This window comes from Mus caroli, unplaced genomic scaffold (assembly GCF_978045245.1).
Source record: "Mus caroli unplaced genomic scaffold, Mus_caroli_1 scaffold_9, whole genome shotgun sequence".
Lineage (NCBI taxonomy): Eukaryota > Metazoa > Chordata > Mammalia > Rodentia > Muridae > Mus > Mus caroli.
Genome location: NW_028227264.1, coordinates 51,523,743 through 51,667,921, shown reverse-complemented (window position 1 = coordinate 51,667,921; position 144,179 = coordinate 51,523,743). Strand labels below are relative to the sequence as shown.

Genomic DNA, 144,179 nt, shown 5'->3' with positions numbered 1-144,179 from the left:
TCTAAGCCACTTACTCTACCATTTCCCAACTCCCCAATGGACTGAGACAAGCAATGACCTTCCATACTGTGCATAGTTGCTTGTAGCTTCTGTCCTCAGTACCCAATGTACTCAGTACTCTGTTTAAAAGAAAAAGAACCTTATTTTCCCCTCCCCATCTACCCTTTTCCCCTTCCTTCTAATTCTTTCTAGGCCTGTTTCTCACCATGCTTGTCTCATTCAAGATTTCCCAGTTTCTTTTTAATCAGATGAGGAGTTTTGAGTTCAGAGAGATTAATTTGTCCTAAGCCATATTTCTGGCAAGGGAACCCATACTTCCTGGGTCATGGCTTAATGTTCTCCTTCAAAAAAGCACATAACAAAGAGACTCCACAATTTTCTTTCCTAGAGAACCAAAGAGGCACCTGCCCAGGAATAGCACAACCCGCAATCTACTGGGTCCTTCCCCATCAATCACTAAGAAAATGTAACAGAGACCTAACTGTAGATAGATCTTCTGGAGGCATTCTCTATTGAGGTTTCTGCCTCTCTGATGACTCTAGTTTGCATCTAGCTGAGGAAACACTAGCCAGTACAAAAGCTTTTGAAAAGAAGGAACTCTTATCATTAGTGTCTTAGTTAGGGTTTTACTGCTGTGAACAGACACCATGACCAAGGCAAGTCTTATATATATATATAAAACCATTTAATTGGGGCTGGTTTACAGGTTCAGAGGTTCATTCCATTATCATCAAGGTGGGAGCATGGCAGTATCCAGGCAGGCATGGCACAGGCAGAGCTGAGAGTTCTACATCTTCATCCAAAGGCTGCTAGTGGAAGACTGACTTCCAGGCAACTGGGGTGAGGATCTTATGCCCACACCCACAGTGACACACTCATTCCAACAAGGCCACACCTTCAGATGGTGCCACTCCCTGGTCCAAGGATATACAAACCATCACAATTAGATATTGTATGATTTGCTTTTCTCATTTTTGTGATAAAATAAAAAGACACAGTTGAAGGCAGGCAGGCAGGCAGGCAGGCAGGCAGGCAGGCAGGAAGGAAGGAAGGAAGGAAAGAAGGAAGGGTTCATTCTGGCTTACAGTTTGAAGGGATACAATCCATGAATGGGCAGGGAAGGTCTGGTGACAGTAGCATGACAACAAGTGGTCACAATGTGTCCCCAGAGAGAGAACAGGAAGTGTGGTCAGGCTACATCTCAAGACCTCCCCACTCCCAACCCCCTGCCACCATGACATAATTCCTCAAGCAGGACTCTACCTCCTAGAAGTTCCACAAGCTTCCAACACAATGCCATCACTTGGGGACCAAGTTTTCAAATATATGAGCCTCTGGGGAACATTTTCCAATCCAATCACAACAGCTATAATGTAGATGAGGCAGGGAAGACACTAAGTCTTTCGTTATGAGATGATCCTAATATACGTGAGTTCCTTGAGCATATTAAAATAACTTACTCATTTTTATCTTTCTCGTTGCACCTATTGGATATTCAGTAAATATTAAAAACAAAAACAAGTGCTGGATAGATAGTTCGGTGGTTAAAAGAACTGATTGTTCTTCCAGAGGTCCTGAGTTCAATTCCCAGAAACCACATGATGAGTCACAACCATCTGTAATGAGATCTAATGTCTTCTTCTGGTGTGTCTGAAGATGGCTAGAGTGTACTAACATTAAATAAGTAAATAAATCTTTAAAACAAAAACAAAAACCCTTTACTTGAATAATTAAAAGAAAAGGTATCTAATTTTGATATCATCTATCTATCATCTATCTATCTATCTATCTATCTATCTATCTATCTATCTATCTATCTACCTATCTGCCTGTCCATCTGTCCATCCCTCCATCTACCAAGACAGGGTCTCACTACAAGGTCTGATTGCCCTCTACTTCCCAAATGCAGGGATTAAAGGCATATATCAGCACTTCCAGATAATTTTTTTCCAAACAGTTCAAATACAGCTTTCATCTTTATTTTATTTTATTTTAAAATTTTTGGACTCATAATGGGCAGATCAGTTGTGAAATTGTACCTTTGTTTTCATTGTACTAATTAAAATTAAAATTTTTCATTTTACCAAACAGAATTTTATGTGTTAAGTCTGTTGTTGAAAAGATTGAAGTGGTTACTATAATAATAATAATAATAATAATAATAATAATAATAATAATAATGTTATGAGCTAAATATGGTGGTTCATTCCTGAAATCCCATCACTTGGGATGCTGAGGCAGGAGGATGAGGGTTGGTCCCAAGGTTGAGCTCAGTCTGGGCTCCGTAGTGATTTCCAGGCCAGCCTGGGCTGCAGGATGAGACCCCGCCTCAACACTCCTTACCCTGTCTTCAAAGACAACCATAGTAAAAAAACACGAGAAAAACAAGAAAAGACAAAATGAATATAGGAAAATGAACTAGGACGGAATTTTTTAAATAAAATGCAAGCTGCAAGGTAACCTGATCGCATTTGCTTTTGGAGTACCATGTATTTGGCTGAGTTTTCAGGGCCATTTTTAGAGCTTCACTCCAGTTCTAGACAGTGTCTGTCTAAAGGATGTGAACCACTCATTTACAAAGATACGGCCCCCCACCCCACCCCCCAGCCTGTTACAGAAAACAGTCAAAAATGTTCCTAATAGGCTGACATGGAGATCTCACTGAAAAATACAAGGACAGCTATCTTTACGGCCAGCACAGCACAGATTCTTGAGTCATCCCACAGTGCATGCTACAGGCACAGGGCTCTCTCCACAGGAAGACTGTCTAAACTCGCTCCTGGTTGTACAGCATTCTCGGCGGGCACTAGCAACAGTCCCACTGATCGTGCTAAAAAAGAACATTCTCCCAACTGATTGGCTTATATCCATAGACAACCTAAAACATTTAGATGGAGCAGCTCTACAACTTTGAGAAATGTTGAGAGCAGCATGCATGGCTGTAGGATAAAATGCAGGGAAAAGGAGGAGTGGGGAGCTCATTGTGCAGTCAGGTCTCTATTGCAGCAGTGCCAAGTAACAACCACACACCAATTTTAGAAGCCTAGCACAGCAAATATTTTTATCTCAAGGTTTTGGTCAGTTTTCTGTTTTCTCTCCCCATCCTTAAATCAGTGGCAAGTCAGTAGATTGCAAATAGCAAAAGCAGTGAAAAACCACTATGCAGGGATCCATCCCATAATTAGCTTCCAAACACTGACACCATTGCATACACTAGCAAGATTTTGCTGAAAGGACCCAGATATAGCTGTCTCTTCTGAGACTATGCCAGGGCCTAGCAAACACAGAAGTGGATGATCACAGTCAGCTATTGGATGGATCACATGGCCCCCAATGGAGGAGCTAGAGAAATTACCCAAGGAGCTAAAGGGAACTGCAACCCTATAGGTGGAACAACAATATGAACTAACCATTACCCCGGAGCTCTTGTCTCTAGCTGCATATGTATCAAAAGATGGCCTAGTCGGCCATCACTGCAAAGAGAGGCCCATTGGACTTGCAAACTTTATATGCCCCAGTACAGGGGAACCCCAGGGCCAAAAAGGGGGAGTGGGTGGGTAGGGGATTGGGGGGGTGGGTATGGGGGACTTTTGGGATAGCATTGAAAATGTAAACGAGGAAAATACCTAATAAAAAATAAATTAAAAAAAATCAACTGTGCAAATAAAGCACTATTTGAAAACAAAACAAAACAAACAAACAACAAAAAAAAGTCTCTTCCTCAGGGCATGGGAGCCTATAGCAGTAACTCCAGCACTCAGTAGGATGGAGCATTAAGATGGCTATACTGGAAAGAGGCCAGCCTGGGGTACATACTAAGTTCCAGGGTAGCCTAGGCTGCAAAGAGAGCTCTCGCCTCAAGAAGTAAAGATAAACAACAACAGCCTCTGCTTGTATCACATCTAGCTTCAATTTGCTAAAGCAAGCTACTCAGTCAAGCCCCCCATGAGTAGGTGGGGAAGTATTCTGTGTACTTGCATGGAAGGCACTGCCAAACCTTTGATGAATTCCTGACTACAGTAGGGAGAGTGAGGAAGTGGGAAATAGCCAGTGACTGTATCCACAATTGCTACTCTCTCTCCCTAATCTTCTACTTAGTACAACTATGTGTGGCTCAGTGAGGAACAAGGCTGCATTCCAACAATTTACCATTAGGCTCTTATATCCTCATGCGAACACTGTGAAGCATACACGCTTATGCAAACCCAGAAGAGACAAGTATACCACTCAAGGTGACCTCTTGAGGCAATGAAGGGACATGGTAAACAAGATATACGAGACTGGTGCTGCTGCAATATAATTTAAGTGAATTTTTAATCTTTTTTTGAAATTAAAATATAATTATACAATTTCTTCCTTTCCTTTTTATCCTCCAACTCCTCCAACATACCCACCACTTTCCTGTCTCAATTACATGGCCTCTTTTCAGTAAACTTGAAAAAAAAATCTTTAAGATATATAAATATATATTATATATCATATATGTATTATATATATAATTATATGTAATATGTAATATATTTAATAGTATAGTATATAATATATAGTGTATGGTATATAATATAATATAGTATATAATTACATTATATATAATATATATTGTATAACATAATATAGTTACTATACTGTATATTACTATACATATGTATATATTGCTACTCATTGTTAAGTATTATGCAGCACACATAACTGTTTAGGCTATGCATTTACAGTTATCACGGTGTTGGTTTTGTTTACACCAGTATCACACAAACATTAGTGCTATCATGGCTATGATATTGTGACAAACACAGTGTCACTGGTCATAAGAACTACCCCATCCATCTTACAGGATCACTGTTACATGTTTCAGCTACTTCATCTGCTGCAACACTGTTATAACACACATGACTGTATTTCATGTGTGTGATGTGGGATGTGTCAGGACGCTTAATGGCCCTCTGTGTAATCTTTTCACTTTTATGGATGAGAAAGTTGATATGGCCCAGTGAGATGAGGTGATTGGGCTGAGGTCACATCGGTGTACAGCTCTACTGTGCTGAACCAAATGTAACTATAACATTCTTCCCTATAGTCCGCCTCCAAACCTCGACATGGATTTGTGAGTTTGGTTTCTGTGGTGAGTACAGTCTGCTTCTAGAAGTCAAAGCATGGGTCCGTTGCAGGTACAAAGCCTTTTAGCAATTCACCAACAGGAGACTTGAAATTCTGCTTTGGAAAAAAAATATTTTTCATAGGGACTGCTGAGGTGGGGGTGGGGGAGTGGATTTCTAACGAAACTGTTTACAGTTTCTGGGTTATTATTTTTAAATAAGTAACATTTCCAGATGGAAACATTAGGTTTCTTTCCCAGATGCTTTCCATTGTCCCCAGGTTTCATCTAACAAAGCATCTAATATGAGGAAGGGCCAGCGGGCGGGGGATGGGGGGTATGGGGAGGTGGGGTAGGAGGACGGGCGTGGGGGGAGGGGCTGGGTACGTGCACCGGGAATGGAAGATTGCCAGAGATGGAAAGCAGATCTCAGGCAGGGCCTGTTGGAGTTGACTTGTGTTTTTGAAGTTCCTATGATCACCAGCGGCTGTGTGTCTGGCTTACTCCTCAAAAGCAGATCTCAGTTGGTGAGAAAGCAGAGACGTGCTGTGCATGGTTTGTGCTGAGAGAAGGGAACAGCTGTCCCTTTGGGGGCTGACAGGGAGGGTATCCTTACCTCTGTTCCTAGATGGTGTTGCTGAGAGCTTTTCTCTTTGCTGTTTACTGTTTCAATTCCCTGGGTCAGTCTGACCGGATATTATATTTTTAAGGGACACTTCGTAGCGGAGATTATCCGTTATTCATGGGCTGTGTAAATTTGAATGTCTCTTTAACGTTTCATGGTTTTAGTTCCAGTTTATTTACTTCTGCAAATCTGCTCCCCTGGCCAGAAACTTGACTCCTGAGGATGACATCATCTAGGAGGGATGCAGGACTGTGCAATAGCAACGGGGTAGTTTTTCTGGGAATCGATGATCTGACCACATATAATAAGCCAGATAATTAGTGGCCATCTAACATGCAAAACAAAAGGCATTGATTAAATATACAGTGTTAAACTAGAAAAACAGCAACGAAAAATATGTGTTAAAATAATTATTTCCTACCCTCATATTACTGTGGGTTTTTTTTATTTTAGCCTCAAACAGATGGTCCCCCAGTTTCCAACTGTGATCTAGTTTTTAACAACAAAAATTCACAGATCTCTACATAATGGTACTTGTGGTAGGAGTTTACAGAGGAAATACATATGTTAAAACACATACTCATGATTCAGCAATGCTTATATAACCAGACTGTACGAACAACAGCAACAACAAAATACACTCATTTTAAGCCAGAGTATACATACGAGTGCAAGCCTCCGGATTCAGGGTACAGGCAAGTGGGCTTGAGGGGACTGCGGGTCCTCTTATAATAGTGTTAAAGCTCCCTAGAGGTCCTGGGCCTACAGATTGGCATCTAAATTGTCTTTAAACCTATCAGTTTGAGGAATTGTTCTATTTAGGGGCATATTCTCCTCTCCTGACAAGCATTATGTATTTCTTGCTAAGTGGCTCAGATAGGACATGAGATCATCAACAGTGCCCTGCTTCTTAAAGGGGAGAAGATTAAAAGATTATTTACTTATTTATTTCTTACCTACCAACTCAGTATTATTGGAAATGTTTTGCCTTCTGGAAAAATTACTTGGGCTGAGGCTGGTAGAATACTTATCTAGACTTATTCAGCCATTCATTTTGAGGGTCAAATTAGAAAAGGCAGCATAATACAGGGTATTAAATGATACTAGTCAGCTACTGGTTTGTTTTACAGTATTTTCACATTTCCAGGTGACTATCACATCTCCTCGGACTCATAGTGGGTGGTGGCAGGGTTAGAGAGGTAAGATTTACCTGTGCCCTGCATTTGTGTGAACTAACAGAGCTCTCTGGACCTTAGCCTTTTGTCAACATAGAAACAAAGTTGCAGAGGGGCTTGCGGTTTTGTAGTCTGGCTCTTTTTCTTTGTCTTAAATGAAATTGGATGGCAGAAGTCCAAAAAATAAATGAGATAACCACAAAACATAGCTTCCATATGTGGCTAAAGGAGTTCATTGCAAAAAATAAAGTAAACTAAAATAAATATAACTCAGCAACAACAAAAATGTTGAGCGGGGACACAGATAACGTCCTAGGATTGCTTACAAGCTATGGGCTAGGTTCATGATAAATACTCAGCTCTACACACATAAATGTTCAGTTACTTTCAGTTAAGAATACTCCTGTCTAAATAGCTTTCCCTGAAGGTAATGTCCACTTAGAAAGTCAAACTGAAGTCAGAATTATGAATGGAAGAATCATAGCAGGCTTTACAGTGTCAATGAATCATGCGATCAAACAATGGTAGCTCAACTCAATACTCTTCTTCATGCTTATAATACTTTCTTCAAAAAAAGGACCAGAGTTAGGCATGTGGCATGCAGCAGTGATACTGGGAAAACTTGGGATTCCCTGTTTGGGAATATTGTTACTATTGTTTTCAATAAAATAATTAAAAACATAGACACAGAAGAATGCTGAGGGACAATTTTACTAGTGTGTGAGAGACAAACAAGATGGGCAGGCTGTAAGCTTTGGCATCTGCTGGGAGGAGGGGAATGGTCAAGAAAGAGGAATACCCCATGCTTAGGGGGTGGGGGATGGGGTTAGATAGGAAAGATAGGAAGTATAATATAAGAAAAAAATAACATTTTTCTGAGTTAGAAAAGCAGACATCAGCTTAGACAGAGAAGATAAGATTCAAAGTGCTTCCAAGATAGAAGTTCTGCAGGCTACTCATCTGGTGGAGAGGCTTATGGGAAAGGTACATTATCTTATTGAGGAAATAATTAGTCCTCCCTTTGTCTTCAAAGTTCATCAGATGCACCTCTGTCTTCAGGTGCATCAGATTTTCCGGGGATGGAGTTCTGACTACATGATTGACAGGATGGGTTGACTTTAAATGGAGGAGACAGTAAGAGGGCTTCCTGTTTAGTATTTAGTGGTTTAGATTAAAACATACCCAGGGCGGCCAGAGGTTGATTTTTTTTTTTCCATGAGGAAGTTGTTTTCTCTTAATGGCCCCAACAAAATCAGATACCCTTTCCTTTTCATTTGGTATTTTAAATCTTAAAAAAGAGCCTTACTCTTTTAGTGTTACCATAGGAACCAGGAGATGTGGTCCAAAGTCAACCAGGATGGAAGTATTACATCCTCAATGGTTTTGCCAGTTCTTGGCAGGCCAAGTCAGGATTCTACAACAGCCAGAACAGCACATGTTTCATAAGTTCCCCCAACAGCCTCTGGTGCAGTGTTAGACCCTGCCACAAACAAACAATGCTGGACTAAGTAATTTAGAATCTCAGACTAGAATTGAAGGAAGCAGTCCATGTAATCTTCACTTGATTTCTGTTATGTCTTTGTAGAGAGTTCCTCACACCTCTGATCAGTAAGAGGAGGGTCAGGGACTCTCAGGTGGGCCTGTTTTCAGTCAGCAGATGCTCAAGTGGTCTTTCAGAACCGTAGCCAGGCAGGCATTCACTCAGGTTTAGCTTACCCGATCCTTGTAGCATAGTTTTGCTAGTGTTGGAGATATAACTGTTTGTTTTCTCAAATGAGTAACTTGAATGCCTTCTCCCCATGCAGTGATGTAAAACGTGACTCAATTTTTTCAAATATTACCCCATGAATAGCTATCTGCTGAGTCTGACTGCACATGCTCTAGACTGCCCAGCCCCCCACAAGCTTCAGAGCTGTTCACAGTCACCCTGACTCATCTTTGCTCTGTACCTAACAATACCCGACATACAGAAGTGACGTACAGAAGACATGCAGATGAGTGACAGACAGAACAAATGACCGGAGTGATTTTCTGCCAGCTCAGTAAACAAGGAAAGACTGAATTCCACAATGGGTTTTGAAAGCAGCCATTACGGTGTTTATAATTTAGTTTGTCAACAGAACGAAGCCAGCTTTCTGAGGGCTTTCAGAAGACAGGAGTTTCCCAAGCGCACTGGAATTGTTTTTTTCAGGGTGTGGGCTGTGCTGTCGCCAAGCAGTCATCCTCGCTTCTTGCTCAGAGAGGAGTGAGGGAGCTATGGCTGTAGGCTGGCAGAGGACCACTCCTGATGAGAGCCAGGGAGACTGCCCCACTTGGTCTCTTATCCTGACCTTCCCCATTAACCATGCAGTTCTGAGCAAGTTGCTATATCAGTGTCTAGAAAATGGATACTCCCCAGTGTGAAAGTTTAATGAATTCAGGCATGCTGCAAAGAGCCAATAACTACTGGCTCTCATGTACTCATCTGGGTGTAGCAGAGGCAACCTACGTTTTGAGCTAGGCAAAACAGGCTCTTAATTCAAGCTCAATCCTTCACCTCTAATTTCACTGAACTTGTTTGGTCCTGTGTAAAATGGGGATAATGACACAGCAGAGGAACCAAATGGTGTTTAAGCCATTGCTAGTCTTCTGATCTCGCCTCATCTTAAGTTGAGGGGAATGCCGTTATGAGCTCACTTTGACTATGAAGGGAAAGCCCTAGGTAGAGAATACAGTGTTTTGTATCATAAATAAGAATTCTAAAGGCAGTGACCTGGCATGAGCCAGTCAATCTGCTGGTTAGGAGGTTAGGGTGGAAGGGAGGATCCCTGAGCCCTGGAATTTCAGAACAGCCTGGATAAAGAAGGGAGACCTTCACTTCAAAAACTGATTATGGCCTGGGAGTGTGATGTGGTAGAGTGTCTGTTTAGCATGGCTTAGCATGTGTGAAAGCACCTGGGTTTGATTATCTGTGTACAGGGAAAGAGGTGGGAGCTGAAGGGAAGAAGGGGGAGGGGGAGGAAAAGACAGGGAGAGGAGGAGAGAGAGGGAGGAGGGGGAGAATTTTGAGCATTCTACAGCTGGAGATTTCCATTATTAAGTTGTTTGTTACTTGGCACTGCAATGGGCCATCCTTACCTTTCTCCAAAAATTAAAGAGGTGCTCCCAATATGGATGACATTTTGGGGACTGTATGAGCAATGGGGTATTTGATGCAGCTAAAGAGAGAGAGAGCAAACATGGGGCTAGGAAAAGGATCTCTGAGTCCTTGCATGGGTTGAGACCCAGAACACTGATTAGGGACCACAGAGGAATGGAGAAATAGCAGACACATGGACACAAGTACAAAACAACTGGAATGTGGTCAGTTGTGCTGAGTCTGATGGAGAAGCCACAGCGCCCCAGAAGTTCAGCATACATATTATATAAAACTGAACAAGGAAGTAAGCTATTGCTTTTGCTGCATACTAAATAAGGAGGGGAGGCTCTTTCATACAGAGAAACAAGGTGCAGTGTTATTATGTACAGCTGAACTAGGAGGCAGGTTTAGCTAATCACAGTAGGAGCAGTATGTGTAGGGGAGCAGGCTTCAGGCACTAAACATTGAGAGGAAAAAAAACTATGGTGGATCTTTTCTGCACACAGTGTCAAACACTCATACTTGGACCCGAGGACCACTTTACCATCCCTCGGAGTCTCACTCAGGGAAAGCTTTGCCACACTCGTAGGGCTGAGGCCTTGGGATCGTTGACTTAGCAACATCATAACATCCACTGAGGGCTTTGTTGCTCCATTCAAAGGACACATAGGGAATTTGGCTTGCACAGGAAACTGCAATGTAAAACACAAGAGAGAGCGGTGGCAATGTAGGTGAACCACAGATTTCTTGCCAGTGCTCAAGACGGCAATCAAGAAGTTTTATCTTAGATGGATATCAAAGGATGAAAACCAAGAAACAGCTGAAGAACCTGATCACCCTGCCACTTGAGTTACAGCCTTGGCAGGATGCTCACAACAATTAGAGTTAATGGACGTAAACCTCCAGCACAAAGCAATTATTTGATAAATGGCAGCTATCAACCTATTGAGTCATGTATTATTTAAGAAATATTTCTCTAACCCAAGGAAGCTGGGAAATGGCAGATGGTCTACATGGGGACAGCAGAGCATCCCACAGTCCACTCTGCCTCCCCACTTCTCACCTGTCTGTCATCTACATACACAAACATAGAAAAAAAAAACACTCCTTAAAGAAAGTGGTGGCTTCTAGGAGTGCCCATCTGGGAGTGCCCCTTTGGATGTACAGGCAGGCTTGTGTGATGGTAAAAAAGTCATGTTAATGCCCTGAAGGCTTAAAATATTTTATTTATTTCATTCATCATTATGGTAAGAGTGACAAGCAGATGCTCTGAAAACACACAGTTACTTAACTAGTGATCTGTTTTCCAGTAAGTGACTACCAAGATAGCCTGGGCACAGAATAGGTAATGGCTTTGTTTACCCAAGATGTAGTCACTGCGATTATTTTTAGACGAAAGATTTGGAGCCGGTGAAACACAACTCATAATTATGTCGCTATGAATCTTCAAGCAGTTGTTTTGTGGAATCCACTTAACTGTGAAACTCTCAAAGTCACCACAATATTTGAACAATTCGGAGATTGAAATCTGAAAATAAGGCCTTCCATGACACAGAGTAATGTTTTCCTGAGCATGTCAGACATCCTTCTACTTTGCAGCATGCTTGCCCACTTTCCCAGCCCCTCTTCTTGATCCAGGTCTTACTGTGCCCTCTCCTCTCTGGACTAAGCTCACTGATGGCTTCTGTGCAGGATGCATTCCTTAAGACGCCAGCCTGGTACGTCTCCCCTTCCACTGGCCTCTACAGTCTTTCTTGGGACCCCTCCCCCACCATATCCCTTACATTCCAGTCTATTTTGAGCAGTGTCTTGTTATTTCTAAAACCTAGGAATGTATGGTACAATGCATTTATGTCACAAAAAATAATATAATATACCCAATCAATATGGCCAAAGACCTGCAAGATATTGATCTTATCACCTTAACATAAAGTAGTATTTACCCATCATTCTACAGTGTCTTTTCCTGAGCATTTTTTAAAATTTTTAATATTTTTTATTATGTATTTTCCTCAATTACATTTCCAATGCTATCCCAAAAGTACCCCATACCCTCCCCCCCACTTCCCTACCCACCCATTCCCATTTTTTTGGCCCTGGCATTCCCCTGTACTGGGGCATATAAAGTTTGTGTGTCCAATGGGCCTCTCTTTCCAGTGATGGCCGACTAGGCCATCTTTTGATACATATGCAGCTAGAGTCAAGAGCTCCAGGGTACTGGTTAGTTCATAATGTTGTTCCACCTATAGGGTTGCAGATCCCTTTAGCTCCTTGGGTACTTTCTCTAGCTCCTCCATTGGGAGCCCTGTGATCCATCCACTAGCTGACTGTGAGCATCCACTTCTGTGTTTGCTAGGCCCCCTGCATAGTCTCACAAGAGACAGCTATATCTGGGTCCTTTCAGCAAAATCTTGCTAGTGTATGCAATGGTGTCAGCGTTTGGAAGCTGATTATGGGGTGGATCCCTGGATATGGCAGTCTCTAGATGGTCCATCCTTTCATCACAGCTCCAAACTTTGTCCTGAGCATTTTTTTATGCTTATTTTTTTCCATTGAGTTAATCCTAGAGGTTATATAATTTTTTCTTCAAATTGCTGTGTAACCTAAAGGCTGAAAAATATTGATGATTCTGCTACAGCTAAAGTTTTAGATTGTTTTTACACTTGACATTGTATATCTAAATGATGTGGCTTGGGAGTATTACGATATGATATGTTGATGTCTGTATGTGCATGCCTAGTTTGGTCTTGTTTCCTTTAGGATAGTGTCCTCAAAGGAAAATTTATGAATGACAGAGTATAATTATTCTTATGGCCAGAAGTGGCACATATTGTCAAAATACTTTCCACAAGAGTTAGACAGATTAATATCACCTAAAGTATTGGGTATGCCTGTTTCTCCAGTCTTCAACCATAACTATTCAATTTTGTTACACATGAAATAGGATGGCATTATCTGGCTTCTTTAATTTTTGACTGAATTATTTCAACCATGCAGAAAAGTGTGGAGAAAAGCAGATAGCCCCAGATACCATATTATCAAATCCTAATAAGTTTCCACATTTCATTGGCTTTTAAAATATTGCATATTTTGAAGTCTTTGCATGCTCCCTTCTCAGGTCCACCTCCCCACTTTTACAAAGAGAACAGTTATTTGGTGGTTATCATTCCCTTGTGTTCCTACTTCCATATGTGGTCATTGTCAAATCATTAATTACTGGCAAAGATTAGCAATCATTTCATAGCAGAATGAATATTATTAAAGGGCTCAGTTTCTTGAGTCAGGTACACCTGTCATTGAACTGCTAATCTGTCTGGAGCAACCCATGTTGCTCCGGATCCCTCTATGCCTTCAACTGTGAGAGAAGAATGGCTTCTACTATTCTTTATTGTGGTTCGGGCTGGCCTATAGGTTCTGGGGTTCAGTCCAGTATCATCATGATGAAGAACATGGCAGTGTCCAGGCAAGCATAGTGCTGGAGGAGCTGAGAGTTCTACATTTTATCCAAAGGCAGTTAGGAGAAGGGTCTCAAAGCCCACCTTCACAGTAACACACTTCCTCCAACAAGGCCACATTTCCTAGTAGTGTCCCTCCCTGGGCCAAGCCTATTCAAATAGGTTTGGCTCCCATAGATTCATGTGTTTGAATGCTTGGCTATAGGGAATATCACTCTTAGGAGGTGCGGCCTTGTTGGAGGAAGTGCTCCATCACTGTGTAGGCAGGCTGTGAGGTCTCCTATGTTCAAATTCTGCTCAGTCCCCTTCTGCTGCCTGTGGATCAAAATATAGAACTCTCAGTTCCTCTAGCACCATGTCTGACTGGACTCTGCCATGCTTCCCACCACGATGATAATGAGCAGAAACTCTGAAACTGTAAGCCTGCCACAATGAAATGTTTTCCTTTATAAGAGTTATAATGGTTAAGTTGTCCCTTCACAGCAATGAAACCCTAACTAAGACATTTATGGTGTTGCAATGAAAGTCAAATGGTGAGTAATTGCAGATTAAAAAATTTTTAAAAATTATGTGTGTATGTGTGTGTCTGTATGTGTGTGTGGGTATGTGGGTGGGTGTGTGACTGTGAATGCAATTGTCCAAGGAAATCAGAAGAGGGCGCTGGATACTCTGGAGCTGGAGTTAGGCAGTTGTGTGGGTGCTGGGTGCTGAACTCAGGTCCTTTGCAGGAATAGTAAGTGCCCTTAAATTGCTGAGCCCCCTCTCCATTCCCTTCCTTTCTTGTGTAATGCAACATCTTGCCATTAATAATGTATTGTACTTATATTATCAAATTTAGAACCTCAAAGCCAGTATTACTTTTTTTTCTGATTTTTTTTAAATAAGAAAAATAAAATCTTAGTCAATTTCCACATCCTAATATTAGAACATTAATGTTTTCGTCTTACCCATTTCAATTAAAACACTTAATAATTCTTGGTATTGATTAGTAGTTCATGTAGTAGGATTAATATTTTTATGATTTAAAAAAGTTTAATTTTTAAAAACTGTTACAAGTCTTGTCAGAACGTGTTTATAACACATACTCTAAGATTTTTTTTTTTTTTAAGACAGGGTTTCTCTGTATAGTCCTGGCTGTCCTGGAACTTACTCTGTAGACCAGGTTGACCTCGAACTCAGAATCTGCCTGCCTCTGCCTCCCAAGTGCTGGGATCAAAGGCGTGCACCACCACTGCCCGGCTAAGATACTATTTTTAAATTGTTTTTCAGTGCATACAAAAAGCACTCTGGAAATAAAGTAAAGTATTTTGTCCATGAATAGAACATATCAGGTTTGTTTATATAGTATCAAGCTACAAGAAAAATTGAAGATGACATTGTATGGTAATTTTATTTTTATTCACTTTATCAATATTCACTTTTTTACTTTAACATTCTGTCATCAGTGACATTTCCTTATTATATTTATAAAAAATTAGATGTAAAGATATGAGATAGCTGACAACTACAATGTGACCCAAGATAAAGGATGACGTTACTGGGCAAGCCTAGAGCATCCCATGACTCAGGAAAAGCTGACCTGAAGATTATACAAAGGCTATACTGATGTAACTAGAGAAGTGTTGTAAGCACACATGCATGAATGCATGTCCTCATATATACTCGTGCGTGCACACATGTAGCTATACACACACACACACACACAGAGAGAGAGAGAGAGAGAGAGAGAGAGAGAGAGAGAGAGAGAGAGGGAGAGAGAGAGAGAGAGAGAGAGGGAGAGAGAGAGAGAGAGAATCATTAAATTGGGTGGATAGTGAGATGAGGAGAATTTGGGGGAATTGGGAGGATAGAAAACATAATATACTGTATAAAAAAACAAATAAGAAAAATTAAAAGGCATTCAGTATAAATCCCACAAACTCACGTTTTCGTTTCCCAACTTCCTCTTACTCCCTAACCCCCTGGATTACCTAAATGTCCCTGCTGGTTATGAGTGCTATGGATGCTATACAATAATCTGCCCGTTCACTCAGTTACTGCCTGAAGCTGTCCTGCAGGCCTGGCCTGTTGCTAGTATCGAGTCTGTAATCAAGGCATTTGAGTTCCAAGTGGTCTCCTTTAGCTGACATGTTTCCTGGGGGAGGTTAGCAATTACCCCAGCCAAATCACCTTACTGCTGATAAAAGTTTACCTCTTAACAATGAATATGCCCCCACACACTGTAACCCTAGTAAGGAGGCTTCTAACCCCTGGATAAAAAGGCATCAGTAGGACCCAGTGCCTGGTGGTGTGTCAACCTCACCTCTGCTGGGGGAAACATGGCTGTGTACCACTCATCTGCTGACTACAGCTCATTTCCTATGAGACACTTTAAGCCATCTGTTCTAAGAGTATGTGGGAAGACGAAGAGTCTTTTAAAAAATTAATGTGCTAAAGCCCCAAATCAAAACTGAGGCAAAAGTAGCATTGCTCTTCTATGCTTTAATTTTCTGGAAAACAGCCCCAAGGGAGTGGGGATTGCAATGGGTTGGTGTGCCGAGCAAACTCAAGGCCTTTTTAGGGCAGGCCAGGGTAGGATTAGATGTTCCAGGCTACACTGTCCTCATAAGCCTGCCATGATCTGAAACTTACATCTTGGTTCTGGGCCAGAATCAGACTGACCTTCAAAGGACTGCAGAGAAGGCAGCAACATCTAGACAACTGCCAGCAAATCCCCTCTGCCTGCCTCTCCAATCCTTCCTCCTCTATGTGATCAAACACTCCAGGTTCTGTGGTCTCCACAGCCCACGGGGCATCTATACTTGCTTGCTGGTGGGATCTTACTAAATTGTACACTTTTGTAACATCGGGGACTTAAATACTAATAATCAGCATGGCTTTTGGTCTCAGTTGCAGACAATATTTTTCAAGTATCTTTACAACAAAATTAACCGTGTTCAGCCTTTCTTGGGGCAGATGTGTACTGGACAAGTATTATTTGAAAACCTTGCCTAATTATCCATACAGAGATAGATCGATGCAAAGCTTTTAAGAATTTCTGAACTAGGGAACTATTTGATGAATGAGTATTCATCTTATATAAAGATTTGTGATTTTCGTTTTATCATCCCCAGCATAAGTGTGAACTAGGTTTTGGCGCTTTGTTCTTTGCGAATTCATTTCTGTTGGTCTCTGTAAGCATTATGATGAGGACTGGATTCAGGGGCTACTCTCATTCCCACTTATGCAGTTTTAGAATTGATGAGTCAAGGTACATCATAAATAAAAAAGCCCACTCTCAGTTTATGATAATTATCCATAGATTAGTTCTAAAAAAACAAAAGAAAAAAAACCAAACCAAAAGCCCTCTAAGCTGCCCATTATGGCCTGTACCTTTAACCCCAGCACTCTGGAGGGTGAGGTAAAAGGATCTGAGCTTAAGGTCATCTTGCACTATATAGCAGAACTTTGTTTCAAAACCCTGAAAGCCCCAACCATAGACGTAGGATCGTTACTATGTCGTAATTACGTTGTAGTTACAGGCATGTTCCACCATGCTTGCTTTTAAAATGATCTTTTAAAAGTTTGCTTATTTTTGAACATAGACATCAGACTTCACAGATTGAATTTGTGTCAGGTTAAATTTCTCCCCCAATGAGTACCTTGTTGATCAAAAATAAGTAATTAAGAGAATTACTCACACTATAACAGACATAAAGTGAACCATCTTCTAGAAACATCCTTTGTTAAACAAGTTACATAGCTAAAACCAGTGGTGAGTCTTTCATGTTTGTCTCTAGTTTTAACTTTTTTAAAACTCCATTTAGTGTCTCTACAATGAGATGAATAATTGTGAGTATCTCCTATATGATCATTCTGTTTTTATTTGTTTTAAAATATATAATTAGGAAAAAAGATAAGAAATTAATTTCCTCATATACCTTCATATACACATAATTATATCTAGACTTAGCTTTGCTTTTCTCAGTCTCTTATTATACTTGTTAAAATTCTAGGCCTCCTCTGAATGCCCAGGAAAAGGATCTACCATTTAAATTAGCTCAGGTTCCTCAAGGGCTTGTTCCAATGATATTAGCTCTCTTTAAAATTCCAGAGATCCCACCCACTCCTCCACTGTACAGAATGAAGCCCAGGCTTGTCTCAAACTCCTGGCAATCCTCCTGTCTCAAGATCCTGTGTATAGGGATTTCTAAGGCCTGCTAGCATTGCCTGGCTTCTAAAGTTAACAAAATAAATTAAATCATCTCCTGCTATTTGGAAGTACATTTCTATCATGAAAACTATCTTTATAGTTTTGTTATTTGAGTAGCAAAGTCAGAACTAATGAATTTTTCTTAATTAACTAATCAAAATCCCATTGGCATCAATGAATTCCATACATTTACAGGTTTATGTGACATGCTCCTGAAAATACTTTAAATAGTAATAACTTTAAAAAAAAACTGTGACTGAGCTGCCAGGCCCTGCTCAGTCAGGAGTAGGCAGAACCTTCTTCCCAGGAGTTCATGGACAATAGTCTGTCATCTCTCCTGAGCCTGCCTGCTTCTGTTGGAAATTTCAGGAACTCTTTTCTGCTCCTGGTGTCTCTGGCTCTGCTGTAGTTGCTGTGAGCTGCCTTTCTTTCTTTCTTTCTTTCTTTCTTTCTTTCTTTCTTTCTTTCTTTCTTTCTTTCTTTCTTTCTTTCTTCCTTCCTTCCTTCCTTCCTTCCTTCCTTCCTTCCTTCCTTCCTTCCTTCTTCCCTTCCTTCCTTCCTTCCTTCCTTCCTTCCTTCCTTCCTTCCTTCCTTCCTTCCTTCCTTCCTTCCTTTCTTTCTTTTTTTTTTGGCGGGGGGAGTGGGGAGGGGGAGGGTTCCGAGACAGGGTTTCTCTGTGTAGCCCTGGCTGTTCTGGAACTCACTCTGTAGACCAGGCTGTCCTTGAACTCAGAAATCTGCCTGCCTCTGCCTCCCGAGTGCTGGGATTAAAGGCGTGCACCACCACGCCCGGCTGTGAGCTGCTTTTCTTGTAACTCTCCAGAGGGTACCAGATACTGCTATGGTTGCTGTGACAAAGTACCCAGAAAGAAGCCACCACGCTGCCAGCAAAAGCAGTGTTAAGGGATAAAGGATTTCTTCTGGCTCACACTTCCAGGTTCAAAGTCTCTCACAGTGGGGAAGTCAAGGCAGTAGGAACTTGAAACATGGAGCAGTCGAAAGAAGAGAGCCATGAGTGTGTGCATGTTAGTGCTGGCTTTGCTTTTCTCTGTTCATACAGTACACGCCAGGATTCCAAGCCTATGGAATGTGTGCCATCCACGCTGGGTGGGGCCTTTCATTATTTAATGCAATTGAGATAATCCCCTGGAGGCGTACTCCAGGCCTATCTCTCATCTTTATAATTCCAGATCCTGTCAAGGTAATAATGCTAACGGCCACAGGGAGGAAAGGTTTATCTGGTTTACAGCTCTTCTGAGGATGTAATCTAGCTAGGTGGGGAAGGTACTGCCGAAGGAGACAGTCATAGCAGATCCACCTATAGGAAGCAGGACTTGAGGAGGAAGTGATGCAGTGCTATGATCCTTAAGGCCCACCCTCAGTGACCCATTTCCTTCATTAAGGTTCTTCTAACTGATCACTCACTTCCAAACCAGCACCACCAGCCAGAGACCTTGTGTTCAAATACATAAACCTATGAGAGCAAGTTCACATTAAACCAAAATCTATATTGTGGTTTGGTATACTGTAATCTCCTAGAAACATATTTTTTCACATCCTCACATCCTTTAGAAACACTATTTACCTATTTCAAACAAATGAACCAAATCCAATTCCTTTCTATCCTTATCTTCTTCCTGGACTGTATACATTCCTGGATTATCCAGGAAGCAGATGCTAAAGGCAGTGAGAAGGGTTGTAGATGGTAGCCTGTGGAAGATAGCAGGGCCAGGAAGCAGGACTGAAAAACAAAGGCTTAGACTACATAAAAGGTTTGAAAAAGGTTCTGTACTCCCAATAGAGGCAGAGACAAAAACTGGCTGGGGGGACTATGCATTGGAAAGAGTGGGGTCTTTCATTATGTTCATTGGTTGGTCATTCTGGAAATACCACAGGATTTCACAGCCTCCACTTAGAAGCTGAGGGCAACCTTGTGGGTGGCAGGAGCTACAGATTCAACCAACTGCATTCTCTACACTGGGACATCAGGGTCTTTCTTGAAGGAAATCAGAGAGACACGGCTTCAATATTGTCTCTGGGATTAATTCTTCCACTGTCCCGCCTCAGAAATCTTGAAACTCTGGTCTCCTTTGCCCTCGTTCACATCTCTGCAGTGTGTGCTCTTTTACTCTAGCTGTGTCTGTTCTTGGATTGTAAGACCCTGATTCCACCTCCTCTGCTTTTCAGTCCTCTCTTGAGCTCATCACTCTTTCCAGATGAGTGAAGCTCAGCAACTCCTTACTTCATTCTTCAGCCAACAGGCGTGAGGATCTTAGCACAACTGTACATAACACTCAGGGTCCTTCCTTCTCACATGTCATCTGAAGAATAATCTTCTAATGTTTCTTTACATATTAAGGAGCACGACCAGAAAAGATTGATCCTTAGAGTCATGTGGATCAGATTTGAAAGCTAGCTTTTTAGTATGCTTGGTCATACCTTGCATCTCTGGTTGTCCCACTCATCCCCAGCCTCCATCTGTAAAATGGAGTTTATACTAGCTCTTCAGGACAGATTATTTTGAAGATCATATAAAATATGTAGCTGCGTGTACACTAATGTAGACATTATTGAGCTGTCTCAAATCATTGAAGTTTATAATTAAAGATTGTTTTTCCTTCAGTAACTGCTATTAACTATACTCAGGAGATAACCCCATTTATCACTCAGAACATTTTGACCCAATTCTTTAAGTTTTTGGACATTTTGAATTGTTAAAACAATTCCCTTGTCAACTAGTGCGGGTCAGCTCAGATGGTGTGTGCTCATGAGTGTGTGTGTGTGTGTATGTGTGTGTGTGTAGAATGTGTATATGTATAGTGTGTATGCAGTGTGTGGGTTTGTGTGTGTAGTGTGGGTAGTTTGTGTGAAATGTGCGTGTATGTGTAATCATGTGTGTGTATATATGTAGTATGTTCAATGTGTGCATATGAGTTTGTGTATAGTGTGTGTACTATGTATGTAGTCTGTGCAATGTATGTGTATAGTTGTATAGTATGTGTATGTAGTATGTGTAGTATGTATATGTGCAATGTGTATATACTGTGGATGTGTGTAGTATGTGTGTGTGCAGTATGTATATATATTTGTGTATAGTGTATGTATGTGTATTATGTGTGTATGTATAGTCTGTGGTTTGTGTATAGTGTGTGTGGTGTGTGTAGTATGTGTTTAGTGTGCAGCGTGTGTATAGTGTGTCTATGTGTGTAGTGTGTGTGGTATGTGTATATAGTGGGTGTATGTGTGTGCAGTGTGTGTATAGTGTGTGTATGTGTGGTGTGTGTATACTGTGTGTGTATATGTGTATAGTGTATGTATGTGTAGTATGTATATGTGTAGTTTGTGTGTGTGGCATGTATATATTGTATATATATATGTGTGTGTGTGTGTGTGTGTGTGTGTGCACATGGTATGTGTATGGTGTATGTGTAGTATGTATGTAGTGTGTGTGTGTGTGTGTGTGTGTGTGTGTGTGTGTGAGTAAAGTGAAGGCAGGATTTATCTCCTTGAACCCCACAGTTTTGTCCATTCTGAAAAGTATCCTCCAGTATTTGAAAAGGAAAACAGGAAGGGAAATGTTCAACTCCTTCAACACCATCAGAGCTGCTGTCCCCTTTTACCGTAAGTGATCTTTCTGCTTTTCATAAGCTCTGTAACATGAGTTGGTGACTACAAGTTCCTGGGACAAAGATGTCAGGACAAACAGTTCTGGTAAACACTGATGTCCTTTGAAGACTGTCTGTTGACTGAGTCCTGTCCTCCCGTCCCCTTCAGGAGCCTGAGAGCTGTGCCAGTCAGTGTTTTTCTGCTTTCCAGTGGGCACCACGATCTGACTTGAGGCAAAAGCTCAGGAGGTAGAGTTCATTTTCTGTACTTCCTGGAATGAGAAACCTTCTGGCTTTGCCCAGTGCATACTCTCCAGCCATCTCTCCCAACTTCCCTTCCTCTATTTTGGTAGCACAGGTAGGAATATCCAGGTAGCAGGAAGCTCAGGGAATCACAGCTCAGATGAATGCTACTATTAACCTGGCCCTGGAGAGTTGGGTAATTATTTCTCAATAGTATTTCAACATAATTCCTGAGCTAATTAGTAACCACAAATGGCCAGGAGAAGAATCCAAATAGTACTTTACTCCGTTTAAACATGTGTGTACATAAAACATCTGCAACCTATCTGTCCTACAGCAACTGATTTTTTTCCTTAGTGAGAAGTAACAGTTTTATATCTATAGTGGGTGTTTGTATTACAAACATTTCAAAAATATTAAGCAATGAAATTCCTACAGCAAATCTTCAAGATAGTGGTCTCTGTTACAATCCCAAATCATAAGCAAGGAAATTAAAGCACACACTCTTCATGTTGTAATAAGCAGGCCACTTCTCTTCTGGTTACTATAGGATGAATGAGTTCTATGTGTTAGGAACCAAATAAGATTTCCAAATCCAGCTTAGAAAACTGTTCTTAGTTTTCATTGTTGAATGATCATTTGAGTCATAACAATGTAAACAAAATTCGATAACTTGTGATTTCTCTTGTGGGAAAGCTTACAAATTATGTCACTGATATGACCTTGACACACCAGAAATTTCTAGTTATAAAGATTTTAGACTTCATCCATACATCTTTTTCAATATTTTGGTAATCATTTTTGAGGAACTGTTGCAATTATTTTTTGTTGACAGTTTTTCCTATGTATTATTCCTCGTTTCATAATTTTTATTTATTTATTTATTTATTTTTGGTTTTTTGAGACAGGGTTTCTCTGTATAGCCCTGGCTGTCCTGAACTCACTCTGTAGACCAGGCTGGCCTCCAACTCAGAAATCCGCCTGCCTCTGCCTCCCGAGTGCTGGGATTAAAGGCGTACGCCACCACGCCCAGCTTTTTTTTTTTTTCATAATTTTTATAGTTTTGTAAATTGAATAGGTCTTGACATTTACATTATGAGATTTTTATTATAGTATTAAAAAATCACCTTTACCCATTGTTATAGCCTTTTTCAGTTTTCTTGCTGCTTGTCCAAACTGGTAAGTTTGAATAAGGAAAAAGAAGTAAGAAAATCCAATGTGCCTCAAGCAAAAAAAAAAAAAGTAAAGGAAATCAGAGTGCTCAACCCAAGATTCGAACCAACCTTATGAATGCACCATTTATCTTTCATCTAAAAGATCTCTTATTAGTTTATGTGTACGTGTATGTGTTGGGCTGTATGAACAGGTGCCCCATGGTGCAGAGGCAAGAAGAGGGCATCAGAACTGGAATTATAAGAGATTGTGAGCTGCCCTGTGTGGGTGTTAGGAATTTAATCCTGGTTCTTAATTGCTGAGTCACCTGTCCAGCACCACTGTCTTTATAAAATAATTTTTCTTTAAACATTTCACGCAATGGTTTTTGATTGTATTCATCCCCACTCTTTCCCCTAACTCCTACCAGATGTACTCAATAATCTCTTTAACATTTTTAAACAAGAAATTTGTTGGGTATTAATTATATTTTTAAATATCTACCCATGCCTTCTTTTTCTTCCTTCTTTCCTTTGTTTTCCCTGGAACCTTTCTTTCCTTCTTACTTACTTTCTTTCTTTTTCCTTTCCTGTTCTTTTTTTTTTTTTCTTTCTTTCTAGAAAGCACAGAGGAGGCAAAAGCAGAACCACGAGTTTGAGGGCAGCCTGGGTTACACATCAAGTTCCCAGCCAATTTGGGCTTTTTGTTAAACTACAAATTATGAAAAGATGTATTTGTAGATATAGTATTTTTAACTTTCGATATTTTTCTTTGTGGAACTGTAAATTATTTTTTACCCATCCTTTTCAAGTGTCATTAAATAAGATATTTAGATCAGAAATAGAACCATCTCGTTATATTTTCATATTTGTCACCTTCTAGCATCAGAATCATTTGACGCTTGACCAACATCTGAAGAGTTGGAGAAATATCTGCAGATCTACAGGAAGGAGACTAGATGTATAACCACGGTTTGGTACATTTCAGCAAATGTGGTGAGTTATAGCACGCATTTCTAAATGTAAGCCTCACATGCTTTAAGTAGTATTTTACTTGAGGATACATGAATATTAAGCTTTTGTTAGCAGTTTCCACAACAGGAAAAACATCAGTGGACTCAAAGCCTAAGGGACTTGCCGTCTGGGTTACTTCTGATTGACATGCTGAGACTGCCTCCTTCTACAGTGGTTGACAGTGTTTAGTTTGTATCTAAATATTCAAATGATTATATTGCCAACAAGAGTAATTGCAAGAGGATGCTGTATTCCTTTGTCTTTTCTCAGGATGTCTGTTCCTAGGAAGGGTGGGAACTAAAGTGGAGCAGGGCTCCAAGATGTGGGAGGCAGGGATGTCCTCTTTTCTATTCCCACTGTGATCTATAACCAGTGCTTGTGGAATGCATGACAACAATTTTAATTCTGATCTCCATTCTGTGTCAGATGGCTAGCCCCACAGCCCCTTGATGCGGTTGCAGGGACAACTCGCACCTTTTATAACCGTGCCCCTAGAAAGCACGTATAGGAAGACAGGGGTTGGGATTAAATTATGGACCCTCTCTCAGCTTGAAGGTAACAGGATGGAGAAGTAGGGAGGCACCGGAGCGGCTTCAGGATGATCACCTGCAAGCTGTGAGCAATAAGTCTTTGGTTCAGGCCCCGCCTTGAGGCCCCGCCCTCAATCCTCCGGGCCCCGCCTCCAGCCCCATCCAGGCCCCGCCTCTCCTGGCCCGGCCCGCTGCCTAAGGTTCTGCCGGGCGGAGGGGGCTGAGGGAAGCCGCAGCTGCAGATTCGCTTTGAGCCCCGGAGCCTGGGATCGCGCCGCCGACACCGGGGAGCTACTAGCTTCCCCGGCCCGGGCCTCAGCGCAGCCGGCTGGGCCATGGCAGCCGCCGCGCTCCGGGGCCGTCGCTGAACAGCCGTTAAGCCCCCCGCCCGGGTCCGGTCCGCGCTGCCGCGGCCCAGGCTCTGCTCAAGTTTCCGCCCAGAAGCCGAAGCGACCGCGGGCCCCGAGCTCCAGGCTCGCCCGCTCGCCCGCTATGTGGGGCCGTTTCCTGGCCCCGGAGGCTGGCGGCCGGGACAGCCCCAGCGGGGCCCGCAGCTTCCCTGCGGGTAAGGAGGACTGCGGGCGGGTGGGGTGGCGGCCGCCAGGGCTTCTCCGGAGTCCGCGCCCTAAGGCCTGCGACCCCCGCGGGGTGACAACTCGGCTCTTCTGGGCCGCTCGGCCGGGCTTTGTTGTCCCTCGTGTGGTGTGCGTGGCTGCCCCACGCGGGACGCGGGCGGGAAGGTCGCTGCGGTGTCGCCCGCAGCCGCTGCTCCAGAGAAGCTGCTGAGGACTTGGTCGCCGTTTGAGACCCCCGAGGGGGCGGCAGCTCTTAGAAAGCAGGTCGCATGGCTGCCAGGGCTCTCCTGGGTCCCATCAGAGCCCAGCCACCTTCGAAACGGGGCTCAGGGAAACTGGGGGGTTGCAGCTTTGCGGTGTTGGTTGTAGGGACTGTTAGAATCAGGCAACCATTTCATGCCTGCATCACCCAGAAGTTGTGTAGGAGCCACTGAATTATAATAAATCTTCCCCTAACGTGGAATAGAAAAAGAAGAGTTGGCTTGACCATGACAAGTTATCTAATGATGACAGTCTAAAGGGCACTTTAATCTGAACTGAATCATGAACCCCTTTGAAAAGCTGAAAGATACATAGATTTTTTTCTTCTCCCCCCCACTAAGAGAAAAGGGCTACTTATTCCTATGCAGAATTTCTCCTAAACATTTAGGTATTTTGGGGACTCATGGGTGGTAACCCTGTTCTACAAAGTGTTAGAACTTGACTTGTATAACTTAGAGTCAGTTGTGTACCTTTTGCAAAACTGTTCGAAAAGAAGCATTTTGTAGGAGTCCTTTTGTGGTATTCTCTGTCTTTTTGAAGATACCATGCAGGCACATTGCTACTGAAATTTTGAACAATGAAATTCTGTGACAGTTTAAATTCTAAACTATCAGTAGTCCTCAACCTTCCTAATATTGCGAACTTTAAATGTTCCTCATGTTGTGATGTCCCCAAGCCATAAAATTATTTTCATTGCCACTTCATAACTGTAATGTTTGCTATTGTTATGAATTGTAATGGACGTAGTTGAAATGTGACTCTCATGAGGTCATTTGACGCCAAGGGGTCGCGCGACCCAGAGGTTGAAAACCATTGGTTTAGAACTGTAATGTCTGTATGTCTGTCTCTATGTGTGTGTGTGTATATAATGTATATATGTATGTATGTATGTATGTATGTCTCTTACACTTTATTCTTTTATACCCTCCCATAATAGTTTTAGAATAGAGATTAGAATAGCTGTGAATTTAGTAAAAATATATGCAGGGAATCATTTTCTAAAATATTTACTGGTTGCCTTCAAGAGTAGACAGACATTTAGAGGTTTCTGATGCTTACCCAGTTGTTGTGGGTCCTGGCCTGGAAGTGGCTTTAGTGATGGAGAAGGTACTCATTATCCCTGGGGGCCAAAGAGAGTGATTTCCAGCTATCCATATATGTCAAAACCCATCTGTGATGTCTTTGTAACCTAACCTCTAAAATCTTACTCTTGGTAATGGCCCTTGTTGGAAGTACATCCCAGAAGCATTGTATCCAGGTTTCCATTGTTTTCTAAGAGAACATTTCAGAGTTAGCAGTTAAATAATTAAAAGGCTTCGATGTTACACTGCAGTTTCTAGACATTGACTCTTCCTAGAATATAGAGGAAGAAAATAATGTTTAGATTTAAGGGATTCAGACAAGATAAATCTTTATAAAACTATGTGTTCTCAGCTGACAGCAGTAAGTCATAAATCACAATACTTCTTTCCAATGAAATAGTGGAAAATTTCATCTATACACTGAGTGTGGATTATTTGTATAGCAATGGTGATGTAATTATTTTCTCCTTGAGCTGATATAAATACTGAAATTATTTAAAATGAAGTTTTATAAGATATTTAGATAAACAAGTGTAGTGTATCTAGCAAATGATCTGAGTGAAAGTCAGGATAACGTTAGGGCTGGTTCATGTGGAAAGCATCTTTTTCTTACAAATGTGAAGAAAATGTGTCCTGGGAATACTTACTGTATGACAGATATACCCTTTGGCTAATTCAAGCAATTTTAGGATCTATATGATGATAACAACAAACAAACAAACAAACAAAAAACCAGTCTTCTTTCCCACTCCCTCTTCTGAGTACCTTAGCATAGACTGGCCTTTAACACAAAATTGCAATGTAGCCAAGACTGGCCTTGAGCTACTGATCCTGCCAAAAACTCTTAAAGTGCTGGGGGGGAAATCACAGACTTGTGACATCTGCCAACCCAGCCTCCTGATGGAGTGTATTAGCAATCTGTTTGGTTCTGAGACAGTAAATGATTTTCTGATATTAAAAAGCCCGTCTTTGTATGCACAAAGTTAATTCTGGGTGTTCTGAAACTGGTTTATGCAAATAGGTGATTGACTAAGGGGAAAAGCAAAGGTAAGAGAGTGTCAGCTTTCTGCAGTGGAAAGAAAGTTGCTGCTGCTGTGGTGACATTTAAGGATGTAACAAATGGGAACAGTATGTATACTTTAGAAACTACTAAGCAGTCCTTCCTCCCTCCCCTTCTTCCCTCCTTCCCTCCTTCCTTCCTTTCCTTCTTTCACTCATTCTTTCTTTCATTTTAGCATTTAGTTGTGTTTTGTCTTTATCCAGTATTTCAGGTTTATGGCTAACCTTGTACTGAATAAAAGAAAGAAAAACCAAAATGAATATTTTCTTACATTTCCATGCAAGGTCACATAAAGTCTTTCCCGTATACTTAAAATATAGCTAGATGGCTACTTTAAAATTGGATAAGTGGTGTTTTTTGACTTTACAAGTTATCTAGAGAATAACTTGTAAAAATGATTTTTAAATAATTTTGACTTGAATGTATGTATTTGTAATCACTCTTTTTCAGAACGTAAACTAGTATCAAAGTTAATTGAAAGATGGATATATTTTCCTTAGGCTTTTGAAATCTAGAATTAGACAGCGATATTTTGAGTACTTCTGCTTACAATAAATATGTTCCTTAAAATAGAACACACACATACACACACAGTTTTACTTTGTTTGAGACAGGGTCTAAATATGTAGCCCCGGTTGGTCTCAGACTAACAGTAATCCTCCTGTTTCAGGTTTCCAAGTGCTGAGATTACAGGTATGAGTCACCATTCCTAGTTTTGCAAGACATATTTCAAAATTAAATATATCCAATCCTTAAAATATTTTGGAGTAGAATATTATACTTTTAAAACATGCTAAAAATGTTACAGTTAGCAAGTTACAAGCACAGTGTTGCTTGCTCATTGCTTTAAGCTTTGGATTTGCATCTTCAGAGTGGATACATCACTTATAAGCTGCTTCGTGATGTCATAATGATAGTGGTCATAGATTACAACAAGTGATGTTTTCTGCTATGGTTTGGAGTTAGATGCACCTCAGAGCACTCTGGTAACAATGAGTGGTAACAACCCTGCCAGCTAAACTCAAGTGGACATGTTCTTTCATAGCAGTCATTGGGCATGAGGGGTGCATTACAGCTTCTGTGACATGAACTTGATTAGTAATTGGAATTTAATCACTGCTTGGATTGAATGAAGCTGGTTTATTACTCTGAGGTCAGGAAATAAATGGTGAGTTGAGCTGATGACACCTATTATAAATTTTTATGGATGTTGTGAACAGAAAGGTTTTAGTTACAGTTTTTCTGTCTAGAAGAAATATGTGCACTGAGAAGATAATTAAGATGTGCAGTATCTTTAGATACTATTTTACTGAATTATAGCTTAATTAGTTCCTACGAATTATGCATTAAATAAGAAGAGTGTAATCACCCATGTAACATTTAAACCCCAACATATTAACTATTATTACTGATTTAAGGATTTTTATGTTTTCTGCTTTAATCTTTAAAATTATTCAGAGGAGAACAGTTTATTGTGGAAGGTCACTAATTAAGACCATTCTTAAGTACTGGCCATAGTTCCACCTGTCTTTAATCTCAATGGAGTAGTAGAGGCAGTAGGATTGTAGCCCATTAAAAGCCAGCTAGGTTTACATGGTGACTACATTTTGAGATCCTGTCTCAAGAAACCTAAAACCAGACCAAGCCAAAAATCCACACTCAAAAACCTCCTACAAACACAACACAGAATAGGAAGGACCACCATAGCAACATCAAATTTCTTTTTATACTTATATTTTATTTTACCTATTTTTATTTGAAGTAGAATTGCTGTCTAGTATGGTGCTTTCCACATAGATGTGTGTTTTTGTTATTAAGTATTAACCATATGTCAGGTTTTATACACCACCATGATGTTATACGACTGAACCAGAAAGTGAAGGTCCTCGCTGTAGTGGAACTTATTTTCTCCTGGGGAGAAGATGGGCAGTAACGAATACATAAGAAGCTAGTTCAGCTGGTGGTGTGTACTGGGAAGAAAAGGAAGCCAGAGAGTATGGGCAGAATAATGCTTAGCAGCCTGGTCAGAGAAGGTGCTGCCCTGCTTCACGTGAAGAGAGGTGGGGCTTAGAGAGTTTCAGGAATCTCAGAACCCAAGCAGTCCTGAGCATGATGAGCAGAGATGTGAGGTGAGGAGGCCCTGATAGTAATGCAAGGCTCTTTAAGGAGGGATTCATTTTGTTTTGGTTTTGTGTTGTTTGAGACACAAGGTGTTATTATGTATCCTTGGCTGGCCTACTTGCCCTGTAGGCCAGGCTGGCCTCAAACAGAGATCCGCTTGGCCTCTGCGCCCCTAGACATCAAAGGCATGCATCACCATGCTGGGTTGGATTTTATTCTGTCTGTGAAACGAAGTTATGGGCAAAGGAGATGTTGCTGTTCATTCTTTCACTCAGTGCTTGAAGCTGGCATTGCTTTGTGGACTAGGGACAGGAAGTGGACATTCTCTGTTATGATTGTAAATCACATGTTGATTGTGTAGGGGAAGAAATTGTGAAAAGGTAGAATCAAGAGTAGCAATGAGAGAGCTGATTTTTGATACCATTGTTGTTATTAGGTAAGAGATTTAGATTAGGGCAGTTACATGAGGTTTTGAGAGAAGAGAATAGGTTCTGAATATTTGTGAGAAATAAAACTGATAAGATTTGCTGATGGTTTGGTGGTGTCAAATAAGGGAAACGAATCTAAAGTGAGTTCCTAGTTTAGCTTCTGTAAGTATAGTGGCTTGAGGTTGCATTTTTCTGCAGTGTGAACTATAGGAGGTGGTGAGGAGTACTGGGGGAAGAAGGTTAAGTGTGAAGTCTGATGTCCGTTTTAGAGTTCAGGTGAGATACTGAGTGGGAAGTTGGTATATAAGTATAGGCCAGAGTGGAGGTCACTGCATCTGGAGAGAGAGGAGTTCCCTGTATATAAATGGTATCAATTATGGGAGCTGGGTGAATCACATGGAGAGATTATAGAAAAGATAGTGGGGAATACGGAACAGACACTAGAGGACTGAGCTGTGAGACACCAGTGCTTCTGATCAGGTAGAGGAGGATGAACGCTCAAAAGAGATTAAGCAAAAGAAGACAGGGGAGAGTTGTAGAGTCAGGAGAATGTGGTGTCTGGTCATCAAAGTCTCATACGTCTAAGGTAATTTTAGCTAGGTCAGAAGGAGATGGTTGAATGCTACTGACACTGTCAGTGGGGGGTTTAAAAATACCAACCTGGCAGAAATTAGCTAATTTCATTGCATAGAGATTGAGTGTTCAAAAAAATGTTGGAGTTCTTAAGCTAAAGACACCACCTCCCTGGCTTGCTGGCAACCTGACCTCCAGTTTCAAAGTAGAGAAGTGTCCAGGGTTTGCCTAGGACTGAAGAGTTTCTTGGGATGGATGCCTTGACTGATTGCTATTTCTGAAGAGTATCTGCCTGCTGTTAACAGTGTTCCCTCTTATTGGAATAGGAGACCCTCCCTTCCTCCCTTCCTCCCTTCCTCCCTCCCTCCCTCCCTTATTAGAACAAGGGTTTGCTGTGTAGCTTTTGCTGGCATGGAAATTACTGTGTAAACCATTCTGGCCTGGAATGTATAGAGATCTGCCTGCCTCCGCCAAGTGCTGGGTTTAAAAGTGTGCACCATCACATTGGCTTTGATTGGTACTTCTTTCTCACACTTTTACTAAGTGTTTTCTGAACTGATACATGTAATCTTTTACTACTCTGTGGGTTCTTCTTTTTCCCACCCTTTATTCCCCCCCACCCCCATTTCACCCTCTATCACTAGATAGGAAAGAAAGGATAGATAGGAGAGATATGGGGATCTCTTAATCTAATTTATTTCTTCTTGTTTCTTCTTTGAGCACAACTAATAACAAATAGCAGCCAAACCCCTTGAATGACCACCAACCACCAACCCTGCCTCTCAGGGCATTTACATACCCTCTGAAAAGTTTCCAGAATTCCAGATATCACACAATTGCAGAAACTATCTGCAGCTGGCAAAACCATGCCTCTGCTAGAGCATGAGGCAAATCATAGTCGGCTGCTTTGGACAGTCCAAAGCAGCCCCATATCTTCACACCTGGGATTAAACCAAAAATATTTTCTTATACTATTTCTGTGTTTTTAAAGAAACCAAAACTCCACAATTCTCACTATATTTTCCTCCTTCTGGTTTAGCCATTACTTGTGCTGAGTCTAGAAGGAAATTATAAACATTTTCTTTTTTTTAATTTTTCTTGGATATTTTCTTTATTTACATTTTAAATGTTTTCCCCTTTCCAGATCCCCCCTTCAGAAACCACTTGTCCCATCTCCCCTCCCCTGCTTCTATGAGGGTGCTACCCCACCCACCCACTCCCATCCTTCCACCCCGGCATTCCCCTGCACTGGGGCATTGAACACCCTCAGGCCTAAGGGCCTCTCCTCCCACTTATTTCCAACAAGGCCATTTCTGCCACATATGTGGTCCCACTATGTGTACTCATTGGTTGGTGGTCCAGTCCCCAGGAGCTCTGGGAGGTCTGGTCTTAAACAGACATTTTCAGTGAAATAAGTGCTTTTTGGGTCAAGGTTTTCAGGAGCCTTCTCCTGCTCAATTCTAGTCTTTATCAGTTTTGATGGTATCCACAGCTTTTCATTTCCTGTGGGACTATAAGTAAATGCATGTCCCAATGCAAAACTTTCAGTGGCTTCTATTTTGATGTTAATACATCCCTATAGTATATAGGGTGATTTAATTCCACTGTTTTTTGTTTTTTCTATAACTTTGGTGATTCTCTTGCTGAGTGTTGAGGTTTTTAGTTCAAGTTGCTCCTTGACTAAAATGGCTTGTAATTTTCATTGAGGAGCCTTGAGCTAGGCCCCCCATTTTTGTTTCCCAGTGGCAAGAAGCTGCCTTGGCTATCTTTTGGATCTGTACTTCTGAGTCCAGTGATGGCCTTTGCATACATACCCTTGGAAAACTAGTCATTCTTTCTGGTTTACATTTAGAAAAAAATCATTGCCCTTAGAGCTGTCTTATTTACAATATTTTTTGCAAATGACCCTATTTCCTACAGTTAAAGTACTGGGCATTTCAAGATCTGACACTTTTGGTGGCTTGGTCACAGTCTCTTTGCAAATGACCATGTTTTCCACAATTGAAGTGCCAGGCATTTTGATGATATCATACAAACTCCTTATCAATTTGTCCATAGGGGCTGCTTGTGTTCACACTGTCAACACCTGCCTTGCATCAGGGTCTGGATAGGGCTTTGTTTACAGCTGAGACCAATCTTTGTGAAAATGCAGTGAAGGCTTCTCCAGAACCTCTTATAAAATCCTCTTTGTAAAAGAGGTGGACTTTCAACTTTCTCTGACCTGAACACGGTTCTAGTACAAATTCTTTCCCTCTTTCCTCCTGTGGGAAACTCTTGGGCTCCTCAGCTTTGTGCCAGGCTCTTAAAGCTGCTAAATGACATTATTCTATAACATCATTAAACTGAATCAATTCTTGTATACCAGAATACTGCCCTTCACCCAGCAATTCATATTTTACTATATCTGTTCCACTTGCTCTATTTTACTGTTCAACATTCTTGGCTTCTTCCCTCCACCATGTTAACCATTTAACTGGCCTGTAGTACAGTTGTTAGCCAATCCCTTGTAGTCTTTGGGACTAATTTTATTTTGGGTAGCCCAGTTACTTAGAATATGTTTCACATAAGGTGAGTGCAGTTCATATGAAATAATAGTCTCTTTAAAATGCCCTAGATCTCTCATTTTTTCAGGATACCATTCTATCTCATCATAACCGTCCATACTATTAGCATATACTGTATGACTACTGGGAAAGCTGATAGTGTTCTCATAACCCAGGGTTGCCCCTCTTTCAAGTCCAGTAGTGAGGTTAGTTCAAGATTAATTCTCTTTCGAAGCAAACTATTTTTGTCAAATTGCCTTTCTGTTTTTTCAGCTTTTCTCTGACCCAAATGCCCTCCAGCACAGCTTCATGACTTCTTTCCTCCTGAGGGAAACTCCTGATCTCTTGCTCAGTCACTAGGACTGAACCTTTTTGTTCTCTTCCTTTTTGGTGCTTCTTGCCTCCCAAGAGCTTCCATCTCTACCGTAAACCTTTCCAGTTGCACTGCCAACTCTTTTCCTTTCAGAAAAGAGAGTAGAGTGACTCCTTTTGTTTTTCCATTCTAGCCATTTTTTTTTTTTTGTTTCAACCCCTCTATTTCTACCTGCAGTTTTTTCCAACTGCTTAGCCATTCTTCCATCCTTTTTATTTTATTTTTTATTTTTTATTTGGAAACAGAATATATGAAGAAGAAAAAGGGTGAAAAAACTAGAAAAATCTCCTCTGGGAGCAAAGCAGGACATATCCCAGTGGTAGCAGCCACATATATTTTTGCTGGCATCTTGGAAAAAAAAAAAAAACATTCCTTTGTGCTCTGCCATTTTCTCTATGGCATTTGAAATAAATTTCTCATTTTTTTTATCAAGTTTCAAGCCGCATATTGAGGTGTCACTTGTAACTAAACTTTTACTATTTTGTGGGTTCTTCTTTTTCCCACCCTTAATCTACCTCCTAGATAGGAGGAAAAGAGGGATAGTGGGGGGGGAGAGAGAGAGAGAGAGAGAGAGAGAGAGAGAGAGAGAGAGAGAGAGAGAGAGAGATCTAATTTCTTCCTGTTTCTCCTTAGAGCACAACTACTAACAATCTGCAACCAACCCCCTTGAATGACCAACAATCACTAAGTCTGCCTGTCAGGGCATTTACATTCCATCTGAAATTCCATCCAGAATTCCAAATGTCACACAATTGCAGAAACTACCTCCAGCTGGCAAAACCATGCCTCTGCTGAAACAGAAGGAAATCAGAGTTGGCTGCTGTGGACAGTCCAAAGCAGCCCCATCTGCACACCTGGGATTAAAATGAAAATACTTTTTTTTTTAAAGATTTATTTATTTATTATATGTAAGTACACTGTAGCTGTCTTCAGACACACCAGAAGAGGGCATCAGATCTCATTATGGATGGTTGTGAGCCATCATGTGGTTTCTGGGATTTGAACTCAAAACCTTCGAAAGGGCAGTCGACGCTCTTAACCGCTGAGCCATCTCTCCAGCCCCCAAAATACTTTTTAAAATAATATTTTTGTGTTTTAAAGGAAACCAAATTCCAGAATTCTCACTACAGATACCCAGTGTCTTAGTTAGGTTTTTACTGCTGTGAACAGACACTGTGACCAAGGTAATTCTTATAAGGACAGCATTTAATTTGCCTGGCTTACAGTTTCAGAGGTTCAGTCCATTATCATCAAGTCGAGACCATGGCAGGATCCAGGCAGGCATAGTGCAGGCATAGCTGAGCCTTCATATGAAGGCTGCTAGCAGAATACTGGCTTCCAGGCAGATAGGATGAGGGTCTTAAAGCTCACACTCACAGTGACACATCTACTCCAACAGGGCCATACCTTCTAATAGTGCCACTTCCTGGGCCAAGCATATACAATCTGTAACATCCAGTGATTAATTATTCATTTACTAGGTAGTTCTAACTTATAATTGAGATAGTAGACAGGATTTTAAAATACTTTAAAGAGAATGAACTCAGAAACTTTGTCCTATGCCTTTAACATCGTGGGTATCAAGTGAACAAAATTTGCTGATAATAATACTTAGGTTTTTTTTTAATATTAAAAGTCAAGGTCTTACAAATGAACTGCAGCTTGTAGTTATCCTCAGAAGTGGACTGTGTGTCCTGTTTAAAGTTTCTACCATTTGGATACATTGTTTTGTGGAAGAAGACTGTGCCTGTCTGCCATAAGAATGACACATATGGCATGATCACACGGAGTCTGATGCTTTTCTGAAGGTTTCTCATCACTGTACAGCCTCTCTTCCTAGTTGAAGAATAAAGAAACCTTTACTGGAAAGTAAATCCTTAAATATGAGGATCTGAAGAAATAGATATTTGTATTCTCAGAATTTCATTTTGAGATATTTTAAGTTTTTATTTTTGCATTTACATTTATTATTCATGGTACTTATATGTTTCTAAGTACTAGAAAAACCAAGAGTTATTGAGGAGAAACTGGCCTGTGTTGTCAGTGTAGGCTAAACCTTAGCCTTCGTAGTACTTTTGTTTGAACTGTTTTGCTTTATCTTCTTGTTTTGTTTATCTTCTTCTATAGACAGACCTAATTTGCTGTCATAAAGGATGCTTTTCTCATGAGATGATACTCTGAAATAGTTACAGTCCAAGACAAGGGCAGGCCCCTGAAGCATCATTGCTGTGTGCATGTGTACATGGGGTGGTCTCATTAATAGCATTTCAGGGATTTCCAGTTACCTCAGTTTTCTAGTTCCTGATAGAAATAGAAGTTAATAAGAAAAGTGCATGGTTCTGACTCTTTGTGGCTGCCAAAATACTTGTTGGAACATGTGTTTTCACATAACCAGATAGCAGTAACAAGCAAGCAAGTTACAGGGAGCAAAACAGCTGTGAGCAAAACTTAGTTATCTGGGGCTGCTATTCTCTGTGATTGGTGAGAAACTCTGAACTCTTTTAACTCTTAGGAGGCTGGCAAGAAAGGAAAAGAAAAAAAAATCACGCACACACACACTAGATGAAGCAAAGGGTGTTCCAACAAGCAAGCTCCAACAATTTCACACATACACATACATACGTATATACATAAATATATATATACACACAGTTGGTGGATGGCGAGAAACTCCAACAACCCACGCGTTTATTTTTTCTCTTTGCCTTTTTATATCTTCTAGGACAAAGCTCTCTATGTAAGAAGAAAGATTACCTCATTCAAAAGCAAGTAAGATGTTGCAGAAGAGGGAGTTACAGCAGGATTGTTGATTATAAGTTCATAGCAGTTGTTTTATCTATTTTTTAAGCTCATTATAAGTTCAAAGCAGTAGATTTTTTTTTAAAAAAAAATAGAATTATATACTCCTAGTTCATGGTCTTACTTTATCATTGTGCATACCTGTGGCCTCATCCTTGGACCTGCCCTAGAATGAATGTTTCCTTGATCATTAATTTGTTCCAAGCCTATTTTTCTTCCTAATGCAGTTTACATGCTTGTAGTGCGTGAAAGCTCAATGTTCCTTTTAATGTAGCCTTTACTTACTATTCTATGAGCAGGGGGCACATTCCATTCTTGAAATTAACTTTATTATACCTTTCTGGCAAAACAACTAAAACCGTCTCCTTAAACTTTCTATCAGTTATTCTAAGTTCCTAAAATAATTTGAATCAAATCAGGAATTCTGTAAAACCATTAATTCATCTAAATAATATTATTTTATGAAAGTTCATCTTCATGCTGATCTGCAGGAAATTTGCCCAATAGGTGGGCTAATACCCAGGAGTCAGTCCTAATGGACTATAGGCAGAAAGGATTTTGTTTGCCTAGTCATGCCATGTCAGAAAAATCAGGACTCCATGAGAAGTCACAGCAGCAGCAAGAAGTAGCTCTGGCCCAAGCTCCTGGATTGTGCTTCTCCAGGAGCTTCACCAGGCACAGCCATGCAAAATGGTGAGCCATCTCCAGGAAGCTCATTTCCCCACTGCAGGTCGTCCTGCATGCTACTGTCCCAGTTTATCTGAAACTTTGTATCATTGATCAGCATGTTACCTTTCTCTGTCCTCTTCCCCTTTCGTTTTTAGGATGCCACATCTACTAGATACTTATTACTTTAAAAATTGACCTAAATCTGTACATGTAAGGAGGCCAATTAGCTTACAGATAGCTAGATTTTGATGTAGTCACGTTCTGACTAGCTAATGTGTTCATGTGAACAGACTACTTCCTAGCTGGATGCTACATGATTTATCTTAACTGAGTGAAGAGCCGTTTCCAAGGACTACTTTAATTCCCATTCTGGAACTGATCTTGTTTTACTCTTAGTTTTACTTTTCTCTGACCTAGAATTTGACCTTCAGTCACAGTTCATGTCTGAATTGAACTTTTGATCTCTTTGTGATTGGAGGAACTCAGCCTCTTAAAGACCCTACCCTCCTTGCCGCTTATTTATTTACTTTTGACAGTTTTAAAGATGTGTGTGTGTGTAGGTACTTGCATGTGAGTGCAGGCATCTGAGGAGGACAGAACCATGGGATTCTTTGAAGCTGGAGTTAAAGGGAAACTATCAGCCATCTGACATGGCTGCTGGGAAATAAACTTGGGTCTTCTGCAAGAATAGCAAATGCTTTTAACTCCTAAGCCCTGATGAATACCTAAAAATATACTTAACATTAATTCTTTGAGAATTTCATATTCGTGCTTTGTTTCCTCAATTTCCTTCACTTCCAGCTTCTAATTCTTTTACCTACCTATGGACAGACAGACAGACACATACACACACACACACACACACACACAGAGACATACACACACATACACACACACACACACACTCTTACTTTCCTCCCAACTGGCCTTTGGTCCTATTTTTTCTTTTTAAAAGTAGTCCATTGAATCCTGTTTGGCTGCCTGTTTGGGTGTGGGGCTCTCCACTACCACAGGGTTGGCCTGCAAATGTCCACACCCATAAGGAAAACTTACTTTCCCTCCTCCATATTAAGAATGTTTTTCTATATGGTTTAATGCTCTGTTGAGTGTGAGAGACTTTTTATGTCTTTTGACCTATTCCAGAGTATTTCCCATAATTCTTAAGAGTTTTCATCAATAGCTCTTCAACTTTTTAAACTTACGTTTTAAAAGCTATTTTGGTAAATATTTACCGATTTTTAAATAGGTATGTAAATGCATTCTGGGTTAAAGGGTAGTTGAAAATATCTTGGGTTTTAAAATAAACAGAACTTCCTAACAAAGTTCTTGTTTTAATCCTTCTTCTAAAGGGAAGGATATTTTTGTAGGTGTAATTGTGAGTCTCCCAAAATTCTAATTTTATTCAGTGAACATTTATTGGATATCCAGTGCTTACAGTGACTTCATTTGTTGACACCCTGCCTGAGTGCACAGGTCTCGGGCTAGTTGGGGACACTTAGATAAAAAGGTTGTCATTCACTTTCCAGTGTGGCGAAGCAGAAGGAAGTTCTAAGTATGAATTAATGCACTTTAGAAAATGGTGTGCTGGAATTTAAACCTCATTTTGGGAATGAGGAAAGTCATTTAATCTCATGGAAGAACGAGGAAGAAAGAGCAGTTAAGTCTTTGAAAGAGTTCAAGGGACGCAGTTGGAGTTACAGAGTAGACTCTGTGTGGGGAGGAGGTAAGTGTGCCTTGTTGTTCTGGATGGTGTGGGAGCTAGATGCTCATGGAGGTTGGAGCTGCAAAGAATTAGAGGATGAGATTTTCAGTTGGTGAAGAATTCCCAAATAGGAGTTTACTTGCTGTGCTCTCAGGAACCCATAGGCTGTGTCAGCCAGAGACTGACACAGCCCACTTGATTCCAGCTTTTGATAGAAGAGTAGCAGAGATGTAGTAGGAGCAGAGATGCCTGAGACTGATTACAGGTGTCCTGTTGGAAAGTGAGGTTTGTGATGGGGTGGAAGTGGATCTGTATTGTAGTTACTATTCAGAAATGCTGTGGAGAGTTTCAGATTGTTTGGCTATATGGGTTAGTCCAGAGGTTGATTCTTGGGACTGTGCCATAGATTGATTTCTGCTGATGAGAAGGGTTAAGGGAGTTGAAGGCCACTGCTTGAACCTCATGACAATGTACTTTGTTTAGCCATTCAGAGTTGCTAAAACTGTACAATATTTACACGTATGTGGTATAGTTTCAGTGTTCTTTGATATTTTCCCCCATTTTGTTGTATTTTGTTTAAAAATATTGGTATCTGAGGTTAAGACCCACTAATGGCAAGCAGCTTATATTTTGAAAGATACTGTGGTGGAGGTGGAGACAGGAGGATTAAGAATTCAAAGAGCTTAAGACCATTCTCAGCTGCATAGTGAGTTCCAGGCCAACCTGGTAATGAGGCACTGTTTCCCCCCCTCCCCCAGTCTGTAATTTATATTTATATTTATGCTGCACATCCAGTGTTTAATGTTAACTTGTATGTTTGCTTTATCATGTGCTATGCTTGCTTTCTGGGGCTTATTGTTGTCATCAGTTCAGGAGAAAATTCATTGTTACCCTAAGTGCAGTTACAAGTGTATACATTATGGGAGATTTGTTACTAATGTATTTATTTCATTTATTTGTGCTCAAACTTCAGAAAAAAATACAGTAGGTGACTTTTTGTCTGACGCTCATTTTTCTGTATTTACAGTGAGAGAAATAAAGATTTTTCTCTTTGGTCTTATCCTCAGCGATTTCCAGGAGTTAAAATTAGTATTGAAAAACTGGTACATAAGCTCTTCCTTTCCAGTGTGTAGGGTCACTAGATTTTTATATCCTCAGAACAGAAGTTTTGTCTTGTGACAGAGGAGTCAGCAAGCCCCGTTGGTACTCTTGTCTCTGTCTCCCCAGTACTGGGCTCACAGGTATGGGTTGTAACTGGCTTTGTGTGGGAGCTAAGGCTTGAGTTCAGGTCCTCATGCTGTGCAGCAAGGACTTTACTGATTGTATTAGTCAGGGTTCTCTAGACTCACAGAACTTAATGCATGTCTCTCTATATTAAGGGAATTTGTTGGAATGACTAGCAGTCTGCAATCCAACTAACCCAACAGTGGGCAGCTGTGAATGGAAAGTTCAAGAATCTAGTAGTTTCTTAATTCCACAAGGCTAGGTGTTTCAGCTGGTCTTCTATATAAACTGGAATCCCAAAGAAGAAGGCTCTAACAGATGTGCTGTCAAATAAGTGCAAACAGGTGAAGAAGAGAGGGCCTTCCTTTTTTCCATTGTCCTTATGTAGACCTCCAGCAGAAGGTATGACCCAGATTAAAGGTGTGTACTACCACTCCTAGATTTGGAATTTACTCTGTCCTTGTCTGGCCTTGAACTCAGATCTGGTTGCCTTTGTCTCTTTAAGTTTGAAATATAGTTCCCACGATTGGCCTTCAATATTCTCTGAGCTCAGAGGAAGGAGAATATCTAGAGAGGTTTCAGTGGTTGAAGGTGCTGGTGTATTATTAAGCCAATTCCAGATATTTAAAAGATTTGTCCTTATGCTTCTGCTCCTCTAGAGCCACTCCTGGTACCAACTTCTGTTTCAGTTAGGCTTTCCATTGCTGTGAAAAGACACCATGGCCAAGGCAACTCTTATAAGGACAACATTTAATTAGGGCTGGCTTACAGGTTTAGAGATTCTGTCCATTCTTATCATGATGGGAAGCACAACAGCATCCAGGCAGGCATGGCTGGAGGAACTGAGAGTTCTACAACTTGTTCCAAAGGCAAACAGAAGACTGGCTTCCAGACAGCTAGGAGGAAGCTCTCTCAAAGCCTACTCCCAAAGTGACACACTTCCTCCAGCAAGTCTACATGTATTCCAACAAGGCCACACTTCCTAATAGTGCCACTCACTGGGCCAAGCATATTCAAACCACCACACTGACTGAGCCATCTCTGCAGACATTAACTTTATCCATTTTTGTTTTTAGGTTATTTTGTGAGTATTTATGTATAATTTTGTATTTTTGACAGTCTCATACATATCTAAAATGTATCTGAGCATTTCCACCTCCCAATTCCTCCCTCATACCTGTATCCCAAACTCCTCTAACATATGCCTTTCCCACCTTCATAGCCCATTGGGTCCACACATGGGCAACCCACCAGTGGTCACATCCCAAAGAAATACGTCTTCTCATTCATTAGCACCCATCAACTGCCAATAGCCGCTCAGCTCTCAGCTACAGGTAGACTCTTATGAGCCATTCCCCATCTATGCTAGAGTTGGTGATTGACTTGGTTTTCTGCAGCTACCTATAGCTGCTGTGATTCATGAATGCAGTGGCAGTGCCATGGCTGGACAGCAGCGTTTCACCGGTTTTGTATTTCTAAACACTTGGATTTCAGTAGTCTGACTAGCTTTTGAATATATCCATTTACTTCAGAAGAGGCCAGTAAGTAAGATTTCCATGAAAGAATATCCTAAGACTTTAGCACTTAAATGACAAAATTACTGGTCTTATGGTAAGCATTTTTTTTTATTAAAGGAAATAAGGCATTTTTCAAATTTACTAAATTTAATTGTAGTAATTTAAAATAAAATAAAAGCATAGCAGTCAGAGCTGTCACCAGCTATCTTGACAGCTAGAGAAAATTCCCAGCAGTGTTTGGATGGGATTTGTTCCAGTCCCTTTGTGTTTTCTTCATTCTGTTATAAAATCAGACTGAAGAAAGGTTAGGGACCAGTGAGTGGGCTTTGTCCTGCCAGTATCTATCTATCTATCTATCTATCTATCTATCTATCTATCTATCTATTTATTTTTAAGATTTATTTATTTTATATAAGTACACTGTTGCTGTCTTCAGACACATCAGAAGAGGTCACCATTACATACAGATGGTTGTGAGTCACCATGTGGTTCCTGGGAATTGAACTCAGGACCTCTCGAAGAACAGTCAGGGCTCTTAACTGTTGAGCCATCTCTCTAGCCCCTTTGCCCAGCCAGTCTTACTGCCCAGAGGAATACAGGAACTGGTGACTGTGGTGTGATGTAAATTTTAGACGACTTAAAATCTGAGGCAGCAAATTTTCTCTGAGTCAAATTCATCCTACTTAAACTAACAGTGTAAGCATTTTAGATCCTTATTAATACTACTGGCTTTTGCATTTATTTCCCTATTTATTACTGTGTATACATTTGTATGTGTCTGAGTACACCCAACCCAACTCAGATATCGAAGTCAAATGATGGCTTGTGAGAGTTGGTTCTCTCCTTCCACCTTGTGGGTTTGGGGGATCCAACGCAGGTGGTCAGGTGTGCTGGCAAGCACCTTTCCTTGCTAAGCTATCTGGTCAACAGGGAAAGTTCTGTTCCATTCACCCCTTAATTTATTGAAAATATTTGTTAAAGAACTGTCTTTTGTCTAGAGAGCCACTCTTTTGGGGGTGGGGGGTTAGGAGTTGGGGTGGTGTAGGGTTTTCTTGTATAGCCCAGACTGGACTGGAACTTGTACACTTTTATTCTGATACTCCTGCCTCAGACTGGCAAGCTGAGCATATTTCTCCTCCTCCTCCTCCTCCTTTTTTTTTTTTTGTAATGCAATTAACACTGTCTTTAGGAGTATATGGGGGTATTTTGTTCTTTGTTCCAGTGTCTGGCTGGGCTGTCCTTTGAATTTCACATTAATTATATCAGTGAGCTTGGATTTTTTTAAAATCACTTTAAAAAATCCATCTGTATATTTCTTGGGTTTGTATTTCTATTTATCTAATTTAATTTTTTGAGGTGGCATTGAAATATATTTATACTCTTGTTAATGCTTTTAGGTGACAGTTGATGATTTTACTCATTTCATAGTGGCCCTTTTTTGTGTTCTTGAATACAAGTCCGAAGTGTAGCTTATAAATTTGCAGGCTACCTTATAAGGAAATGATGAAGCTATGTATCTGAGCAACTAATTAAGGAGAGGCCTTAATCTACACAGAAAGTCCCTAATATGTGGTAGCTGGACCTGATGCAAGAATGCTGAATACATAGTAGGGACTGCCTTCAAAGTTCATCTTTCCTTTTGCTAGTGACATGCTACTTGTAGTTAAGCTCAGCTACAGTATTCGGTGTCACTGAACATATTTGGCAGGAGTACTTGTGATATTTTAAAGCTTATCAGAATATAATACATTTTAAGTCAGGGAACACTTGTATTCTTTTGTTATGTCAAGAGTTTCTAAAAGTGAAGGTACAATGTTTTAGGCTTACTATTATCTTTTTTGGTAGATTTTAAATTTTTGTCGTATATGCTAGATTCCAGGTATTAAGGTTGCAGTCATTTGCTCTGGGAGTCTGTTGAACAGGTGATATTGAAGTACAGTGAGGGAAAGTATAGATTCTTCTGGTCATTGTTCTCTAGAGTTTCCCTACTTCTCCCAGTCTGTATTAGTGTTTTCCAGAGAAACAGATCCAATAGGAGATGATGACTCTGGAGCTGGCTTAGATGCCAATAGGAGACTTAACTTGCTGAGGGTATTGTCTTAGCTAGAAGGCTCAACAGACAGGAAGAACCTTTGCTCCAATTCAAGTCCAAACACAAGAAAAGCCAATGTTTTAGTTTGGGGGTCAACAGGAATGAAAAAAAAGGTCCCCAATTTAGTTTTTTGTCCATTCAAGTGTTTAGCTGGTTGGATAAAGTCTGCTTACATTGAGGACAGCAGAGTCATTCATTATGCCTACCCATGTAAATGTTACCCCAGACCAAGAATATTCTTACTGAAATGTTTGTCCAGGGCCAGTGAGATGGCTCAGCAGGTAAAGGCACTTGCACCTAAGCCTGGTGACTTCTGTGTGATTCCCCAGGAGCCACCTGGTGTAAGAGAAAACAGTCTGTGCTGGTTGTCCTCTGACCTCCACATAAACACTGCTATGTGCTACATGCACTCGCACACTTGTACTCATCATCTATCTTTCTTTCTTTCTTTCTTTCTTTCTTTCTTTCTTTCTTTCTTTCTTTCTTTCTTTCTTTCTTTCTCTAAATATGTGTAATGAAATTTGTTTTAGGAAATGTTTGTCTAAATATATAAGTACCCTATGGCCCAGTGATACAGTCAAGTTCACATACAAAATTAACCATGACTCACATTTGACCTTGTCTAAGATTGATGTACCATATAGTTAAACTGAGACTGTTTTACTCTGGAAAAAGACATTTAAACTACTTGTCTTTCTAATACTCAAAGAAAATAAATTTCCCTTAGTAAGACCTTTAGGAATTACTATATCACAATCACCCTGACTTGCTGTTACATACTCTTGGAAGAGCAATCCTTTTTTCCAAATAGAGGAATGAATGATCAGGCTGAATCATTTATTATGAGACAGTTGGACTTTGAGACTGTTTTACTGTAATAGCTAGAATTTTTGCAAAAGCTAACTGCTTTCTGTTTTAACTCTGTCATTAGTTTGTTTGTGCTTGGTTGGTTTTGACAGTACATAGAAACATACCTAATATTGAAAGTGTAAAATCCAGTATGAAGCTCTGCAGCTTTGGAATGGCTCTTCTAACTGTACAAATGTTTGGGTTGAGTTAATTTTGTGCACTTTAATTTTTTTTTCACTTGAAACTTTTAAATGAAGTTTTAGTAAATTATTTATCAAAAGATATTAAAGAAACAAAATAAATTCTTTTAAAAATAAAATGGTATTTGAAGTGGCTAGTTTATGGTGGAAACTTTATTTTTAAATCTTTCATGATGAATGGAAGATTCAACTAGACCTTCCCTAAAGTCCAGCTATAGTTAAGACCTGTGTGTGGAATCAGAGGTGTGTGCTTAAACACCTCTGGGACAGACTGTTGACATTTCTGGTTTCTTTTTTCTTTTGTTTATTTTTGAAACCCTGTCTTAGTAGTCCAGGTGGGGCTCCCCCTCAATGTATAGTTGAAACTGTCCCTGAGCTCTTGGTCTCCCTGCCTGCATTTCCCGAGTGCTGGGATTAGAGCTGGGATAATGGTTGTGCACCAGCACATAAGGCCAAATTGGATTTGCTTTTCGTTTGCTTGTTTGTTTTTTGTTTTTGTTTTTGTTTTTGTTTTGTTTTTGTTTTTGTTTTTTTTTTTTTTTTTTTTTTTTGCTTTTTTTGAGACAGGGTCTCCCTAGAATTCCTGGTTGTCCTGGAACTGGTTGTCCTAAGCTGTCTTCAAACTCAGAGATCTTTAAGATCTGCCTGTCTCTGCCTCTGAGTCCTGCGATTACTCCCAGCCTCAGATTATGACTTTAAGTCAGACAGATAGCAGCCCATCTTTAGCAGTTCAAGAACTAGAGGCAGAGGAAAGCTCTGCTGTCAGAGTAACAGAGTCTGCATCCTCTTGTCAGCCCTGGGATATGTAGGGTAGCTGTTGAATTTCTTTTTAGACAGATATTCCACATGTCCTAACAGTGTATTTTTTCCTCGCAGGCTCAGATTATTCATCAGCATGGTTACCTGGTAATGAATCATTATGGCAGGCCACAGCTGTTCCATCTAACCATCGAAATAACCATCTCAGAAGACACAGCATAACGTCTGATAGTGGAGACACTGGAATTGGCACTTCTTGTTCTGACAGCGTGGAAGGTAAGGTAATGGAGAGTGGTTCAAGAGACAGATCTGAAGACTATAAGGAAGTGCTTAGGCTGCTGGTAATATTCAGTATTGCTATATATTAAATATCAAATTAAATTCTGATTATATTCCATTTTCCCCTGCATTAAAAAAAGATTTTTATTTTCATTTATGTGTATTTTCAGAGCACCAGTAAAGTTAATTATAGATGAAAGTGATTTTCCATATACTTCTTACCCCACACATATACATCCTTCCTTATTATCACTGTTCAACCAGAGTAGTACATTCATCGTAATAGATGAACTTGTATTGCCACTTATTGTATTACTTACTTTGTGTTGCTATGATAAGATTCCATGACTGAGACAGTATCTAAGAGAAAGGGTTTACAGTTCTAGAGGGTTAGCATGTATGAAGGGGGAGCAGAGGTTCTGGGCAGTAAGCTGCTAGAACAGAAGCTGAGAGCTCACGTCTTGAGCCCTAAATAGGAAGCAGAGAGTGCACTGGGAAGGGCTGGAATCTTTTGATACCTCAAGCCTGTTCCAGTGACTTATTCACCCTCCTTTAACAAGACCATACCTCCTAATCCTTCCCAAACAGTTCTACCAAGGATTCAGACATTTGAGCCTATGGGGACCGTTGCCATTTGAATGTACCACAATTGCACTTGGATGGTTAATTTTCATTTTACCTTCAGAGGATTTTGAATTATCCAGGAGAATTTAACTGAAGTAGGAAGACCTGAGTCCTAGAATCAGGTTTATTATTTTTTTTTAAAGGAAAGAAAAACAGTCATATGAGGATAAGAATGTGAAAGATACTTCTAGGAATGATCAGATTAATAACTTAAACAATTGTTAGCATATGGGCATATTGTCCTATCTTTACTCCCAGGACTTGAGAGACAGAGGCAGGCAGATATCTGTGAGTTCCAGGTAGCCAGGGGCTACATAATAAGTAAGACCTTGTCTCTGTACCCCGAGTGAATTGTTAAATTTGTTAGAAGGCCCCAAGTATCTAAACCCTAAATCAGCATATTGACCCAAGAGTCCTTAGAATGGCTTGGGTGCTGCAGTTCCAGGTTTGTTGTGAATTGTCACCACTTATATCGCTTATGTCTATGCAAATCAGCAGGGAAGACTCACCTTTATTTCCTTGAAGGTTTTAGACTGTGTAACACCAGGATGTTGGGAAGCTCTTTTCTCTGAAGGCCTTAGGCAAAAGGCATGGAGTTTTCTGGCAGCCTATGGCATCCTTTCCTGGTCTCTGTCTCCTTTTCATGTCCTCTTTGTCTTTAGATCTTGCTCTTTCTTTTCCTTATAAGGTAAATGCATTTGAAGGTACCAGTCAGTGGCATTTGTTTCTGCCTAATTCTATCTGATATCTTCATTTTGATTTCATCTGCAAAAAACTTTCAAATGAATTCATATTTACAGGGGTGGGTGTGGGGGGGAGGACAGACAGATAAACAAGAGAGAGAACAATTTTAGTGTATCTTAAGTATGATATGACATTAACAGACACTTCAGTTCAGTTCATGATGTTTTATATACCTTATGAGGTTAAACAGAAAAGTATAAAAAGTGCTAGAGAGTAAACTAAAGCAGGGGCACTGGGCTTGAAAATTTTATCAGTGTTTTTGGTTATTCTCATTAATAAACTTTAAAAGTTATAGACATCTTGATGTGGCAAAGATAACAGAACAGGGATCTAGAAGTTGCCCTATGAATGCTCTGTCTTTTTAAGGTTCTTTTAACATTTGTGCTTTAAGCAGCTTATTCTCTTCCTCAATATTAGAGGTTCTAGTATAATGCCTTCTCAGATAATAAGATGAAATCTAGAGAGAAATTATGTAGCTTTTAAAGGTTTGACTTAAAAACTCAATAATTGTATAGTGAATTCTTTAAGCTCAAAAGAATATTATGTTAATCAGAAAATTATAGAAATTTCCAGCTGGAAGCCTTCTTTCCTTAGTTTAGCTAAGAGAACTTTAAAAATATCTTCTGTATATCTCAGGACTTGTGAAGACTGGAGTGCTATTGTCTTCATAATAGTGACTACATCTGAACATCCTTCACTGAGAAGACTGTAGTTTTCATAATTTCCCAAAACTCTTGGATTTTCCTCTATATTATTATTGTTTTTATTATTATTACCATTATCATTGTTATTATTATTATCAAACATCTATTATTACTTTGTGCTTTCACTTCCAACCTACTTCATAACTGTAGTTTTGCTATTTTAATGAATTGTAATGTAAATATCTGATTTGCAGGGTACTTGATACCGCTGAAGGTTGAGAACCACTGACTTAGAAGCTAGTGTTATTTACTTATTCTTTCTATATGGGTAAAATTGTCAAGATGTGAAGACAGGGCAAGTCAGGTAGAAATTTTAGGAAGGATAAGGAATTTGAAGAATCGTGACTCCAAATGAGATAGAACTTATAGAAGACTCAATATGCATAACAGAAGCATAGCATTTCTGTGGAAAATGAATTAGAATTGTGGTTTGAATGGTGAACTTTACTCTAGTGGTTTGAAAGAGAATGGCCTCATAGGCTCAAGATGTTTGAATACTTGGTCTCTGGTGGTGCTGCTTGGGTAGGGTTAGGAGATGTGGCCTTGTTGGAGGTATGCATCAGGGTTAGGCTTTGATGGTTTAAACTATGAGTCATTTCCAATTCATGCTCTCTTTATGTGGCTGTGGTTTAATATGTGAGCGTTCAAATTTCTGCTGCAGCCACCTTGCCTATGCTCTGCCATTCTGGACTCTCATCCCTTTGGAACAGTAAGCCCAGATAAACTCTTTCTCTTATAAGTTTCCTAAGAGTGCTTATTTAGTAGGAAAGGCTACTGTCTTTTTTGATTTAAAATTGATTTTTAGTGTATATTTTCTCTTCTGAATTGTTATGCCTTTCATGATTTCTGTTGCTGGAAAACAATTGCTGGGTTGTGGTTCCCCATGTTCTTTGGAAGTTGTTTCCAAGTCCTTTTTCATTATTCAATTTGCTTCATGGCATATCTTTTTAGAATGGCCTAAAAATAACTACTATAGAGAATTGCTGAATGCTGAGTAACCTTGTGTGAGAACACAGCTTATGGATTGATGTTTATATACAACGTGAGCTTTAAAGTACACTGTTTGCTGGGTTGTTTTATAACAGTGTCATATGAAAGGGATGTATGTGCTCTACACACTTAATTCTTGGTTCTGTAAAGTGTCATTTATTAACCAGAAATCTGTATTTTTATTATTTATACAATTAATCTAAGCTTGCTTACCTAGTTTTTCTTCTTTTTTTTTTTTTTTTTCATTATTGGGGGTTGACCTAGGGCTTTGCACACATTAGGCAATGTCTGACCATTAAGCTATGCCCACAGCTAATATACCTTTGTTCAACATATACTATGGTGTTGTGTTCGGCCAGCAGATCACAGCCTGGGTTTTAGCCTGGAAAGGCATTTTGGAAACCTGGAAGAGAAGAGGGGCTAGGTGGCAAGAGTAGGGAATGAAGCTAAGACAATATTCTGATCAAAGCTCAATTTTACTATTTCTAGACACTCAGTTATAAAGGAAGGGGGAGGGAACCCGATTTCTCGCCAAACAATCTCGGGGTCCAGTAGCAGGACGAACACGTGTGTGCCTCCAAGCAGCAAAGGCAGGGTCCAGCAGTAGGCGTGGCAGGACGAACGAGCAGGTAGCTCTACCCTTGAGCAAGCAGGTTCAAGCAGGTGGGGGAAGGGAGACCACATCTCCTCCCATTAGTTAACAAAAAAATAAAAAAAAGAAAGGCTGGCCTGAGGCAGAAAAATTATTTATGTTTAATAATTCTGCCTGAGTTTTAGGGCTAAAGAAAAAACCTGTTTCCGTGGGATTCCCTATCTTTTCTAATGGTAAACTGTATCTGGCTAAGACTGTCTTTATTATCTTAGTAAACCACTAACAACAGAATAGTGTTGGGCTGTAGGCTCTGACTTTATAATGCTAATTAGTGCTGAATAGGTAACTACCTGGTTGCATTTTAAGTAGGGTGTTGGAACCCTGGCTAAGTTTGATTAAACAAATTTGAAATACGCTTTATTAAGAATAACACTGAGTTGATATTTCTCCGAAATTTTGGATGACAGGCAGGGAAACAGGGAGAAGGGGTAAGACCTGCTCTTTAGTACAAGGCCAGTTGGCTTTTTTATTTGGGTGGGAGGCAGTGAAGGGCTTGCCCTTTCGACAGTACGGTCTCCAACCTCTCTCCCCCCTATTAATTAAGTTTAAATAGGCAACGCTTAATTGAGGTGAATAAAGGTATGTTTTAAATACTGTGCATGGAAATGCACTAAATAGTATATATGGGGATACAATTTTTCTCTTTTGTCTTTTAAGAGGTTAAAGTTTAAAATTTTACAATATCTAACCTTTTGAATTAATAACTTGTTGGACAAAACATTTAAATATTTGGCTGTAAAGGGGCAGTGACTAATTGTACTTTTAATCATTTTTTTAAGGAACAGTTGTAACTAGAAAGCTTGAAAAGTTATTAAGAGTCACACGTGTATAATTTATTTATTTATTTATTAACTAGAAATATGTATAAGCAATTGTAAATTTGAGAATTAATAGTATTTGAGGGACGAACAATTTTAAGTAATTATGAGCTCAGAGATATAGCATTGACTATGATTGTTTAGCATTTTAAAACACCATCTACAGCACACAACCAGATTATTTGTGCTGGGAACAGGGGCAACTGTGTGTCTTAAGACTTTGTCCCACAGCAGTTAGTTGGGCCCACGTGGGCCAACGATCGGCTGGGAGGATGAGAAAAATGACTTTACAATAATGTTTTTTTTGGCCAAAGAATTGTCTTGGGCACAACTAATTTTTAATTACCAATTAACAACAATTATAAAAGCTTTTTTTATTTTTTGTAAAACCTTTTGTAGTAAACTAAAACACTAAATAATAAAAGGATACTGTCTCTGAATCTTTTGGGTGAGAGCAAGGATTTAAGGTAAACTTCCCTTGAGAAGCATTAGTTAATAAAATATTTTTTACTTAGGAAACAATATATACTGAAAGATTAAAACTTTTGGCTTTTTGTAAAGAAGCAGAAACAATAAACATTTTTTTTTTTTTTTTTACATAATGTAAAGCTACATTAGCCATACCTAGAGGCAAAATTTTTTAGTGATTACTAGTTTACTAGAAGCAAAGATCTTTGAATTTAAGCATTATTTTAAACATCTGAATAGATCTGTAACACTGTTAAAAAGAAATTTTCTTGAACACAGCGAAAAACTTTTTTAGGCATTGTTTGCAAAACAAAAGAAAGTCCACAAGCCCCTCTGGGGCTGCCCAGAGCCCTGAATTGACTCAAAGGTAAAATACTTTTTAACCTGAGCATCAATCTTAAATTTGCAATCAAACTGCAAGCTGCATTCAATGGAACAATGGCAGTTTTAACCATAATTTTTAAGTTTCTTGTGTAAGGTTAGGATAATACCTACAACTTTGGGAAAGCAAAACCTACGTTTAAAACAATTTATCACCTTTAAAATCAATATTAGAAGCATTACTATCATATTACGAAGTTTGGATGTCAATTAATACCAATGAATACCTATTAAAGCAAGCTTTGATGTTTTAATAAAGAGGCATTGCTTTAAATCTTATCTTAAATTTTACTATTTAGGATAGGAATCACATTAATCATTATCTAAACTAGAAATATCTTTAGAGACCCAGCCTCTAGGGCTGCCTTAGGCCACGTGTTGGAAGGACTCTAAACTTGAGTTATCAAATTTAACATTAACCATCTGTAGCAATGTAACAATTATTAATCTTAACCAACAACTTGTGAGCTGAATGTGAAAACATGCAGAGCACATTTTTAATAAAAAAGAACCAAATGAAGCAGTTAATTTTAGACCAATCAGAATATTAATTTTTGTAGCTACAATCATAGAATAAAAAAGCACTTTACTATTGTCAAACATATTAATCATGAACCATTTATCAGATTCGAAACTAAGAGGCTGTGCACTCGCTGTTTTTTCTTAAAACGAATAGTTTTTCCATCAGGGGCCCTCCTGCCACGTGTCTGGTTTTTGGCTGAAACACGTGGCAGCTCTTGGCTTTGCAGATAAAGTTTTTTATACCATCTTTATTATCTAACATAAAACATAGAACATTCATTCATACAGACTGGACACGAACATACATGAATTGAACACGAGAACAGATTCGTGCACCAGACATTAAACAAGACACAAAAAGGGGGCAGAGTACTCTTGCTATTTGGGACAATTTCCTCCCTCATGATGCAGTTTTTATAACTGCGGCAATCTGCCTGATTATTAATTTCTTTTTAATAAACCCTTTCCTTTCTCACACCTAACAATGTAGCTTTTTCGAGCCACGGCCTACCGCCTGTGCCTAGCTCCTCTTAAGCTTCACTGCTGAACCTAAGTGAACCAGCGCTCGGGCTTAACGCTGTCTCAGCTTAGCCCATACCTTCTCCGGTATGAATTTCCTTTATCCTTTAATTATTCCATGGAGCTCCAAACCAGCAGTATCTCTTCCAAAAATCCTTTGCCGTTTCTCAGCCCCATGTTGGGCGCCAAATGTTGTGTCCGGCCAGCAGATCACAGCCTGGGTTCTAGCCTGGAAAGGCATTTTGGAAACCTGGAAGAGAAGAGGGGCTAGGCGGCGAGAGAAGGGAATGAAGCTAAGACAGTATTCTGATCAAAGCTCAATTTTACTATTTCTAGACACTCAGTTATAAAGGAAGGGGGAGGGAACCCGATTTCTCGCCAAACAATCTCAGGGTCCAGTAGCAGGACGAACACGTTAGTGCCTCCAAGCAGCAAAGGCAAGGTCCAGCAGTAGGCGTGGCAGGACAAATGAGCAGGTAGCTCTACCCTTGAGCAAGCAGGTTCAAGCAGGTGGGGGAAGGGAGACCACACTATGGAACATGCATACAACAACCTCTAGAGTAGTTAGCTCCTTTTTCTAGTCAAGGCTTTTTACTATAACTTCTACTTGAGAAGTTCCTCCCATGGCATATTGTCATATTAATTTTTTAAATAATATATATTTTGTTTAAGTGTTACCGAATGTAATCTGAACTTAAACATTTCAAATAAAACATCCCACAAATTATTTTAATAAGTTTTCTTCAAGCCTTTTGTTGGTGATATGTCCAAATAATACTATACTGCGTCTTATAATTCAGAGATTTAACCAATTATAATTTACTTAGGGACTAATTTATTCCAGTCATTATCTATACTAACTGCCAGTTAAATTTTTGAGTATAGATAAGACAACATGTAATAGTTTTCATTTTAATTCAGTGGTATATTGCTTTAAATACTACATGTGTCAAGCCAGTCAACAAACACTGAACTGTCCCAAACAAATGGCATAGCTCCTGCTAGGGGTGTGTTATTTATCTGTAAAACAAACAACAGAACCTCACTTTGTCCTTACTGTACTGTCCTACTTTTAGTAGTCAGGTTTGGGTTATTAAGAATACTTACAGTAAAGAAAGGTACAGATAGAGTCAAGTTTTTGCTTTTGCCAATTTCCTCTGGTAATTTTCTTAGGGGATGATGGGCTTCTCGAATTAATTTCATTTACTTCAAACAGATCCATAAAATTAAAGTCTTATCATTAGTTGTTTTTATTGACAGTAGGCCATTTAATACTTTGTGCTCTGAGCTCATTCTGTATATTCCTATGAGAGGATCATTTGATACATTGTTTTCATCTTACAAGCAAAGTCTAGGGCTCTCTCTGAGGTAAGAGTTTGCTTAGTCACGTATTTGCTTAGCTGGCACTTAGTGTCTCCTGTGTGTTAGAGCCAGTGCTATCGAATTGTTAGAAAGGAAGCAGGTATTTCGCCTGATTGTATATCTGTGGTCGAGTGGAGAAGTCAGCAAGTATTGTAATGTAGGTAAGCAGTCTGCTGAGTGAAGCAATGCTGAGAGGTAAGGACAGATGTCGTGCAGCAGGTGGCTGCTGAAATGTACAAATATCTGTCTTGTGCATTACAGGAGAAACTCACAGAATGATGTTTAAGCAGAAGATGGTAGGTGTTGGCTGGGCAGGCTTAGGGAAGTGCAGTATTGGTGGAGAGATCAGCTTGATCAGAGTCTGGGAGAAAGAAGTGTACTGGGCTTTATGTACTAATGTGAATGATAGATCATAGAAAAGCTAAATTGGATGCCAAGGGAGTGTTGGTGTATTTGAATAGCAGTTGATGGTAGCTTATTCATAAGAAGAGACAGAAGCAAGCAGCAAATGAAATCACTCCGGTGATTAAAAAAAGACACCCACCCACACCCACACACCCAAAGGAAAAGGAAATCCAGAACCAAAAAATCCATACCTTCTCCTGCAGCCTCCTGTTTTTTAGACAGGGTCTTATGTATCCTCGGCTTGGCTTGAACACAATATGTAGCCAAGGGTTTACAGGCATGGGTCTTCAGTACTAATGACTGTGAGATATCACAGTGCTATGCTCTTAACAGGAATGAAAGTATCTTCTATAAGCCAGGTGTGGTAGCATTCATCTGTGTCAGTCTTGGAAGCCTGAGGCAGGAGAGATTGTGAATTTGGACCAGAATGGGATACAAGGAAAGTTTAAAATAAGCTTCATCTATATAATAGCTAGATCTTAAAACCAATTGAACAGAAAAGCGTTATATTTTGCAATATAATGTATTTCATATATGATTAAAATTTTAACTGTGAAATCCTGGGGTAAAATCTACCCATCTTAATTGAGAGCAGTTTAGTAATGTGTCCAGAGGTTCAGTGTTCCAGTGGTGGAGCTGGCATTCCCCCCTCTCGCTCTACATTAAACCCCCACATGCCTATGCCTGCAAAGATCATAATGAGGAGGAAAGAAGGCTGCAGTGTTGTCTACCAACATTAGATTGAGAAACGGCCCAGGATTCTATTCTGAGGGCTATGTTTTGTTAGCTAGCATAATCTGAGAGTCCATTCTTTAACTGCAAATACCTGTAGGTCAAAGCATGTACAAAATATTTTAAAAAATGTATCTGAAAATACAGATTACTTTAAAATATTAATTTAAAAGGAAGGTATTATTTGTGGTGTAAAATGTTTTCTCCATATGTTACAATACCCTATGATTATGGCATTAGCAAAAAGTTTAAAGAAAAATAAAGCCTGTTATTATGAGTGAAAATGATTGCCCTGTGATTAAAGTATTATTACAATTCATATTGTCTAGTTATGCTACTACATTTTAAACCAGAATATTTTGATTTGAGATTTTATTTAATTAATTAATTTATTTATTTTGGTTTTTCGAGACAGGGTTTCTCTGTGTAGTCCTGGCTGTCCTGGAACACACTTTGTAGATCAGGCTGGCCATGAACTCAGAAATCCACCTGCCTCTGCCTCTCGAGTGCTTGGATTAAAGGTGTGTGCCACCACGACCAGCTGAGATTTTATTTTTAACTAAAAACTTATGATTATTATTAGTTGGATCTATGACAGAATTTTTTTGTACTTAATTCCTTTTTGTTATAGGAAGAATAGATCAGAAAAGATGCAGAGGATGGGGGAGGTTCTATATAAAAGAAGATAGAATCAGTGTGCTCACAGATAAAAATAGTACAATTTTGAAACAGAAAGCTGAGATTTTTGTTAAAACGTCATAAATGGTATCTGAAGTGTAATTCACTTATATTAATAGGTTATAGTGATGTTCTTAAATGGCCTTAGTGGCCATCACTGGCTCTTTTATGGTTTCCTGAGCATTCAGACCCTGTTCTCTAGTTTGTAAAAGCACTGCTTCCCAGATAGTTTCAGATTCCACTGAGGAATTTAGATGTGGGCTAGATTACATTGCAATAACTTCCATTTGAGATTTGTGACTACAGTTAGGTTAGGTTTCCTGAGCAAATAATATTTTTAGAAGTTTAACATAGTTAACTAGATCAATCTTTTGCCCCAGAAGTAATAGTCAGCTCCTACCCCATATGTTCATGATATCAGATATTTGAGGTCCTGTTTATTCGTGTGCTATATGTACATGTTAAGGATGTGTGCACGTGTATAAATAGACTAGCTTCTGATTTTTAGTTTTGACAGTAATGAATTCTAAGTGTTATAATAAGTTATTGTAAGTTTTAAGATAAAATACTTAAAACTGTGAATATTGGTTATGGTTGAACTTGGAATATGTAAGCTTGAAGACTTTAGAACTGAGTCATATCCAGGGGAATGGTGTTCCCATGAATTGAGCAGTAGAGTGCTGGTTTAAGTGCTGTTTATGAGGCCCATTTCATGAGGACTGCTCATATTCTACTGGTGTAAGAGTGTGTATTCCAGGTGACTTTTTTTGCATGCCAAGGCTTGAGACTTCCTAGTAAGGAACTTGTAGGAGCAGCTTCTGTCTTGAAGATCCTACTCTACACACAATCTGGTGGTTGCATTCGGATTTGTAGTGGCTTCAAGGGTAGTGGTCAGGAAATAGCCCCGCCTTTTCCTCAAGCATCTTATAAAGCATAGAGTGCTGCACACCTGTAATGCTGAGAGGGGAAAGCAGGAGGTGAGAAATTCAGGAGCATTCTTGATGACATAGCTAGGTTAGTGCTTCCTGGGTTACATGAGACACTTTCCCAAGCAGAAGAGACATTAAAAAATTTAATCTGATGAAGTGGCTTTTATCACCAATTGTTGATCTTTTATGCAATTGAGAAATACCAAGCTACTGAATGCAGACATTGCTAGTCCCCAAGAGGCAGCTAAGCCTGGTGATTAGGTTTCAGTGTCTTCAATATCATGGAAAGTAGACCATCACCTGGTGTAGTATTCACACTTCTCTAACAGTGTCCTGGAGATATTTCAGTCTCTTGAGAGTCATAAAAACACTTTGTAGAAATATGGCTCCCTGAAGAGAAATTAAGACCTCATGGGAAGTAATGTGAAAGCCACGTTTTCCTTGGCTGGAGGGGATGGTGAGAAGGCTCATCCACTAGGTTTTAGACATGAAAGAGCATAAAGGATGAGAACAGATAACGATGACCCTGGAAGCCATTGGGTGTAGTCTACAAAAATCTCAGTACCAGGGTTGGACCCAAGTGATCTAGGAGGCCACTTAGGCCCCTGGTAGGATACAGTCATTAACTATTGGCGACTCCTCAGCACTGATGGAGCTGTGTTGCTAGAGACTTCATATATATTGGTCTCAGGATGCCAAGAAATCAAGCTGGAACTGAGATGGAAGCCTCCTTCCCACTCTTCAGCTCTAGTGTTAGACAGGCTACAGACTCAAGAGTTACAGAACTGACAGGCAAGGCAAAATGTGCCTCCTGGTGCAGTAGTGGCATGTCGATAATAAGGGAGCATGCGCTCTCTAATCAGTTTGTAGCCCTGCCCCATTGGAAGGAATCCACCATACTACCATACTACCATCTTGGTCAAAATTCTTTGGCTGGGGAGGTCATGGGCTCTAGAGGGGAAGTTGCTGCTACTTTTCTGCAAAGTAGACATGATGTATCCATCAATTTGTTTTAAAAAAAACTGTGTTTGTATCCATAGGTTAAGTGCTACTGTCAGCTTTGGTCAGAGAAGCCCCTGTTTTTACAGTAGGTAGCAATAACTGCAGAGACTTAGAACTGGTCAGAGTGATGAGAATAAGGGACTACTAAATGCTCAGCTATAACAGAAATTCTCTATTACCTACTTCAAGGCTCAGGGAATATTGCAGATGATGGGTGGAAAGGATGTAAGAGCCAGAGAAGGAATGGAATGGGTCAGAACAGTCTTCAGAATCTGACATCACCATTGCCCTCTCTATCTCATAGCTGTTGTGGTTCCTAGCACAAGACCTGTGCAGGATTGTGCCTGCAGCATTATGTCATGGGTGGAACTAGGAAAAGGAAGAAGGGCAATGAACATCCCTGCCCAGCGCTCTAAGCAGCTAAAGGTAGCTAGGGGATTTGGGCTTATTAGACACCACTGTTCCCTGAGCTCAGATCACTGTCCAGTTAGGGGAGGGAAAGGCATTTTCTTCAGTGTGGTAGCACTGTTGAGGAGTGTGTGTGTGCTCTGTAAATATCCCTCTCTCAGAACCTTACAGCAGCAACCCTAATGAAACTCACTTGCCCATCAAGAATAGACATAGGCAGGGCAGTAGAGGATGACTCTGGTGGGAACAGAGAGAGAAACGGGGGTAGGGATAATGTTTGAAACTATGCTGCCTTGTTTCTGATAACTTTCAAGGCATAATAATACTAGCAATTTCCTCATTTTGAGGAATCACGTCAGAAATACACTGAGAAGCCACACTCGGATGTTTACTTTTGCATTTTGCATTTTATCTTATTTTAAACCTGCTGATTGAAACTGACTTGGCAATCCTTTCTCATTGCAGATCATTCAACTTCAAGTGGCACGTTATCTTTCAAGCCTAGTCGATCATTGGTCACTCTTCCCACTGCCCATGTGATGCCATCTAACTCCAGTGCTTCAGTTTCCAAACATAGAGAATCTCTAACATCAGATGGCTCTAAATGGAGTACTAGCCTCATGCAGACACTGGGAGACCACAGCAGAGGGGAGCGGGACTCCTCCCTAGACATGAAGGACTTCAGGCCCCTGAGGAAATGGTCATCTTTGTCCAAACTTACTGCCCCAGATAACCGCAACCACAGTGGCATTGCATACCCGCAAGAGCTGAGGAATAGCTTGGAGATGACAGGGAAGGGCAAGCCTTTTATGTCCCACTTAAGGACCTTCGGGCCAAGTTGCTTACATGACAGTATGGAGATGCTTAAGCTGGAAGACAAGGAAATAAATAAAAAGCGGTCATCAACTCTGGACTGCAAATATAAATTTGAGAGCTGCAACAAAGAAGACGTCAGAGTGTCTTCCTCTGCTCTCAGGAGACAGACTTTAGACATGACATACAGTGCCTTACCTGAGAGCAAGCCCATTGTGACAGGCTCAGAGACTTTTGAGTCTCCAAAGTATTTAATGCTGGGCCAGCAGGCAGTAGGTGGAGTTCCCATTCAACCTTCTGTGAGGACTCAGATGTGGCTAACAGAGCAGTTACGGACAAACCCATTGGAAGGCAGAACCACAGAGGATTCTTATAGTTTAGCTCCTTGGCAACAGCCACAAACTGAAGAGTTTCAGCAAGGAAGTGAGACGCCAATGCAGGTAAGGCTCAAAACTTAGTGTTTGCTTCCCTCCAGTGGATGTTTTATGTACTGCAGCAAGTATATGCCTGCTACACAAGTTAAAAAAAAAAACGTTAAGTGCTGTAAAATTGACACACTGTGTTTAGAAAAACTTACAAATCCTTTGAGATAAATTAACTTGATAGCCTTAAACATTGTACTTAACTTGGCCTTTACTTTCTCTCTTGTTAAGTAGGCATAAAAATTAAACACATTCAGTTGAAAGAAATGTAAAACAAACAGAAGCTGTCATGCTATCATAGAAAGGAAATTGATTTGAACAGATAGGCCGTGGACTTTTTTCTGACCATGTCACACTTAGAACCTGGATATTTTTCTTTTTCTTCATAAGTTAGTTTTTCATTTATTTTTAATCTGCATTCAAAGTGTTTATTTCATTATAGGATTTTCATACAGTCGTCTTCTTGGTCCTCTGCTTCCCCTCAGCCCGGTTCTGTCCTACTGCCCCTCCCTTCCCCACAAGAGCCCTTTGCTCTGTCCCCCTCCTTACACTCCCTCTATATACTCTGCCTTCCTCTTTATTCTTCTCTAGCTTAGCTCTTTCTAGTTTCACAACTAGAACAAGAATTCACATGATCAAGATTTCAAATCTAGATTAACAATATGAGAGAAAGCATGAGGTATTTGCCTATCCCGGTCTGGCATGCTTTGATTACTGTAGTGATTTCAAGTCCCATTTGGTTTTCTGCAGAAGTCACAATTTAATTTTCCTTTATGGCCAAATGAAGTTGCATTGTGTATATGTACCACATTTTCTTACATGCTCACAGGTGGATGGATCTCTAGGCTGGTTTTATTTCTAGCTGCTATGAATGTTAGTAAACATGGGAGTGTACTCATTTCTGTGATAGGACTTTCTTTTAATAGACTCTTTGGGAACTTAGTTTAGTGACAACTCAGGTGTCTTTTGACGTGGCACTTAATTTCTTTCTTAATTTCTGGGCCTTCTATAAAATGAGAAGGTGGAACCCAGTTCTTTGTACTATTTTGATAATGCTTTCTTTGTATATGAGCATACAAATCAGCTGTAGTTTTCAAGAAATGAATGGAACACCAAGATTTATTGAATTAGTTTAAAGGAACTACTTTATGATAATAACCACATACAGAGAAAGATGGTGTATTAATCCCTATTAGGTCTGTGGAATAATATGCTAATAGGGCAATTTCTTTGTAAGATATGCACTAAGGAGAAAGCACTCAGTTGTGAATCTTTGTAGAACACAGTAGAGGGAGGGAGAAGACAGCTAATGGAAGCTCCCGTATGACTTAGAGCAGTGATTCTCAGCCCGCGGGTCCCAGCCACTCTGAGCGCTTGAACGGCTGACGGAGTCACCTAAGACTATTGGAAAACAGACACATTATGATTCATAAAAGGAGCAAAATTATATGGTTGGGGGTCACCACAACACAGGAGACTATTAAGGGGTCACAGCATCAGGAAGGTTGAGAACCACTGTGTGCCATCCTGTGTACTATTCTGAAGCATTTTCCTTTGTGGTTGGAGAAAAACGATTTGCCTTTGGTTCAGGATATAGTTCACAACAGTCTTGGCTCTTTTCTTTGCGTTTTGATACCTCACCCATAGTACCCCAAATTGTCTCTGTAGGGTTGTGATAGTCTTGGCCTTGTTCAGGAGGGACTGTTTCACTGAAATGTGCCCCTTTGCAGTCCTTGTTTTCAAGGGGGGGGGGGGTATGAGAATGTAGACCTCCTTAACACATAAAATAACCATTAGCTTCTCTTAAGCTCACAGTGAATCTGCCCCCTGGTGGTTAAGTAGGGAACTCTATTGCTAACTTTGCATTTTTTTCATGTTCCCTGGACTGTAGTTGTTAAAAATGGAGATGAAATTTTGTATGTATATAAGTTATAAAGTGGTTTGATCAGTTAAGGAATTGCTAACTCATGTTAGCAGAGACTTTTCTGTTATTTAAATGAAGATTTTGATTAAATAACATAAAAGACTTTTCTTCGAAATGAATTGTGAATGAAAAAGTCTGGCTTGTAACTCGGGTTTTCTTATGTTTTTTAAAAAGAAAATTTTCTTAGTTTCATTATTTTTGCATGCTGTTTTGTCTTTAACTCTTTAGCTGAGACAATCTGTATACTGAGAAGGTGACTATGACTCATGCAGTCACAGTTTGTGACACAGTAGGTAGCTTAAAGCATCTACTAGTGGATACATGCTTTACGAATTGATTTTTCTATATCTCTATTACCATGTCTATATAATCTATCATGTCCTTTCAAGACATTAAAAATCTGGCATTAGTGTGTAACCAAACCTTCTTATGTTACTGATTGCACTCCTACTTTGCCAGAAGACTCAAAATAATTGGAGGCTAAACAATATTATTATGTGTAGGCCTATCCTCTTGTGTTTTTCTCTGGAAATGTTGATTTTTACTTTGTTTGGTAAAAGTTCCCCCACTCTGCCCTTTATAACACAAAACTCTTTGTAACAAGAACGTTTTATAGTCACTAGAATATAATTGTATAGTAATTTCACCAAAATCAAAACTCCATTTGAATATAGGTCATTCTGATTTCATTTTACAGATAAACAGTTACAGATAAACTACAAATAAACTACTAAAAATGTAAAAGGCAACATTAAATGTTTAATGAGAAGAGCCTTACGAGCTGACAGTTTATACCTTGAAGTTGATGTGGTAGTGAGCAATATAATGAATGCCTGGTGCTTTTCAGCTTCAGCGTCACTTTTCTCTCAGCATGGCCAACTACAGAACTTATGTACTTTTTACAGACCTTTTACCAGAGGTTCTCAACCTGTGGGTTGCAACCCCTCATGCAAACCTGTTTCCAAAATATTTACAATTCATAATGGAGGTATGGAGGTGAAATTACAGTTATGAAATAGCAACAAAAATGATTTTATTGTTGGGTGTCACTACAACATGAGGAACTATGTAAAAGGGTCACAGCGTCAGAAAGGGAACGTTAAATACCACTGATTTAGAGATGATGTAATCCATGTTTTACAGTTTCTGGGATGGGCCTCTCCAGCCTTTATGAAGAGACCCCCTATTAACATTGGACTCCTAGGGGCTGCTCTTTAGATAATTTCTGAACCCAAACAGCTCCCTTTCCACCAGGCATTCAAACAATTTAAATCAGCGTGCCTTCAGCTGCTCTGTTAAAGACCAAAGTGAGTACTGATGCTTTATGTCTTTGTAGTAATCGTTATGGAAATATATCTAATTACAATTCTCTTCCTTAATAATTGCTATGGTAGTAGCATATTTTGAACGGGACTTAAAAATTGTGGGTTTGCAAAGTTAGGTGTAAACTGTTTTGTACTTGATCCAGTTTAAGTCACTAAATTTTGGTGAATATATTTTCCAATCTATTTTTTGCTCCTATTTTTGTAGTTATTGAGAGATAGTAGAAACTTAGAAAGGGAAATTGAAACCATGGTCAGTAAGAATTATACACTAGCTCTCTAGTTCTACTTCTAAAGTTAGGGGACAACCACTTCCTCTCTGGGAGATGAGGAAAAGAAAGAGCTGTGTCTTACTACAGCTTGTTTGTTATTGTTATCTTCATTATTGGAGAAACGCTATTAAACCAAGGAGCTACATGACAGCGTCAAACTTCAGGTGAGATTCTGGTGTTTTAGTGATTATCACAGCCAACACAGCAAGATGTTCTTGCTTGTTGATCAAACCCTAGAGAGAGCAGATTTGTGGTTAATGTTCATGTACTTGAATTCCACAGTCCTTGAGCAAAATTAGTGAATAATTTTATATGAGAATATGTTCTTACATTTCCCTTTTTAACACTCATAAGCTTAAAAATATTAGTGTGTAGAAAAAGGGCACAACATTTTTTTCAAGGAATTTGTTCTGACAGTAATGACCAAGAGTTTTGAATTGTCATCATCGTCATCATCATTGTGTCATCTATGTGAGGACCCAGTGAGCTATGTTCAATAAGAACACTTCATGTAAATGACTACTTCCTACTTTGTGGAGAACTGAAGAACACTTAGTTCCTATAAAAAAGGCAGTGGCAATGCAGTATACATTGCACTTCTTCCCCAGGCTGGAGCTCTAAAGTGACCTTGCTAGAGCTGGATACAGAAAGTGAATTTTTTTCGTAGTGGTGTTTCAAAATTAAAACTCATACTTCATTGTCGGAAATATTTAGGAAGGAAATTTATGAGCCATGTTGAGGAAATTGGCAGCTACATTATGCACACTTAGTCATTGTAAAGTTTGTTTACAAGATCCAGCAGATGAATACACTGGCTAACAATTAGTTTCGCTCTTAATCGTGACCCTCACAAAGCTGTTCTCAGCGAGAAGGCAGCGGTGCGTTGCTTCCCCCATGACGGAGTGCTCGGTTTTAAGCTGAGTTGGCATCTTGCAGGTCTGGAGTGGCGGCAGCTCTTCACAGAAGCATCACAATGATGCAGATCAGCAGCAGACATATCAAGATGAGGCAGAAATTGATAAATAGGTTCTGGAGATTCTGACGTGCTTGCTGAGGCATTTCAATAGTGGAGGCTCTCCTGATAGCCGAGCGAGTGAGGTATTGCACTTTTTCCATTATGCCAGGAAGGCAAAAGTAGGAAGACAAGTTTTTCTAAGTGGTCAAGAGAAAGATAAAAAGTTGACAACAGGCAGCCAAATGTGAGCTGTCTTCTTTTAGGAGACCTGGAATGTAAAAAGTAGTAAACAGATTAGGTTCATACCTAAACCAATTCTCTGGATAGATATGCACAATTTTGCAGCAGCTCGTTCCTCAGTGCTGTATTTTAAATCCTATCCCCTGTCTCCAGTCCCCAAGGCCTCTCTTCTGTCTCTCATATGTGAGTGTCTCATTGTGCTGGGTGAGCGGGGAGAGCCATGACTTTGGCAGCTATTACTTGATTTATGAGATGCTTCTCTGGGGCTATTTTCTTGGTTACTTTTTTAAAAAGCTCTGTTTCTCTGTAAACACAATTGATTTTAACATTTATTATTATAAATGTTTCAGAACTAATCTTGTAAAAAGAAATGCATATAGTAACATATCTTGGATCTTAGTTTTCGTCCAAAATAAAATAGTTAGGTGAAAAATATGAAATAAAAAGCAGATTCTAGCCACTTGCCATTCTCTTTTATGATTTATAGATTTGTAGAATCATTCAGTGTATTTGATCATATATACATCCTCCAGACTCCTCCCAGATCCAGCCTCTTGGTGAATGTTATTTTAAACAACACTTTAAGAAGATGTTGTTAAAGTACTAAAGACTTCCAAACTCAGAAGGCACAGTAAGGACTATCGTTCTAAACCATCACAGTGCCAGTTTTCAGCTAATCTTGGTTACCAGGGGTGAGTCTGTGTCTGGCCTTCTTTCCAAAGCTTCTAAACTATGGCTGAATATGTAAGGTTCAAAGCTTTGATAGTAAATACAACAAAATAAAGCTTGTTAACAGAAAATTAGCTACAGGTTTAAAAAGATGACTATATATGTTTATTGGGTGTTTACTGGAGACACAGAGCCTGTTTACTTATAGACTAAGTTGAAGTTTAATCTTTCTGATTTTTGTACCAGAGTGCTGGAAATACAATGTATATTTGGTTGTGGGAAATATGAGATCCCGTATTTTAGTTATGTAAGAAGCAGAAGAGTGCCCAAGTTTTGTGTTCTATGTGTGTGGGATCTGTTCTCACTTTTGGAAGGATTGATCGCTATCACCAACTCTTTACTTTTCCTAGTGGGACCTTGTATTATCTTCTCTCTCTCTGTTTAAAGAAGATAAATTGGAATTTAGGAAACTAGGTTCAGAAGTATCATTTTTGTTTTAGTAGGAGGAAAGAGGAAAACTACAGACAGCAGTAATCCTTCAAGTACCATACTGTCAGGTATGGTGACTCTTGCCTTAGGTCTTATCACTCCAGAGGGAGAGCAGAGTTAGGCTGAGCTCTGAGTTTCAGCCAGTCTGATCTACATAGCAAGTTCCAGGGCAACCAGGGCTATACAGTGAGGCCCTAGCTAAACAAAGAAAAAGAAAAAGAGTCATATCCTTTGTTAGGAACCTGTTGGGTAGGGATAGAAGCCATCTGTATAAAACCCGGAAGGAGCTGGGTGTGGTGGTGCGTGCCGTTAATGCCAACACTCGGGAGGCAGAGGCAGGCGAATTTCTGAGTTCAAGGCCAGCCTGGTCTACAAAGTGAGTTCCAGGAGAGCCAGGGCTATACAGAGAAACCTTGTCTCGAAAAACCAAAAACCAAACCAAACCAAACAAAAAACAAACAAAACAAAACAAAAACCAAAAAAACAAAACATGTTAGATCAACCTGTTAGCGTAAGAAAGCTCACTGGGATGAAGCTCCTTTAAGACTGCTGAATTGTGAGCTGGCAGGTTCCTTTGTTCCCAGCTTTGTTGTGCAGACTGACGCTTCAGAGTGTCTTCACTTGCTTCTGTCTGGTTGTGATAAAAATTGTGTAAGCAGAATGAAATTGGACCAGTTAAAAATTTTCCCTCTGAAATAGCTCGTGGCAATTGACGTTTTTGTCTGTAGGTTTATTTTTGTTGATGTATACTTATTCTACATGTGAAATTAAACATATTTATTTGAATTAACATAGCCCTGATTTTGGACTGTGTAGTCTAGGCTGGTTTTAAACTTACTGTGTGTCTTGAACTCTGCAGTCCTGCTTTAGCCAGGGATTACAAGGCTCCTGTGCCTCCATGAAAGTGATTTTTAGCCTTATACTGAAGCGTCAGAGTCTGTTTGTTTTTTTTAAACAGGCTGTAGAGAGACAGTATTTGGGAAGTTCTAAGGAAAATTGATTGGCACTTAGCAAATAAACCCCTGTCCATATAGAGGAGTGATGCACCCAATTCATGGAAAGCCCTGAAGATGTAGTACGTGCTCTAAAGCACTAGAGGTCCTCAGTTGACTGTGAGCTCTACTGATGGGGCAGAGCATGCACATGAAGGCTTTCCTTTCTTTCTTTTTTTCCTCATTTCTTTTTTTTTTTTTTTTGGTTTGGTTGGGTTTGTTTGTTTTATTGTTTGGTTGGGTTGGGTTTGGTTTAGCCCAGGCTGGCCTAGAATTCAGTAGGTAGCAGGAATGATCTTGAGCTCCAGAGAAGCTGAGAACTGGACATGATGTTGGATGTCTTTTTGTTACCGGCTGTTCTAGGTCCCAAACCCTATAGGGTTTAAGTGCTGTTGGAATGAGTGATGTAAAATAGCTCACCTGCCCTAGCCACGGGTCAGGCCTCCTCATTTCTTTAAAAAGATTTTTTTTATTAGCTATTTTCTTCATTTACATTTCAAATACTATCCCGAAAGTCCCTTTACCCTCCCGCCGCCCTGCTCTCCAACCCACCCACTCCTGCTTCCTGGCCCTGACATTCCCCTATACTGGGGCATATAATCTTCGCAAGACCAGGGGCCTCTTTTCCCAATGATGGCCGACTAGGCCATCCTCTGCTACATATGCACCTAGAGACACGAGCTCTGCGGGGTACTGGTTAGTTCATATTGTTGTTCCTCCTATAGGGTTGCAGATCCCTTCAGCTCTTGGGTACTTTCTCTAACTCCTCCATTAGGGGCTCTGTGTTCCATCCAATAGCTGACTGTGAGCATCCACTTCTGTATTTGCCAGGTACTGGCATAGCTTCACAAGAGACAGCTATATCAGGGTCCCTTCAGCAAAATCTTGCTGGCATATGCAATAGTGTCTGGGTTTGGTGGCTGATTATGGGATGGATCCCTGGGTGGGGAAGTCTCTGGATGGTCCTTCCTTCCATCTCAGCTCCAAACTTTGTCTTTGTAAATCCCTCCATGGGTATTAGAATACCCAAGAAGGCTTTATTTTCATGTGTTTATTTGGTAATGCATGCTTCAGAATTGTGTTGGGTAAGGAAACTGAAGTACTACACACTCTTGGAATGTCCAAAGAGACTGCTGCTTATCAGCCATGCTGCTATAATTTAGAAAGACTATATTTTTCATTCCCAACTCTAAATTTTTGTTTTTGTTGGTCTGATCAATGTGTGAATTCCTATATTAGATGAAAATTATATTCATTGTGTAAATAACAATGCAAGATTCTTTTATTCAGGAACCTTGAAAACAGTGACCTTGGGTAGAGTGAGCAGGTAAGAAATGAAATTGATGCACTGTAGGGATGCAGTAGAGTGTTGAAGCCTTTGTTCAGAGTTATGGAAAAAATCAGTCTGATTTTTAGATAACAAGCTTAAATTGATTGGAGGTATATTTTTTATCAATAGAGCAAGCTAAATGATTGTATATTTTAATTTGATTGACTGTGGTATGTTCATGTCTGTGTGATTATTTTGAACTTTGCTGACTAGAACTTATTGCTTGAAAACTAAGGACATCAGTAACTTTGTGCCTGACTTTGAAGATAATGTTTAGAATATCATACAGAATAGTACAGATCCAACACTTGATGGATTAAATGAAACAGAGGAATGCTTTTTAGTTAGCAGTAGTTTGCATCCTCATTTTCCCAGCAAATGACCATCCACAGCATTTTGCATTTGCTTTTCTGTACCTTGTCAGGATGATGATGTATCTTAACCATGCTCATCACTGAACGGGATCAGAGGTGCAAATGGCCTCTCCCACAAGGTCTCTTATTTGCATGTAGTTCTGTGAACCTCACAGAGCTCACTTGTTTTAAAATCTTTTTTCCAAATTATGATGCATACAGAGAATTAAGAGGGAGTGTTTGTGTGTAAGTGCACTTAGGAAATTGTTCTTCAGAAAAAAAATGTGGTTATGCTATGTAATTTATAACGGTGATCTATACTTTAATCATTCTCACTTGATGTTTTAATATATACTTTGAATTCCATAGCCAATGCAAATATTATGCCTTGTTAAATTGGTGAGATTAAGAAACAATATTTGTTAATAATGACCCAAATGCAGCAGTTTTCCTCTATGTCTACTAAAATATTGTAAAAATAATTTTGATTTGCTTTAGGAAATGACACTGCGGCAACTCCTTTTGGCAAAGCAAATGATCTCATTCTTTTCCCACACTAACAGCATTCTATTTTGTAATTTGTGTATCTGTTACATTTCTTCATTGATTTTATCCCTTTTTTTGTGCTTACTTTTAAAGCATGTACCTTTATAAACAAAATACTTCAATGTCACCATAAAGCTATGTAGAAACTGTGCTTTATTCTGAAAATTTTAACTATAGGCAGCATCTGCTTAACCTGCTAAAGATGCTTTTTATAGTAGAATTTATATTTTTTTTCTAGAAATTGCTTCCTTTTTTGTAACTAATTGTGATATAAGGAAATTCTGGTGGAAAGAAAGTCGTTACCTACCCCTTACTCCACTGAAAAAAACTTTTGTGCACACTGTTCAAGTTTGCGAATGCTATTGGATAGGCATTAAGGTAAACCTGCAGGGACCAGGGAGAGGGCTCAGTATGTAAGGCACTTGCTGCCAAGCCTGACGATCCAAGCTTGACTCCTGAGACCTACATGGTAGAAGAAAGAACTGACTCCTATAAACTCTGCTGACCTTCACAGACATGCAATGGAGCTCTCTCTCTCCTTCTCTCTCTCCTTCTCTCTCCCTTCCTCCTGCTCTCTCTCTCTCTCGCTCGTTCTCTCTCGCTCTTGCTCTCTTCCCCAGCCCCCCCAACACACACAGTACATAAATAAAAATAGCAGAAATATGACAAATAAACTTGGCACCAAGTGTAATTTGTGTAATATCAAAGAAAAAATATTTTTAGGGTTACAAAATTATTGAGAGACTAGTTAGGGTTCCTTGGAGTTAAAGCACATACTAGAAATGTTTTTACATGACAAGAATGCTGTGTAGGAGACAGCTGTGTTTGTCATAAGCAGCAGAGTTAGAATTATAGGAATTGAGAATTGTAGAGGTAAGTTTTATTTAGCATTTAAATATGATAGGAATATAAATAGTAAAATAAAAATCTGTTTATTTTCTATGTGATCTATTGGATTTAAGAGTGAGAAAACATTTTACTTAGTAGATTGAGATTTTAACAAATAGCAATAATAAAGTTTTTGTTGCATATCCATTCCTGAATATTTTGTTTTACTTCTAAATTCACAGCAGGAAACTTAAGAACATTGGAGAATAAAAACTTGATAAATGTACTCTGTTGTTAGAGGAATATACACTTATCAAATTTCTTTAGAAATGTTTGTATGCCAAAATGTCCTTTTTATTTTTAAAAATGTTGAATTATTTTTCTGTCACTTAAAAAAGACATGTGTTTGTTTAAAAACTATCTAACTTGTTCTTTATAGCTTCAAACTAAAACAAGCCATTTTCATTAAAATGAAAGTTCTAGAAGCGTTTAAAGGTTGACGGGATTTTAGAGTAGCCGTCTTCGGGGGCATTTGAAAAGTAGTTCCTGCTGTCTGTTCTGAAAAATCCCTTTTATTGTATCACCCTAAGAACTACAGTAATATCGTCAAATACATGTACTCCCAGTGTGCATGCCCTTCAGTTATAAGTAAGCTGAAGATAAGCTGTGCCCCAGCTGTAAATAAGTGGCCTCGTCCTGCACTGTGTTTCAACAAGCAACACAGCACATGAAACCATTGCTTTTGTATGAAAATTAATATACCTCTACTACCATATATGCTAATATAATGGGGGGTTAAATTGGGAGTTCATATGTGAAAAACCAAAAAAACCTAGTAATCAAAATTTAAAGATGAATAGAATCTCTTTTAAAGTTGTCTAATTTTCACTGTCAGTTAAATGGATAAGAATTTATTTAGAAATTAAGCATTTTGTCATAGCAGGTTCTTTTATTATGTAGCTTTGAATTGGAATTTGGGAGTTAGAATTCTTTTAAGAGTTTAATAAGATTGAATATCAGAAAGTAAGAATGTCCAAAGCCAATGATATCATGTCTTACCTTGGCTTCTGTGATCGTCACAGTGCAGAGCATGAAGCTGTATGAAGTCTTATGGGAGCTTAGCTGGGCAGTTTTCTGTTCCCAGGTTTATGGGAACAGTTGCAGTAGGTGGAGGAGAAAAAGGATTCTAGGGAGGTCTTATGACATCACATAGGAATTCTAACATGTGATTGGTTAGCCATGTTCTTATCACAACCAAACCTTAGAACTTATGTTAGGTTTGGAAATGTCATTAACACTTTGTGCTTCACTTTTAGTTTTTAATTTAAAAATGTGTATAACAGATAACTGAGAATAAAGTAAGTTTGAAGATACTGCTTTATAGCAGGTAGCTTTCCTTAAAGAGTTATACGTCTTCAGACTTGGAGTTAATTACACACTGCTGTTGGAGTAGAAGAGCTAAACTAGTTGTGAAGGAATGCAGGTAGCTTGGGAGGGATAATGTAGGCTCAACAGAGGCAGGGTTAATGGAGCCTTGCTTGTCAGAGCAGCAAACATTCTCAGGTGATATTTGATGCCTTTCCTTGTCTTATTTATGTTTGTGTTTCACATCTGTCTAGGTATTGCTGTCTAGGTAAGAGAATGCATATAAGAAAACTAGGTCAATACTTTGTGTTTTGAAAAAGAAAAAGAAATTTATAGTTAGAGGAGCAAATACATTTATTTTCTTCAGTTAAGATTTTCACCCATGCTCTGAGGAATGATTCTGTATTTCAGTAGCTATGATGCACTTTATACATTTAAGGACTTAAGATTTTTTATAGCTACATTGTATTACCACAGAAACCAAATAGATTTTTAGTTAGCTGACCTGGTGTCAAGAGTAGCTTTTCTAGAAAAGAGGAGCTGCAGCTTTCTGTCAGGTGTATGGCAGTGTGCTGGTGTTGACCAGGTTTCCAAGAGACGAAATAAGTGTCGAGTATTTCTGAAAGTTTTTGACCTAATGTAGCATTTTTTTTTTTTTTTTTGTCTGAAATGTGAGAAAAATTTTAGAAAGTCGAATGCCACCACGCTAGGTCTGGACTGACTTTGAGTAGAACTGAGCCATGCTGCAGAGCCGAGCACGTCCTGCTGACTCCTACCGTGCTTCACTGTTTTTATATTACATGTATGTAAATCAGCACATGTGTGGATCCTGATTTTTCGGTTTCATTTTTTATTTTTAGAGAACCTATGTGTAATTCTTAGAGTGTGTATAGTAGAGTAAATTCAGCCTCCCTCTCTTTCCTGTGAGTAAGAAAACTGTGTGCCTGCAGCTGCTCACGTGTCCTTAAATGGATATGATCTTGCCTTCTTGCAAAGCAAGATGAAACCCTTCTCTAGAGCAAATCTCCTGTTGCTTAAAATGTTAGCTAAAACTAACTGGAAAATATTTTATCAAAGAAAGTCTATAAATATTATTTAGGGACATATTTACCACATAAAAGTAAAGTGCAGACTATCTTATTGCAAGAATTCCCTGTCACTGTGTGTAGAGGCAAAAGCGTCATTGTTTGGTACTTTCCGCTGTACCTTAAGACAGTTTTCTTTCTGTCATTATATCATTAAAAAAAAAAAAAGTCACATTATCAGCTGCAAATAACTGCGAGTAATATGAAACCTTAGAAAGCGCAGTGGCTTATAGTAGCTTATCAAAGGTGGCAGGTGGGAAGGGCAGAGGAGGTCTGGGATGTAGCCGAGTTTACATTATAACTTCCGGGACGATTGGCATGTTGGAGGGCAAAGCCAACAGTTGGATTTTGCTCTCATACAACTGCATATGTTAACACATGAGTTCTGAAGGTGTAACTATTCAGGGCTGTAACTATTTTTCCAAAGTCTGCTTTGTCTGTCAAATACATGTATTTATTTGAGAATAAAGCTTAGGAAAAATAGAATTGATAATTCTTGGTTGGAGAAGATAAGGAATTGCTGCAGACCAACATATCTTACTTATTTTACATGTTTGCAAGATGATTTTAAAAATACATATTGCACAAACACACACCCTAGGAAGGGACTGTACAGTCCTGACAGTTGAAAACTGGAATCTAAGTCACATTCTGTAGATGTGTATGAGAAATAATATCCTTTACTTTTGCCCATTTCGGGAGCTAGCTGTGCTGGTGATGATGACTCTGATGGAGTTTTAGGAGGTAGGCTTGTTTTTACCAAGATTCTGTAAACACGGATTGTTTAATAGCAACACTGGTCAGTTATTGAGTGTTGCTAAAAACCTGCTCCACTTGAGTCTTGGAAAACTTGTACAACTACTTGTCAGTCTTCATTTGGAATCACTTATCACTGGAGTCCACATTGGGCACATGACACAAAGAGATATGTGGAATGGTATTGCAGCTGAGGGTTAGCAGCAAGACGTGTATCCAGTGATGGTCCCAGACTGTGGCAAGTTATCTCTTTCACATTAATGCTCAGTGTCCAGTGAACTGGTGACATGACTGTGGGTAGCCATAGCTCAGGCACTTGAACATGCTGTGGAAACAGTTACTTGTGATTTTCACTAAGCTCTCAGTGAAATGTTTGTTTATTCAGTTTTGTTTTCTGCAGAGCAGGCAGATTTATTAAGGGAAATTGAGAAAAACTCCCGACAGTGGGAGGAGCCGAAGCGAGGAAAGCACTGTTCATTCATTTTTTACTGTAGACTATAAGCTACTAAAATGTTAGCAGTGCATTTGGCTCTTCTAATAATAATTTGGCAGATAATTTTATAACGTTTAGTGTCAGAACAGCAAAGAGAAAGAAGACAAGTTGCATTCCGAATGTATACAGACCCTTTCTTTTACTATTCCATAAATAATAATTTGATATCTACTTACATATAATTTCTATTAAATTCAATATATGTCCTGTAGAAGTGATTTACAGTAAATAGGAGGATGTGTATATGTTTTGTGAAAATAATGTGCCATTTTTATAAGGGCCTTGAACATTTGCAGATTTTAGTATTCAAATTAAGATCTGGAACTAACCCCCAAAGATACCAAAGGAAATCAATCATGGCAACTTAAGACTTTTTGAAATACTTCATTTACCACTACTTTGAAATTGCCATAATTAGGGCTGCTAATATTACTTAATGTATCAGTTGAGGTGTGCATGCTTGTTTCCTAGATCTTTGGAGGTAGCAGCAGGAGGAGAATGAGTTTCAAGGTCATCCTTAGCTATATAGCAAGCCCAAGACAAGCCTGGGCTACATAAAACCCAAAAATCTAATTTAAAAAATGTAATGCACTGACAAGGCATATATATTACTATATCACAGCATACTGTTCTTTAAAGTTTAAAGAACAGTAATTTGATTATAACGTGATTTTTTTCTAATCCCACACATTTTACCTTTTAAATGAATAGTTTTCACTTTATAGAGTTGTGGCAGAGATAGTGCAGTGTTTCTGTATACTATCCATCCAGCTTCTCATTTTAGCGTTCTCTGTTACTATGGTCTGTCTATCTCAGCAGTTGTCCAGATGCTGACAGGTATTTTCAGTAATGTCATTGCTCAATATGGATTTCTCATATTTCCCCTAATGTCTCTCTCTCTCTTTTTAAAAAGTAATCATGTCTCTTTTCTGCATACTTGGTTCTAACAACGTCCCCAAACTTCCAGTTTAAATGATCCTGGTAGTTTTGAAGAATAATAAGATATTTTGTAGCATCTCCCTAAGTTGTGATTGTTTGATGTTTCTCTCATGGTTAGGCTGGTTTCTGTGTTTCTGGTATGAAGGTGAGAGGGGTAAGAGCACTTCATTGTATTCTCTATCAAGGGTCTGTTAAGCTGACATAATGATCACAGTTGTTAACCTTGATCATCTAGCAGAATTGTAGGCCTTTTCAGGTTTCTTCCCAGGAAAGTTACTCTTTTTCCTCCTTCAGAGCTGTTCTTTGGAAGTGTAAGAGTGCAGGCTTCTTTTCCTCTCTCATTGCTAGGTTCATGATTAAGACAAAGAACAAGTTAACAAGAAAAAAACCCATGCACATTTAAGTTTTACATAAATGGCCCAAAGAAACAGATAAGCTTGTGGGGTTTTTTGTTTTTGTTTTGTTTTGTTTTTTTTGTTTTTTGTTTTTTTTTGGTTTTTTCGAGACAGGGTTTCTCTGTGTAGCCCTGGCTGTCCTGGAACTCACTTTGTAGACCAGGCTGGCCTCGAACTCAGAAATCCGCCTGCCTCTGCCTCCCAAGTGCTGGGATTAAAGGCGTGGGCCACCACGCCCGGCTTTGTTTTGTTTTTAAAGTTAGGTTCAGTAGAAATAGTGGGTAGTAATGCAGAAGTATGATTGAATAACAGGAGTGTGCTCTTGTAATGATCCATGAGGGAACTTAGCAGGGTGAATCTGTTTGCATTCTTCCCTGGATCTCTTGATCTTGCAGGTGTGCACTGCCATGCCAGGCACATTTTGTAATTTCTATAGGCAGATCTAATTATGGTCATTTTAAAGTAGTGATAAGTACAATATTTCTAGGCATCTGTGAGAGTATAATATTGGGCATAGGGAGAACACAGCCAGCGAGGTCTGTTTGAGTGGGATAAGGGTGACGAAGTATCAGGGTGACTTCCTAGGTTGCTTGTTTTGCTTCAGGGTTGAAGCAAGTGGAAGGTAAAAGTGGCTTTCCTGATGGTGCCTTTTCTCACATGCCAAGATGCTGTGTTTTGGGGTGGTGTGCCCCAAACCCTATCAAAAGGAATCCATTCTACACTAATTATATACTACTACTGAAGTGTGGACTACCTAGAATTATTTAGAATTCTGTGTATTTTGTTTTATGCATGTAAAAACTTTCTGAGAACAAAGCATTATTATTCAGCACTTTATGAAAAGGATCTGTGGGTCACAAAACTATATAATTCTCGTGATGGGGGCTTCTGTGGCTGAGATATCCCCTTTGGTTTTTCAGCAGGTGACATTAAACATTTTAGCTTGTTCTTTTTGACTTTATCTGCTTTGTCCTGCCTCTTATCACATTCCTCTGTGCCTTGTGCTCTGACTCTGTGTCGCTCTTTGTGACCCTGTGGACAGGTTACTGTTCTATTTTAAGCCAGGGTACTTTTTGTAGGAATGTCCCATTAGAATCAGAGTGCTTCCTTGATTATCTGTCTGGGAAGCTTTCCCTACCCTTTACTAAACCATTTTACATTTACCCCTGCTGTTGTCTGTTAGTTTATCTGCTGGACGAACTGCAAGCTCTTTGAGAGCCACTTCATGAACTCATTTTATTTGCCACTTATTATTTTTTCTTTACTTGTTTTAGGGAGTAAGGTCCTTTTATGTATCCAGGCTAGCCTCAAACAGTTCTCTTCCCCAGCCTCCCTAGTTCTGGGGTCTCAGGCGTATGCAGCTGTTGTTTATTCTTCATAGTACAATTATCTGGTGTATAACTGGCCTGCAGTGATTTTTAAATTCTTATTGAATGAAGAATTAAACACGTTGGGAAAGATTATCAAATGATTTTGAGTTACTTTGTAGAAATATTAGTAAAACCCTCTTTTTTTTTTCAAGCCTTTTTTTAATTAGATATTTTCTTTCAAATGCTATCCTGAAAGTTCCCCATACCCTCCCCCCCACCCTGCTCCCCTACCCACCCATTCCCACTTCTTGGCCCTGGCATTCGCCTATACTGAGGCATATAAAGTTTGTAATACCAAGGGGCCTCTCTTCCCTGTGATGGCCGACTAGGCCATCTTCTGCTACATATGCAGCTAGAGACACGAGCTCTGGGGGATACTGGTTAGTTCATATTGTTGTTCCACCTATAGGGTTGCAGACCCCTTCAGCTAGGAAAACCCTCCTTTAATGCTCATTTAGGGGAAAAGAATATAAATGATTAAGACACATAGGATAGTAGAATAATAAAAATATATGTTATTATTATTTTAAAAGGCAAGAAAGACCAAATTAAAAATAAATCCTGACTTATTTCTATTTTTAAATTAGGAGTTTTATTTTCTTTCTTCAGTGGATTTGCAATATTTCTTGGTGCATTACTCTTAATGTTGGCTCTCTTTCACACATGTATAGCTTTATTTTATACAGTGTTTAAATTTAGGTTTTATTTCAATATACACTTTACTTGAACAAAAGCATGGTATCTACCTGTCTGTAAGTCCAGCACTTAGAAGACTGAAGGAAGAGGATGTTGAGTTGGAGGCCAGCCTGGCCTACTAATGGAAACTGTTGCAAAAGGTTACAGATAAGCTGATAGGCCCTTTCCCCAAAAACCCAGGCACTAATGTTAACAGTAACCTTATGTAGCACCGGGTCTTGCTGTGTTTCACTAACTCCTTACTCAGAGAAACCCTTACTTTGGTTTTGTTGAATTTATTTCTTTGTGTTCACCCTTAGGTATACTTTACAAACATTTATTTATTGTGTGTGTTTATACACACAAATAGCACACTCTTGTATGTGTGGAGATCATATGGCTTCTGAGAATTGAACTCAGCTCATCAGCCTTGGTGGCAAGCATCTTTACTCTCTGAATTATCTTGCTGGCCACTGAGCATACTTTTGAGACATGTTTGTGTGCTTCCTAAAAGGATTTTATATAGTTCTTACCATTGAGTATGGTGTGTGTGTGTGTGTGTGTGTGTGTGTGTATGTGTGTGTGTGTATAAAACAATAGTACAATAGTAGAGGGAAAGGAAAATCAGTTTTTCTAGAAACATTTTTGACAAGAAATTAGGGTAACAAGTTGTGATTAAATTTAAGCAATTTAAATATTTAACAAGTATCTCAAAGTTGTGGGCTTTTTTGTAGGCTAGATACCTCCTGGGGGGGGGGGGTCGTTATCTAACTCCTGAGGATTCTTTTTTATTAAATGTTTGGGAAATACTGGCTAAATATTGAAGACTGAGAAGATTAAAGAAAAAAAGACTGAGAAAACATTTAAGCAATATTTTAAGTATGATCTGAGCCTGGGTGAACAGGAAGTCTTTCTTATAATCGAGAAGACAGGATAGGAGTTCTTTAGTGCAAGCAACTCATTAGAGTGTAGCCTTAAGGTTTGGTGAGAGCTGTCTGTTCACCTCTAGTCAATTTGCTAGATACTTAAAGGCCCAGACATTTAATTTTTCTCAACTATCCATCAATTCTAGTCAGATTATCTATTTTCTTATTATTAAATATTACATAAAGACTGTTGACATTAGGACTGGATAGACAGTTTGTGAAGAGGGTTTGTGTAGTTGTGCACCAATTTGTAAATATACTTTGTTAATTTTTTAGTTTTATTTTACTTACAGTATTTTTCTCCTCAAACCCTCCCATTTACTCCTTCCTGTTCTCCTTCAAATTGTGGCCTATTTGTTTTCAATTGTTACTGTATGCACATGTATATGTATATATAAAAATATAAATTCCTAAATAAAACCTACTGGGATCATGTGATGTTACTTGGGTGTGTTTCCAGGCCTGGCAGTTTGGCACTGCACTGCTTTTTGGTGTGTTCTTCCTGGGGAGGGCCACCTCTCCTACTGTCAGCTTTCCTCAGTTGCCTGTCATTCTTTACTTAAAGCCTCATGGGTTTCTCCTTGTCCAGTTTGTTGTTGTTTTTCAAGACAGGGTTTCTTTGTGTAGCCCTGCCTGTTCTGGAACTTGCTCTGTAGACCAGGCTCTCCTTGAACTCACAGAGGTCTTCCAGCCTCTTCTTCCTAGTGTTGTGATTAAAGGTGTGTGCCACCACTGCCTGGCTAGAAACACAGTCTCATGGCAACCTCTGATCTTCTCTGGCTTTATAGTCTTTCTGCCTTTTCTTCTGGAATATTCATTAACCCTTGGGCATGGATGTTTTGTAGATGTATTTATTATTTATTGTATGTAGGTGCCATGTCTGCATTTTGATTGGTGGTAGCTTTCTGTAGCGGTCTCCATCTGTTGCAGTGACACTCACTGCTGAGAGGTGAAGAATATACTTATCTTTGGGTATAAAGACAGATGTTTATAGATTGTTGTTTGGGATCATCCTGGTTTTATAAGTTGGTGTTTGTAGATTCTCTTTCAGTAACCATGCTTTCACTAGCATTACACAGATAGCTAGGTTTCCAGTACCCAATTTGTAAAATTTATTAAATGAATCCTAAGTGGTAGAAACACTATGTTCACTATGTATTTTCGAGGAACATGTCCATTAATAAACTATGTCAGTGAAGTAATTAATATGTGGAGGTTAACTGCACCAGGAGAATGAGAAAGTTCAGACTTTGGTATCGTCTAAGGAAAGAAATAGTGTCACTCATGGTTCATAAAACTGCAGGAGAGGACAGTGCCAGTGCCGACAGAATCACGCCACTGGAAACCTCATGGTCAACTGAGAAACTCACAAATGGGGACAGAAATCAAACGTAAGGAAGCCTTCCCCATTTTCAGTCCTGTGGGTTAACTAAAAGGATCAATTTGCTTTTCTGAACCTTTGCCATTTCCTTCAGCCCCTTTCTGCCCATAAACCCCACCTCTACTCAGCACGGGGACATTTCTATTTTTGCAGAGCGATTGCTGCCTGATGCATGAATCACCCACAGTATTCAAGCCAATTAAGATAACTGAACTCAATGTATTGACAGCTTTATTTTGACATTACACATATGTCAAAATGAGAACAGACTAGAGATGGAATACATTTAAAATCTAAGGTTCTTGGGACTATTAAGGAGAAAGGAAACAGATTATTAAAGATCCTGGACCTTCATGCTTACTCTTCCTACGATTTATCTTTTAAGAGCTTACTTGTTGATGGCAAATAGTATAACAGATATCCAATAGTTCCAAACAAAGAAGATGCAAAAGAAAAAAAAACAATCTAGTAATTCATATGCTTCTATTCAAAAGGTTCATAACCTTGCTAAGGTTTTGTGAATACAAATATGTACGTGATGATCTAAGGTTTCTAGTGAAAAGAAGCAGCAAGATTTTCTTTAACAAGATCAGTGAGAATGTCATCTACATAGAGTGAGTGCAGGGTTAGCACAATGAACTCAACCTTTCTAAGGATATGCTGAAAGTCACTCAGCTGTGACTTCAGCATCCCAGTCCACAGAATTTTGAAGCAATTTTGAATGCCCGGAAGACTGTTTGCTTTTCTTTCTTTTGTTCTATCGGTTTCATGTGATTTGCTGCTTCCTCTTATCCCAGTTTGGTCTCTCCAGTGGGGTCTGGTGGAGGAGTGCAGTCTGAACCGTCGTCTCGCAGGTGTCATGCTAACACGCTGCTTTGTGCTGTGGCTGTGTGTCACTGGGTGCCTCTTAATATTATTGTCAATTGCCATTCTTATCTTTCTTCTTGCTCAACTCCTTACATTTATGGGGCTTGGGGAGTAAATCTTCCTGTACTCTAGTGTTCTGATAAATAAGGTCAGATGTTCTGATTACACTAAATAGCTTGAAAATATAATTATATTTAAAAGTTGATTTTACCTATAGGAGGAACAACAATATGAGCTAGCCAGTACCCCCAGAGCTCACGTCTCTAGCTGCATATGTAGCAGAAGATGACCTAGTCAGCCATCAATGGGAGGAGAGGTCCTTAGTCTTGCAAAGATTCTCTGGCCCAGTATAGGGGAACACCACGGCCAGGAAACAGGAGTGGGTGGGTTGGGGAGCAGGGTGGGGGGGGGAGGAGGGGAGAGTATAGGGAACTTTTGGGATAGCGTTTGAAATGTAAATGAAGAAAATACCTAATAAAAATTGTTTTTGGAAAAAAGTTGATTTTAAAATAAATATGCAAATTTCACAAATATTGGTTTGTAATATATTTTTATGATCAACATCCTGGTTACAAGTCCAAGGCACTGTACTACATATAAAATAGAGTCAGAGATATCTCTGCCTTTATATTCCTTAAAACAATAAAAAACTCGAAATTATTTGTTTATTGAATTTTTCTTAATATGAAGAGGTTTTTTTTCTTGGTATGTTTAGATATTTTATGTGATTATATGCCAAACACATATATTATAAATTTCAATGAATTTTTAGTATGGAAACATGCAAACATTAAATGTATTGTAATGAATTGAATTAGTCAATCACGAAATATTAAGAACTCTTTTTTCCTCAGAAACCATAAACTGAATATAAATAAACAGATCAGTGTAATCTCTTGGCTTTGTAAACTTTTTATAACTAAATGTTAGTTTATATGTTGATAATCAGTCTTTAAATGACTTTGACTTACATTTAAAATCCAGCTTAATATTCAAAAGTAGTCTAGTAACTTAGGGGCTATTTCTATGTTTGAGAAAAATGTAAATATCAGACTGCAGTATGGTCTCAGTATATAGGCCAGGCTCATTTCAGACTTTTCCTCCTCTGTCAGCCTCTCTGTTGGTGGGATTCCAGGTATAGACCACCAAGTCTGGCTTGGGATAATTTTTAAATGGCACTTTCAATACATAGAAGAAACATTAGATATCTCTAATTGCAATAATTGAAAGCAACCAATATGTGGACAGTAACGAAGCTAGATAATCATTTCACACAGCATAAAAGACCTCCTCTTTTAGTATAACCACCATTAATAGTTCTGTTTAATATATTTTGATATAGTTTAGTATAGGCATTGTTTTTGTTCCAGAATACTCTTGTTATTTAAGTTTCTTTCTTCTCTCTCTCTCTCTCTCTCTCTCTCTCTCTCTCTCTCTCTCTCTCTCTCTCTCTCTCTTTCTCTCTCTCATGGTTTTAGAGCTTTATTGTAGAAAGAGAGAGGCTGGCCATGGCTACATGGAGGGGGTGGGGAGGGCGAGAGAGTAAGAAAGGTAAAAGCTTAAAGAGCTTTCTTTTGTCTCTTAAATAGTAAAATATGGTGAAAACTTGATGCAAAGATTTTGGTAATCTGAGTTTTAATAGAAAACATGTTGCTATTTCTGTTATAGTTCAGATTTAATAGAAGCTGTGTGTATTGCCTGGTACATTGTTACTCATGTTAAACAGCATGAAAAATAGACTCATATATTAAATATTTTATTTTGCTAACTTCTGTACTCCTGCCTTTCGAGTGATGGGGTAGGGTGGGAATGTCTCGTATTACAGGCTAGCCTCAAACTTGCTGTGTTGTGGAGGACCCAGACTGCTCCTGACCCTCCTGCCTTTGTCTCTTATGTTGCTGGGTTTACAGGTGTGTGGTATCACATTTTGTATCTATTTCCATTTTATAGTTTAACTATATTATGATTTATTACTATGCTCTCAGTGACTTTTGTCCAATTTGATTTAGTAGTAGTTACCTAATAATGAAAATAAATTAATTAGTTGAATTCCTTTTAATAAATCTTAAAAGAGCAATAAAAGTTTTGGGAAAATTCATGATTAACTTTATTTGAAGGTGTAAAATTTTGTTTATTTGATCTTTTAAGAAAAGTGCCTTTTCATTTTTCAGTATGTGTGTGCATATATATGCATGTGTGTAGGTACATATGTGTGGGCAGGTACATATGTCTGCAGGTACATGTGTGCAGGTGCATATGTGTGTGCATGCATATGTGTGTGTAGGTACAGCTGTGTGGCTGTGCATGTAGAGGTCAGGGCTAGCATGGGGTGCCCTTCTCAATCACTTTCTACCTTACTTTTTTAGACAGTGTTTTCACTGAATCTGCAGTTCACAGATCCATATAAACTGACTGTCCAGCAAACTCTCTAGGGAGCCTTCTGTCTCCATCTCCCTACTCCTGGATTATAGGCATGTACCACCATGCCTGTCATTAAAAAGGTAGATGTATTTTCTTTTCAGTTTTGTGGATGTGTCTGTGTGTGGATATGTGCACATGAGTATAGGAGTACAGGGCCTGAGGAGACAAGACCACCAGAAGGTGTTGGATCCACATGGAGTTGGGGTTACAGATGTCTGGGAGCCAGATGTGAGTGCTGTGAGCTGAGCTTGAGGTCCCTGGAAGAACAACAAGTATTTCTAACCAATTAGTCATTTTTCTAGCACTGTTCCTGGCCTGTTATGTGGATGCTAAAGGTCTGAATTCAGAGCCTCATGAAGCATGGCAGGTGCTTTACTCAGTAAACCATCTCCTCAGCCCTTATTGCTCAAGGATATACCATGCAATCTGTTTTATGACTACAGTGGCACCATGTTTCATATGTATCAATCTTTTCTTTGTTAGCATTTAAATCATACATAATAAATTAACACAGATAGAGGTGAGATTGAGTTTTGACAGGAAGCAATGTTTCTTCCTCTAAAACAAAGTTGAAGGTAATTTGTTTGTGTAGTGTTATGATAGGGATAAAAACTTCTAAGGTTTTATTTTCATGCATACATTTTAAAGCTAAGTGTGCATATGTTCATAATCTCCTTATTGTTTCCCCTACTCTTTGTGTAATTCAACACATTTGCATTTTTATTTCAGTAAAGTGTATCAGGAGGACAGGAGAGTATCAAAGAGTTAGGAAAAATAAATAGAAGAAATAACAGCTCTGGAGCCAGCTGTGGTTGTGTACCCAGTATATCTGGCACTTGGGAGGCAAAAGAGGTCATCCTTGGCTATATGCAGTAAGTTTCAGGCCACCCCAGACTATGTGAGACCTCATTTCAGAATACCATGCAGACAAATTATCTCCTGACTTTTGAAAAAAAAAATCCTTAAAAGAACAGCATTTTCACCAGACAAATAATTCCTTATGTAATGCAGAGGACTGAGGGCTTGGGGTCACTCTGATTGGAGGAGATGACTAATGACACTACCAAAAATGTGCTTTTGCCTTTATTTTGTTAAAAGATGTGGCTTGTACTGCACAGATAATATGGGCATAGTTCAGTTTCTACTAAATTCACAATTCTGTTATCCTTTTCCCCTTTTTGTAAATAAAAAAGTATTAAGTTTGGTGCTGTTTGTAACGTACTTTCATTTCATTTATTGAGCTTTGTGAGTTTCTTTTGGCTGAGATATCATTCTTTTCCCAAACTGCACATTTAAAGTGCTACTTTTGATACACTATTCTAGGAAACAGGAAGATTTGTTGTGTTGTTTGATGTGTTGTGAGTGATGCATGAGCTCAGGGACAAAGGCACATGAAGGGGAGAGATAAGGACCCTGCAGAACTGCAGAGGTGGTGTGCTGGCTCATGTAGTAGCTCTGCAGTATCTGAGCTCAACACCGTTTGTCCAGCCAGAGAGCGCTGAGCTATTTTAAGATGCACTAGAGTAAACTTTTACTAAAATCGTGTTTGGCAACATTTCATAGCATCTGGGTTTCATCTCAGTAGCATGTTTAGTGTTGTTGTAGATAGGAGCTGTCCTTATTCAATTAGGAGAATGGAATTTGACATTCCCAATGACAAGGGAAAAGAGGAGTGTGTGTGTGTGTGTGTGTGTCTCTCTTCTGAGTCTATAAATCTATTTGAATCTAGTTAGGGCCTATGCACAGAGAAGTTGTGATTTTTCTTTGGCTCTTGAGCTAGTGTTTTCTTCCCTAGTTAGCAAAGAATAATGAATTGTATGTATTTTTAGGTAGAACATCTAAATGATGGATTCTTTTCTTTCCCTAAATTTGCCGACTATAGAATATGTTTATAACAATGTTTGCATGTAAAAAACAAACAAACAAAAAGACCAGAAAAAAACAAAACCCTTTGCTTCCATTTTCAGAAGCATCATGTTGGTGAGAAGTTCTGTTCCTCTCTTGGGCTGACACAGTCCTAAGGCCGTAGGACTGCCTTTATGTCTCATGCTCCTCTTCAGTTAAGCTTTATTACTTTTGGAATAGAGAAATTACATATTCACAAATTTATTACACCATTGATTATTTCTATTGTCTACAGTCAGTAAAAGCAAGATATGTACCCGGCAGTAGTCATGCACACCTTTAATCCTAGCACTTGGGAGGCAGAGGCAGGCAGATTTCTGAGTTCGAGGCCAGCCTGGATTGTAAGTTCCAGGACATTCAGGGCTACACAGAGAAACCCTGTCTAAAAAAACCAAAAAACAAAACAAAAAACCAAAAACAAACCAAACCAACCAATCAACGAAACCAAGATACGTTATTGAAAATCTCAAAGGAACAGCACAGTAGCAGTATCTTTTTCTATTTTATCAGTATGTACATTTTGACAGATATTTTTCTTCAAACAATACCTAGGTTTTCTAAATTTTGTAAAATTGTGTTTGCTATCACTATAAATAACTATCACACAGTAGTATCATGTTTAGTTGAAATTTTATCTAACAAATTCTTATTGTTTGCACATTCTTGAGGGAAAATATTATTGATAGGATATAGAAGAGGGAATACTGTCATAGAAAGTGTCTCCCTTTTCCATTATTTTCAAAAAATAGAGTGGACTATCCTCTATTTTTTCATTTCAAAATGTCTTCTTTATGAATGAATAAATTAATTTACTTACATCCCCATTGCAGCTACCTCTCTCCCCTCTTCTTCCAGCCCCTCTCTCTTCCCTCTTCTGCATTCTCTCATTCTCTCTCCTTAGGAAAGATGAGGCCTCCCAGGGCTATCAACCCAGCTTGGCATAGCAAGTTGCAGTAGGACTAGGCACATTTCCATTTGTGACTAGGCAGGACAGCCCAGGCATTGCTGCACAAATTCTGTCTAATTACTTGTCAGGGTTACTTTTCTATTGCTGTGAAGAGACACCACGACCAAAGCAACCTATAAAAGAAAGTATTCATTGGAGGCTTGCTGCTGACACTTACAGAGGATTAGCCCATGGTCATGATGGTACAGCAGCGGGCAAGACATAGTGATAGGGCAGTAGCAGAGAGCTTAAATCTCAGTCTTCAAGTTGGAGGCATAGAGGGAGAGAAAGGGCCTGCAAAGTTACACAATCTCTCCAGTAGGTACCACTTCCTCCAGCAAGGCCAAACCCCCTAAGCCTTACCAAACCAATCTACTAATTGGGGACCAAGAATTCAAGTATATGAGCCGTTCTCATTCAAAGTACCACATTACCTTACTCAAAAGTTTTGAGTTTTTTCATTCAAATAGAAACTACCTGTAAAGTTATGACTTTACTTGATGAATAGTTTAATTTTTTTCTAATCCTCTCTATTTCATTAATATAAAAATTACTCAAGAAATTGTTAAAAAATTGACAGTTTCTTAGGAAATTATTCATTTTATCTAAAATTTTAGAGTTGTTGATATATACTGTGTTAGTAAATGCATTAGAGAAACTTCAGAGGGGGAACCAAACTGTGTCTACAGAGCATTAAGGATTGAAACCACAGGCCTCCTTTTGTATTAGTTTGACAAAATGAGCCTGTTTGAATTCTTTATTTCCCTCTGTGTGTCTTCTATCTGTCCAAAGTCTGTGTTTCCTGATAAATACATGGATAATTTGCTGTGTGCATCAGATCTGTCTGTCCATGTGCCGGTGTTTGTTCTGTGTCTGTCACCTGTCTGGGTCTTGTACCTATCCCCTAATGAAGGAATTTTCTTTGTGTTTGTTAAACCGTAAAGAAAACATGGCATGGGGAAAAAATAGGGATTCTTGACAGAAATCTTTAATAGAATTTTGCAACTATAGAAATGAACTGACCCAGAATAGCACAATCCTCTCACGATTTTATCAACCTATATCTACTTGCAACATTTATGGTGGATATTTGTTTTGTTTACTTGTAACCTGTTGGCTGCTATTAGCAAATGATTACCATAACATATATACATGCATACATACATGTATTCTGAGTCAGGGGTATGCCTGGATTTCAGTTGTATTTCCTTCTACTGAATGTAGTCTTCTAGTATTGTTTGGAGAACTGATTTACACAGGAAGTAGCTAGCCAAAAAAGATGCCATTCATAGCTAGAATAGAGTCCTTAAAAATCCTTTATATGCTGGAATATAGCTCCTTATTGTGGGGTGTACTAAACAGTGGGTTCAGTGTGGAGAGGGAAAAAAATGAAAGGAAGGGGGTGGAGCTAAGTCATAAACCACATGGAAAATATTGTTTCAATTACAGGTTTATATAGGCTTTCGACTGGGTTTATAGTACCAGACTTAAATTTCCTCCTACTGATCAGACCTCAAATTCAATGAAAAATAGTTGGATTCTCCCATAGCAGACTTGCCACAGACTAGCAGGTTTTTGGTAGCATCTTTGTATCCACACAGAGTACCTCAATGAGATTCTTACTTTAAATTAGTTTAGCAAGTATCAGCTTTCATTATGTAGTCATGTAGTTTTGGTTAATCATCCCTCCACGTCCTCTTCTCTGCCTTCTTACCCATTACTTCTCTTACTTCCACTCCTGCTTTTGTAGCAGGTGTACTTGGGTACCTACCACTTCTCATTAATAAATATGTAAGTAAGTAAATAAATAATACATTAATCAAAGAAGGTCATTTGTTCTCCTCTCAAGACCCCTTTATAGTTTTACCACATTTCTGTATTGGGTTTTATTGTTGTTGATATATGTTAAGTATTGGAAAATTTTCTTAAAGTCTAAATACATTTTTGCTAGATTTTGCAATTATAGTTGAAACAATTTATCCACATAATAGTTATTTCTGGGTAATGTTTTATGCCTTGGGAAAATATTTGTGATTTTGAAATGTTAAATGAAGTTAAACGATGATTTGATCATGACAGTTTACAGTCTGGGTACTCAGGTGCTGTGTTTATCTCTTCCCTGTGGTGACTCTCCTGGTAATGTTTATCCGAGTCATAGAGCATTTCTGTCATTTTACTGTTTATTGAGGTAATAACAGACTAATTTCAGAAAACTTCTACTTATATATGATAATGAGTAAAAAATCTTCTATGTAATGCTACAAATAGCTAGACCTTTTAAAATTTCTATTGTCAGTTCTTCATTAGAATTACATATTTACTTTGGAATATATTTGAAATTCTTTAATGGTTATTTATATAAATATAAATGTGTTTTTTAAATGTAAAAACCAGTTTTGTTGCATTTTAATACATAATCTTTAAGGTCCAATGTCCATAATGATTCTTACAACTCTCTATTAAAACACCCCTAGGGGAGAAAGCTTCCATGGCACTGTATGTCAGAGAAAGGCTCAACTGTATCCAGGGCTTAGACATCAGTGCTGCAGCCAGGCAGGAGCCCTGGTCTGTGGAGTGGGTGAAGTTGCCATTTGGCCACAGTCATCTTGTCCTTCAGGGTCTATAGTTTTCCTCTGGTTCCACATGACTATGGATTGAACTTGCATTGTGTGGCAATGACTGCAGAAGGTCTGCCAGAGGTGCTTTTGGCTTCCTTTGGTAGTCCTGGCAGGGAACACTCTAAAGGAGAAGACCTTGGAGGAACTTATCTGAAGTAGTGAAAGGGGTTGGAAGCAGACTTGAGGTTGATCAGTCCTTGCAGTTACCCTTTACTGATCATTAGGTAATCCACGAACAGGTCCCGGTCATCTGTGTAAAATGATTCCCCTCATCCAACAGGAAAAGAAGATGCTAAATGCCTGAGAGCACAGAGTAACTTCCAGGTGCTCCAGGCCAGAAAGTTACTCCAAGCTCAGCTTACCTCTTAGAAATTCCAGTGCTTTGTTCATTGAAAAACTCTTCAGTTCTTAGTCATTAGCACCAGGGCATCCTCTAGACTTATTTGGCAATATATTTTGATGGATTCATGAAGCATGATTACAGTGCAAGAGGAATGTTTTACATTAGACTGATGATCCATAGGATACACAGTGGGGAAACCATCAGGTTTGACATCCTCTAGTTTTGTCCATAGATAATAATGCAGTTTGAAGAGTGTCTCCATCCTTCATTATTTCTCTCTCTTTCTCTCTTTCTTTACTTTCTTTCTCCCTTCCCTTCCCTTCCCTTCCCTTCCCTTCCCTTCCCTTCCCTTCCCTTCCCTTCCCTTCCCTTCCCTTCCCTTCCCTTCCCTTCCGTTTTGGTTTTTTGAGACAGGGCTTCTCTGTGTAGACCAGGCTGGTCTCAAACTCAGAAATTTGCCTGCCTCTGCCTCCCAAGTGCTGGGATTAAAGGTGTGCGCCAGCACTGCCCGGCTTCCATCTTACTTTCTAAAGCACTGAAGTGCTGCTAGCAAACCTGCCCTCTCTGAGAATCATAGACATTGCCAAGGTTTAGCTGAAAGTCCTGGCATTGCTCATAGTCATTATCATTCCCTTAATGCATAATTACCCCCACACCCATAATTCATGAGTACTTCTTAGTCTATCTTCACCCTCCTGGGGAGATTGAGGACTTGGAAGGGGAGAGCCTTGGTTTACTGCTTCTAGCTACTATTGTCCTAAATAAACAATAAATGATCAATGAAGACATCTTAAGTCAGTCCATCATTGAGCTCATGGCAGGAAGTCAAGGCTGGAGACTGGAGGCAGAACCATGGTGGGACTGCTTACTGGCTTCTCTGGTTTGCTTTGTGTGTCTTTTTTTTTTTTTTAAAGTGGGGTTGGGACAGAGAGGAGAGAGATGTTTGTTTTTTGCTTGTTTGTTTGTTTGTTTGTTTGTGGAAACCATAGGGAAAATACTGGCCGGTATGCACTTGCTCCCTTTAGATAGCATATTAAATGTGTAAACTTTTTTTGTGCAGGTTTTGACTGGATCATCTCGTCAGAGTTATTCACCTCCTGGCTTCCAGGATTTCAGTAAATGGGAATCAGTGCTGAAAATAAAAGAAGGACTTCTGAGGCAGAAGGAAATTGTAATTGATAGGTGAGTCTGCTTTTTAATTACTCATGATTTCAGATGATAAAAGTTTAGTTTAGTGAAACAATTACACTTTCATCCACCACTTAAAATTTGAAATTACAAACAAATTAATGTCTCATGTCTGCCTTCTCCAGTCCCATGGCATGCAAGAGCTATCAGAACTGAAGATAGGTTTGTCTGTTTGATTTCTGACATGCTCTACATTTGCTTTAATGAAACTCGTGGTTTAGAAGGTTCTCTGTCCTCTCTTCATATGGTACATTGAACTGTCAGAGCTGCAAGGTGGTGTCTTTATATTTCCTTTAGAGACTGTCAAATTTGGAAAGCCATACTAAAATGATGAGCTCTTTTGGCTATTATATATGAGATTTGAGACCACCTAAATATGAAGAGGATATATTTTAAAATTTACATTGCCTAAAGTAAGAATTATGGAAATGTTTCTTTTATAACATTGCAAGAACTTTTTAATATTCTAGCACCAGAGTTATCAAGAATTCATTTAGTTTTAGTAGAAAGTCTCTTGATTATTCTGAGCAAGAAATCATAAGGTTACTGCATTATGTTATCTTTAAAGTATATGCGTGCATGTCATTTATATCTACTTTTGGAATTATCAAGGGTGCTCTATTAAGACACTTTAGAAAACATTTGAGGAGGTATTTTCTTCTGTAACCAATGTTAGTCCTTGCTTATTTTTGTGTGAAGCAGTGGGATAAATGAAGGAAGAAAAGATAACTGAAAACAGCTGGAGAAGAATGGGTTGAAATAGAGAAGGAAGTTTAACAGAGAGAGCATCAGCTACCCAGATCCTTAGCAAAGAGGGAGGAGAAGCAGCAGCTACTTCCAAAGATTTTCTTTCTAGTTGGATTAAGGATTGAACCTTCAAGGGTAGGCTACTCAGGGCTAGAGACACAGCTCAGCTTAGTACTAAAATGCTTGTCTTATAAGCACAGGACTTTGGGTTCAGTACTTAATAACATAAAGGGGGGTTAAAGAATGCCAGTATTTGAAAATGATCAGTCAAAAAATTAAGGAGACTGGGAACATATCTCAGTTGGTAGAGTACTTGCCTAAAATACATAGTACCCTAGGTTTGCTAATGAGAACCATCTAAAACTGGTTGTAGTTGGAATGCCTGTATTCCTCAGACTCAGAGGGCAGGAGGAGCATGAGTTCAAGGCTGTCAGTGGCTACATAGCACATTGGAGGCCAGCTTGGGTTACATGGGAAGAGGGAGAAGGGGAAGAAAGATTAAGAGAGAGAAAGGAATGGGACGGGGAAGCAGAGAGAGGAGAGAAAGGGAGAGAGGGAGAGAAGAAAGAGGGAGAAAGGGAGAGAGAGAATTGAAAATAGTAGACTGCTCAGCAAGGACAAACCAGAAGTGATATCTAAACCAGCAACAGAAATTAAAACACAGAATCTATCAGAAACATGGACTGGGGATGGTGTGCCAAAGCAATATGACTTCTTCAAAAGATGGTAGTTCTTTATTAAACTCAAATATACCGAAATGAGTGAAATGCCAGATGAAGAATTCAAATGTTTTCTGGTAAGAATGACCAAAGATAAGAAAGAGGACCTGGACTCTGAGGACAGTAATTTTAACAAAATGGCTGGGAAAAATCAATAGTATGGATGAAAACTCAGCAGCATGAATAAATATTTAACTAGGAATTTGAGATTTTGCAAAAGAAGTATTGGAAATGAAAAACTCAATCAACCAGAAACCATCATTAGTAGGCTTGACCAAGAAGAAGAAGAAGGAGAAGGAGGAGAAGAGAAGAGGAGGGAAGTGTCAGAGTCAGAGTTGGAATCAATGTGTTGTCAAAAATGGAAGATGGGGTTGATGAAATACCAAATGTAAACATCAGTAAAGAAAAACAAGATAAACATGAGCAAAATGTTTTAAGAACTCTGGGATATGATGAGCAGACCAAACCTAAGAACCCATGGTATAATAAGATGACGAGATTAAACACTAAAGTCATACTGGATCTAGTCAATGAGATTGTTGCAGAAAATTCCCAAGCCTTAAAACTGAAATAGATGTTCAAATACGAGGCATTTTGCAACAGCTTAAATTAACCATCAGAGAGATCAAAGCAGTAATGTTTCACAACAAAGGACTGTTGATATTATTATTACCTTAGCTAAGACATTAGTAATAATACTAATACTACTAATAATGATAAAGTAATGATATAGTAGTGGTAGTAGAGAATACAAATACAAAAGGAAGAGGTTATCTCTATTTGTGGATGACATGATTTCAGATTCGAGGATCCTATATGTGAAAGAATAGAAAGTCCACTTAAAACTCTTAGCCCCAACAAATACTTTCAAAAAAGTAGCAGAATGCGATATCAAAATAAAAAACATAATAGTAGCTTTTTTATATACCAGCAAATAAACATCTCAAGAAGTAATGGGAAAATCTCATTAACATTAGCATCAATAAAAATAAAATACCTAAGAATAAACCTAACCAAAAAAAAAAAAATCTACAGTGAAAACTGTAAGGCATTGAGGAAACTGAAAACAGCAACAACAACAACAACAACAACAACAACAACAACAACAAAACCCAAAAAACCTTAGATGAAAATCCTCCTGTGTTCATGGATTAGCTGAATTAATTTTGTAGAAATGGCTAAATTACCCAAAGCAATCTATAGCATCAAAGAAATTACCATCAAAATTCCAAAGATACTCTTATATAAATTAGAAAAATATTAATTCTAAAATTTCTCTGGGGACTGAGGATACAATTCACTTGGTAGAGTGCTTGCCTAGCTCACACAAGGCCCCAGACTCAGTGCCTATCACCACATAAACCTGTAGTCGTAGCACTGTGAACATGGGGGCAAGAAGGTAAGAAGTTGAAGGTCTCATTTAGTGATTTAGTGTGAATCTTCTTAAAGACAGATTGATATTACGTCCACTTATCAAGATAATATAAGTAGGTTCTCCCCTGGGGCCTGTGACCTCTGCAGCCATGGGTTCTTCACTTAGGTTACAGTGTCAGGCATGAGTACTGTCCTCCTTACTTCTCCTTGAGGCTCAGATTATTATGGAAGATGGGGTGGAAAGACTATGACCCAGAAGTTTCTGTAAAACTGTTTTCTTAACATGATAAGACGGCTGCACACATGCATTCATAGTGGCTGTGGTTGTCTGAACAAACCCTGCTCAACATGAAGCCAGTAAAAATTCCAGCATGGATCTGAGAAGAGATCATAAAACCCCTCCCCTAGCAGAGAACTACTGGCAGTTGATGTCTGCTGAAGGAAAAGTCAGTTTTCTTCAGGGGTGTTGTTCCCAGCAGCTTGCTCACCCTCTGGTAGATGGGCCTATACTCATGCACATACGGGAGATACTAATTAGAAAGTTCGACTCTGAGTTTTTAAAAAAGAACACATGAAGTAGAGACAGAGCTGTTGTGGGGTCTAGGAGGAATTAGAGGGAAGAGCATGTGGGGGGGTGGATGTAACCAAAACAGACTGTATACATGTATGAGAGTCTGAAAGAATACATAGTGAATACACACACACACACACACACACACACACACACACACACACACACACACACGAGGTTCAAGGTTACCCATGGGCTATGTAGTGAGTTCAGAGCCAACCTGGGATACCTGATGCTGTCTCTTATCAATAAGACAAAATAAAACCCTGACAAAATACATTTAGAAGAACAACATCTTTAGTAGTCAAGAGTAATCATTAGAACAATGCTGGAGGTATTGGTACCTGATTTTAAATTATTACAGAAACACAGTAAGAAAGCAACATGGTATTGTCACAACAACAGACATGAAGACCAATAATGGACCTAGAAATAACATTTACAGCTACAACCACAATGGTATCAAAAACATATTGGAGAAAAGACAGTCTTGTTAAGAAATGGTATTGGGAAAACTGGATTGTTACATGTAGATCCCTCTCTCTGTAAAACTAACCATTCAAAATAGATTCAGTCCATTAGTGCAAACCTTAATGTTTGCAACTGCTAGAGGAAGACAGAGTATAAGCCTGAGCAAGGATTTGCTCTGAATAACAGGGAATAATATGAAGAATTGACTGTGGGAGCCTTTGTAAGAAAACTGTGAACTATAAATGGGGCAGAGTACAGACGTTCTTCCCACAAGGTGTCTGAAGAATTGCATGAACTGTGTGTCTTAGTTTGGATTTCTATAGCTGTGACAAAACACCATGACCACAGCAACTTGGGAAGGAAAGGGTTTATTTAGCTTACATTTCCACAGCACTATTTGTCTTCATCATAAAAGGAAGTCAGGACAGGAATTCAAACAGGGCAGGAACCTGGAGGCAAGAGATGATGAAGAGGTCTGCTTACTAGCTTGCTCATCATGGCTTGCTCTCTGTTCGCTTTCTTTTAGAGCTGGACCACCAACCCAGGGATGGCATCACCCATAATGGAGCTGGGCCCTCCTCCATCAATCACCAATTAAGAAAATGGCCTACAAGCTTGCCTACAACCTGATCTTTCTTAGGCAATTTTTTTCAATTGAGGTTCCCTCCTCCCAAGTGTCTTTAGCTTGTGTCAAGTTGATATAAAACTATCTAGCACATTGTGAGAAGTGGAAATACTTGAAAGCAAGGATGTGAAGGAAAACTCTAGCATGTTCACATTATCTTTATGTGAAAGCCAAAGGAGTATTCTTGTCTCTTTGACATGACCAAAGATAACTCTTGTAATATATAACACTAGGTACACTCCCTTTCTAGCTTGTTGGTTCTTAAGCTAGCTATAAACATCACTTCATGCATTTCTTGCTTTTGTAATAAAAATGTGAAGTGCTTTGGGATGCATGGAGAGAGCCTCACTGGCTGGGGTGAGTCAACAATGGACAAACACTTATAGAAATAATCAGCCAAGTGAATACACGACCCACAGAATGGGAAAAAATCTTTACTAACTTTATTTTATATAGAGGATTAAGATCTTGAACATACAGAGTATTGCAAAAATTAACATCATAAAACTGTCATCCATCCAGTAAATGGCCTAATTAATTGAATAACCTGTTTTCTGAAGGAGAAACACAAATAGCCATAAATACTTGAAAAATTGGAAAATGTAAATTTAAATTGCTTTTATATTCCATCTCACTCCAGGCAGAATGCCTGTTTTTAAGAAATCATATGGCAACAGATACTGATGAGAGTATGGGGAAAGATAAATTCTTATTTGTACTTGGTAGGAATGTAAACTGGTACAGCCACTCTCTAGGGATCCATAGAGGTGCCCTAAGGAACTGAAAATAGGAATCTATGAGATTGACTCACACCAATTTGGGCATATACTTGAAGAACTTCTAAGTCACCATACCACAAAGATACTTTTTACATTCATGTTTATTGTTAACTATTCACAATAACCCAGACATGGAACCAGCCTAGATGCCTATCAAAAGATGAATGAAAAATACATGATGTATATCACATTACATGGACTTTTATGCAGCCACATCAAAAAGTGAAGCTGTGACATATTTAGTAGAATGGATGGACTCTTATGTATGGAACCTAAATTTAATATTATGTGTGTGCGCGTGCATTTGTGTGTATGTGTGTGTGTGTGTGTGTGTGTGTGTGTGTGTGTGTAGGTCATGACACTGGGAATGGAATCATGAGAGGGAAGGAAGAGATCTTAAATGAGGGAGGAAATGGAAGACCTAGGGGAGGGATGCCAGGGAAGAGAACAGCCATGAGTGAAGTGTGTGACACATGTATGGTGATGTTGTAATGAAACTACTTTTGTGCTAATCAAAGAGGGAAAAATGAATAGGAAAAGTAATATTAATGGTTACTTATAATAAGTATCTATTGCTTTGAGATGGTTGATGGACATTATAATGAAGAAAGGATGTTTATTTTGCATCATATTTATCAGTTAAATGTGATAGTTTACTTTTTATTATGGTTGTTTATATTCATGTATGTAGCATTATTGAATCAGTGCATTTAAATATATGTTTCAGTCTCAGATGATCAGTTCTGCAGGTCAGTACTAAGAGTGGTGAGCTAGAATTAGATTCCACAGGGTCAAGACATGCCCCTCAGCAGTCCTTCCTTTGCTTCAGATGGCAGCCACAAATGAGACCCCAGGTCACATCCATCTCAGGCAATTTTCACAACTATGTTAGTAGAAAAAATAATTTAATCTAGCTTGGAATTTAGTACAGGAAAAGAATTAGAATATGTAAAAATTTAAAAGCAAAAGTGGATATCTGTTAATTTTATAGAAAGGATATCTTTCTTATTAATTTTCTTCTGAAGAATCCTTTCTATTGAGGAGTTTTGAATATGTAGTTCAGAAGTTAAGACATAGATTTCCATTTGTCTACACACACACATGCATTACGTTGTTGTGAATAGCTTCTTCCAGTCTTGCTTTTTCAGGTGTGAGTGTGTGTGTGTATGTGTGTGTGTGTTTGTATGCTGGTGTGGTATATTTATATTTACTTACATGTATGTAGGGGCACATGTATGTGCAGTGTGCTTAGGTGTATGTGTAGGCCTGAAGGTGATCTTAGTTGTTGTCTCAGATTCTTCTCCCCTTCATTTATTGGGGCAGGATCTCTAACTGAACCAGGGTTACCTAGTTCCAGCTAATGTAGCTAGCCAGCTTGCCCTGGGGATCCTGTCTCTCCTCTTGAATGCTAAAGAGCTACCACGCCTGACTGACATGCCTGGGTTCTGGGGATTTGAATCTGCTCTTCTTCCTTGAGTGACAAACACTTAATATACTCAGCCATCTCTCCAACCCTGAAGTTTTCTTACTTTTTCTTTTTCTTTTTAAATTTTTTTTCATATAGGAAAAGTGTTTCATTAACTAACTTTTCCTCAGTGGTTGAGATGAGGCAAAACTTATACATGTGTAAAAGTATCAGCATACCAAAAGTTTTCTTCACTGTTTCTTAAAAAGTTTATTCTTCATAATGTAATTTCATTTCATGTTTTTCAGGCAGAAGCAACAAATTAACCACTTACATGAAAGGATAAGGGATAATGAACTACGGGCCCAGCATGCTATGCTAGGACATTATGTAAATTGTGAAGACTCGTACGTGAGTAATTTACAGGTAAGGCTTAAAACTCTTTTTAGTGGCTTAGTAAATCTGTACTTGTAGTATATTTTACGTATAACCTTAGAGTACCTTACATCAGTGTTCTGAAATACCGGTGAGTTTGCAGAGTTCATGTTTCATGGCTCGTGCCCAGCTACTTTCTTCTTTCGCAGCCTTCCCACATACACACAGAATGAGGTCCTTCTAGGGTTGATGCGTATCACATACAGATAAAAATGCATTGTGTACGGTTACAAAAGTCCTTAAGAATATGCACTTTGTTTTGTTCTCTACATTTACATTTACTTTCTGTTTAATAAAAACCATAATGTATTCAACTATCTCATGGAAATTAAGGTTGTTTTGCTATTTGAGTGTATTATAAATGATGTCACAATGAATATTGTTTTTCTCACATCTTTGCAAATTAAAGTTCTGAGAAATGAGGTTTCTGGTATATATATATATATATATATATATATATATATATATATATATGTGTGTGTGTGTGTGTGTGTGTATTATATATAATCTATATATTTGTATATATATGCATATTTGTATGTTTAAATATAGATTCTACATATGGCTTATTTTTCTTAACACAACGGTCTCCATTTCATCCATTTTCCTGCAAATAACAGTTTTATTTTTCTTTACAGAGGAATAGAACCATCCAGTATGCATACATTTCCATTTTTTTTATGTATTACTGATGGGAATTTAGGTTTGTTCCATGTTTTGACTATGGCAAATAGTGTACCCATAAGCACAGGTTCAGAAGTGTCTGGTGTGCTTAGCTTCCTCCTGCTTGGGGCAGCAGTGCTGGGCCATATGTCAGCTCTGCAGTTAGTTTTCTGAAGGACCTTCAAACTGGCCTCATAGCAGCTGCACCTGTTTAGCTTCTCACCACTGTGCTTAATGGCCCTTCCTTCCCAGCCTTGCTGTCTTTTATAGAAAATGATAGTCATTCTGACTGGAGTGACAGAGAATTTCATTGTATGCATTTCCCCATTACTAAGGTGTTGATAGTTTAAATATTAGCCATTGTATTTTTTCTTTTGAAAATTGATCATTTGCTAGTTTATTGCTTGGATAACTTGGTGTGATTTTCTTATTTGTTTTGACATTTTTAAAATTCCTTTTAGATTCTTTGTGTTAATCCACTGTCAGATGTAAAGTTCCCAAAGACTTTCTCCCATTCTATTGACTGTCTCTTTGCTGCTGAAAATTTAATTTCATACAGTCCCATTTGTCAATTCCTACAACTTTTTCCTGATTTATAAGAATCCTTTCTGGAATCTCTTGGCTGTGCCTATATCTTTGGTTATTTTTCTTTTCATACTTATTAATTATGTGTGCATATATGTGTATGTTCCTGTGACTATGTGCCATGATGTGTGTAGACAGACAACAAATTTTAGGAACTGGTTTTCTTGTAGTGCAGTACAGGGAATCAAACTCAGGTCTTGAGGTTTGGCAGTAAGCATTCTTTCCTGTTTTTCCTCTCACCAGCCGAATCTTTATGTGTTTTGGCATGTTTTTCTTTAACAGTTTCAGAGTTTCAGGTCTGACATTAAGGTATTGAGTCTCTATTTTAATTCATCCATGTTTAAAGTGAGAGGTATGTGCCTTATGTCACTTTTCTGTAAGTGAATCGCCAGCTTGTTTAGTACCATTTTGTTTAAGAGTCTCTTTTCTCCAAAGTGTTTTTCTCACACTTGTTAAAAATTGAGTGGCTGTAGTGTTTGACTCCATCACTTTATCTTGTACACAAGTCTTTGTGCCATCATCATGGTAATTTTATTACTGTGGATCTGTAGTAAAACTTGAGGTCCTTCAGTGTTGTTCTTTCTTCTTAGAGTTGCTTTTGCTATTTAGGAGTTTTGATGCTTTCTCATTTCACATTTTTCTAGTCTGTGACGAATTATAGGATTTAATTACACTGTTAGTAATTTAACTATCTCCATAGTTTTAATTCTGCCAAGTCTGTTACCATGGTGTTGGGGGTGGCAGTGGGGGGGGGGGCATCTATCAGAGTGTTAGTTTCTTTTGAAAGAAACTTTTCAGTTTCTTTTCTTCCATGTTTGAAAGCTTTAATTGTAATGCCTTTCACCTCCCTGTTTAAGTTTATTACTGGGGATTTTTGTTTGGTTTGAATTTTTGGAATTATAAATGGAGCTATTATAAATTTTATAAATGGGATTTTATTTTTTTGTGATCTCTTTTGTGGCTTGTTCATTATTTGGGATACAGAAAAGCTACTTAAAAACTACTTTGTTGACAGTGTTTTTATCAGCTTTGAGTTTTCTTGTAGAGTTGTTGGGGTCTTATAAGTATGGAGTCATGTCATGTGTAAACAGGGGGTAGTGTGACTTCTTCTTTCCTATTGGTATATTTATTTTCTGCTCTTGTCTTATTGCTAAGACCCCAAGACTTTTGTTTATTAAGAGTGGAGGGTGGATATTACTCTCATTCCTGATTTTAATGGAAATGATTTCCCAGTTAGTATTGTCTCTAGGTTTGTTGTATGTAGCCTTTATTATGTTGAGATACGTTCTTCTGTTCTATTTTCTTTGGGAATTTTTATCATGGAAGGGATAAAGGCTTTTCTGCCCTTCAGCCTATTAATGTATATTTTATATCTGTTGTTTTGTATATGTTCATTTATCCTTGTAATCTCTGGAAGGAAACAAATTGGTGATGGCATGTTATCTTTTTCCTATATCCTTGAATTAGTTTCTAAGTGCTTTTTTTTTTGATAACTTTCAGATATAAGTTCATCATGGCACATGGGTTGATGTTATGTTCTCATGTGGCTTTGTGTCAGGCATGCTGGCTTTGTAGAAGTGGCTTGGTGGTGTTGCTTTCATTCTGTTCTGAGGACTAGCTTTCAGAGTATTAGCATTAGCTTTTCTTTAAAGGGTTGCTAGACTTCAGGGATGGTCTGGTCTGGTTCTGGGTTTTCCTTTTGTGGGGAACTGTTAATACTGCAGACTACTTTTTTCTCATGGATATGTTTATATCTTTTAGTTTTAATTTTGAATTATGTGTTTGGGAGTTTATTTCTGGTAGATATTCTTCATCGATGGATTATCAGTTTCAAAGTATTTCCCAATCAATGGTCATCTGGATCTCAGTGGAATCTGGTAGCAGCTTCCTTTACTCTCCAGTTTTATTCATTTGGGTCTTCTTGGTTATGATGAGTAGGGCCATCTCACCTTAAGATGAAGTTTTAACTGCTGTCATTTGTTGGCTCTTTTTCTTGGTAATTAGATATGCTTTATTCTTTTTATAATTATTTTCTCTCTGCTATTGGCATTAGAGTTTTTTTTTGTGTTGGAAATAGTAGATTTGTTCCAACTTCTTCTTTACCCATTTATTCTTCAAATGACATTTAACCTTCCCCATGTTCCTGTAGTTGAGACAGTTTTGTTTTCCAGGCATGCACAATCTAGCCCAGCAGATTGAGCTTGCCCATGCTCCTCTTTACTCTGATTTATGCTGCTGCTGGGCTTTACTGGGCTGGCAGTGCCATCTTCAGTAGTTTTTCTCCTTTTCATAGTACCCTTTGCTCACCAGTTTTAGCTTTGTAGTGTCTGAGGTAGACCAGTTCTCCCACTCTCTAAAACCCTATTTGTAAACTCTGGGGTAGCTCATGCCACACGTGGAAGGTGTCTCCCAAATGCATTGTAAGTCAGGAAGCAAACACAGCACTGTGATGTATATAGGCAGCCCTGACTGTGTACTTTCATAACCCACTCAGCATTAAATATTGCTTGCCACAAGGATTTGTGTGGGAAGCCGCAAACGCCATTACAAGATGGCGCTGGCTACCACTGGCCACCGCCCATGATTATGGGTAAACAACCAATGTGTGCATGTGCATAAGAGTTTTTTGCCGAGTCACTGCCTGGCCTGAGGCATATTAATGAGGTAATGGTAGCATAACCAATCAGGTATGGACACGTCACTCCTAGGCCTACATAAGCAGCACCATTTCTGGGGCTCAGGGTCTTTTCGCCTCTGTAATCAAGCTCTCCCAATAAACGTGTGCAGAAGGATCCTTTTGTGGCGTCTTTCTTGCTGGCTAGTCCGGTGCTCACAGATTTGGCTATGAATGCCATTATAATCTTTTATACTTTAGTTTCATGGTCTATGTCACTGAACTTTATGATTATGGATAGCTCTAGAGGTTGATGCACCCACTGACCTCAGGTTCAGTACTGTAGACCTCAAGGTTCCAAGGTGCTGAGGTCACTGACTTGATGTTAAGAATAGGCCTACATTGCTCTATACCTGTTGCTGCCTGACTCCCTTGCCACTTCCACTTTCAGACTTGTCCATGTCTGGTCCTTTCTTCTTCATTGTTGACATAGCTGCCTCTTAGCTTGGGGCTCTCATATTGGCTTCTGTCTCCCTGAATTACAACTGTATGTTCTTAGTTCATAAATCCCCAGAGTAGCTCATTTTAAATAACATTTTCTCTGTCAAAATGGTACCCTCCAAGCCACATGTAATGACAAAATGGAACTTCTCCCCACTGCTGACCCATCCTGAAAACTAGATTTGCAGTTTGCAGGAGGTGTGCACTGTCTTGTGACTGGGTCTACTCATCTTTTTCCATATTGGCTGCCTGGCTTACCCTCTGGATAAGGCTTCTCACTCATGTTGCCCTTCTGTTTCCCCCAATTCTTGTCTGTCCTACTATTCAGTTTGTGACTTTCCAGCTATACTTTCTTTGGTTTGGAATCGTCTTACCTTGACTCTTCTGAACTGTCTCACATGGAAGCAAGTTCTACTTTGCCACCATTGGATGCTGCATAAACCACACTCCAGAGACTTTCCAGTTGACAAAATAATGAATTGTAAAAATCTGATAGCCCCAAGATTAAGAACACTTGATACTCTTGCAGAAGACCAGGTTCAGTTCCAAATACCCACTTGGTAGTTCACAACTGTCTGAAGTTCCAGGGGACCTGATGCTCTCTTCTGGTTTCTGTGAGCACTGTATGCATGTGGTACTCTTACATACATGGAAACAAAACACTCATATATAAAAAATACAGATGATCACTCTAATAGTTATTTTGTTTTGTAAATCCCTTTTCTTTCATTTCTTTATTTTTTTACTATGAAGTTTTCTTAATTTTACGGAATATTTTATAAATGAGTTTCACCTTTATAGGTGAGCCTGTTTAACATTCAGCATCCAAAGCACAGTGTTAAACTCTTGAGGTCCAAAAACAATAGCTTCAGAATTCATGGTTCTTAAAATAGAACATGTCTATCTAGTCTTTCCTGATATAATTTTTATTTTCAATTGAAATTAGTTACATCACTTTCTAACCTCTCCCCTCCATCCCCTTAGCATCCTTATGCAAAGCCTTTTCATATTCTCCATTCTAAAATCGATAATGTCTATTGCTTTGACAGTATTTATTTTATGAATACATATGTACTTGTACACACACACACACACATATATGTTTATATATATATATATATAAAACCGGGGAGGCTGTTATAGTTTCAAGGCTTACCACTCTTCATTAGACATCCAATAGGGTACTCATCTCTGTGAGAGGCTAATTATCCTTCTCCCAGCAGGTAGTAGTTGCCCTGTAGTTCTTGTCTAGGGATGGAAACCCATGAAAACTTTCTCCTTCCTTGTTAACAAGCCCATTGGTGTTGCCATTGTTTGGATGTTGTTAATACAGCCATTTCTAGGAGATACTGTTTCACTGCAGATTTCCTGATAGTCTCGCTGTTAAAATTTTTCTGCCTCCTTCTTCTGCAGTGTTCCCTGAGCTACACATGTAGGAACTGTAATGCAAATGTATCCACCAGGGATAAGCTCCACATGATCTGTGTAAAGGACTATGACCAAGGAATAGAATTATGAATAAGCCTAGCTTGTCTGTATAATCCAGTGGAAAGACAGACATAGGGTTTGTGATGTCTTAAATTTATATGGCCACTTTCTTCAATTATTTCTCTCTCTTTAAGAGGATGTTTTTTCCTCCTTAAAACCCACTTGCATCTTTTTCTATATACATTTAGTAACTGCCTATTTTTTTTTCCAAAAGAAAAATACTGTCGATCTTTTTATTGAGATTAAAAAGTGACAAATGAACATTTTTGGGAGATAATGTGGTTTTGATTGTGGAATTATTTTTGTTATTTTATTCCTAGATGTCAAAATTCATTTTAAGCAATTTTTTATTCGTGTGTTATTTGTAAAAAATTAAATTAATTAGACATTGAAATCAGAAAATACTAAAAACCAAGTAGCTTTAAGACTTATACAAGGTACAGACATTAACATAGAGATCTAGCTTCCTTTTTTAGACTTTGATTCCACGTAGATCATAATATTTTATTACCGTGTAATCTACTTTGGTTTCAATTACAAAGCAGCAGGTCCCTGTGGGATAATCCTGAGATTGATAGTATAGCTATGAGAATGTATTGTGCTAAATAACTAGTGTAATTTGCTTTGAAAACTATTTTTAATAGAACCATTCAACATTTCATTATAACTTCATTCTGAATAAATGTTGTTCTGGTATTATATAATCATTGCACTAATTGTATTAACAAAAGCATGGCTTTGTTTTGTTTTGCTTTGTTTTGAGGTATCTGAACAGTGTTTGAGGCCAGTAGATGGCTCTCTAAGCGAGCTTATTACAGATTTCTTTTGTGCTTTTCCCTTGTCCTGTATGATCTAGACTCATGCCCCCAGTTCAGATGATCTGGATTCCTTATCACTTTCCTCTCCTATGTTCTTTGTTGTTGTTATGGTTTAGTTTCTGTTTGAGTATTACTAATTACTTATTTAATGAACTTCTTTACTAATATATTAAAGAAGTCCAAGTTTCTTTTGTATGTGAGTTCTGATCCTGTTCCATTTCACTGAGTTTATGAAGTTTTCTGGGCGTGGAGGAGCTCTATGGGGTCTAGAGTTATGTTCCTTCTTTCATATCTGACATTAATCATTTCTGTCACCTTTCATTGCTTTTTCCTGGCCTACGTCAAGAATTACTGATTTGAATTTTCTGTATCTTATTTTTAATTTCATTGATTCTTTTTTTTTTTTTTTGCTCTACTTTTCCTTTTTTACTTTGGATTTAACTTTCTCTAATTTTTCTAGTTCACTATAATTGGAGATTTAGTTGATTAATTTTACATCTTTCTTATTTATATTCTTGGTATAAATTTCCTTGAGCACCACTTTATCACACAGTTTATTTCAGAAATTTTCAGTTATACTTTAGCTGAGACTTTTTATATTTCCCTCTAGAGTTCCTCTTTAAGTCATATATTATTTATTACTGCTTTATTTTGGGATGTCTCAAGTGTGTGTGTGTGTGTGTGTGTGTGTGTGATTTCTAGTGTAACTTACCTGTGTTCAGATAGCATGCATTTTGATGAGTTTTCAGCTTTTGGGATGTGATTTATGAACCAGAATGCTGATTTCCTGGTAACTGTTTCAAAGGAACTTGAGAAGTGTGTGGTGCAGGAACGAGTAATTTATGGATGTCAGTCATCTGGCTGTTTGATGGGAGCAAGTGTGTCTTCATTGCCATTCTGCCTTCTGTGGCTTGCCATCCCTGACGAGCCTGAAAGCCTCCAGTGACTATAGTGGATTTATACTGACTATAGTATTTCTTCTTGCCATTCTGTCACCATTCCTCACTCCACCCCAGTTATTTTGGTACACTTTTATGCTAAAGACTGTTTTGTATTATTAGATAAGGGCTTCTCATATAAGAAACATTGATGCATTCTGGCAATCTTTGCCTTTAAGTTGGTTCATTTAAACCAGGGATGTTTATAGCGATTGTGGGTCTGATTGATTTAATAAGCTATCATGTATGTAAATATTTTCTATTGTGTTACTCTGTTTTGTTTTAATACAATTTTTCTTGTCTGTCATTTTAATTAAACATTTTATATGAATATTTTCATCTTATTTTAATAGTTTTTTTTAATGTTTGCTCTAGACCCTGCATACACATTTGTAACTGATCTTAAGTCCAGTGTCAATAGCCCTGATAATAAGAGTGTTATATATGTTATTTAGTAAATAATGACAGCTATATTCCCGGGCCTTGCTTTAGCACTCTCTTGTTCTTTTGTCTCTTTGTCTAGCTAGCCTTACTTGATGAAGCCTAGAGTCATCTGAGAGGAAAGTCTTGATTGAGTTGCCTAGCTCAGATTGCTTTGTGGCCATGCCTGTGCAGTGTTGTCTTGCTTATTAAAGTAGAATATTGTGAACTGCATCATCCCTAGGTAGATGGTCTCGAACTATGAATGAAATCTAGCTAAGCATGACCAAGCCAGCAAGCAGTTTCCTGCCTCAGATTCCTGTCTTGGGTTCCTGCCGTGATTTCCCTTAATGATGGATTCTGACCTGGAAGCATTAGACAAACTCTTTCTCAATTTGCTTTTGGTTAGAGTGGCTTATCTAGCAACAAAATGAAACTAGGACCCTTCTTTGCTTTCCTGCCACCAAAACTAGGTACAAGCCTAAACGTAGAGAATATAGAGATTTATAAACCCCCCAAAAAAATCAATTTATTTATTTAAAGCTATTTCTGTGTTGTTATGTTTTAGAAATTGAGATTCAACTCAGTATTGGGGGTTCTATTGTAATGTCCCCAAATATTTTCAGTTTTCCTTTTCATTTCTGTCTTGTAACCTATCACACTCTGTGTGTTCTGTCTTTGCTTTAATATTTGTTCCAGAATATTCTTCTTTGTTCTTGGAAGATGTCTTAGGGTTTGTATTGCTGTGCTAAAACACCATGGCCCAAAGCACTTCAAGAGGAAAGAGTCAGGGCAGGAACTCAAGACAGGAACCTTGAGATAGGAACCTTGAGACAGGAACCTTGAGACAGGAACCTTGAGACAAGAACTGAAGCAGAAGCCTTGTAGTAGGCTTCTGGGTTGCTCAGTTTTCTTCCTTCCTTCCTTTCTTTCTTCCTTTCTTTCTTTCTTTCTTTCTTTCTTTCTTTCTTTCTTTCTTTCTTTCTTTCTTTCTTTCCTTTCTTTCTTTCTTTCTTAATTATTTATTTACATTCCAGTCATTGGCCGCCATCGCTGGGTCTAATCTCCTACCAATTTGTGGATATTAGCCAAAAAAGTATAGAATACCTAGGATATAACCGTTAGACTGTAAGAAATGTAACAAGTAGAAAGGCCCAAGTGAAGATGTTTCAATTCCACTTAGAAGGGGGAAGGAGGCAGAGGGAGAGAGGGATCTGGATGGAAGCAGGGAAGGGGCAGGGAAAAGGGGAACAGGATCAGATATGGGGGAGCAGGAGAGAAGCCCAGAGGGCCAAGAGAATGAATAGTGATAAGCAGCCTGGGGTTGGGGTGTGTGTGTGGATGGTGGCATGTAGGGGGGTCCTCCAAAGAGTACCAGAGACCCAGGAAGTAAGTAAGACACTCTCAGGACTCATTAGAGGTGACCTTAGCCAAAATGCCCAAGCTGGGGAGAGGGAACTCAAAGAGTCAGTTTGCTTTCTTACTTTCCCCCATGACCACCTACCTGCACATGAATGCCAATGCCCACAGTAAGCTAGACCCCTTCAGTCAATCATTAATCAAGACAATCCCTGCAGGCTTGTCTATGGGCTAGTTTTATGGAGTTATTTTCTCAATTAAGATGCCCTATTCCCAAATACATGTAGGTCTGTGTCAAGTTCACACACACGCACACACACACACACACACCAAAACAAACAAAAAATCAACACAGCAGAATACACCTATTTTTAAAGAAATGTCTCACAAGCCACTAGCCCAATAAAGCACAATTACTATTCATTTTCCAATGTGTCCTCATCCCCTCTTCCTCAGTGCTCTGTACTTGATGTGACCTTTATTTGTCCACCTCATTATATTGGTTCCTGTGCCTTGGTTGTCTAAGGGCTTCTCCTTTAAAATTTGAATTCATAAAGGCTAATGCCAGAGTATGCAACATTGAAATAGTCCTGCTCACAACAATTTGAATGAATGCCTGTCTTTTAGCAAAACCGTAATGCCTTAAGACCTTGTTCAAAGTCACTTCTATATACTACCTTTCCCTAGCCACCATCTAACATCAATCTTAGTATTTAGTCTTAATTGTGTTTTCTGAACCCTTTTCTGCAACTGTATTAGCTTTAAAATCTTCACCTACCAGAATATGCTTTGTATACATATGTTGAATTAATAGCAGATTCTTTGTTAATTTAATACTCTATTTGATTCCTCTGAAGGAATGCATATATTTTTCTGTCCATCCCTTCCAGATTTTAACACCAAGAGGTTCACCTTTTGCTATAGAAGAGTTTGCATCAAACCTTTTAAAATGGAAGAAACCATATTGACCTTTTTTTTTTTTTTCATTCTATGATTATGTTTTGAGCTCTTATATGGTGCCAGGCATGATTTTAGACAAGTATATAATCATTACCCTACCATGGACAAAACCCCTGACTTTATGAATCTTAGTTATTGAGCCAGTCTATTAAGGCTTATTGAGTTTAAGTAGTTGAAATGATTGCTTATGAAGAAAATATTCATGCATTTTTTGAGACAGAGTCTTAACTATGTAACTTGATAGATTTGATCTCCTACCCCTCTTTCTTTTGTTTTCAATATTGGAATTATAAGAATTTACCACCACACCCCACTTTTCCTTTGTGTTTAATTACCTCCCTAATAGTTTCACTTCTAGATGATGTTGTGTAATACATTATTTCCGTTTTTGAGTATGCTTTTAAGCCAAATAGTAGCTGCCTTTTATTGAATTTTTGCTGCGTGCTAGAAGCTTGCATAGTTTTTGGTTCAATAAACATTGCAAAATGGCCTTATTATTTGTATTTCATAGATGAGTAAACCAAGATTTAGAGATACTGAAGTCCTTTAATCATGGTCTGTATCTAGGAAGCAGAAGGGCTGGGGTCTAACATGAGCCCAGGCTGTTTTTAAAGCTTAACAGTGTTTATTGCATTGTAACCCCTTTCTACTTTGTAAACTGAAGACTTATCTACTGTTTTTCTTCCCAATAGCCTCAATATGAGAGCAGTTCAGGCCAGAGTCCATTTACAGAGCAGCCATTGTCCCATCCCCACCAAGAAGAACTTGAGCAAAAGCTAGCATCTACTGAGAAAGAAGTTTTGCAGCTCAATGAGTTTCTCAAACAACGAATAAGCCAATTTAGTGAAGAGAAGAAGAAATTAGAGGAGAAGGTGAGTATTTTGTGAACAATTGTGGTGAATCAATTGCTTTCTTCAAAACCTGTTCCAGGTTTTCTCTCAGGTTATACATTATAATAAAATACTATACGCATCAACTTTCAAGAAACATGTGCTGGTGGCACAGATTTAAGCATCTAGTTGAGGAACAAAGTCTATTGTGTCTTTCTAACTAGTCCTGAAACTTTCTAAAAACCAATTGCCCCTACCAACAACTCTTCCCTTTCCTCATAGTAAATTCTTGTTTCTTGGTCTTACTGAGGATAAAGTATAGGGAAATGAAATGAAGCCTATTTTTCAGAAGGACATTGCCTCAAGTTATTAAGTTGAAGCCCCTTATTATGACTTAGTAGATTTTATGTGATTAATATGTGGTTTTGTATATTTATAAAAGATCTGTGATCCACAAATGAGAGAAAATACTCAGTATTTATCTTTATGCATCTGGCTTATTTTACTTAATGGAATATCTCCATTTGTATTCATGTTCCTTCAAATGGCATAACCCCAATCCTTAAAGTTCATTACACATACACACACACACACACACACACACACACTCCCCAGCAAGAGAGAGACAGATGTCTGTTATGACTATGCATGTATGTATTAAAATATAGCATGGGCTTCATCCGTTCATCTGCTAATGGACACCTAGGATGATTCTTTAGGTCGTTTATTATGAATAATGCTGTAATAATCATGGCCTTGCAGGTATTGTGTTGTGTTGACTTAAGAGTTCTTCAGGTATATGCTCAGGAGCAGCATCGGCAGGGTTGTACTATACTTTCATTTTTGGTTTTTATGAGTAACTGCTATACCGATATTCATAATGTCTGGGCTAAGTTGCATTTCCTTCCCTTCTCCTTCATCCCCTCAGTGTGTTTCTCCTCTGTTTTCTTTATGAGAGCTGTTCTGAGCAGGTGAGGTCTAAGCTCAATGTGGTTTTCATTACGTATCCCTTTTGTGCTAAGGGTGGTGAACCTATTGTTTTCATATATTTATTATCCCTTTATACTTCATCTTTGAAAATAGCCCATTCACTTCATTCGCCTGTTTATTGACTGGTTGTTTGTTTTCAACTGGTCTTACTTGTGAAAGTGTTTTGTGAATGTGAGATGTACAATTTAAAGTCAGTAGAGTCAAATGAGAACATAAAATCTGAAGTTAAACCTGGCTTTACTGGGAATGCCAACTCTTGTGCTATAGTAGGTGTAACTTTACATAATATGCAACACCAGGTGACCTCAGTGGTGAGACATCTTATATTAGAGTTTAAGAAGGAAATGTGGGGGTTAGCACTCACCCACCAGCTACCGCCTCAGCTGTGTGCGTTTCGCCATGGCGGGGTCCCCGGTAAAGTGCCAGAGGATGGAGTCCGCCTTGGACCAGCTCAAGCAGTTCACCATCGAGGTGGCCGACAAGGGTGATTTCAATGCCATCGATGAATACAAGCCCCAAGATGCCACCACCAACCCATCCCTGATCCTGCTGCAGCCCAGATGCCTGCCTACCAAGAGCTGGTAGAGGAGGTCATTGCCTACAGCAAGAAGCTGGGTGGGCCTCAAGAGGAGCAGATTAAAAATGCCATTGACAAACTTTTTGTGCTGTTTGGAGCAGAAATATTAAAGAAGATTCCAGGCCGTGTATCCACAGAAGTTGATGCAGGGCTTTCCTTTGATAAGGATGCCATGGTGGCCGGAGCCAGGCGCCTCATTGAGCTTACAGAGAAGCGGGGATCAGCAAGGACAGAATTCTCATCAAGTTATCATCAACCTGGGAGGGGATTCAGGCTGGAAAGGAGCTGGAGGAGCAGCATGGCATCCACTGCAACATGACACTGCTTTTCTCCTTCACCCAGGCTGTGGCCTGTGCTGAAGTGGGCGCGATGCTCAACTCTCCCTTTGTGGGGCGCATCCTTGATTGGCATTTGGCAAACACAGACAAGAAATCCTATGAACTCCAGGAGGACCCTGGGGTCAAGAGTGTCACCAAAATTTACTACTACAAGAAGTTTGGCTACAAGACCATTGTCATGGGCACCTCCTTCTGCAACATGGGCGAGATTAAAGCACTGGTGGGCTGTGACTTCCTCACCATCTCCCCGAAGCTCCTGGGGGAGCTGCTCAAGGATAACAGCAAGCTGGCGCCTGAGCTCTCCGTCAAGGCGGCCCAGACCAGTGACTCGGAGAAGATATATTTGGATGAGAAGGCCTTCTGTTGGCTGCACAACGAGGACCAAATGGCTGTGGAGTAGTTCTCCGATGGCATCCGCAAATTTGCTGCTGATGCCATAAGGTTGCAGCGGATGCTCATGGAACGAATGTTCAGCACTGAGAATGGGAAGTAGTGCAACACCCGAGGCTGGACACCAGACCTGCACTGCCTTTGAGCTGGGTCCTAATTGCACATGGCCTATGACGAATGAATCTTGCATTTTTAGTGATCAGAGAAGGGATGGAATATAGGATTCTGATTTTATGTGAAATTTTGTCTAATTCATTAAAGCAGTCGCTTTTCCAAAAAAAAAAAAAAAAAAAAAAAGAAAGAAAAAGAAAAGAAATTGATACATTATAAAAATTGTATATATATACAATGTATAATATACAAATTGCTTAAAGTATGTAAGTTGGCTCACTTATTACTTAGCCCCTTATTGATTTTTTTGCAGGTTTTTAGTAACAAAATAACTGATGAATTTTGTTTTCTTAGTTCATAAACAGTATTTTAATATTGTTTTGAAAGATTATAAATTAGAATCTGTCCTCTAGAGATGAATATTTGCATTGGTGTCTTAAAAATATTTATAGATTTGTTTCTATGCTTTTTTGGGGTACTCAATAACATTTTAACATACAAACTTATAATTAGATATTTTTAACACAATTTAAACTCAGTGCAGCTTAAAATGAACATAATATTTTAAGTCATAAAGAGATGAATAGCCTCACCCATATTTATATATTTAAAAACAATAAAAATTATATTATTACTGTCACCTGTCTTAGTACAATTTTTAAAATGCCATCATCTATAAAAGCAAACAAATATCCTTCAAATTCTTTATTTCTGATATTTAAAAGTTTTGAGAAGAAAAAGAATCTTAGAATGGATTAAGGCAGATCTTAATGCAATTGATGATCTTTACTGTAACCTGAGACACATTGATAAATGATAAATTCACTGATACCCAAGAATGAAACATTGATTTTGTAATTTTTAGTAACTCAAAACAACTGAGGATTCATGTTTTTCTCTAGTTGAAAACCAGAGATAGATACATCAGCAGCCTGAAAAAGAAATGCCAGAAGGAATCTGAGCAAAACAAAGAGAAGCAGAGGAGAATTGAGACCTTGGAAAAGTACCTGGCAGACCTTCCAACTCTAGACGACGTACAGAGTCAGAGTCTACAGGTAGTGTGGCCAAACATGCACCTTTGAAATGCTTGAAAATGTTTGAGAAATGGAGTTACTTAGAAATTGCAAACTGTCCCAAGACATAATTGATTCTAGAACTGTTCATAGAAAAATAAATAGATCCCTCTTTTGTTTTTAATATATGATTACCTTTGTAATAATCCTATGTGGTAACTGTTTTAAGGTTCCATTTTTAAACTTTATTTTTTATTTATTGTGTGCATCTGTGATGTGTGTGGAGGTTCTTTGTGGAGTTGGTTCTGTTCCACCTTTTCTGGTTCTAGGCATCAGACTCAGTTGTCTGGCCTGTGTTGCAAAGCCCCTTTGTCTGCGGAGCCATCCTTTTGGTCTCTAACATTTTATTTTTAAAAGGTAGTAGTTTCTAAACTAGCTGTTAACTCTACTGCATATCCACATTCACTCTAGGTTTGGTTTTCTCCAGTGTTCTCTGAAGGTTTTTCAAGAGTTTTGAATATCTTTATAGATTTTTTTTCATTGTTCTTAATCTTACTGTAATTTTAATATACCCGGATATATAGTGTGTGTTCCCTCCTTTGGCTTCTATTTTCTTTTCTTGGTAACTCATTAAAAGTCTCTTCCCTATTCTGGTGAAAACTTTTGAGACATAAATTCACTCCCATTGGAAGTCCTTCGAAGCCATGGATTTCCACCCTTGGCACAGACAACATCTGAGGAGCAGAAGCTGTTCTGTGCGGTGTGCCTTGTGCACTATGGGATGTGTGCACTATGGGATGTCTACTTGTAATCAGTCCCTCTGGCCTCTGCCTCCTGGAGGACCACAGTGCTGCTTCTCTCCTCTGAAGCAAACGACAGTGGACATTTGTTCATTTCTTGTGGGGGTAAAAATCATCCACAGCTGAGAATTATTTATGTATTTTTAGGTTCTTCATTTTATTTTGATTTTATAAATTATAAAAGTAAGAGAGATTATATAAAAGGAGGCACTTAAGGGCCATAGATTACTTGATCAGGAAGAGGCCACAGTAAATAAACAAAGCATGTTTTCACAATAGTCAGAAAATGGAACCAGTGAGGTACCTACACGTGGATGACTAGATACACATTAGATAGTAATACATAGAGTAGAATATTATAGGGTTTTAAAAAGGAGGGACTGTAACACATTTTTCGGCATGAATAAACCTGGAGAATCTTTTATAATAAAATAAGTATAGTAAAATAAGCCAGCCGTGAGTAGGCAACATTGGATGATTTATATTACATGAGATGCAAAGGCAGTCAACCTTCCGAGACACAGAAAGTAGTAGAGTAGGATGCCATGGAGTGGGGTGAACAGTGATTGATAAGAAATGTAATAGGTACAGGGATATTTGGTTAGTTCCAGAATTGTCAAAATAACAGTCTGAATGGACTTAATACTAAAGAGTTATACATGCAGACATGGTGATGTTATGATGATAAATTTTATATTTTTCTACATTTGAACACACTTTATAAAAGTAAAGTTTAAAACTTTATGAACTTTTTTATGTTATAGAAAGTATTTACAGTCTTCTTCCTCATTTTCCCACTCTTCCAACATATTCACATAATAGATTACAAACAAAAAATCTGTTTAACCTGGAGAATAAAAGTAATTTTAATGGCAGTATTTTTAGTAATGCATGCAACATACATAAATGGTAAACATGTTTCCTTAGCTTCAAGTTCTTGAAGAAAAAAACAAGAATTTGCAAGAGACTTTGATAGACACAGAGAAGCAGCTTGAGGAGATTAAGAAGCAATGTCAAGATAAAGAAGTCCAGCTACTGTGTCAGAAGAAGAAGGAAAAGGAGCTGGTAACTTCTGTTCAGAGGTAAGGAGGCCTTCCCTGCTCAGGGTCTTTATGTTGCCACTATTATCACAGTATGTTCTGCTTCAGTGGTCCTATGATTGTTAGCGTGCTTTCCTTGGAAATGTGCTCCAGGATTTCTCTGAAACCGATTGGTTCAGTTTTCATTTGGTATTTTGAAGCACTGTACCAGCATCTTGCCAAAAATTTTAGGTGAAAATAGCAAAAGAATAAACAAACAAGGTCAGGTCCAAAAGTGTGGGCTGAAAACATCACCACAAGCCCATGAGCACCCTCCTTCCCCTCAGAGAGGGCTAAAGGTGTTACCCAGTGAGGAGCGTTTGTGTCTACCCAAGATGTGCTCAAACTTGGAAATTTTTATTATAAATCTAGAGAACTGTTACATGCATGAGTTTGTATTTTTTTAATATAACCTTACACCTTATTGTTATTAGCCATGAATAGATCTAACTGCCTTGAAGAGTCAAATAACAAAACAGCAAAAAGTTAAGTGCAAGAAATCCAGTCTTCCTAAGTGTATTAGTTGGAAGATTAGTATGTTCATGATAATACTATTTACTCTTGTTTTTAAAATCTAAAATATGTTTGGTTTTACTATTTTCTCTTAGATTTCAGTACAGTAAACTGATTTCTGTTCTTGATGTCAGTTCCCAAAACTGTCACAGTTATGAGTTTACATTTTTATTCTCACATTTTTTTCTTTCTTGTACTTCAGGTTTTTTTTTTTTTTTTGTGAATTTGTTTTATACCAACTTCTTGATCTTCACTAATTCACACTTTTTATGTTTGTTGATAAAAAATAAAACAAGGCATGAGTTCTGTTTGTACGCCACTGTGACCAAGGAAACTTAAAACTGTGGTGCCTGAAACCATCATAGCAACCCTGGAAGATAACTGAATGCCATTTGTCCTGCTGTTTATTTTTGTGTTATTTTCTGTTCCCTTTTGTAGAACACTGAGCCACATATACTTCATTTGTGAAGATTAGTACAATGTATTCCAGAAAACATTTTCCATTTTAAGCTCTATATTGAGGCTGACAGATAATATCTAAGAAAATTCCTCTTGATTTTAAAGTTTATTTTTAACTCTTGAGTATATTTATATTGACAGTGGCATCACTTCCTTTCAACTTAATGTTGAAAGGAAGAAATAGTATTGAAGATTCCTTGGCTTAGATAGTTCCTGTATTTCAAAGGATATTTCAGATAGCTATGTGACTATGAATTATATCATTACATTTTTATATGATGCTTTTATTTTTTTTTTACTTTTTAATTAAGAAATTGATAAATTAAGAAAAGCTTTTCATTTAGCTGGGCAGTGGTGGCGCACACCTTTAATCCCAGCACTTGGTAGGCAAAGGCATGTGGATTTCTGAGTTCGAGGCCAGCCTGGTCTACAGAGTGAGTTCCAGAAAAACCAGGGGAATACAGAGAAACCCTGTCTCAAAAAACAAACAAACAAACAACAAAACCAACCCAGAAATGAAAGTTTAAATAATTCTGATGTTCTAGACCTTTCCTACTTTGGGAAGTGGCCTTGCTGTATAATTCAAACATGTATGTAGGAAAGGAAACTTGGTGATATGCAAAATTGCAGAAGTCCCCTCCTTATTGTTGGCTCTTTTTTAAACTTGAAGATTTTATATGTGCATGTGGGTGTATATGTGTATGACAGCCAGATGTCAACTTCTGGTATCATTTCTCTGGATCTGTCCCCCTTGGTGTTTGAGACAGGATCTCTCAGTGGTCAGAAAGTTGCCAAGTGAGCTAGGCTAATTAGCCTTGAAACTCCAGTATCTGCCTGTTTCTATTGTAAAAAAAAAAAAATGTTCTTTCTCTCTCTCTTTAAAACAAACAAGTTACACAAAACCAACACACACACAGATACACACACACACACAGAGAGAGAGAGAGAGAGAGAGAGAGAGAGAGAACAGAGAAAAACAAGCAACAGATCAATAAGATTAAAAAAAAAGAAGGCCCAAACAAAGCAAAATGAAACAAAAGGTCTAAATGAACACCATTGAGTTTGTTTTGTGTTAGCCGGCTACTCCTGGGCATGGTGTCTGCTCTTAAGTGTGGCTGATATACCCAGTGGGACAGCATTGGAGGAGACTGATTTAATTTTAATATATCAAAAGAACTTCCTTTTGTTGCATCATTTGTCATAATAGCATGGCAAACCTAAGTAAGATAAGTTAGCATGGTGGAGCCACATTCTTCTTCTTCTTCTTTTTTAATTAGATATTTTCTTTATTATATTTCAAATGTTATCCCCTTTCCTAGTTTCCCCTCCAAAAATCCCCTGTTCTTCCCCCACTTGCTCCTGCTCCCTGACCCACCCACTCCCATTTCCTGGCCCAGGCATTCCCTTATACTGGGGCATAGAACCTTCAAAGGACCAAGGGCCTCTCCTCCCATTGATGACTGACTAGGCCATCCTCAGCTACATATGCAGCTAGAGCCTTGAGTCTCTCCATGTATTTTTTTTGATTGGTGGTTTAGTCCCAGGGAGCTCTAGGGTTACTGGTTAGTTCATATTGTTGGTCCTCCTAGGGGGCTGCAAACCCCTTCAGCTCCTTGGATATTTTCTCTAGCTCCTTCATTGGGGACCGTGTGCTTTGTCTAATGGATGACTGTGAGCATTCACTTCTATATTAGTCAGGCACTGGTAGAGCCTCTCAGGAGACAGCTATATCAGGCTTCTGTCAGCAAGCTCTTGCTGGCACCTGCAATAGTGTCTGGGTTAGGTGGTTGTTTATGGGATGGATCCCCAGATGGGGCATTCCTTCAGTCTCTCCTCCAAACTTTGTCTCTGTAACTCCTTCCATGGGTATTTTGTCCCCCCTTCTAAGAAGGAATGAAGTATCCACACTTTGGTCTTCCTTCTTCTTGAGTTTCATGTGTTTTGCAAATTGTATCTTGGGTATTCTGAGCTTCTGCGTTAATATTCACTTATCAGTGAGTGCATATCATGTGTGTTCTTTTATGACTGGGATACCTCACTCAGGATAGGGTTACCTCACTCAGGATAATATCCTCCAGATACATCCATTTGTCTAAGAATTTCATAAATTCATTGTTTTTAATAGCTGAGTACTCCATTGTGCAAATGTAACACATTTTCTGTATCCATTCCTTTGTTGAGGAATATCTGGGTCCTTTCCAGCTTCTGGCTATTAAAAATAAGGCTACTATGAACATAGTGGAGCATGTGTCTTTATTACAAGTTGGGACATCTTCTGGATATATGCCCAGGATTGATATTGCTGGATCCTCCGGTAGTACTATGTCCATTTTTCTGAGGAACCGCCAAACTGATTTCCAGAGTGGTTGTATCAGCTTGTAGTCCTACCAGCAAAAGAGAAGTGTTCCTCTTTTGTGGAGCCACATTCTTACTAATGAAGGGAAAATAATTCTGCTGGTTTAGCAACAACAGTCCCTACAACCAGACTTTGGCCATGCCCAGAGTAAAGACAAGGATCTTAATCTCCCTATCCTAGCCATCCTGGTCAAGAGATACTCTACTGGTGCAGTGTTTAAAGTAGTGCTCATCTAGGGAAGAGGGGAGGAACCAGGTTAGAGCACACAGTTGAACTTTGTAAGATAGACTTCAGTGGGACATAGAGATGCTCTGACTTAGGTTCACCATTTCTAAAACAATGACCAGTGTCTAATTATGGGCTCATCTTATATCTGTAAAATATATAGCTATTTGTATATTTTCTGTAAATCTAATTGTTTGATTAAAATTATTCATGAATTTGATTTTTCTAAACAACAGCTTACAACAAAAAGTAGAAAAATGCCTTGAAGATGGAATCCGCCTTCCCATGTTAGATGCCAAACAACTTCAGAGTGAAAATGATAATCTGAGAGAGCAGAATGCAACAGCCAGCAAGGTCAGTAGCCACTGAGAACAGCCAGTACGTCTGTCCTGTGGGCTGGGTGTGTGCACCTTAGGGTTTTCTATGTGGTTTATAATTTTAGTGATATTTAATAGCTTACCTTACTTTGATTTTGAAAAGAGATACAAACTTAGTAAATTATAAATTATTTAAACTAAAAAGCCTACACAACAGGAGATATTTTCCTCTAAGTTATTTAGAATCCGTCTCAAAGGAAAGTGTCATTAAAAACTACAAGAAAATGTTTGCAGTTTGCTTATCAGTGATCAAAGTCATTTTACAACTTAAAGGATATTTAACTAAGAATGCTTCTGTAAAATAAAGACATTTATAACTAAACTTTTAATTTTCTCTAGAATTTTCTGCCATATTGATGCTTTTTTAATTATGAACTAACCAGTACCCCGGAGCTCTTGACTCTAGCTGCATATGTATCAAAAGATGGCCTAGTTGGCCATCACTGGAAAGAGAGGCCCACTGGACATGCAAACTTTATATGCCCCAGTACAGGGGAACGCCAGGGCCAAAAAATGGGAATGGGTGGGTAGGGAAGTGCGGGGGAGGGTATGGGGGACTTTTGGGATAGCATTGGAAATGTAATTGAGGAAAATACGTAATAAAAAATATTAAAAAAATAAAGTAATGGGAATGATTCAGTCTAATTTATTTGTTGTTTTAGATAATAGAGAGCCAGCAGGACGAAATTAACAGAATGATTTTAGAAATTCAGGTAAGGAATATCTTTTACATATTTTAATGTATCTTAATGAATCTCCATGTTAATTTACTCTTACTGACTGAATCACCTAAAAGTATTAAAGAATATATCTATATGAAAATATAATATTAATGTTACCTCAGATAAAGTTATAAATTATTTAATATTAATCTGAGCAGAATTCACAGTGCATGTATGAAATTGTGACAGAATAAAGTTTACTAATAAGAGAAAATTCTACTTGGTAAAGCAGTTCTCCAAGGGGAGGATGAGATTGTTCTCTGCTTTGTTGCTCCCTCTCTTTAACTGACTGTAGTCTGTCTCAGGTGCTGAGAACACATGTCATTCAGGTTGCCAGAGACCTAATCATAAGAGACAATGGAATATTGTTAGTCTACTTGCCATTAAAATTTTCTATACTAGCTCCATCTGGAAACATTTACAACCCAACTCTACTCATTTTATCTTCTTCTTCTTCTTCTTCTTCTTCTTCTTCTTCTTCTTCTTCTTCTTCTTCTTCTTCTTCTTCTTCTTCTTCTTTTTGTTTGTTTTTTTTTTTTTTTTAGATTTTTTTTCATTAATTTATTTGATTATACGCTTGATTATACATCCAGGCCAGAGCGTCCCCTCACACAGTCTCCTCTTCCTTTCTCCTCTGAGAAAGGGGAGGACCCTCCTGGGGGTCCCTAGTACTGACCCACCCTGGCACATCAAGTAACTGTAGGACTAGGTATTTCTTCTCTCACTGAGGTTCAGACAAGGTAGTCCAGTGAGGGGAACAGGGTCTACAGGCAGGCAAGAGAGTCAGGCATGGCCCCTGCTCCAGTTGCTGGAGTCCCCCATGAAGACTAAGCTGTACACTTGCTACCTATGTGCGTGTGATGGTGGGGTCCATCCTATGTATGCTCTTTGGTTGGTGGCTCAGTCTCTGAGAACCCCCAGGGGTCCAGGTCAGTTGACACTTTGGTTTTCTTGTGGAGTGTCCCTATACCTTTCAGGTTCCTCAATCTTTCCCCCAAATCTTCTACAACCCCCACTCCCCTGAGCTCCATCTAATGTTTGGCTGTGCATCTCTTTATCTGTTTCAGTCAGTGGTTGGGTGGCGGCTCTCACAGGACAGTTATACTAGGCTCCTTTCTGTAAGCAAAACAGAGTATCATTAATAATGTTCTTTTTACTACATCAGATTTTCTTCAGAATTCTGTAGTGTTCTCCCTAGTTTCCCACTGATACTTCTTAATATTGAAATCTCTAACATCACTGTCTCTGCTTCCCTGCTGCCATCGCATTAGAGTACCTATAGTGCTAGTTATGGGCTGGTCAGTTACAGAAAGGATGTACTGTCTATTGTTGAATCCATCTAAGTATGATGTCCCCACATTCTGTTTTTATAGTTCGTCTCTCTATGTAACCTTTGAATGCATACCATGCATGTACATGTATGCATGATGATGTCTTAGTAAATTTGAGTGCTTGCAGTCTTCCTAAAGAGCCTGTGCCCATCTATCAAATATGTTCTTGGCTGCGAAGATTCTACGGAGCATTATTTAACACTGTGTGGAACTATACTCCCCAGCATTTAAGTAGAATTGACAATACTCCTTTTAGTTTCTCTCCTAATGACACTGTTACTCTTTGTATATCATTAAATGATGACATGTGATATGTTTATATCTTTACATTTTACTGAGCTTCTTGAGGAAGGTACCTCATCTAGGGATTAGAAATTCCCAAAACTCTAGACACATAATGCACACTCTAAACATTTGGAAGCTAATAGGTCTTCAATCCTTTTATTCATTTGCCAGATACTTATCTGTATGCCAGCCCCTATCTATCTATTTATCTATGAATGGTGGACAGAGTTCTTGAATTTTGTTTGTAAGCAAAACAAGTCTCAAGTCAGTCTAATGGGGTGGGTTGGAAAACTGGAAACTAAGCATCAAGTTGTATCATTTGTTCTACTGGAAAAGTCCTAATTTAAAACATAAGTAGGGACAAAATCCAACACCCATTCATGATAAAAGTCTTGGAAAGATCAGGAATTCGAGGCCCATACTTAACCATGATAAAAGGAATCTACAGCAAACCAGTAGCCAACATCAAAGTAAATGGTGAGAAGCTGGAAGCAATCCCACTAAAATCAGGGACTAGACCAGTCTGCCCACTTTCTTCCTATCTATTCAACATAGTACTTGAAGTCCTAGCCAGAACAATTCGACAACAAAAGGAGATCGAGGGGATACAAATTAGAAAGGAAGAAGTCAAAATATCACTTTTTGCAGATGATATGATAGTATATATAAGTGAGCCTAAAAATTCCACCAGAGAACTCCTAAAATAGCTTCAGTGAAGTAGCTGGATATAAAATTAACTGAAACAAGTCAATGGCCTTTCTCTACACAAAGGATAAACAGGTTGAGAAAGAAATTAGGGAAACAACACCTTTCACAGTAGTCACAAATAATATAAAATACCTTGGTGTGACTCTAACTAAGGAAGTAAAAGATCTGTATGATAAGAACTTCAAGTCTCTGAAGAAAGAAATCAAGGAAGATCTCAGAAGATGGAACGATCTCCCATGCTCATGGATTGGCAGGATCAATAGAGTAAAAATGGCTCTCTTGCCAAAGGCAATCTACAGATTCAATGCAATCCCCATCAAAATTCCAACTCAATTCTTCAACGAATTAGAAAGAGCAATCTGCAAATTCATCTGGAACAACAAAAAACCTAGGATAGCAAAAACTCTTCTCAAGGATAAAAGAACCTCTGGTGGAATCACCATACCTGACCTAAAGCTGTACTACAGAGCAATTATGATAAAAACTGCATGGTACTGGTATAGCGACAGACAAGTAGACCAATGGAATACAATTGAACACCCAGAAATGAACCCACACACCTATGGCCACTTGATCTTTGACAAGGGAGCTAAAACCATCCAGTGGAAAAAGGACAGCATTTTCAACAAATAGTGCTGGCACAACTGGCAGTTATGTAGAAGAATGCGAATCGATCTATTCCTATCTCATTGTACTAAGGTCAAATCTAAGTGGATTAAGGAACTCCATATAAAACCAGAAACACTGAAACTTATAGAGGAGAAAGTGGGGAAAAGCCTTGAAGATATGGGTACAGGGGAAAAATTCCTGAATAGAACAGCAATGGATTGTGATGTAAGATCGAGAATCGATAAATGGGACCTCATAAAGTTGCAAAGCTTCTGTAAGGCAAAAGACATCGTCAATAAGACAAAAAGGTCACTAATAGATTGGGAAAGGATCTTTACCAATCCTAAATCAGATAGACTAAAATATCCAATATATATAAAGAACTCAAGAAGGTGGACTCCACAAAATCAAATAACCCCATTAAAAAATGGGGCAGAGATCTAAACAAAGAATTCTCACCTGAGGAATACTGAATGGCTGAGAAGCACCTGAAAAAATGTTCAACATCCTTAATCATCAGGGAAATGCAAATCAAAACAACCCAGAGATTCCACCTCACACCAGTCAGAATGGCTAAGATAAAAAATTCAGCTGACAGCAGATGCTGGCACGGATGTGGATAAAGAGGAACACTCCTTCATTGTTGGTGGGATTGCAAGCTTGTACACCCACTCTGGAAATCAGTCTGTTGGTTCCTTAGAAAATTGGACATAGTCTTACCGGAGGATCCCACAATACTTCTCCTGGGCATATATCCATAAGATGTCCCAACCGGTAAGAAGGACACATGCTCCACTATGTTCATAGCAGCCTTATTTATAATAGCCAGAACTGGAAAGATCCCAGATGCCCCTCAACAGAGGAATGGATACAGAAAATGTGGTACATTTACACAATGGAATACTACTCAGCTATGAAAAAGAATGAATTTATGAAATTCCTAGGCAAATGGGTGGACCTAGAGGGCATCATCCTGAGTGAGGTAACCCAGTCACAAAAGAACTCACATGATATGTACTCACTGATAAGTGGATATTAGCCCAGAATCTTAGAATACCCAAGATACAAGATACAATTTGCAAAACATTAAACTCAAGAAGAACGAAGAGGGAACAAAACACCCATGGAAGGAGTTACAGAGACAAAGTTTGGAGCTGAGATGAAAGGATGGACCATCTAGAGACTGCCATACCTGGGGATCCATCCCATAATCAGCCTCCAAACGCTGACACCATTGCATACATCAGCAAGATTTTGCTGAAAGGACCCTGATAACGTTGTCTCTTGTGAGGCTATGCCAGGGACTAGCAAACACAGAAGTGGATTCTCATAGTCAGCTATTAGATGGAACACAGGGCCCCCAATGGAGGAGCTAGAGAAAGTACCCAAGGAGCTAAATGGGTCTGCAACCCTATAGTTGCAACAACAATATGAACTAACCAATATCTCCGGAGCTCGTGTCTCTAGCTGCATATGTATCAGAAGTCAGCCATCATTGGGAAGAGAGGCCCCTTGTTCTTGCAAACTTTATATGCCTCAGTACAGGGGAACACGAGGGCCAAGAAGTGCGAGTGGGTTGGTAGGGGAGTGGGGGGAGGGGTTGGGGGCCTTTTGGGATAGCATTGGAAATATAAATGAAGAAAATACCTAATTAAAAAAAAATCTGGTGGTGGCGCACACCTTTATCCCAGCACTTGGGAGGCAGAGGCAGGCGGATTTCTGAGTTTGAGGCCAGCCTGGTCTACAGAGTGAGTTCTAGGACAGCCAGGACTATACAGAGAAACCCTGTCTTATTAAAACAAAAAACAAAAAACAAAAACAAAAACAAAACAAAACAAAACCTATAAGTAGGATAGAGGGCAGTAACAAAGAGGGCTTCACATGAAAGAGTGTTCTTGACATTGTTGTAAAGGAGGTAAAATTTGAGCAGAAATTTTAATGAAGATAGCCAGAGGGAAGTGTGTGTGTGCACGCACATGTACTTGTGCGTGTTCATGTAATTCTAGTATTGTTTTCTTTCAAATGGCTTTTTTCCATCTGGGTTTAAAGATTATGTAGAGTCTGTTGGCTAAAAACCTATGGCTTTCCTTTATTTGAGTTATTTGTGTATTTTTAGACTCTTGTTTAGAGTACATGTAGTTACCATAAAAAATGCTCATAATAAATCCCAATGGGTTATGAACTTAGTAGACTCTTAAGACTATTAAGTCTGGGATGTAAGAAAAATTGTGAAATTTAAAACCCATTTCAGTGCTTTAATTTTACTAACCCTTGACATAGCTAATGAAGCACAAACAGATTGGTACTCTACATTTCACAAGAGTCAAATATTTATTTCAACTAATGGGTTATTCCTTTATACATAGTAGGAAGCCACTGTTTGAAGCAAATACATTTTTTCCTTCTCTTTCTTCTTCTGAATTCTTTTTTAAAATTTAGTTTTATTCGTAATTCATTTTTATACTCTATATTTCATTCCCCACCCTTCCCTACCCACCCTCCAGCTGCTCCACATCTCAAACCTCCCCCCTACCTCACCCCATCTCCACATGGATACTCCCATCCCCCACCCCACCTGACCTCTAAACTCCCTGAGGCCTCCAGTCTCTTGAGGGTTAGGTACATCATCTCTGAATGAATACAGACCCAGCAGTCCTCTACTGTATGTGTGTTAGGGGTCTCATATCAGCTGGTGTATGCTGTCTGTTTGATGGTCCAGTGTTTGAAAGATCTCAGGGTTCCAGATTAATTAAGACTGCTGGTCCTCGTACAGGGTAGCCCTTCTCCTCAGCTTCTTTCAGCCTTCCCTAATTCAACAACAGGGGTCAGCTGTTTCTGTCCATTACAAAGACAGTTTTAAAATCACAAGATTTCAAAAATACTTTGAAGCTTCTTTGTGAAATAACATATATTATTCATTCTTGATAGAACAAATTAACTGAAATGTCTATCAAATTTTCTAGGTTGTCTGCATAGAAAAATAACTAATAATTTGTTATTATGAATTCACATATGAAAATAAACATACTGTGCATCTGCATTTATAAACACTGGTAAATATTACAAAAGCTTTTGTGGACATTAGGTACAATGCCAGAAGAACTCTCTTCTGTTCAGTTGGGTGATTGAAAAGGAAGTAAACATGACGTTGGGTACCATGTAAGGTGGGCTTGACAATCCAATTGTGTTCTTTCATCTATTAACACCATAACACAACTAACTCTTCCCCTTCAACTCTTATATGTACACGTTTTCCTACAATGTAGAATAAAGTGATTGCCGTTTTAGGGGATGAATTCTTGTCTAGCAGCTTTAGCACTGTTGGTAGACTATTACCAGGAAGCAGACAGAAGTGTGTCTGTGAGCCCACTCTCCCAAGGGATATCCAGAATAACATGTGAGCTTGATATTACTTCTCACATTCAGTTTTCCTTCTTGTGACATGATTGCCACATACTTTCAAGTTCTCCAGGTAGAAAGGCAACCTATTTTGCAACTGTCTTAATTTCAGTCTTATGTGGAAACACATTAGTCAGTATGTAGTTGTCAGTCATAGTCAGCATGACTCTTGAGTTGATCAAAGTGCAAAACACTAAGGTTTTAGGGGATTGCATTACAGAATTATGAAAATAATCTCATTGGGCTCAGTTTTATTGTTAAAATGTGAGCTTTAAAGTATTTATATATGCTAATTTTCTCTATAATTCTAATAAAGCCACATATCAAGAAAATTTCATTGGAATTCTGGATTATAGATAAATAATCTTGTCATGCTAGGAAGCATAAATCTTCAAGTAGGTAATAAATCTCCATATATCACTCAGTCAAATGAAGTTACAAAGTAATTGCAATGTCAAAATGTATTCAGAGAGCTTTCTTTTGGTATTGTAGTACATCTGAGGGAATTTAAAACAAGTTCCTGTAAGAAAAGATTTGATTTGTTTTTACCTAACTTTTAAGTCATTAGCCTTTCAGCATTTTATCAGATGACATTTAAAAACAGTAAGTTAAATATCTACCCTATAGAAAACTACTTCACACTCAGATTTGTGTTAGCCTCTATGACTGTCTCATCACATGCAGAGACAATAACTCTGGTCACATTCACAGTGGATGTATGCTATTTGGCTAGTCAGCATACTGAAGCATTTTTAGTTAAGAATAAATACTTGCAGAAAAAAATGACTTATCTCCCCTGGTCATAAGCTTATTGATTTCATGGTCTAACCACAAGGGGAAGGTTGATAGAAATACCTAGGAACCCTACTAAATATGTAGTTTATGGAGGTTCTTTCTGGAGTGTAGAATAAATAGAAACCAGGCATCTGCTTGAGTGACTCAGAAAGTCCTAAGGCATCTCTGTGCTGCTTTGTCATATGCAGGACTTGTTTGTTTGTTTGTTTTATACCAGGAGCATAGCACTAGATAGAACCTCAATTTGATATGTTTCACACACACTAAAATCTTCTCGCTGTTACTTCTCTCTGTTCTTTGGATCTAATGTAGTAGCAATTCCATCACAAAAGGGACTGGGGTGTGTGTGAAAAAATCTTAAGTACTCAGAATGTGCTAGAAGAATTGTGCCTTTTATGTGTGAACATACTTGCTTTATGATTTGCTGCTGTTGTTGTTTTAGTCTATGCAAGGGAAACTTTGTAAAGAGAAACTGACTGCACGGAGTACTGTGGAAGAGCTAGGAAGGAAAGAAGGAAGCCTCCAGAGGTTGACAGAAGCACTACTTGAAGTGAGTAGCAGCTCCAACTGCCTGAAGGGTGATTCTCTGCTTCTTTAAAGTCAATGCTCACTTTGTACAGTAGGTAAAGCAAATGTTCACATTGGAGGCTTGACTTTGATGTGCTAATTACTTAAATTCATTATGACCCACAAGAAAACTCTAACAAAAAGACATGCCTTTATTCTTCTTGGGCTTCCCCGTACATTAGAATTTGGTTTTCATGACTTAACTAGGTAAACTCAAATGTATACATTCACAGAGTCCCAAAGTGAGCAAATAAAGCATAGATTGAACAGAATCAAAGTCCTATGAAGGTCCTCAGGGGATTGCAGTGCTGCTGCAGGTCATACCTTCTCCTGAGTATGAGCTGAAGTAATTGACCCGTGTCTAGAACATGTTATATATGGTACCTAGGTTAGACAAAATACTGAAGTGAATGTCCTCAAGTGGGTGGTGTTTTCTTATATAATCACAATATGATTATCATGCTCAATAAAAATGATTTTTTTAATGTTTGATAATCTGTATTCTTATTTTCCCACTTCAAATACTTTTGCAGAATTTATGGAAGACATTATCCTAACTTTGAGGGCCACACATTGCATGTCATTATTTTGCCTTAAAAATCCAAATTTGTGGACTTCTCCTGTGTTACTGTCTTTTGAAGAAACTAGAAGCTAATTAGTCTTGTAGACTTATAAATTGTTACACATTTAGATTTGTCCATTTATGGTACATTTATGGTACCATTGTAGGCTTCCTTAATGGTAGGTACCACTTGTCCTTTACCCTCTTGAGTTTCTAGTAAGCTAATTATTAGAGCTACAAGCTACATGAAATTCATGTCAGTTTTTGCTATTTTTGTATTGCTGATATATTATACAATAGTTGATTATCCTGTTCTAAATGGCATAAAAAGACTAAGCTCTTTAGGTTAACGTGGTGAAAGCTTGGCTTTTCTACTATATATAGGTATAGCCATTACAAACAGCAGGTGATCTGTGGAACTGGGTGCATATGCAGTTCCCAGCATCTGTTTCCTTGGTGGATTTAGCTTCTATCAAAGTTCATTGCCTAACTAAGTAGATAATGTAAACATGTTAGTTTTTCACAATTACTTCATCCCATTTACCTTTATTATTTAGCATTCTTTTTTCTCCTCAGTCTATTTGGTTATTCTTAAATACAGTTCCAGTTGGAAACCCTGTTCAGCTCACTTTTCAGTAACGTATTTCAGGGTGAGGAAGGAAAAGGATCTTGGTGATGAGGATAGCTGTCAGAGTATAGTGAGTCATGAATCTATGGTGCTCTTTGCAGCTCCAGTCGATTCTGAGATGAGGCTGTTTCTCTCCCCTTCGGGTCATAGTTATATTTAATATATTTTGTATATTAAATTGTAAAATCTAATTCCTGTGAATATCATAACATACATACTTTTAAAAATTAAAAAAAAAATGGTTCCAGTTATACCCAGTGGAGTCTCTGGGTATGTTTACCACATTTCAGGTCATTAACCCCATACCCAGAAATAAATAGTTGAATAACATGAAACAAACTTAGTATATTTTGTAGACTTTTTGTCGAATTTTGGACTATTTTGAGGTTTTTTTGTTTGTTTGTTTGTTTGTTTTACTGGTCTTTGCTTGTATATTTTGGTTTCTGTTTTATGGGAGGGTTTTTGCTTTATTTCATTTTGGGTTATGTTTCTTGTATTTTGCTTGTTTGATTTTTGGTGTTTTTTAAAGAGAGAGAGAAAGGAGTATCCAGGTAGATAGGTGGGGTGGGGAGGTGGATAGGATGCAGGAAAAGTTCAAGAGGGGAAAGTGATCAGAATATACTGCATGAAAAAGGTTTGTTTGTTTGTTTTTCCATAAAAAGAGGAAAAATGATTACAGTATAATTAAGTAACTTCACCTACTTAGCATCACGGACTGAGGTTTAAAGAGAAAGTGTCCTTGTACTTTTCATTCCAAGTGTGTGTGTGTTACATTGTGGGGAATGTACACATAGGCCATTGCTTGTGAAGCTGCCCTCGTGTGATCACTCCCTCTGTTTACTGTGGGCATCTGATGGCACAGAGGAGTCAGCTTGTAAATACAGATCAATGTTCTTCCCCCTATTGAATGTGTGCAGCTGAATTTGGTTAAAGTAAATATACTATGATGTTTGATAATAGACTTATTTGTAGACTTCAGGAAAAATGTTAACCTGTATGACTTATTAATACCCTTTCTCTGTTCTAACAACTGGCTTTGTTTTCTTTATCCACTATAGAACCAAAGACAGATGGGAGAGACGTACTCTTTACTGGATCAGGGCCACGAAGCAGAAGAGTCTAGGCCACAGACCATTCATTCTAAGTGGCCTCTCTTTGATTTGACTGTGATTGATCAGCTGTTCAAGGAAATGTCGTATTGTTTGTTTGACTTGAAAGCATTGTGTAGTATTCTTAATCAACGTGCTCAGGGCAAGGAGCCTAACCTCTCATTGTTACTGGGAATCCGATGTAAGTGTCTGATGACTTGTCTCTACTCTACCTTTTCCATGCTTGATAGTATGCCTTCCTGTCCAAGACTTACAAAAAGGTTTTAGTTTTACCCCTTACAGTCTCATTGTATAAAGTTACAGAAGCCAGCAGGAACATAGCTGTAGAATGCGTAGACATGCTTCCAAAACCAAGTCTATGAAATCACTAGTTAGCAGTGATTTCCCACTTACTCTTCTAAAAGTGACAGTTCCTTCTGTTGCTTCTTTATGGCATTTGCACAGATGAGTGGCCAGCTGTGTATCAACTGCTAGAATATTTGTAAGATAATACTGACTGCTTTTGTATGCATTGTGTGTTCTATGGCTGAATGTGGGTGCCAGTCATTTCGTATGAGCTAGATTCTCGCCTACAGATGTGCTTGCTGTCTTTTTCCTATAAATTCTTTAATACCTTAAAGCATGTTATTTGTTAAATGAAACATACATTTGTATTGAGCTGGGTCAGCAGAGATTTACCTTTACTTTATGCACATGTTTAAGTGTATGCTTGTAAAAGTCTCTGGTTAGTATTAGTTAATGTACACCAGGCACCCTCAGTTGTCTGGGTTCTATGGTAAGTACTCTCAATAATAGAACATTAGCTGAATTATTAGATCATTGCAGCAAGTGCTGTAGTTGATATGTGCTCAAAGAGCAGTTGTAATGTGTGGAATAAAAGTGGCTAAGACTATGTGGGGAAAGGCTGCCAAGGCTTCATGGAGTAGCTGGTGGTTGACAGAATCTGCTAGGTGAATATTGACACTTTGGTTAGAATGAATCTCTTGGAGTAAGAAGTTCACACACAAAAGACGTCAGGTATTTTACAATCTACATTTCAGTACAGCATTTACTAACCTTTACATTAATAGAACTGTGCAAGTATGAATACAATGGAGATTCAAGACTCTTACCACTTTTCCTTCCTCTCCTCAGGTTCAAGACTTTCAGGTTCAAACTCTGAATCCTTACATACGTTTGTCCAATCTGCTACTTTGTCAAGCAATGCATTCTTTTGAATTGCTATCTCATGTCTCTTTCTGTTAACTATTGGCAGACTACCCCATTTTTCTTAAAATTCCTTGCTTACTTGGCTTTTATGACATCATTCTCCCTGTTCTACGTCCACCTTTATGACGACTGTTCATCCACAATATTCTGTGGACTTCTCTGCAGCAGTCTTATTGTGTTTGAGCTGAACATGGTGGTACATGCCTTCAACCCAGCACATGGGATGCAGAGGAAGGAGGATCTCTGTGGGTTCAAGGTCACCCTGGTCTACATATTGAATTTCAAGATAGTTAGAGCTATATAATGAGATCCTGTCTCAAAACAAATCACATTGGGGTACACAAGAACTATTAATCAGTGGATATTTTTATTGGTTTCTATCTATGTTTAGTCCTTATTCTCTCTGAATACTTGTTTTTCCATATCTTTTTATGGTATTATCATACCTTCCCTCCATATATATATATATATATATATATATACACATATATATATATATATACATATGTGTTTATATATGTATATATATATATATAATATTATACTCTGCCTAAAAGGTATCTTTTGTCTACTGATTAGTCATATCTCTTTCTCGTTCTCCCCCTCTGTTTCCTCCCCCCCACATACACACTTGTCATAACTGACATAAACCCCCCACTTTCCCCAGTTAACCCTGTTCCTCACTATAAGGAGCACTAGCATACTCTACTGGCCTTTTCCTCTGTGCCCTGTTCCCAGTTTCTGATCCTCAAGTTGGTGAGAGCTGAGCTCCACAAGTGCTGATGTTTATTCCTGCCAGTTACACCAGACTTAACCCAGGCTTCCATACCCTGAACGGGATTGCCTTTCTGTTGCCCATCTTGGTCATCTTCTTTCCCCACTCACTTTTCATGTTCTTGACAGTGTCTTGTCTAAACCACAAGTTATTTTTCCTGATGAAATCCCTGTTATAGAATGGATCCTACCTATCTCTGTAGCTTACTTCTTATGACTCTTGCATGTAATTTATGTTCAACTGTTTAACCGTTGCATACTAGTCTTCTCAGACTAGTTTGTTATTTTCTGCTTTCATGGACTATCAATAAATAGTCCCCACCATATCTCTGATTAGGTCTGTACCAGTGTGTCTTGCGGGTAGTAGTGAGCCATCTACAACATACACTGTGCTCAATTGTTTATGAAACTGAAAGGCACTGAGCACAAGTCATTGACTTCTCCATCCAGCAGCACACCTTGATCATGGAAAATGTTCATTACTGTTTAAAAACAGTTACTTTGGGGTGAAGAGATGGCTCAGTGGTTAGGAGCACTGGCTACTCTTCCAAACATCCCAAGTTCAATTCCCAGAAACCACTTGGTTCACAACTCGAAGCCCTCTTCTGGTATGTCTAAAGAGAGTGACAGTGTACTCACATCTATAAAACAAACACACACACACACACACACACACACACACACACACACACAGTTCTTTGGTTCCTGTGCCAGACAAGTGAAGGTAGAAGTAGTTTGTTTCAGTTTTCTTGCTTTTGTTTTGTTTTGTTTTGTTTTGGTAGGACACGCTTACAAGGAGAAGGTACAGTAGATTAAAAGCCAGCTGACTAGAGCCTCACCCTTGTTCAGACATTGGGCCACTCTCCATAAACTTGGTTCAGTTGTTTGAGATTATAGGGTTCCAATACTCTGGTTATGTATTTTTAAACTAATATCTACATGCCATTAAAAACTCCTTTTGTAATGATAAAATTTAGACATTTTCTCTCTATGCAAATAGTTTTCATTTTGTTAGTTGAAACAAATTAAGTACTATAGTGGAGCTCGGAAAGAGATATGAGAGTAGGTTCTTTTACACTTTGGTAACTTTGCCACCCACCAAGCGTGCCAAATTTGTGTATGCTATATAGATTTAATACATTTTAACTAACAGGTATTTGAAGACTTATGGATAAGATCTATTTAATATCAAATAATGTTTAATTTGAACTTAGGCTTGTTGGTATTCACTGTACAATATCATGTCCCTATAATGAAGGTGAGAATCTTAAAATGTCCGTTCAAAAAATGTAAGACTTCCTCTCCACACTTTCTTTACACAGCAATGAACTGTTCAGCTGAAGAGACTGAAAGTGACCACAGCCCAGAAACGCTCACTAAAAAGCTCTCGGATGTGTGCCAGTTACGGAGGGACATTGATGAATTGAGGACTACAATATCAGACCGCTATGCTCAGGACATGGGAGACAACTGTGTTACCCAGTGATCAAGTCTTGGTCCACAGCAACAATGATCCATTATGAAATGCTGCTGTGTTGAATCCTTTGTTTCTCTTTAGGATGCACGAGGGAAAGATGAAGCTCCTTGCCATGCACTTCAGCTTTGTTGTTGTTACATATGCTTTCTGAAGGAGGTTTTAAAGGGACTGATCAATCAGGCAAACAAATCACGTTACTAAGGTCTGCAAGAAAAAGAACAAAATAACCTATATTTTCAAACTACTGATTGTAGGACCAAGCTGTGAACAGGGCCCTTCAGATAAAGGTGTAGGACTTCCTTTACTCCTATAGTTTTGTGTATATATATGTGAGAGCTCATTCATTCTCTCACTTGCTCACTCTGTCAGTCTGTCTGTCTGTCTCTGTGTGTGCATGCCCATTCATGTGCATTTGCATATGCATGGACTTTATCCATAAAATTATAGGATTTCAAAGGTCAAAGCAAAGCTTTGAAAGAAACACACTATTAATTCTTCATTTTGTATAGAAGCATGTATTACATTTTGTAATTTTTATTGGCAGGCCCACTAGATCCAGTACCAAGGTGGTATTATAATGTACAAGGGTAGCAAGCAAAATCATTTGTGTTTTAGAAATTGACTGTACTGAGCTGTGCGATGGAGAAGTTGGCTTGAGGTTGGCACTGAAGACAAACCAGCTATTTTTTCCAGAGTGGTTATAGATTGTCTTAGCAGTGTGAAACTTTAATGTGGTGATATTTTCATTGGCAATGCAATTTATATATAAGAAAACCTAAGTAATGCAATTAATTTCAGCCCTTACTTACTATTTGCAATTTTTGTTTATGATATATATGTAAGTAGAGCCATATATAATTAGCTGAAGGCCTCTGGGGCTTCCAATGACTATTATAAAAAGAAAGATGGCAATGTAATTCTGACACAGTTGCTTTTTATTCACACTTCAGCATTTATGTTTGAACAGTGTCGTGCCTGAATTAGAGTTGAACTACTTTAAGAGAAAGCATATGAATTAATAGTAGTATAAAACAAAATGTAAATCTCAATGACATTTTAATTTCTTTTATTATATTTATTACATCAGTTTGTCATGGAGTATGAAATTGCTTAAGTTAGTTCATCTGGAGCACAGGGTACTACTATGAAGCTCAATTTCACTTGAGCAGATAAACAGTCACCTAAACTTTAAATAAGTATTGTCTCATATCATTTTGTTTAAAAGATTAGGTATTTTACTGCAGCCAGATCTCTCTCGCCCTCCATACCTCCTTCCTTTTCCTTCCTTCCTTCCTTCCTTCCTTCCTTCCTTCCTTCCTTCCTTCCTTCCTTCCTTCCTTCCTTCCTTCCTTCCTTCCTCCCTCCCTCCCTCCCTCCCTCCCTCCCTCCCTCCTTCCTTCCTTCCTTTCTTATTTTAATGCAGCCCACTTTTCTTAGCAGGACTACAGAGATGAGAGAGTAAAGTCCGTCGAACCTGCAGGGTGGTTCTGCCTACTGAGAATAGACACACACCAGTTTTCTTGCTAAACTTACTCTGGTGTAAAGTTTGCACCTAGAAAAGATTTTTCTTAATCTCAATAGGAAGACTTAGTGGGACAGACTCTTGAGGAGAATGCTCAGGAAGACACTCAGTCCAGAATGGGCTTGTGTTCTGCTGTCCGCAGTCACTTGATAGGTATATTTCAGTAGACCCTTATACTACATCATAGTTAGTGACAGATTTGCCTTCCATTTAGTGTTAAATCCACCCTTCTCTTCTTGGGATCTGGCTACTAATAAATCAGTGTACTGGGGTGATTATGCATTCCAGCTCCCTAACCCAGATAGGAATTAGCCACTTGAGAGACTGGCTCTTTAGTGATATGTACTAGTACTTTAAGGACAATCAAGAAGTTGATTGTTACAGAAACATATGCCTTGCAGAAAGAATGTCTGCGTAGATGGTCCCAAGCTCTTAAGTCAGATACTGACATCAACATGACTCAACCGCAGTGTAGGAACTAACATACCTACCTTCTCTTTGGATTGAGCATCATCATCCTGTGTTGATTTTGACATAAAGATACCTAAGACTGTAGCACTAATGAGCAACCATTGCTGGTTTGTGTTAGCAGCTTCTTACATCTCCAAAGTCCTAGCTTTTAAGTTTATGTTTTGAGATTTTATAGTTAGTGTTTTTAAAACAAATTTATGGTCATATATTTTATTATGTGTATATATATATATATATATATATATATATATATATGTAGAGTGACACACACACCCTTTTTTCTGACCACTTGCAATAAATAAAACAAGTTTAGTTTTGTCTAGCTTTCTAAAACGTAAAGAATTTAATTCACATATCTTAGAGTAAGATATTTAACCAAGAAATTAACAAATTATTACTGATACATGTCAATTTCTAAATTGTATAGTACTGTTTAAAAGGCTTTCAGATAGTCTTGATATATGGATTACAAATACTAATCTCTTATTAGAGTCTAGAATTAACAAAGGGCTTTGACACATAGTCAGCTTTGGAGGGGATTTTGAGGAAACTGGAACTGGTTGTGTTTTAGTCAGGTTTTATTTTTCAAAAACATCTTTTAGATACACCTTGTTAGAACAGTAATAATATATCATACTGAAAGCAAACATTTATCATTAGGTCAAGGATGATGGCATAGCAATTCTACAGTGTTTTATCTCCATTTTGAAGTAGGGTGTAGGTTGAAGATACTACAATGACATATGTCTAAAATAAAAAGGAGCTTCAATTTTAAAGTAAATCTATATGTAAATGTCCATACTAATGAATTTTGTTTCAATTATGCTTTTGTATATCAAGCCTTTAACCTCCTAGGAGGTGTTATACAGTATTTTACTTCTAGTCTGTTCATGCTGAGCCATTCTAACACAGCACATAGAACACAGGTAGATTAATAGCTGTCATGGGGAAGACATTGTTACCTGTGCAGGTAAAATGAGCTGAGTCACGGGCACAATAATGCCCTGTCTTTGTATTTGACTAGGCAAAACATAAAAGAATTTTATTTTTAAGAGCACAGTCCCTTTTAATATTTGGAATAAGATTCCTTGTCTAATGTTAACATTATTATATCTTAGTAATGATTGTGGGGTCATAATTTTAATAAACTGAATTTAACTTTCAGTAACTTGTTAGAAAAATCCAAGAGCTAGAACATATTGCTAAAATGGATATTGGGCAGTTCTAACTTGGAAGCTCGTGTCCAGTACCATTCTTGTTTCTGACTCCGTGGGCATCTCTGCAAGGATATTTGTAAAAGGGACTGTTTCATTAAAGGGTGTTCTTTAAATATCAGTTATAGTTCATTGAGCAGCAGGAGCTAACTAAGCAGCTGGGCTGTTTTGCACAGTCCTGTTGAACTCAAGCATGCCTCTGGTTCTGCCTGCCACTGCATCTGTAGTGATAGGATGTTCTCTGAGTGAGCATGCATAGCAGATGACATTGGAACCACCTTCTGCCCCTCCCTTTGTTTCCATCTCTGACAGTGGTCAATAAGCCAAGAGAAATTCTCTATTGGGTATAAAGCCTAAACCTCTCAACTTTGCCCTCCCCCAAAACATTGATGGTAATTGCTGTATGAATGTATCATACATTTAATCATGAAAGGGAAGGATTTGAGATTTCTTAAAGGAAATATTGAACATAATAGAATGTACTTTGAAATCAATAAGTCATCGGCAACACTGTTGCAGCTGCATACAGAGAGAACCTTTTGTGCCTTTTTGCCTGCAGTGTTTATTTCTTTTACATGAACTATAAGAATGTTGATTATTGCACCTTGTTCTTTGGTAAATAGACTTAAGAATTTTTCTAAGAAGAGCCATTTCTTGTTAGATGATAGAGCTACCTTAGTAAACATGAGGGGATGTATCATATTTGTATGTGTTTGAAGCCCAGCCTTTTCTATATAGAGAGCAGGAAATTCCTTTTAAATGTATTCATTTGTGTGTATGCGTGTGTTTATATATTATATATGTAGTTATTTAAGTACTTCTGTGTGAAATTGAGCATCATGTTGGTGTGGTGACCAGTAGTAGTAAGGTGCTAGATGGTCACATTAAAGCACAGCAGAGTGTACAATCAGTCACTGACTGGTGGGTTTGTAAACTAGGTTCAGTTTTTGAACCACAGAATACCTCATGTGTAAATACAGTGTTCATGACTTAACTGAAATACAGTTATTGTAAAAAAAAAAAATGTGAAGCCACTGGTTGGCTTATGCCTTCTGAGTTTTTGTTTTTACTTCCTTTTTGGAAAGGAGTTGTTTTTGTTTTTTTATTTTTTTAAATAGGGTTTACAGCTAGAAATTTGAATGCCAAAGTTCTATTTATTAAACTAAGAAAAAAGTTTTCAATGTTAATGGCTAGTATTTTTCCACTGGACTATTGTTTGTTGATGTTGGAATTTGTATTTACAGAGAAATAAATTTTTTAGAAAAATAATTGCCTTCATGGTGCCTAATGTTGGTATTAGGAGAGGTTCCCAGGACCCAACAGAGAGGACTTAGCTGAAATACCCAACAAAGGGGAGATAGAGACCATATCTAGTGGATAGGCATAACCCCTAGTTAAGGGATGGGGGCTGTCTTATTTAGGGTTTCTATTCCTGCACAAACATCATGACCAAGAAGCAAGTCGGGGAGGAAAGGGTTTATTCGGCTTACACTTCCATACTGCTGTTCAACACCAAGGAAGTCGGTACTTAAGCAGGTCAGAAAGCAGGAGCTGATGCAGAGGCCATAGAGGGATGTTCATTACTGGCTTGCTTCTCCTGGCTTGATCAGCCTGCTCTCTTATAGAACCCAAGACTGCCAGCCCAGAGATGGTCCCACCCACAAGGGGCCTTTCCCCTTGATCACTAATTGAGAAAATGCCTTACAGCTGGATCTCATGGAGGCATTTTCCCAACAATCTTCTTTCTCTGGGATAACCCCAGCCTGTGTCAAGTTGACACATAAAACCAGCCAGTACAATTGACCCCTTGTTAACTTGACACAGAAACACATCACTAGTAAGCCTCAACCCTTAGTTCTTATTCATCCCCAAGATCTAAACAACTTTAAAAGTCCCACAGTCTTTACATATTAAAAGTTCAATCCTTTTAAAATATCCAATATCTTTTAAAATCCAAAGTCTTTTTACAATTAAAAGTCTCTTAACTGTGGGATCCACTAAAATATTTTCTTCCTTCAAGAGGGAAAAATATCAGGGCACAATCACAATCAAAAACAAAAATTAAATTACAACTGTCCAATGTCTGGGATCCAACTCACAATCTTCTGGGCTCCTCCAAGTGCTTGGGTCACTTCTCCAGTCATTCCCTTTGTAGAACACACCTTGTCTTCTAGGCTCCAGCTGCCTATACTTCAGTGCTGCTACTGTTCTTGGTGGTCATCTCATGGTATTGGCATCTCCAAAACGCTGCTGTCTTCCACTGTAACTAGGCTTCACCAACAGCCTCTCATAGGCTCTCTTCATGGTGCCAAGCCTCAAATCCTTTGCATGACCCCTTCAGTCCTGGGCCCTCAATTGCAACTGAGGCTGCACCTTCACCAATGGCCTTCTATGGCCCCTCACAGTACCAAGCCTCAGTTGCTCTCTGTGACCCCTTCATGCCTTCAAAACCAGTACCACCTGGGTAACTCTTACACATTACCAAGTCCAGCCACAGCACAAGGTACAACCTTGGCTATCTCTGGAACACAGCCTCTGTTCTTTCAGAAAACACTTCCCAAAAGATGTCACCTCAGTGATGCTGGTCTCTTCTTTATCACCGCTAATTTCTTAGCTCCAGCTAACCAGCATCAATAGTCCCAGTAATGCAAAGTTTTTGCTTTAGTAGTTCTGGTATCTTGTTAATCACAGCTGATTTCAGCCCCAGCTAACCAGAACCACAGAATCTTCACAATTAAACTAGCAATGGCCCTGAAAAAAAGTCTTTAATCTTCCCTCTGAAATTTCACAAGCCGGTCCTCCATCTTCTGCACTGTTCTCAACATTATCTTCCAATCTCCTATACAACATCCCACAGAGTTCTTAACACCGAATGAATCTTTTGGCCCAAAGTTCCAAAGACCTTCCACAGTCCTCCCCAAAACATGATCAGGCTGTCACAGGAATACACCACTATACTGGTACCAATTTGTCTTAGTTAGGGTTTCTATTCCTACACAAACATCATGACCAAGAAGCAAGTTGAGGAGGAAAGGGTTTATTCGGCTTACACTTCCATACTGCTGTTCATCACCAAGGAAGTCAGGACTGGAACTCAAGCAGGTCAGAAAACAGGAGCTGATGCAGAGGCCATGGAGGGATGTTCATTACTGAGTTGCTTCTCCTGGCTTGAACAGCCTGCTCTCTTATAGAACCCAAGACTGCCAGCCCAGAGATGGTCCCACCCACAAGGAGCCTTTCCCCCTTGATCACTAATTGAGAAAATACCTCACAGCTGGATCTCATGGAGGCACTTCCCCAACTGAAGCTCCTTTCTCTATGATAACCCCAGCCTGTGTCAAGTTGACACATAAAATCAGCCAGTACAGGGGCCACTCACCCACTGCAAAAATATTAATCCAGAATTCCACCTGTCAAAAGGAAATGCAGGGACAGAGTGGAACAGAAACTGAAGGAAAGCCCATCCAGAGACTGCCCCACCTATGGATCCATCCCATCTGGAGATACCAAACCCAGACAATATTGCTGATGCCAAGAAGTGCTTACTGACAGGACCCTGGTATAGCTGTCCCCTGAGAGGCTCTGCCAGAGCTGGACCAATGCAGATGTGGATGTACATAGTCAAACATTGGACTGAGCATGGGGACCCCAATGGGAAAGTTAGGGCAAGGACTGTAGGAGCTGAAAGGGTTTGCAACCTCATAGGAAGAACAACAATATCAACCAACCAGACCCCCCAAGCTCCCAGGGACTAAACTACCAACCAAAGAGTACACAGGGTACCCATTGTTCCAGCTGGATATGTAGCAGAGGATTACCTTATCTGGCATCACTGGGAAGGGAGCCCCTTGATCCTGTGGAGACTTGATGACCTGGGATAGAGGAATGCTAGGCTGCTGAGCGTGGGCAGGTGGGTGGGTGGGGGAGTACCCCCACAGAGGCAGGAGGGAGGGAGGAGTGGATAGGGGAATTGTGGAGGGGAAACTGGGAAGGGGAATAACATTTAAAATGTAAATAAAACAACCAATTAAAACAGAATGTATTTGCAATTCCAGGCTCTCTATCCCAAGTTCTGAATGACAAGAGTATGTTGAGTTGACTTTTTTTTTTTAATTTTTTTTTTAATTAGGTATTTTCCTAGTTTACATTTCCAATGCTATCCCAAAAGTCCCCCATACCCACTCCCCCAATCCCCTACCCACCCACTCCCCCTTTTTGGCCCTGGCGTTCCCCTGTACTGGGGCATATAAAGTTTGCAAGTCCAAAGGGCCTCTCTTTCCAGTGATGGCTGACTAGGCCATCTTTTGATACAGATGCAGATAGAGACAAGAACTCCAGGGTACTGGTTAGTTCATATTGTTGTTCCACCTATAGGGTTGCAGTTCCCTTTAGCTCCTTGGGTACTTTCTCTAGCTCCTCCATTGGGGGCTGTGTGACCCATCCAATAGCTGACCCTGAGCATCCACTTCTGTGTTTGCTAGGCCCCCTGCATAGTCTCACAAGAGACAGCTATATCTGGGTCCTTACAGCAAAATCTTGCTAGTGTATGCAATGGTGTCAGCGTTTGGAAGCTGATTATGGGATGGATCCCTGGATATGGCAATCACTAGATGGTCCATCCTTTCATCACAGCTCCAAATTTTGTCTCTGTACCTCCTTCCATGGGTGTTTTGTTCCCATTTCGAGGAAGGGGCAAAGTGTCCACACTTTGGTCTTCATTCTTCTTGAGTTTCATGCGTTTAGCAAATTGTATCTTATATCTTGTGTATCCTACGTTTCTGGGCTAATATCCACTTATCAGTGAGTACATATTGTGCGAGTTCCTTTGTGATTGGGTTACCTCACTCAGGATGATGCCCCCCAGTTCCATCCATTTGCCTAGGAATTTCATAAATTCATTATTTTTAATAGCTGAGTAGTACTCCATTGTGTAAATGTACCACATTTTCTTTATCCATTCCTCTGTTGAGGGACATCTGGGTTCTTTCCAGCTTCTGGCTATTATAAATAAGGCTGCTATGAACATAGTGGAGCATGTGTCCTTCTTACCAGTTGGAACATCTTCTGGATATATTCCCAGGAGAGGTATTGCGGGATCCTCCGGTAGTACTATGTCCAATTTTCTGAGGAACTGCCAGACTGATTTCCAGAGTGGTTGTACAAGCTTGCAATCCCACCAACAATGGAGGAGTGTTCCTCTTTCTCCACATCCTCGCCAGCATCTGCTGTCACCTGAAGTTTTGATCTTAGCCATTCTGACTGGTGTGAGGTGGAATCTCAGGGTTGTTTTAATTTGCATTTCCCTGATGATTAAGGATGCTGAATATTTTTTTCAGGTGTTTCTCAGTCATTCGGTATTCCTCAGGTGAGAATTCTTTGTTCAGTTCTGAGCCCCATTTTTTAATGGGGTTATTTGATTTTCTGGAGTCCACCTTCTTGAGTTCTTTATATATATTGGATATTAGTCCCCTATCTGATTTAGGATAGGTAAAGATCCTTTCCCAATCTGTTGGTGGTCTTTTTGTCTTATTGACAGTGTCTTTTGCCTTGCAGAAGCTTTGCAATTTTATGAGGTCCCATTTATCGATTCTCGATCTTACAGCACAAGCCATTGCTGTTCTATTCAGGAATTTTTCCCCTGTACCCATATCTTTGAGGCTTTTCCCTACTTTCTCCTCTATAAGTTTCAGTGTCTCTGGTTTTATGTGGAGTTCTTTAATCCACTTAGATTTGACCTTAGTACAAGGAGATAGGAATGGATCAATTCTCATTCTTCTACATGATAACCGCCAGTTGTGCCAGCATCATTTGTTGAAAATGCTGTCTTTTTTCCACTGGATGGTTTTAGCTCCCTTGTCAAGATCATGTGACCATAGGTGTGTGGGTTCATCTCTGGATCTTCAATTCTGTTCCATTGGTCTACTTGTCTGTCACTATACCAGTACGATGCAGTTTTTATCACAATTGCTCTGTAGTAGAGCTTTAGGTCAGGCATGGTGATTCCACCAGAGGTTCTTTTATCCTTGAGAAGAGTTTTTGCTATCCTAGGTTTTTTGTTACTCCAGATGAATCTGCCGATTGCCCTTTCTAATTCGTTGAAGAATTGAGTTGGAATTTTGATGGGGATTGCATTGAATCTGTAGATTGCTTTTGGCAAGATAGCCATTTTTACTATATTGATCCTCCCAATCCATGAGCATGGGAGATCTTTCCATCTTCTGAGATCTTCTATAATTTCTTTCTTCAGAGACTTGAAGTTCTTATCATACAGATCTTTCACTTCCTTAGTTAGAGTCACGCCAAGGTATTTTATATTATTTGTGACTATTGAGAAGGGTGTTGTTTCCCTAATTTCTTTCTCAGCCTCTTTATCCTTTGTGTACAGAAAGGCCATTGACTTGTTTGAGTTAATGTTATATCCAGCTACTTGATTGAAGCTGTTTATCAGGCTTAGGAGTTCTCTGGTGGAATTTTTAGGGTCACTTATATAAACTATCATATCATCTGCAAAAAGTGATATTTTGACTTCTTCCTTTCCAATTTGTATCCCCTTGATCTCCTTTTGTTGTCGAATTGCTCTGGCTAGGACTTCAAGTACAATGTTGAATAGGTAGGGAGAGAGTGGACAGCCTTGTCTAGTCCCTGATTTTAGTGGGATTGCTTCCAGCTTCTCACCATTTACTTTGATGTTGGCTACTGGTTTGCTGTAGATTGCTTTTATCATGTTTAGGTATAGACCTTGAATTCCTGAACTTTCCAAGACTTTTATCATGAATGGGTGTTGGATTTTGTCAAATGCTTTTTCTGCATCTAAAGAGATGATCATGTGGTTTTTGTCTTTGAGTTTGTTTATTACTGGAATACGTTGATGGATTTCCATATATTGAACCATCCCTGCATCCCTGGGATGAAACCTACTTGGTCAGGATGGATGATTGTTTTGATGTGTTCTTGGATTCGGTTAGCAAGAACTTTATTGAGGATTTTTGCATCGATATTCATAAGGGAAATTGGTCTGAAGTTCTCTATCTTTGTTGGGTCTTTTTGTGGTTTAGGTATCAGAGTAATTGTGTCTTCATAGAATGAGTTGGGTAGAATACCTTCTGTTTCTATTTTGTGGAGTAGTTTGTGAAGAACTGGGATTAGATCTTCTTTGAAGGTCTTATAGAACTCTGCAGTAAACCCATCTGGTCCTGGGCTTTTTTTGGTTGGGAGACTATTAATGACTGCTTCTATTTCTTTAGGGGACATAGGACTGTTTAGATTATTAACCTGATCTTGATTTAACTTTGGTACCTGGTATCTGTCTAGAAACTTGTCCATTTCATCCAGGTTTTCCAGTTTTGTCGAATATAGCCTTTGGTAGAAGGATCTGATGGTGTTATGGATTTCTTCAGGATCTGTTGTTATGTTTCCCTTTTCATTTCTGATTTTGTTAATTTGGATGCTTTCTCTGCGTCCTCTAGTGAGTCTGGCTAAGGGTTTATCTATCTTGTTGATTTTCTCAAAGAACCAGCTCCTGGTTTGGTTGATTCTTTGAATAGTTCTTCTTGTTTCCACTTGGTTGATTTCACCCCTGAGTTTGATTATTTCCTGCCTTCTACTCCTCTTGGGTGAATTTGCTTCCTTTTGTTCTAGAGCTTTTAGGTGTGTTTGTGAGGCTGCTAATCCGTGCTCTCTCTAGTTTATTTTTGGAGGCACTCAGAGCTATGAGTTTTCCTCTTAGAAATGCTTTCATTGTGTCCCATAAGTTTGAGTATGTTGTGGCTTCATTTTCATTAAACTCCAAAAAGTCCTTAATTTTTTTCTTTATTCCTTCCTTGACCGAGGTATCATTGAGAAGAGTGTTGTTCAGTTTCCACGTGAATGTTGGCTTTCTATTATTTATTTTGTTATTGAAGATCAGCCTTAGTCCATGGTGATCTGATAGGATGCATGGGACAATTTCAATATTTTTGTATATGTTGAGGCTTGTTTTTTGACCAATTATGTGGTCAATTTTGGAGAAGGTACCATGAGGTGCTGAGAAGAAGGTATATCCTTTTGTTTTAGGATAAAATGTTCTGTAGATATCTGTTAAATCCATTTCTTTCATCACTTCTGTTAGTTTCACTGTGTCCCTGTTTAGTTTCTGTTTCCATGATCTGTCCATTGGTGAAAGTGGTGTGTTGAAGTCTCCCACTATTATTGTGTGAGGTGCAATGTGTGCTTTGAGCTTTACTAAGGTTTCTTTAATGAATGTGGCTGCCCTTGTATTTGGAGCATAGATATTCAGAATTGAGAGATCCTCTTGGGAGATTTTACCTTTGATGAGTATGAAGTGCCCCTCCTTGTCTTTTTTGATTACTTTGGGTTGGAAGTCGATTTTGTTAGATATTAGAATGGCTACTCCAGCTTGTTTCTTCAAACCATTTTCTTGGAAAATTGTTTTCCAGCCTTTCATTCTGAGGTAGTGTCTATCTTTTTCTCTGAGATGAGTTTCCTGTAAGCAGCAAAATGTTAGGTCTTGTTTGTGTAGCCAGTTTGTTAGTCTATGTCTTTTTATTAGGGAGTTGAGTCCATTGATATTAAGAGATATTAAGGAAAAGTAATTGTTGCTTCCTATTATTTTTGTTGTTAAAGTTGGCATTCTGTTCTTGTGGCTGTCTTCTTTTAGGTTTGTTGAGGGATTACCTTCTTGTTGTTTCTAGGGCATGGTTCCCGTCCTTGTATTGTTTTTTTTTCTGTTATTATCCTTTGAAGGGTTGGATTTGTGGAGAGATAATGGGTGAATTTGGTTTTGTCGTGGAATACTTTGGTTTCTCCATCTATGGTAATTGAGAGTTTGGCTGGGTATAGTAGCCTGGGCTGGCATTTCTCTTCTCTTAGTGTCTGTATAACATCTGCCCAGGCTCTTCTGGCTTTCACAGTCTCTGGTGAAAAATGTGGTGTAATTCTGATAGGCTTGCCTTTATATGTTACTTGACCTTTTTCCCTTACTGCTTTTAGTATTCTATCTTTATTTAGTGCATTTGTTGTTCTGATTATTATGTGTTGGGAGGTATTTCTTTTCTGGTCCTGTCTATTTGAAGTTCTGTAGGCTTCTTGTATGTTCATGGGCATCTCTTTCTTTAGATTTGGGAAGGTTTCTTCAATAATTTTGTTGAAGATGTTTGCTGGTCCTTTGAGTTGAAAATCTTCATTCTCATCCACTCCTATTATCTGTAGATTTGGTCTTCTCATTGTGTCCTGGATTTCCTGGATGTTTTGAGTTAGGATCTTTTTGCATTTTCCATTTTCTTTGATTGTTGTCCCGATTTTCTCTATGGAATCTTCTGCACCTGAGATTCTCTCTTCCATCTCTTGTATTCTGTTGCTGATGCTCTCATCTATGGTTTCAGATTTCTTTCCTAGGGTTTCTATCTCCAGCGTTGCCTCACTTTGGGTTTTCTTTATTGTGTCTACTTCCCTTTTTAGGTCTTGGATGGTTTTATTCAATTCCTATCACCTGTTTGGTTGTGTTTTCCTGCAATTCTTTGAGGGATTTTTGTTTCCTCTTTAATGTCTTCTACTTGTTTAGCAGTGTTCTCCTGTATTTCTTTAAGTGAGTTATTAAAGTCCTTCTTGATGTCCTCTACCATCATCATGAGATATGCTTTTAAATCCAGGTCTAGCTTTTCTGGTGTCTTGGGGTGCCCTGGACTTGGCAAAGTGGGAGTGCTGGGTTCTGATGATGGTGAGTGGTCCTGGTTTCTGTTAGTAAGATTCTTATGTTTACCTTTCACCATCTTGTAATCTCTGGCGTTAGTTGTTATAGTTGTCTCTGTTTAGAGATTGTTCCTCTGGTGATTTTGTTACCCTCTATCAGCAGACCTGGGAGACTAGCTCTCTCCTCTGCGTTTCAGTGGTCAGAGCAGTCTCTGCAGGCAAGCTCTCCTCTTTCAGGGAAGGTGCACAGTTATCTGGCATTTGAACCTCCTTCTGGCCGAAGATGAAGGTCCAAAACAGGATATTTCGGAGACGCTTTGTTGCTTTGGCCTGTCACAGAAGCCGTTGTTTCAGTAGTCCACACTCTCCCCTGTGTAGACTACTTTCCGAGGAGTCCTGAAACCAAGATGGCTACCGCGGATCCTGAGGCAAAGGTCACCCAGGCTGGGTGGACACCTGTCCTCTGGCCCCGAAGGTGGCTGGTTGTCTGGAGCCAAAAATGGCACCGCCTCAGGAGCTCTGTGGCTCTTGCCTGTCCCAGAAGCTGCTAGCCTCTGTAGTCCACACTCTCACCTGCAGACTGCCCGCCGCGGAGTCCTGGAACCAAGCTGGGTCTGGCGGAACCTGAGGCAGAAGCCTCCTGGGCCGGGCAGACACCTGACCTCTGGCCCCCTTGAGTTGACTCTTAAGTAAAAGCTTTCTATAAATACATAAATTAATCTTTGGCTAGAACACAAAACTTATGCCTTCTTTTTTTTTGTTTTTTTTGTTTGTTTGTTTGTTTTTGTTTGTTTGTTTTGTTTTTTGGTTTTTTTTCGAGACAGCGTTTCTCTGTATAGCACTGGCTGACCTGGAACTTGCTCTGTAGACCAGGCAGGCCTCGAACTCAGAAATCCACAGGCCTCTGCCCCACGACTGCTGGGATTAAAGGTGTGTGCCACCAACGCTTTCTAAGTCTGTCTTATTTGATTGATTAGTTTTTGCTCAAAGTCTTTAGGGAAAGGTGAAGGAATTTCCCATGGACAGATGGGATGCAAAGTCAAGTCTGTATACACCTTAGCTGCTAGAGCTGTGCTCCCTCAGGGACTGTATACACCTCAGCTGCTAGAGCTGTGCTCCCTCAGGGACTGTGTACAACTCAGCTGCTAGTGCAGTGCTCCCTCAGGGACTGTGTACACCTCAGCTGCTAGTGCTGTGCTCCCTCAGGGACTGTGTACACCTCAGCTGCTAGTGCTGTGCTCCCTCAGGGACTGTGAACACCTCAGCTGCTAGTGCAGTGCTCCCTCAGGGACTGTGAACACCTCAGCTGCTAGTGCTGTGCTCCCTCAGGGACTGTGTACACCTCAGCTGCTAGTGCAGTGCTCCCTCAGGGACTGTGTACACCTCAGCTGCTAGAGCTGTGCTCCCTCAGGGACTGTGTACACCTCAGCTGCTAGTGCTGTGCTCCCTCAGGGACTGTGTACACCTCAGCTGCTAGTGCAGTGCTCCCTCAGGGACTGTGTACACCT

General features: G+C 38.9%; 2 protein-coding genes, 1 long non-coding RNA gene and 1 pseudogene across 6 annotated transcripts; 2 read left to right on the top strand and 2 right to left on the bottom strand.

Annotated features, from left to right (window-relative positions):
• The first annotated feature begins 24,393 nt into the window (after positions 1-24,393).
• Positions 24,394-134,272, top strand: Cep85l (centrosomal protein 85L). Of its 3 annotated transcripts, XM_021174135.3 has the most exons (14): positions 27,955-28,346; positions 35,939-35,985; positions 45,145-45,303; positions 57,710-58,497; positions 87,945-88,066; positions 95,072-95,189; positions 106,237-106,416; positions 109,683-109,835; positions 111,521-111,675; positions 115,462-115,579; positions 116,265-116,315; positions 123,894-124,001; positions 126,267-126,498; positions 129,623-134,272. In XM_021174135.3, exons 4-14 carry the CDS (start codon positions 57,784-57,786, stop codon positions 129,784-129,786), a joined length of 2,115 nt encoding a protein of 704 aa, XP_021029794.1. In that variant the 5' UTR covers positions 27,955-28,346; positions 35,939-35,985; positions 45,145-45,303; positions 57,710-57,783; the 3' UTR covers positions 129,787-134,272. The 3 variants fall into 3 exon arrangements, with proteins under 3 accessions (XP_021029792.1, XP_021029794.1, XP_021029795.1); XM_021174133.3 differs by lacking the exons at positions 27,955-28,346; positions 35,939-35,985 and adding an exon at positions 24,394-24,765 and having other exon boundaries at positions 129,623-134,270; XM_021174136.3 differs by lacking the exon at positions 35,939-35,985.
• On the bottom strand, positions 46,452-53,873 carry LOC147002641 (uncharacterized). Its single transcript, XR_015048418.1, has 3 exons — positions 53,687-53,873; positions 51,808-51,995; positions 46,452-46,610 (listed from the first exon to the last, which is right to left on the bottom strand). It is a non-coding gene; the product is annotated as an uncharacterized LOC147002641 (long non-coding RNA).
• On the bottom strand, positions 61,143-69,603 carry Pln (phospholamban). Of its 2 annotated transcripts, XM_021174138.3 has the most exons (3): positions 69,459-69,561; positions 64,854-64,981; positions 61,143-63,220 (listed from the first exon to the last, which is right to left on the bottom strand). In XM_021174138.3, exon 3 carries the CDS (start codon positions 63,111-63,113, stop codon positions 62,955-62,957), a length of 159 nt encoding a protein of 52 aa, XP_021029797.1. In that variant the 5' UTR covers positions 63,114-63,220; positions 64,854-64,981; positions 69,459-69,561; the 3' UTR covers positions 61,143-62,954. The 2 variants fall into 2 exon arrangements, 1 of the variants encoding a protein (XP_021029797.1); XR_015048417.1 differs by lacking the exon at positions 64,854-64,981 and having other exon boundaries at positions 69,459-69,603.
• LOC110303163 (transaldolase pseudogene) lies at positions 106,434-109,073 on the top strand (annotated as a pseudogene).
• Positions 134,273-144,179: the final 9,907 nt, after the last annotated feature.

Coding starts and splice junctions, on each gene's coding strand:
- Cep85l (XM_021174133.3), top strand. CDS start 24,693: ATGTGGGGCCGTTTCCTGGCCCCGGAGGCTGGCGGCCGGGACAGCCCC. Junction 45,304..57,709: donor TTGTTCTGACAGCGTGGAAG/GTAAGGTAATGG, acceptor TTCTCATTGCAG/ATCATTCAACTTCAAGTGGC. Junction 115,580..116,264: donor AGAATGCAACAGCCAGCAAG/GTCAGTAGCCAC, acceptor TTGTTGTTTTAG/ATAATAGAGAGCCAGCAGGA.
- Pln (XM_021174138.3), bottom strand. CDS start 63,113: ATGGAAAAAGTGCAATACCTCACTCGCTCGGCTATCAGGAGAGCCTCC.